Source organism: Equus caballus, chromosome 18, assembly GCF_041296265.1.
Source record: "Equus caballus isolate H_3958 breed thoroughbred chromosome 18, TB-T2T, whole genome shotgun sequence".
NCBI lineage: Eukaryota > Metazoa > Chordata > Mammalia > Perissodactyla > Equidae > Equus > Equus caballus.
This window is the reverse complement of record NC_091701.1, coordinates 82,325,990-82,466,572: the sequence shown is the minus strand read 5'-3', so window position 1 is coordinate 82,466,572 and position 140,583 is coordinate 82,325,990. Positions and strand designations below refer to the sequence as shown.

The 140,583-nt window shown below is 41.2% G+C and overlaps 2 protein-coding genes across 27 annotated transcripts; one reads left to right on the top strand and one right to left on the bottom strand.

The window, feature by feature from the left end:
• The first annotated feature begins 58,257 nt into the window (after positions 1-58,257).
• On the top strand, positions 58,258-94,009 carry METTL21A (methyltransferase 21A, HSPA lysine). Of its 10 annotated transcripts, none has more exons than XM_070242167.1 (5): positions 58,274-58,380; positions 59,872-60,051; positions 61,518-61,629; positions 69,697-70,013; positions 75,370-75,933. In XM_070242167.1, exons 2-5 carry the CDS (start codon positions 59,905-59,907, stop codon positions 75,613-75,615), a joined length of 822 nt encoding a protein of 273 aa, XP_070098268.1. In that variant the 5' UTR covers positions 58,274-58,380; positions 59,872-59,904; the 3' UTR covers positions 75,616-75,933. The 10 variants fall into 10 exon arrangements, with proteins under 10 accessions (XP_070098269.1, XP_070098268.1, XP_070098266.1 ...); XM_070242165.1 differs by lacking the exons at positions 58,274-58,380; positions 75,370-75,933 and adding exons at positions 59,366-59,497; positions 93,345-94,009; XM_070242164.1 differs by lacking the exons at positions 58,274-58,380; positions 75,370-75,933 and adding exons at positions 59,366-59,497; positions 91,809-92,006.
• On the bottom strand, positions 76,530-139,722 carry CREB1 (cAMP responsive element binding protein 1). Of its 17 annotated transcripts, none has more exons than XR_011428124.1 (10): positions 139,575-139,705; positions 121,119-121,240; positions 115,242-115,388; positions 114,448-114,489; positions 107,503-107,603; positions 103,071-103,213; positions 98,614-98,796; positions 96,556-96,706; positions 82,160-82,728; positions 79,811-80,861 (listed from the first exon to the last, which is right to left on the bottom strand). XR_011428124.1 is itself a non-coding variant. In XM_070240596.1 (9 exons), the coding sequence occupies exons 2-9, from the start codon at positions 121,230-121,232 to the stop codon at positions 82,584-82,586; spliced, it is 1,026 nt and encodes a 341-aa protein (XP_070096697.1). In that variant the 5' UTR covers positions 121,233-121,240; positions 139,575-139,705; the 3' UTR covers positions 76,530-82,583. The 17 variants fall into 17 exon arrangements, 7 of the variants coding, with proteins under 7 accessions (XP_070096697.1, XP_070096698.1, XP_070096699.1 ...); XR_011428125.1 differs by having other exon boundaries at positions 82,317-82,728; XR_011428133.1 differs by lacking the exons at positions 79,811-80,861; positions 114,448-114,489 and adding exons at positions 97,011-97,119; positions 97,538-97,600 and having other exon boundaries at positions 81,853-82,728.
• Between the last annotated feature and the right edge of the window lie 861 nt (positions 139,723-140,583).

The following is a 140,583-nucleotide window of genomic DNA, read 5'->3' as shown; positions in this document are numbered from 1 at the left end:
AAAATCAAGAAGAAAATGACATGTGATCACAAAAAGTGTGAACATTTACAAACCCTTTAGTCACGTAAGGGACCAGAAAACTGCCAAAAGAAGTGTTCTCTATTAGAAGGATAGCAGGAGGAAAGGTCACTTCAAAAATCAGGGAAGAAGGGATGATTAATACTTAATGGAATTGTTTAAAAGATATAAGTAAGGTTTGGGGACAAAAATAAGCAATATATTGAAATGTGGGAAACAGGAATGGGAAATGATTCAGTGAGTTCCACTTCAGTGAACAACATCTTGTTAAATCCTTAGGACCTAGTGACTGCATTCCGTGATGATAATATTGTCTGAAGTTCTAGGAATGTCATCAGATACCATTTTGGATGATTCTTACAGACTTGAAACAACTCCTAATATTAAGTTACAAAGTAGTTCCTGCATTTAACAACAAACACATGCAAAAATCGATACCCATGACCTTGCAAATTAGTTTTAAACTTGCTAAGCAGAAAAATATTGGGAAGCATTGTTATGAAAATAGGTTTGAAATATTTTGTTTCAAGAGAGCCTTAAGGAAAAGCCCTGTCCTATGACAGTGGCCAGTCTGGGAGAGCTAAACGAAGCAAATAGGAGTGATGTGGTTTGAATTAAGCCAGAGTTTGATTCTGTGATAGAACCCGAGACCTTGCCTATGCCTACTGATGGCTGAACATCCCCTGGGAGGACTTTATGATTAGTGTTTTACATAGGTCTGGAGTAAACTCATTCATTCATTCATTTTATTCCTTCAATACCCGTTCAATACCTGAGCCCTTAGCACATGCCACACACTTTTTAGGTGCAAGGGATGTTACTTTGACTAAGATAAACAAGATGCCTGTTCTCATGAAGTTTATATTGTGGTAGGGAGGTCAACAGACAGTGTTGACCATCATACCTCAAACTCATGACCCAGGAAGGCTAATGAGCTCCAGCTATTATATCTTCATTCCAGACAGCAGAATGGAGGAAGAGAAGACGACGACGAGAGATTCTCTTGGAAGATCCACATAACACAGTGCTTACATACCATTGGCTTAAAGCTTAGTCACATGGCCAGACATAGCTGCAAGGGAGGCTCCAAAAATGTGATCAAGTAACTAAGTAACTAGTACAGAAGGGAGAACTGGGTAGTGGACGGTAACTAGCACTCTGTGCCACAATCTGTAAGGGAAGATTAGGGAAGTTTCAACTTAAAGAATGATTGTGATACAATTTTGCAGCCCTTTGCAAGTGTGTATGGAAAACTTATATGAGGAGTCCCGTAATGATCTTTTTTTAAGTAAGAGGAGAAAAAGTGAGAGAGGCTTAAACTATAGAATGAAACTAGGTTAGAGACAAGATAGATTTTATGGCAGTCAAGTATCAGGTTTATATATTATATGTGAATTGTGACTAATTGGGTTCCATCTTGAGTATTATGACTAGTTGTTCTTATGGAGTAGGATTTTTTGTGTAAGTAATATATCCGTTTTTCCTGGGCAGAAAGTCTATCGTTATATCTCAAAGGTCTAGGTGAACAAAAATGTTAAGAACCACTATCATACCTGATTTGATGTGGAACAACTTGACTTCTCTCATTTCCAACTTCAGAAAATTATAATCCTGGATTTTTCAGTAAGTGAGGCATTCGATGGGGCTGGTACCCATATTTTCATAAGCTGTCCAGTGCCTTTTCCACCTGTCTCTACATGCCCTCTGAACTATTCTACCTTCTCTCTCCTCACAAGTGAGTCAGGTGAGGTGAGAATGTTAATTTATTTGAAATGATGCTCTAAAAAAAACAAAAAGGATGTGAGTTTGCCGTAACATCATGGCAGATAATGCTCATTGGACAGGTCAGTTCTGACCGTAAAGTCCACTGTGATTGCAGTTCCAAACCTCGGGGCATCTTATGAGACAAATTCTAGGAAGGGCCTGCAGTTCTGAGACTAGGACTTTCCTTTGCTCTTCCTGGGCCCTTTACCCTTCTTCATGTAATCGTTTATTTGCTTCCAGTTCCATTTGTCTACGTGCTGTAGGGAATCTGAACTCTTCCTCAGCTATTGCTGGTGCGTCCTCCTCACCTCCAAGGGTGTGGAGAGCCTTCTTCCTCTGGAGATGCCCTGTTCCGCCTCCCAGTTTTCTAAAGCAGATGCCAGCTCTACTCCCAGTTCCACAGGGTGTGCACCTAACTCGTTTCCTAAGACAGCTGCCCTCTGCACTCATCAGGGGACACTCCTTGTTGACTCCTCTTTGGAACAAGGCAGAGGATAATAAACACATTAAATGCTTTTGCTTTTTCTTAATCACACCAATGCTCCTTTTCCCCAACATTTCCATGTTTCACTCTTTCCCCTTGTCTCACTTGTGTGGTATCTTACCTTTAAGATGTATCATCTTTCACTCTCTTAAAATGGAATCCTTGGCCAAGCTGCCTTACTGAAGTTAGAACCATTTTCTCACCATGATTCCACATGTTCCTGTCAGCTTCTTCTACTCTGTTTGACAGCAGCCTCCTCAAATCCAGCTGATGTCAGAAATGCTGTGGGAGGAGGACTTTCATTAAACTTGACAGCAGGGAAAAGTTTAAAGAAGTCTTTTTAACCAAGTCTGCACCCTAGAAACAAAGCTCATAGATTTTAGGACACCATCGATCCTCATGATGACTCTCTTGCCCTGTTGTGGAGACAAACCAACTTTTATCCTCACAGCTTGGCAGCCACCCTGAAGTAGCCCTAGAATTTTTCTATCAGAAGGGATCAGGACAGCAAACTGCATGGATGTAGAGGCCAGGAAAGTGGTCCAAGAGACAGGTTTGAATAGAAAGCACACTTAAACAACAAGTTAGATTGCCTTTGTGGGGGCTAAGGCATTGGCCCCTCTGCTGAGCAAGCCCCTCTTCTATAGGGTGCTCCTTGGATGAGCAGAGGTGGAGTAATGCTACCCACCCCGTGAGCTGTTTCTTCTCAGTTGTACTTACCACACAGATAGAATAGAATATTCCTCTGAAAAAAAATACTCTGGCTACGCAACATTTTGCCCAGGAGAGGCAAAGAAAAACTGAGACAAGAGGAGCAGCCAAAGCCCATGTCTAAACCTACTCTGCCCTGTTCTTTGCAGCCATCGTGTTAGAGCTGCCCTGCTGGCCACCTGGTAAACCTCCACTCCTTCTTTGAGTCTTATCTCAAGCAGAGCCTCCTCTGCAATGCTTCCCTGACTCCCTCAAGGCTGTGAGATTCTGCATCTTCAGTGCAATCCGTTCCTTCTGCAAACCCTTACAAGAGAGCAGCCTTTCTCACATAGTTGGGTAATTGTTTGACACCTCTGTTAAACTAGGCACTCCCTGAGGACAGAGCTATTGTATTCATTTTCTGGTATCCCCAGCACTGAGTGTAATGCTTGGCTTGCAGCTATCTCAATACAGCTTTCTTGATTGAATGGATAAATGAATGAAAAAGTTGAGTTGAGAGTAGCAACAATCACGATTTGAGAACTATTGTACCTATTCCTTATTTTTCAGTATTCTCCATTCTCTTTTGTACCTCTGCATCTAGTTTCTGTTCCCTTATAGCATTTTTTAAAACACCAGTCATTTTGTAATGCTCACAATTTTGTGGGTCAGGAACTCAGGCAGGGTACAGCAGAACTGCCCATCCCTGCCCCGGGACGCAGGGGCTTCAGCTGGAGTGAGTCTAGCAAATCCACGTGGCTGAGAGGCTCACCTGGGGCCACACATCTGGAGAGTCAGTTCTGGCTGTCAGCTGAGTTCCCCAGCTCTTCTCTGTGTCCCATCCCCTGAGGCTGGAATTTCCAAGGTAGCTTCTTCACTCACACGTCAGGTGCCTGGCCTGCGAAGGCTGGACATCCCTCACAGCATGGTGGTCTCAGAGTACTCAGGCTTCTTACTGGACACAGACATAGTCCCAATTATATGTTTCACTTCTCTGGTAAACACACTAATCTAAAAATATGGGTGAGGAAGGGGGAGGTATGGTGAGCAACATGCCTTCAGTTGAAGAAAAAGTCCTCAAAGCCAGTTTCTTTACTGCTGCGAAGTTCATCCAGACCATCACCTTACACTGGATTGCACTAAACTTCCTGTGACCAAGTCTAAGCCTTATGCACTACCTGCCATCTGAATAAGCCCCTTTTCCCTTTGGTCTCTGAGTTTTTAGTAACTAGGAAGAACACAGATTTCTGCAGGTGCTTTCAGAAACAAATTTGCCGTAGAGTAAGTTCATTTTGTGACGTCCCAACTTATATGTTTGAAAATAACATATACACTAAGTCAAACTGAGAAGAGTACTAAGGGAAATTTCCTAAAATCTGCGTGCTAATGCATTTTTCTAGTGATTACTTTGGTAGAGCCACTTAGAATCCATGGTTTCAGCAAATGAGGTGTCCCATGTAAAATGCAAGCATTGTATGAAAGCAAGATTTTAAATGTTATTATCCTTGCTACTTTAACTAGCAACTTCCGTCTGAAGGTGCACTGTCAAGTGCCTACATGCATAAACTAACACCCCTCCAGTTCCTCGATATGAAGATGAAAGCCCCTCAGGGAAACTCTCCACGCAGGACCAAAGACCCACCTGACCCCATTACATGAGGATTTCCCTCCTGGGAAGTAGATGGAAGGAACACACTCTCTGCCCGTTTCTGAAGCAAAGTATGCCAAGGTCTGCGTGCCCTTCCCCAGAAGTTCCCAGGGAGGAGGCTGCAACATCTGCACACTCTGTTTAGCACTCTTTTGGGTAGAAATCATGCTTTGCTGGCATTTTACGTTTCTATAAAAGAATAGGGAGAAACTTGCCCCTCAGAGTCCTCAATGAGGTAAAAAGGCCATGGTCAGGTGGTAATTGTGATGAAGTGTCTGCAAAAGAGAAAGAAGTAGGGTCAGAAAAATACACATTCCCTCATGGTATCCTTCAGGGCCTGACTGAAGGCCAAGCAATCACAGAGCGAGCAGTGCCAGTCCTGAGGCTCAGGGTAATTTGGACAACTAATTATAATTAAGCAGTTATTCATAATAATTTGAATAATTGAAGGTTCCCTACCTTCAGGCTGTGGGCTGGAAGCAGTGCCCTTGCCAAGCCATAAGGGAGCCTGAGGCAAAGGAGAAATCGGTAACACTTATCCTGTCTTTACTAAAATTATAGATATTTTGGGGGCCAGCCCTGTGGCAGAGTGGTTAAGTTCTTGCGCTCTGCTTTGGCGGCCCAGGGTTTCGCCAGTTCGAATCCTGGGCATGGACATGGCACCACTCATCGGGCCATGCTGGGGCAGCATCCCACATGCCACAACTAGAAGGACTCACAACTAAAAATACACAACTATGTACCAGAGGGATTTAGGAGAAAAAGGAAAAACAAAATCTTTTAAAAAAAAATTATGGACATGTTGTTCTTTATATCTTTTTACATAATTTTACTTTTTTAATTGAAGTCCAGTTGACATACAATATTGTGTTAGTTTCAGGCGTACGTCATAGTGATTTGACATTTACGTTTATTACGAAATGATCACCACCATAAATCTAGCAACTGTCTGTCACCAGACAAAGTTATTGCAGTATTATTGGCCATATTCCCTCTGGTGTACATTCCATCCTGGTGACTTATTTATTTTATAACTGGAAGTTTAATCCCTTTCACCCAATTCGCCCAACCTCTCACCTCCCATAATTTTATTTTTAAAAACATTTCATTAAAATATTATTTATCTTGATTACTGAGTTTTTGGTGCCCTCTTAAACTTGGTGCTGGTGGCAAGTGTCCCCTCACCTTCCCCCAGTCAAGGCCCTGTGCCCAGAAGCAAAGTGAGGGGTATCTGGACATTGCTTGGCCTGCCCCTGAAAGGGAATGAGGGGCAAGCCAAAACTTGGACTGGTCTCTCACCCTTGGTGTCCCGAAATTTCCAAATCACTGAATCAAAAGAATCAAGTTCCAGTCAAAGTCAGGGAAGAGAGACAGCCCCAAGTCTTGTGTGACCATTATTACCCCATTTTACAGATGAGAAACTGTGACAGATATGCCTGAGATGACAAAGCTGGGAAGTGGCAGGTGAGGACTTGAATCCAGTCTGGGTGGATTCTGTTGGCTGTGCTCTCAGCGAGTGGCCCTGAGAGATTGCCCGCTGGCTGTGTTACCCACCATTCCCACTGAAAAAGATAAATAATGTATGTTTTCTCTCTTAACAGCCAGTTGAAAGTTATGACAAAATATCTTCTATTAATGGTTAATAACTTTTATCATCTTTTCCTTTTATAGAAGTAATATATATTCACTGAACAGAAATTAGGATATAAATGAGAATGAATGAATGTAAATGAGAGAAATCAAAATAAACCAATATCATACTCCAAGAGCCACCTACTATTAGCATTTTGTTGCATATCTTCCCAAGCTTTATTTTAATAAAGGAAAATTATATGTATTTGATTTTACAGTGAAACTACGGTACACATGCAGTTTTTTTAATGTACTTTTTTCACTTAAAAATACACCTTGAACATCTTTCTCTGTCATTGCTTTTTTGCAGAGTAATTTGTAATGGCTTCATAATATGCACTCATCCATTCATAAATATTTATTGAGGGTCTGCTGCTCTCCACGAAGGCAGCTGGATCCTGGAGATACATCAGCTGACAACACAAAGAATTCGGCCCTCTAGGAAATGACATTCAAGTAGAGACAGACCTTCAAAAAAATAAATGAATAGCTGTGTCTCAGTTAATAGGAACACTATTTGGGATGTGTCAGGGAGTCTTCTCTGATAAGAGGCTGTTATGGTCTGAACTGTGTCCCCACAAATTTGTATGTTGAAGTCCTAACCCCCAGAACCTCAGAATGTGACATGTTTGGAGATGGTGTCTTCACAGAGGTAGTGAATTAAAGTGAGGTCATGAGGGCAAGCCCTGATCTAATATGACCGGTGTGCTTTTAAGAAAAGGAAGTCTGGACACCAACACACACAGGGACACAGGGTGAAGACGGTGTCTACAAACTAGAGAGGCCTGGCTCAGAGCCTTCCCTCGTGGTCCTCAGAAGAAACCAATCTTGCCTGCACCTCCATCTCGGACTTCTGGGCTCCAGAATTGTGAGAAGATTAATTTCTGTCATTTAAGCCCCCCAGTCTGTGCTCCTTTGTTACGGCAGCCGTACGAAACTGAAACAGGGGCAGAGAAAGAGTCCGAATGAAGTGACAGGGTGTGAGCCCTGCAGCATCAGGGAACAGTGAGTGCCAAGGCCCCAAAGCTGAGCTTGTTGTTTGCATTAGAGGAAAGCACGGGGGCCAGGTGGCTGGAGGGGTGACTGAGGAGGACGGAAGGAGATGAGTCAGAAGAGGCAGCAGGGTACTGCCAGGTCCCTGTAGGCCTTGGGAAGGACTTCAGATTGCATGCTGGGGGAGATAGGAAACCAGTGGAGAACCATTGAACCTGACATACTTTCACAAAGGTCCTTGGCTCCTGTGCAGAGCCCAGACCAGGTGTATTAAAAAGTTTGTAACCTCTGGGGCTGGCTCCGTGGCTGAGTGGTTAAGTTTGCGCGCTCCGCTGCAGGCGGCCCAGTGTTTCGTTGGTTCGAATCCTGGGCGCGGACATAGCACTGCTCATCAGACCACGCTGAGGCGCATCCCACATGCCACAACTAGAAGGACCCACAACAAAGAATATACAACTATGTACCGGGGGGCTTTGGGGAGAAAAAGGAAAAAATTAAATAAAAAAAATAGTTTGTAACCGCTTAACAATCAATTAAATTATTTATCAGGGCATCTTAAAGGTTTGGAGGAAGAGGCAGGGGGAGGGTCTTCTGGGACACTGGCCCCAAGTCCTAGGCCCTCTTCATACCCCCACCATCCCCCATGGCCATCCTACTCCTCAAGCTGATAACTGGATAAGCCTTCATTTTAAACCAGCCTCACTTTTCCATGAGGCCTTTTCCGCAGGGTCATTCAGAGGGACCTCTCCTCCCTGATTTTAAGGCCAGCGGTTGCTATCCCTTCCCCTCCCTTAGGTCTGTTCCTTCTCCCTGTGTCTTAAACCCAGGTTCCCAATCCCCAGGCTCCCTCCACCCAACTCAAGCCTTGCTAGCTCACTGGCACCCACTGCCATCTGCCAAGATTCCATGTGACTCTCCTCTCTACCTCTATCTCCCCCATTCCCTTGTTCCTGGCTTCCACCTAGGAAATGGAGAAGTGGGAGCCTCTTCTGGTACCCGCAAATGGAACTTCAGGGAAGTGGACAGTCTCCATTACTCAGGTATGGGAACCAAGTCATGGCTGCCCCACCCAATCTGGAAACCTCCTGCCTTCCTATCAAGTCAGAGGTAGTGGCCACATGGGCAGTAACATAGCCCAGGGCTGGACCGAACCTTGACCAGTGTGCTCTTCTCAGGAGCTTTTGTTGTTTCCAGACCGTGCTTATGCTACTGAGGGGTCCTCTCTGATGGAAAGAGCCCTCATGAGTAACCTCCTTTAAGAATGTATGTTCTTATCCCTGCCTCCTGCTCAAAGTCTTTCCGTGTTCCCCATCGACTCTATCAACATATACTTGTCATTCTGCTCTAGGCTGCATTTTTACTATTATTCATCGAAAACAAGAGATCAAACAGGTTCTCTTTATCAAGGAGCAGTGAACACACAGGGAAAACCAAACAGATGCCATTAGTAAGGGTGCCGTTCAGCCCAGACCAGCTTGAACCCAGGTGAGAGTTGACATTGAAAACCCAGAAAGGCACCTGTATTAGCTGGATGTTCCCAAGTGCAAAGGCCTGGCCTAAAAGGGGGCACACCAGCAGGGCCGCTGGCCTGGGTCTTCATTGTCACAAGGGCCTCAATGCCACCAGGCCATACCTATAGTGAGAGAGAAGCGTCGGCACGTTTGAAGAAAGAGGTTACCGCCACCCAACTTAATTCTGTGTCTCATTGCTGGGCCACATCTGTCGTGAACTGTGAACCCGTATTTTAATAAACCTGCTAATAACTCTTTTAATCACCTTGGTAATGGCATATTTATATTGAACTGAATGTATATGTGTGTGCATGTGTGGTTGAAATTTTTTACTTCTTAGATATTGACATTTAAAATAAACCACAAATTCTGTAGCTCTATTTTGGCATTTCTTTTTTTTTGTTTTTGTTTTTGTTGGTTTGGTTTAATATGGAAGGGGCCTATGCCTCTCTTGACCTCAGTAAGGCCCTAGGAAAACTTGAAACCCAGGCAAGGTGACAAAGTCTGGTCATTCAGCACTAAGGGCCTCCTTGTGTTACTTCTTTACTTAGAAAAATAAAGTGTTGCTGAAGAAGACCCAGGCTAATCAGTTTCTGAATTCTTGGACTTTTAGTTTAATTTAGCCATCAGGGAATTTTATCCAGGCAAAACCAAAACAAAATCTCCAGTGTGAATCCACATATTCCAGGCTGAGTGAGAATCAGATATGCCCCTGGGATGAAGCGAGCGAAGGATCTGATTTTCCCTCCACATAGTCACCCCAAAATCAGATAGAAAGGGAGTAAAAAGTTACATAAGTCTGGCTGCATATCTTACCAGATTCTCATTCCTACTTCCCTGAGCAAAAAGCAAAGTACTTAGCGTACCTTAAAAATGTTTGCAAAACTATAGTTTAACCTCTGTAACTGTCATTGCCAAACAGAGACTCACATGCCCATATGTTCAGTATAGAAATGACAGCATGAAACTTTTTAGCAACACTTGTACTCGATAATAATCCTGTCATCTTGAGTTTGAGGGATCATGACACTGTCTGTCTGTAGTTTTAAATTCCCCAGTGATGCCAAATATATTTGTGTCACAGACACCGTTCCAAAATACCAGAGTTCAATTTAGCTGAATACCAGGGGACTGACTCAAATTACTTGAAGGAAGTAAATATATCTTTAACTAACTCAGATGGTGAAATGTTGAAAACTCAGAAAATCTGTATTACAAAGAGTTGTAACGTGGTAAAGTAAGACATTTCCAGAAAGGTTAATAACTCTTGCGTTTTCTTTAATTATATTATTGTAACCCTTTCAATTCACATCTCTTCTCAGCCATATGTGAAAATGCTGTTTTTACCAACTCATGACAGCATCTAATAAATTACTAATAATACATCATTGTTGTTAGAAATGTAGAAATCTGTCTTATGCTACAGAAATATTCAATATAGTGAAATACCAGTAATCACAGTAATAACAATCACCAGAGCAATATCCAACTCTGATTGAGTACTTAATATGAGAGAAGCTTTGCAAGTGCTTTCATGAATTGTTTTCTAGAAAGCTCCGCACACCCTTAGGAGACAGGTAAAACCATTCGCTAAGTCCTCTTCTAGTAAATGGCTCAGATTCTCACCGAGAACTGACTGTGTGCCAGGCACCGTCCGTGCATTAACTCCTTCATCCTCACAACTCCCCACAAAGCAGGTGCTCTCAGTTTCCCTTTTGGGGCTGAGGAAACTTAGGTACAGCTTGAAGGGACCTGCTCAAGCCCGCAGAGCTGTAAGCGACAGAGCCGACACTCATACTCTGCAGTCTGGCTCCAAGCTCAGGCTCTCCCTGACTAAGCAGCCGCTCAACACTAGCTACATTTCCTCTGAGCCTCCTGCATGCCAGACACCGTGTCAAATGATCTCCGTGTGTTAATTATCCCTCCTGAGGAGCTCACCGTTTTCCCACTGGTCAGATCAGGAAAGTAAGGCCCAGGTCCCTTGCTCGGAGTTCAAAACCTGGTCTTGCCTGACTCCCAGGCTCGCACTCTTTCCATTTTATTGCACAGCAGAAGTTGGTGTGGCTTTGAGAGGTGCGTAGTGACTCCGAGGGGAAAGCATACGTACTGTGAGAATCCAATTAATCAGGTCCTGATGCAGGAGAAACACCCCATAAACACCTCAGACACGTAGGAGTTAAACACTGGACCGTACTATCTCAGCTTCTCCCCCTGCACCTTCCAAGGTGGGGCCCCAGAACAGAGAGGCAAGAAGCTGCCACCTTCAGAAATCAGGCCTGGAGGCACCTGCCAGCCTTGTGGCGGGGCTGCCTTTATGGACTTGCCCCTGCTGGAGGACACAGGGTCAGAGACTATCCTCCTGGGTCCTGGCTCCACTTGTTTCCTAGATGTTGAGTCCTTTGTTGAGGCCAGTGGTTTGAAAAGTCTCAAGTCACAGGTGGGCAGTGGAAGCCCCAGAGAAACTGTCCTGTGGAGTGAAAACCAGCTTGTGGTTGTTCTTGCTACTCATGTCTCCTCTTCCTTGCCACTGGGCATTGTTGAACAAATTAAGTACTAAATTGCAGTATTTTCTATTTTCTTAAACTACTTTTTGACATACATTCATAGCCTCCTTCCTACATTGACAGCCACCTTCCCAAAATTTGGTGATGGTGCCAGCCCAGCCTTGGTGCATTCTGCAAAAGACATTTCCCCTGCAAAAAAGGGTTTCCTTTTGCTGAACTGTACACGATTGTCACTTTTTTTGTTTCTTCAGAAATGAGTCTCTTCCTACAATAAACCATTGTTGTTTCTTCTTTCTGAAGTCATCTCAGTCTGTTGTATCATATACCCAATCACAAAATGACTCAGAACGCTTGAGTCCTCAACCAGGGCTCACTGCGAGTGGCGCCGCCAGGACTGCGCGGCGCACAAGCGTGTAACCGCATGCCGGGCCCTCGCAGTGAGAGCTCTGTGCCCCAAGAACCGAGAATTCAATTGCAGGAATGTGCTGTCCTTTGATTTTTTTCCCCTGCTCTATCTATGATTTACCTTATTTCCAGATTTTAGCAATATGACTCAAATTCTTTTCCCTCCTATTGCAGAACCTGAACAGATAAGCAAAATAGCGTATCTACCTTTGTGCCTAAGACAGAAAATCAGTTGTTGGCTTATTTGAAATAGGTTCAATTTGATTTGTTTTTTTGAATTTAGCTTTTTCAGGAAATTGTTGCTGTAGGTCAGTTTGACTCATCTGATCACACGGTTAGTGTTACTTCTCCGAGCTGAGACGTGTAGTGAAGAGCTGGAGTTTATGAACATACTCTGATGGGTGTATGTTGTGTTGAACAAATATTTTGGTAAGCTAACGAAGTTTTCAAATATAGCTACAAAAGTTGCCATCAAATCCTGGAGTTATAATAAGAAGAAAATCTATGAAGGAGGTAATCTAATTCACCTTACTGTTTTAGTGCAGACATATCCTAAAGCTCAAATGAAATAAACCAACACTCCAGCACGTTTGCATCTAATCAGGAAACTTGTTTTGGACATTTTTAAGTGTCCAGCAAATGTTCTTCCGAGTTTTTCTCTTTGCTGGCTTAGATTGTATAAGCCAAACACAGAAGGTAGCTGAATTCCCTCATGCTTCCTCCTTCCTATCTTTTCCTTTTATGCACGCACACACACACACACACACACACTTGCACGTGTGTGTGTGGTTGCCAAATTTTTTACAGTGCATGTGATGATTCTGACAATCAGAAAGAAAAAAAACGTGCATGATAAGTGTTACCTGGCACATAGTAGATATTTCAATTTTGTTGAATTGAAATAAAATACATCTGAAAACATGAATTGTAAAAGATCAAGGCTAGTTCTTCGATTTTAAAAATCATAGACATAGCTTAAGGACATAATCAACCCCGTAAACAATGATTTATGCACAAATATTTATTGCAGAGTTATAACTGAAAAATGGAAACAATCTAAATAGGCAATAATAAGAGAATTATGAAATAAATGCCATATCCATGAGGAAATATTGTGCAACCATTTAAACTATATTTATAACAAGTTTTAAGGACATAGAGAGGTGCTTATGACATAATGTTAAATTTATAAAATAAAGGGCATACTAGATTTTATTTCAGTATAAGTTCAGCTTATAAGGACACGTTGCACAGAAAGCAGAACTGAGGGAATACACTAAAATGTTCATAGCGCTTCAGGGTAGTGAGATGACTGATTCTTTTATGCTTCTTTTCCATATTTCAGAATCTGCCTCAAATAATAAAGATGTATTATTTTGATAATTAAAAAAAGTTAAAAACTAGAAAAACATTTCTATGGAAAAATTTTATTCATATAGCAGCTCAAAATCAATGAAAAGTTTATGCATTTATGATCTGAACTAAACCCATCAGTTTTTTGTATTTATGTTTTTTGTATGGTTGTAAATATAATCCTATGAGAGTCACATAATTGGGTTTCCATAATCCTTGCAGATAACCTATTCCAAGTGTAATGATCAAAAACTGTCAAGCTTACCTTCAATTCTTGGTTTCAGTTTGAATCCATGATGAATTAGTGACTTTGTAGGAATATGGGCACTTAAGTCGTAGTCTAACCTTCTCTTGGTTTTATTGAATAACCTGTTCCTTTCATCTTCTCCTCTTTGCATTTTATTTTATTTTCTGTTGATTATTTTACGTTACTGTTTCTTATTTTAGTGTTTATTATCTCAAGTTCCTGGCATGCTAATTCTCCCGTTTATTGTCTCCTGACTGTCTCTCTCAGTTGGTCATTCCCTCACGTAGTCTGTGATTTTTAATTGTGAGCACATCTGTAGCAGGGTGCATTGTTTCTTTACATGTTCCATGTGCCTTGAGTTATAAAAGTGTCCCTAAACAGAGATTTTGTATTTTCTTCTGTCATGGCTCTTGGGCATTCCATCCCATTCAGGACCCATTTTTATACTAATATCCAGGCTTGGGATTTGCATACCATGTGGACAATACACACTCAGATCTTATGCCTTTGCACGGGGTTTCAGTTTCTCAAAGGAGACCCCTTCTACTCACAAAGTGCCCAGGACACAATTCTTCCTTTAGGCCATGGGTGTGATATGTCTAATGTTCTTTTCAGGACCCTGTTCTGAGGCAGAGGTTTGGTTCCAGCTCCCTGCCTGGTGTCAGCCCTTAGTCATGACCTGCGTCCTCATATGGATACTAAAATACCAGCTCACAGCTGTGGCACCTCTGTCTGGGTTCAGTGTCCCTGAGAATTCATAGATGTTATCTCACACACATACTACTCTAGTTCTGAGCTCCATCTTGTGTTCTGGAGCCTAGGTCTTTCCTTTCAAAAACTATATATTAAAAAAAAGTTACTGCATTTTATCCCGACATCCTGTTGTTTGGAGTGGGAAGAGTTCTGTGGAACTCTTGGAATATTGGAGTGGGAAGAGTTGCCTCAGCTGGATTCTGCGTCCTCCAGAGTTTTTCTGGACCAGAGCATCTCAGACTGTCTTATTAGCACACCTGTGGTGCTGCCATCCATTTTGAGGAGAGTCACAAGAGGTTAGTCACTAACAATAGTTAGAGCATATACTTAAAAAATTTTTCACCTTGTAAGATAGATTCAAGGCTCTCCCTGTATGAGAACATGATCCTCACTTTCTTGAATTCTCTACTGGGTAGAAATGCTCTGAGAACATCATCTTTCATGTGTGTTGAGATGGCCAAAAAGCTAGGCAGTTCCTCCTCACTGTATTCACCATTCCCTTAGGTGTCAGCTGAAGACACTCTCAACACCAAACTATTATCAAATTAATTCTTAAAAAGTAAACACCATGCTTCATAATGACAAGAAGAAAGCTAGATTTACTTTGAGCAACTTTCCCAAGATTTTGCTTATAATTAATTCCAAAGTGCAGTTTCACCCAAATGAAACATAATTTATAAAGTCTATGCTGTAGTTGCCTAGTTACCGTAAGAGGGAAATGAATAAGGCTCCTTTCCTCACACAAGTCCAGTCTTGAGCCCAGGGAAAGAGCCCAATGGAGGAAAAGTAGAACCCATTTTAATGGGGCATGCCTCACCTTGTGCCTCTTTCTCAAGCCAGTGGCCACTCTTGTTCCTGAGATCTCTGGCATTTGGACCCATGTTCTCCTTATTGGTGGTGAAAAATTTAAGGTGGGGGTGCTGGATTCAGATAAGCACAACCCGAGGGCAATTGATTGGTAGGTTCTGATTTTTATCTACATCACCAACATGAGTTTTCCTCAGTTATACGACACCTCAACAGAGAGTAATGGCAGAAATTGACTTTTTTAAAAAACATAAAATTTGTTTCATGCTATGCAGGATATCACCAGGATTTTTGTAAGCTCTTTTGATCACCTGTCACCTCATTGGTTTTGAGAGAGTCCTCTAAGGAAAGGAGAGGGAGTTATTACTCATTTCACAGCAGAAGCTGCCCCGTGCTAAAAGCCTCAGCTGTCGACTGGGCAGACCCGGGGTATCGAGGTTAGCGCTGACCTGGACCTTTCCTGGACCCACATTGCCTCTGCACCATGACCTTGACTCAGCGGTTCTCTCCTAGCTCAGGAGGTGGGTTTTCACGTACCAATCATTCTGATTCCTCATATCTTAGCTCCACTGCTACTGAAATTCCCACACATGTCATTGCCCGGCCCCCATAAATCCTCCCCTGTTATTCCTGAAAAGAGTCTGCAGGGGTGTTCACACGAGCCAGCTGCACACTTACCACTTCTGCTTGTGTTGACCATTGACCGCAGTCTTCCAAGTCATAATAAGTGAACCAGTGTGATTCATGCAGGGGTGGTAGGAATCACTGTGACAAACCTTCAGAAAGACAAACATTCCTTGGTACCGCAGTCATGATGGGAAAATATTCTAACAGATAAAAGGCATCTGAATTTATTAGGTTGGCGTAGCTATAATGTAACTAACAAATGGGGTTTTTCTCACAGTCTGATAACAGCTTTATTGCATGTTAGCCTTGTCATTTATTGCTTCCTATGTCCATAAAAACTGAAAAGAGCATGCTATGCCTTGACTGGTTGACGCGGATTTGTGATTTATTTGGTCAGAACTGTGTCCTCTAACCATGGCACTTCAGTTTACGGTCGAAGTTGGTTTGAGAGCAAATTAAAAACATAACTAGAGAGCGCTTAGGAAAGTGAGCACTTCCCTAAACTAGAGTTTCTACTTTGGTTATTGTTTTAGGCCAAAACTCTCCTTGAGTTTTGATTTTTGCCTTGTAACTTTATAAAAGTTATACAGATAAGTCAAAAGGGCTAACTAGGTAATTAAACATGTCGTGCGTGAGGAGCAGGAAGCAGCAGGAGATGGAAGGGAAGGGCTGTGAGCAGCAAGTCATGCTACAACGATGATCATACTGCGGCAGAGACAGAGGGTGGACAGAGAGGCCTGGTCCTCGGCTCTGCTCTGGCCTGGGCACGGCAGCAGTGGAGCAGCATCGATCCAAAGAGAACGTAAGAAAAACTGATCTCCAAGGTCATGGCACTGAGGGCTGGTGGGCATATAATGTTGGTGGGGATGGTCTGCAATAGACAGAAGATGAGAGCAACGAGACTTCGCAGAAAAAATAACTACGAGTGGATGATTGATTGATTTGCAGTACTTCACAGATACACTGGATCTGTTCTAATCAAAGGATTGGTTGAGGCCCAGACAATGACTGTTGTGAGGAAGGGTGAGAAAATTAGAGTTTGGCACTTACAGGTTCTTGTTCAGAAATCTCATAATAATCCTGATTAGATACATGTTGAGAGATAGAGGCATTAACAAAGACAAAAGCTGAGAAATGAGGAGACCAAAAGATGAGACCCTGAACACCCTTCAGATGGTATTTCTCCCAGCATTTGAACCTTTTTTAAGTCTCCCTGTCCTCAGACAATCCTCCAACAACATAGTTTACTTTCCATTTAAAGGACCATCAAAGGCTATCAACTCCCCATGTAGGTCATGTGATGGTTAATGTCCTGTATCAACTTGACTGGGCTAAGGGATATCCAGGTAGCTAGTAAAACATTATTTCTGGATGTGTCTGTGAGGACCTCTGGAGGACATTAGCACTTGATTCAGCAGACTGAGTAAACATCACTTCAGCAGTGTGGGTGGGCCCCAACCAATCCCCTGACAATCTCAAGGGAACAAAGAGGTGGAGGAAGGGCAAATTCTTGGCTCTCTCTTCTTGAGCTGAGATGTCCATGTCCTCCTGCCCTAGAACATCAAAGCTCTTGGTTCTTGTACCTTTGGACTCCCTGACTTACACCAGAGGCCACCCTAGTTCACAGGCCTTTGGACTCAGGTTGGATTCTACCACCAGCATTCCTTGGTCTCCAGCTTGCAGAGGGCAGACTGTGGGATTTCTCAGCCTCTATAACATGTCAGCCAATTCCTAGACAGTCATGTGCCGCATAGCAATGTCTCAGTTGATGACAGGCCACATATACAACAGTAGTCCCATAAGATTAGCTCCATAGAGCCTAAGTGTGTAGTAGGCTGTGCCATCTAGGTTTATGTAAGTGCGCTCAGTGATGTCCGCACAATGAGGAAATCGCCTAAGGGTGCATTTCTCAGAACGTACCCTTGTCGCTAAGTGACTCATGACTGTAATAAATTTCCTCATATCTATATATCTATGCAGACAGTCCCCGACTTACGATGGTTCGACTAACGATTTTTCGACTTTATGATGAGGGGACAGCTATATGCATTCAGTAGAAACTGTACTTCAGCTTTTGAATTGTGATCTTTTCCTGGGCTCTAGCCATACGTGGTAAAGTCCGCTCTCATGATGCTGGGCAGTGGCAGCTCCCAGTCAGCCCTGTGATCACAGGGTGAGCAGCTGATACACTTACAACATTCGGTACCCATCTGACCACTCTGCTGTTCACTGTCAGTACAGTATTCAATCAATTACGTGAGATATTCAACACTTTATTATAAAACAGGCTTTGCGTTAGATGGTTTTGCCCAGCTGTGGGCTAATGTAAATGTTCCAGGCACGTTTAAGGCAGGCTGGGCTAAGCTATGATATTCGGTAGGTTAGGTGCATTAAATGCATTTTCGACTTATGATATTTTCAACTTAGGATTGGTTTATTGGGATGTAATCCCAGTGTAAATTGAAGAAGATCTGTATCAATCTATATCCTGTTGGTCTGTTTCCTGGAGAACCCTAACTAATACAGGCCATTTCTTCACATAAAAACCATTCTATCAAAGGGAGAATACAAACCACACTTAAAAGTACAATCAGACTTCTTCTCTTTCCCCTTCCTAAATAGTTCAGTCCTGAAGCCGTTGGGCGGGGCAAAGCAAGGCTTGTGCCTGTGGCAGTGCGGTGGAGTGTGGGGAGCCATGATGGCCCAGGGTCGGGTACCAGAGTCTGAACAGAGAGAAAAGGGTGCCCCTCGGAGGGGCAGTCGAGTGCAAACGTCAGCACCCCATGGTGAAGTGGCCTGGCGTAGTGGGAGTGGAGGTCCCAGCCTAAGTAGGGTTAGGAGGTAGGATTGCCAGATTTAGGGGAAAAAAAACAAAGAATAAAACATGACACCCTATTAAATTTGAATTTCAGATAAGCAATGAATAAACTTTTAGTATAAATATATCTCGAATCTTGCATGAGTTATTTGTAGTTTATCTGAAATTCAAATCTAACTGGACATCCTGTATTTTATCTGGCAACAGTATGAGGAGGGCGTCCACACAGAGGGTGGGCAGCCTGGTGTGTGGTGTGGGAGCTTAAGGGGAGTGAGGAGGGCATCCATGAGGAAGGTGGGAAGTGGCTCAAAATGGGGGTCAGAGGTGGAGCAGAGAAGGGTGGGCACTGGCACAGGAGGGTGGCAGAGGAGGGTGAGCTTCCTGGGGCTGTTGTAACAGATCGCCACAAACATGCCGGCTTCACACAACAGAAATCTGTTCTCACAGATCTGAAGGACAGAAGTCTGAAATCAAGGCGTCTGCAGGGCAGTGCCGCCTCTGAAGGCTCTCGGGGTAGTCTTCCCTGGCCTCTTCCAGCTTCTGGCGGAAGGCGTTCATTCCTTGGCTTGTGGCTGTCGAGCTCCAGTCTCTGCCTCTGTCTTTACGTGGTCTTCTCCTCTTCTCTCTGTCTCTCTCCTCTGTGTGTGTCTATAAGGACACCTGCCACTGGATTTAGGGCCCACCTAGATAATCCAAAATAATCTTGTCTTGAGATCTTTAACTTAATTACATCTGCAAAGCCCCTTTTTCCAAATAAGGTCACATTCACAGGTTCCAGGATGTAGACATATCTTTGTGGGGGCCACCATTCAACCCACTACAGTCACATATAGGAAATTGATCAAATAAGCAAATATTTTAAAGAAAATGGAAGCCTATTTTTTCCTATTGGAGAACAATATGAAAAGACATTGGATTGGAATTAGGTGTGTCACTGTGAACTCACAGTTTTCAATACATACAGGTAAATATAGAAATAATTCTAGTTCTACCTGTGTATCTGTGTCTATGCTGTCTACTGACTAACAACATCCCAACAGTAATAAACACATTTAGCACCCAGGTCTTGGCTTCCAAATACCATTTGCTACTAAAGGAAATCAGGTTTCCTTGGAGAAATGGCTGATTGCAGGGCTGGTGCAAGGAAAGTACTAGGCAAGCCTAGAATATTTTGTTGTACAGGAAAATAAAGAAGTGTTCAAAGAATAAGGGAACGTGTTGAAAAAAACACAGAAGCCAGCTGGAACAGGCTCCCAGTTGCCAAATCAGGTACAATTTGAGCATCAACAGAAATGATGATAACAGTGGATTATAACCCACAAATAAAACAAGAATCCACAGGGCCATACTGGTGTAAAGGAATGGATGAATGCATTGAAAGTTTAATGAGAAATAGGATATTTGCATAGTTTCAAAGTACCTCCCCACAAAATATTTATCAGTTACAAAGGGGAAAAGAGTAATTTTACAACAAAGAGCTTGGCAGACACCACCCTAATCAAACGATTCAAGTGAACATCATCAGTAATGGGACAAATCTGAACCAGGCACCACGGGGTGGGATGCACACAAAAACAAAAAGTCAGCGTCAGTTCGGTGTTTTTCTTGAGAAAGACTCGTAATAAACTTAAATTTAATCATGAGGAAACATCAATTAAACCCAAACTGAGGGTCATTCTACAAAATGACAGACTCGTGCTCTTCCAGAGTGTCAGGCCCATGAGATAGGAAGAGGCTGACCAAACATTCTGGTACAGAGGGGACTAAAGAGACACGACTAACTGCGTGCCTGATCCTCAGCTGGATGCGTTTCTGTAAAGGGATCACTGGAACGACTGGGCAAACTTGAAGGGGGGCTGAGAGCTACTAGATGGTAGTGATGCATCAGTGTTAATTTCTGGATTTTGCACGTTATTTTATGGTTCTGTACGGTGTGTAGGAAAACACACAGAGAAATACTTAGAGGTGATATGGCATGAGGCTGACAGTTTACTGTCAAAGAGTTAAGGAAAATAAAATTCTCTGAATTGTACATTCAACTTTTCCGTAATTGTTTCAAAATTTAAATCTGTTATTATTTCAGCATTTTAAAAATGAAAAAGTGCAGTAGGAAAGGCCAAGAATTATGTTCATATATTTCCATTGCAGCATTATTTATTGCATCAGAAAACTAAAAACAATGAAAATGCATAACAATTTGTACAGAAAGATCTCAACTGTGTTTAAAAATATAGAAAAAAATTAGACAGAAATATATGAAAAGTTAGGATTCTGCATCTCCGCGTGGAAGGACTACGGTTTTGGTTTTTTGCAGGGACACACATTATGTACAGAAAGAATGTTAAGGATCACCAGGACTAGACAGTAGAATTTAATCATAAAGTAACTAGACGTGAGGAAAGGGATTAGATGAAATAGTATGAAGTAAATAGAATTTAAGAATACAGTGAAATTGCATCATATATGTCTTTAATTTCTGAGAAGTCAACCATGCACACTCAAATTGTATTTTTCATACAACCTAGGCCTGAAATGCAAGCCAACAACATCGTCTGTTGCCTAACGATAGAAACAGTGATGGACTCCAGTGCTGCTGGGAAAACTGGCTGGGCTGGATTTATTAAGAAATGATAAAGAATATACTAATCCTGACTATTACTATACCTGGGGTGATTCAAGGGCTTTTCCGGAGTAATTTTCATCGAGTAGATACAATTTTCATTTGACATGCTCTGTAGAATGTAATCTTTGGTTAAAAAGTGATTCTAGCCTTCATTTTAGGATAAATTTTAACATTTGCTTCGATTCCTTCCAGGGCTCTTAACTAAATAGTCTAAATTTCTTTGTTCTTACTGAGATATAATTCACATAACATAAAATTCACCCTTTTAAAGTACAAATTTAGTTTTTTCTGGTTTTTTTAAAGATCTTATTTTTCCTTTTTCTCCCCAAAGCCCCCCAGTCCATAGTTGTATATTTTCAGTTGTGGGTCCTTCTAGTTGTGGCATGTGGGATGCCACCTCAATGTGGCCCGATGAGTGGTGCCATGTCTGTGTCCAGGATTCAAACCAGTGAAACCCTGGGCCGCCAAAGCAGAGTGTGCAAACTTAACCACTTGGCCATGGGGATGGTCCCCCAAATTTAGTTTTAATTATCAGTTTTTAATATGGCGCAAGAGATCCACAGAGAAAAAAGAAATCTCATTTTAACTATTTCTACAGGCTTGTTTAAAAGAAAAGGAAATTCAGACGCTAACATTTGGAAAGGAAAGTGATTAGAGCAAATCGATGGGAAAAGGTCTGCCCCGCGCCCTCAGGAAGGATGCCATGGTGGGGACACCTCTGAGCCTGGCCACCCCAAGCCAAAGACAGTTCGTCTTGAAACACACACACACTCTCCTTCTTGTCCTTCTCTCTCTTTGGCACTTATTCCCCCTCTCTTCCCTTTTGCCCCACCTCAGACAAATCCCTTTCCCCAATCAGAATCCACCTTGGGGATGAAGGGGAAACTGCTGGAGTGTTGTCCTTGTCATTGGTGTTGTTTTCTCACAATCGGTGGAGCAGTCCCTGAGTTGTGGATCACCTTTGTGATCCTGGGCAATTTCATGACCTCTCTGAGCCTCACTTTCCTCCCTGTGAAATGGTTTAAAGAGTAGTTCCAGCTTTGTAAGGATGTTGTGAATGTTTAAAAAAGGATTAATGTTAAGTGCTTCACATTAGTCCTTTAACATTAATTCTCTTTTGTATTAGTTTCCTGTTCTGCTCTGACAAATTAGCACAAACTCAGTGGCCTAAAACAGCACAACTTTATGTCTTACAGTTCTGAAGCTTAGAGGTCTCACGTGGGTCTCACGGGCTAAGATCAAGGGTGGGCAGGCCTGGTTCCTTCTGGCAGCTCCAGGGGAGAGTCCATTTCCTGCCCTTTCCAACTTCTCGAGGCTGTCTGCATCCCTTGGCTTGTGGCCCCCTTCCTCCCATCCCTCCAAGCTCTGCTTCTGAGGTCACATCTCCTTCTCTGACCCTCTCACCTCTCTCTTATGTAGAAGGACACTTGCGATTCTGCTGGGCCTACCCAGATAATCCAGATCATCTCCCCATCTCAAGATCCTTAGTTTACTCACATCTGCAAAGTCCCTTTTGCCATGTAAGGTGACATATTCACAGGTTCTGGGGATCAGGACGTGGATATCTTTGGGGGGCATTGTTCTGCGGACCACACTTTCCCTTTCTTCCCATATTTCATAACGCCCAGGTGTTCCCCAACCTGGCCCAAACCTCCTTTCCTGCTTGAGTCCTCTCAGGTCCCCTACTCATGCCTCTGTACTTCAGCTACCGCCTTCCCTGCCCCTCCAGTCCGAACTCTGCTCCTTCCACAAGGCCCCTTCAGATTGTGAGGGCTTTGGGAAAGCCTTCCCAGGCCATGGACCCACAAAGACAGCTTCCTAAATCCCACTGCACCATTCGCTTGGCAAATAATCTGCCCTCCTGTCATATATTCAAGGCACATAGGTGCTGCATACATGTTGAATGAATAAATGAATCTCACCACCAGACCATAAGCAAATCAAGAGCCATGTCTTTTTTTTCAGCTTTATTGAGATGTAATTGTCATATAACACTGTGTTAGTTTAAGGTTTACAACGTGATGATATGGTATACATATATATTGCAAAATGATTACCACAATAAGGTTAAGTAACACATCCGTCACCTCACATAATTAGCATTTTTGTGTGTGGTGAGAACATTTAAGATCTACTCTCTTAGCAACTTTCAAGTACACAGTAGTGTTGTTAACTATAGTCACCATGCTGTACAGACATCCTCAGGACATATTCATCTCATCATTGAACGTTTGTACCCTGAACCAACGCCTCCCCATTCCTCTGCCCCCTCCCCACCCCCAGCCTCTGGCAGCCACCATTCTACTTTAAGGACCATGTCTTGTGCTACTTTCCAATCCAGCGCCGGAGAGAGGTTGAGGGGAGATAGGCGGCAATGAGGAAAAGATGAAAAATGGCCAGGAGCCCAAGGCAGGAAGGGTTCACAGAGTCCCCTGTGTTTCCTTAGCTTAGAGCAACACCAACTCACTTCCTGCAAAAACAGACTGTGGGCGAGGGGACTCGCTTCTCTAGCCAGCGTGAGCGACAACCTTTAGTGACAACTTGCTTCCACCCTTCCTGCCCAACTTCTCGTGCTCTCTGGATTTGACACCTGTGCGTGTGGCCAATAAAGGCTCCTACAGAAACCCTCTGGCACCTCTGAGAAGAGCTCCAGAGGCCACCACGGCTGTGGAGGGTCGGGTGGAAGTGAGAGGGGAGAAGGCTTCTCAAACCCTCTGCTCCCTCAGTCCTTCTTCAGAGTCTGTGGCCTTCCTGGGTTTGCACTATTATTATTATTTACTGATGACTTATTTCTCTTTTTTTTCAGGGTTTTGGAGAGGTGGTTAATGATCCTGCTTCTATCATTCTATCTTACCCCCATCACAATTTCCTGTGTAATTCCACCTTTCTAGTCAATGAGTATCACTTTCTGTAAGTAAATGTTTTTACTTTTCTGTTAACACTTTGAAAAAATATCTTTACCAGAACTTTTCCCTCATTAGCTAAAGCATTCATGGGGCAGGTCTTCCCCGTCAAGGAAGAAGGATAAAGAGATTTCTGGGTTATTTTTGGGCTTGTGATTCTAACTGCCAGTTTAAAGTTCACATCAATATACACATCACAAAATGCTATTTGGTGTCTCACATTTTTGACAGATGAGTTGAAACCTTTTTATATAATTCAGCAAACATTTAATATAGAAAGACTTTCCTGAGCTTTTGTGAAATAAATAGATGTATAAGAAACAGTCTTGGCCATCCAAAGAAGATCAGACACACAGATAACCACACACAAACTATTTCAGGCCTCTCCTCTGACTCACCACTCCTGAAAGATTGGGCCTTAGACCAAGGAAAATTAAACACAAGATTAAAAAAAGTCCTTTCACCTTGCTAGGCAAACAACCAGAACTACAGACTTTTCAGGTTTTAGATAACATTACAAACATCTTTACTGATTGTAGCTTTGCTCTTCTAGCAACATAAAGCTTTTTCTGTGCTTATAGTTAGTGCCACTTGTGTGGCTGTGTTTTACAGTTGGACATAGATGTGGAGTTTTGCTTGTGTTCAATTGTAGAAGGTAAATGCGTAACTTTCCTTTGGGGGAAAAAATCAGGAAGGAAGTTAAATACAAGGCTTTTCCTCCCATTTTACATTCAAACATGTCCCACAGGAAATGCACAAACAGTGCTTCTCAAACATAACACGTGCTTCTCTGTGCTGTAATACAAAAGAGCTTTACAGGAGTTCTGTTTGTTCCAGAAGCTAAGATTTAAGGACAAATGTGGAACTTGGATTTTCACTTCCTGCACAGTAGAAATGCCAGATTCCTTAGCCTAATATTCAAGATCTCCAAAATCTTATCCCAGTTGACTTCCAGCCTTATCTGTGTCCATCCTCCTACATGAACCCAGCAATGTCCCGTGCGCCATGTTGGATATTTTTATTTGTATACCCTTGTTTGCCCTCTGGCATACTCTTCTATCTTTCCTCTCCCTCTATTCCCACTATCAAAATACTCCTTCTTCAAGACACATGGTTAAAGAGAAGGCATCCGTAAGGTAACCCACACACCAGTCTCCAAGTTGGAATTTCCCCTTCTTTCTTGGGTTTTCATAATTTCCTGTAATTAAGGCTTATAGCTTTTACAATCAGAAATAAAAACTAAAAATTACCCAATAGCTTATCAAATAAAATTTGAACATAGTTTTTGAAAAGGGGAAGAAATTCTTTCAGAACCAAAGAGTTCCATTCATACCTTTAAGTGCTTCTGCTAATAAGAAAAAAGAGAGAGAAATTCTAGCCAATGTAGGAAGCAGTAATAAGATAGAGTTGTCCTATGAACCACAAATTATTATTTTTAAAAATAATGGAAAAGAGGGAAAAAAGCTAGAATTACCTTGTGACCTACAAGAAAAAGTCAAAAACATTTTAATGGGAGATTTCAAAAATGACATATTAATGTGTGCCATACTCCTGTAAATTTTCCTCCAATTAACATGTGGGTTTAATGCAAATGCTAATAAAAATTCCAATGTGATTTTTTAAATTAGAAAAATGAAGTAAAATTTACAGAGAAAAGCTAAATAAATAAGAATTAAAACACATTTTGAAAAAAAGAAAGAATAATGCAGTGGGACTAGTTCCACCTCGTATTAAAACATATAAAACCTCCAATAATTAAAGCAGAATGCTATCGGAAGATGACTAGACAGGTAAATTAGCAGAACAGAACAGATAGCTCAGAAATAAATTCTATTGAATATAATACTTTAAGAAATGATAATGCGAAAAGACTTTTCAATAAATGGTGTTGAGAAAATTTTAGCTCTTTAAGAAGAAGTTCCTCATCTCATACTTTACAGTAAAATGTGTTCTAAGTAGAATTTAAAAACTGAAGATTAAAATAAAATAGTGAAATCTTCAGACAAGGTAGAAAAAGTGAATATTTATCCAACACCTGGAGAAGAGAGTTCTTTAAGGTTAGAAGTAGGAAGAGGAACCAAAAGAGGAATGAAGTAATATTGGATCACTTAACTCCCACACTTTTGCACATTAAACATACGCAGGAGGAAACTACCGTCCCGTCTAGTGGGCAAAGTCTTCCTGCTCTGATACAATGTTCCTTCCCACCTTCAGTCCCCACACCTATTCCAACCACCTAGTAATGACAAATAGGATATAAAAAGGGAAAATCAACATGGTATAATTGGGTTCAAAAAGCATAAACATAAATACCGCCATGGAACAGAAACAAAGAAAAACCGCCACAGTGGGGAAAGAGAACCACAGCTGTACACCTGCTGGCCTTCCGTTCCCACGTACAAGGCTCCTGCTCAGGTTAATGAAGATTCACAGCGAACAGCCTCATGCAGACAACCCTGAGGACAAGGACCAGAGCTAGAGCTCCCTCTAGTCACACGAGACCCTCTGCTTAGAGCTGTGGATTCATAGGAAGCTGTGGATGTTGTGAAGTAGGAACTCAAAGACACAACCGGGGTGCTAGCCTAGTGGCATACTAGTTAAGTTCACACGCTCCGCTTCGGCAGTTCAGGGTCCGTGGGTTCGGATCCAGGGTGCAGACCTGCACACCACTCATCAAGCCATGCTGTGGTGGTGACCCATGTACAAAATAGAGAAAAATTATATACACAGTGGAATACTACTCAGCCATAAGAAATGATGAAATCCAGCCATTTGTGACAACATGGATGCACCTTGAGGGTATTATGCTAAGTGAAATGAGTCAGAGGGAGAAAGTCAAATACTGTATGACCTCATTCATAAGTAGAAGATAAAAACAAACACATAGAAACAGAGAGTGGATTGGTGGTTACCAAAGGGGAAAGGAAGAGGCAGCAGGGTGAAAGGGGTGATTAGAAACATGTATGTGGTGATAGATTGTAATTAGTCTCCGGATGGTGAACATGATGTAATCTACACAGAAATTGAAATATAATGATGTACACCCGAAATTTATATAATGTTATAAACCAATGTTATCACAATAAAAAAACCAAAAACAATTAGAGGAAGATTGGCACAGATGTTAGCTCAGGGACAATCTTCCTCATATACACACCAAAAAAACACAACCAGATGCAATGTTCCTCACCAAAAAAAAAAAAAAAAGATACAACCGGATGCAGTGAAAGAATCTATGATATCTACAATATCAAAGTAAGTCAGGAATATGAAAATATTACTGTGTATCCAGTTCTGAACTGGGGGCGCCAAGGTGCTATGCGGCAAAAGCAGTATTGTCAGATAGGTAGGGGTGAGCATGGAGGGAAGAGAAAGGGGGGAAATAGATAAACACTAAAAACCTTTCTACTGAAAATGAGCCTCCTGCAAAATAAAATTCCAAAACCACATTAAAATGTCTAATGTAAAAAAGAGTATACACCCTACCTCCCCAGTTGGAACATGAATTCACTCTAGATAAAATTAATTTTATGGAATTGCTTGATAAGGAATTGAAAATAAATGTGCTGATGATACTCAAAGAGATAAATGAGGATAGTCTTTCCATTTAAAAAGAACAAGAAAGTATGAAGGAAAAAATCAATAAGCAAACGAGAAACAGAGGGATCTGAAAGAGAAACAAATGAAAATAAAAAATATAGATGTTAAAATTAAAAAATCAACTGCAAGAATAAACTTTAGGTTGGAAATATATGAAGAGAGGATTATTGAATTGGAAGAGAGGAATTCTCCCAGCTCATGGCCACAGAAAAGAAAACTAGGAGAGAACAATGAAGGGGTATTGACATTGGATTGTGAAGACTCTGGAAGAAGAAAACAAACGATGGGAAAGAGTTGAATCCTCATATCAAAAGTGTGTCGTACATACCAAAAGGATAAAAAAGTTAAATCATTACAGAGTGAGTTCAAAGCATCAAGAATGACGAGAAAATCTGAAGAGCCATCGTAGATGAAAGACAGACCCTGTGCAATTAGGAAACCGTCTTCCCATCAAAGATATTAGATGCCACAAAGAAGCCAGTGAAGTGATGTCTTCAACGTGATGAGGTCAGACAGACGTCTACACTGCTACACTCTTGCAATGTGGGCACCAAATGAAACCATTTTCAAGTAGCAAAGCCTAAGACCAAGAGTTTAGCTTACTCCAGACTGGGCTGATGCTCACCCACCATGGTGCTGGTGAGAGCAAAGTGGAGACTCACCACACGCTGCGAGTATACTTCACATGACTGACCTGGACAGTTAAAAATGGTTAAGATGGTAAATTTGATGTTATGTGTTTCTTACCACAATAAAAATAAGAATATCATGCTCAGGCCCCAAGCAATTCCACCTTAATATCTCTGTGGGGGTGGGCAAAGGGCGGAGATGGCAGGCAGTGGGTATTTTTTAAAACTTCCCAGGTGATTTTTAATGTGCAGCCAACGTGAAAACCACCAAATTATACCTAAAACAAAATCATAGGAGATTTGAAAGAAAAAAAAAGAGGATTGGAAAGAGAGTGTTTTGAAAAAGAAATGTAAGACAAGTATAGAAATAGAGGAAATACTAAAAAAAAAAAAGGTCAGTGTAGTAGTTACTGTATTAGGCAAAACAGAATGTGAAGCGAAAAATAGATAACAAGGGATGCTACATAATAAAGGGAAAAAATCATGTACAACCAAGCGTACGTACCCAACAACATAGTTACAAAATAGATGAAGTAAAAACTGATAGAAGAGGAGACTCTTACAAATCCAAAACCATGGTGGGAAATTTCTAACACCTTTTTCAGAAGTATTAGATCAGAAGACAAAAAGCTTTAGGAACGGAGGGGCCTGGTGGGGTGATGCAGCAGTTAAATTCGCACGTTCCACTTCGGTGGCCTGGGGTTTGCTGGTTCGGATCCCAGGTGGGGACATGGCACCGCTTGGCAAGCCATGCTGTGGTAGGCGTCCCACATATAAAGTAGAGGAAGATGGGCACAGATGTGAGCTCAGGGCCAGTCTTGCTCAGCAAAAAGAGGAGGATTGGAAGCAGATGTGAGCTCAGGGCTAATCTTCCTCAAAAGAGAGAGAAAAAAAAGACTATTTTGGGGACCAGCTCCGTGGCTAAGTTGGCCTGCTCTGATGCTGCGCCCCAAGGTTTCGCCGGTTTGAATCCTAGGTGAGGACATGGTACCGCTCATCAAGCCATGCTGAGGCAGCGTCCCACATGCCACAACTAGGAGGGCCCACAGGTAGGAATGTGCAACTATGTACCAGGGGGCTTTGGGGAGAAAAAGGAAAAAAATAAAATCTTTAAAAAAATCCCAAAAAACTTTAAGAAGGATACAAAATATTTAGGAAGCAAAACTAGCAAGTCTGATCCAGTCGGGCTATAGAGAATCCTACAACTGGTAAACAGAGAATGTTTCTTCTTTTCACAAACACATGAAACAACCATAAAAATTGATGACATGAAAGGTCACAAATTTAAGTCTCAGCAAATTTCAAAAAATCAGTATCATACAGATCATGTATTTTTTATAATTTGTTATTTTTTCTCCTTGAACATTTTCTGAAACTGTAGCAAAATATTATTTGAGAAAGCTGGATATAGGTTTATGAGCGTTCACCACATTATTCTCTAAATGTGTCTTTATGTTTGCAATATGTGAATAAGGTATTTTTTAGAAATCAAACCACTAGAAAAATATATTCCCAACAAATATAATAGCAGATTAATATTGCTTTATATAAAGAGCCCACAAAAAGATAAGAAAAACACTCAAATGTTAACATATAAATACACAGAAGACATGGAATGACATTCAACAAGAAAAAACAAGTACTCCACAAATGGAAGAACATTCATTCCAAATAGAGTCAAGGAAATATAAACAAAAATTGTGATTGGGCCGGCCCGGTGGCTGAGTAGTTAAAGTTCCATGTGCTCTTCTTCGTTCGGCAGCCTACTGCGTGCAGACCTACTCCACTCGTCGGCCATGCTGCGAAGGCATCCCACATACAAAGTGGAGGAAGACTGGCCCAGATGTTAGCTCAGGGCTCATCTTCCTCAAGCAGAAAAAGAAGAGGACTGGGTGAATCTTCCTCACCAAAACAAAACACAGAAGTGATTACAGCCGCTCTTGGTGAGGAGGCGACAGGACACTCCAGCCCAAACTGCTTAAAACATTGTGGAAAACAATTTAAGAAGATCCATCATAAGACATAAAGTTTTCCATGTTTTTTGACTCAGTAATTCCATTTCTGAGGATCTGGGGTATGGACATGATCCTAAATATATGAAAAACTTTATGTACGATGATTTTCATAGCGTGTTATTTGTGAAAACTGGAAACAAATTAAATGTACAAGGATAAGTGACGTAATTCCATAAATCATGATATGTCCTCTTGAAATATTTTGTAGCCATTACAATTTTGTCTACGAAGGATAGGTAATAATGGGAAAAAATGCTTAGTAGAGCATGTCAAGAAAAGAGGAAAATTCAAAATTATTCTCTATGATCATTAATATTTGTAAGAAAAAAGCTTGGCAGAAACAAGATGGAACATCAAAATCTTAAACTTGATTATTTTTCGGATGGTGGGACCATAGGTGATTTTTTTCCCATTATTCTTGTTTTCCACTTTTTCTTTGTATTTATATTACTTTAATAACAACGGTTACACAAGCTGCTTTAATGTTCCTGCGTCTTCCCTAGGTGACGACTGATTGATAGATTGCTAAATATGTTACAAACTGCAGACTTTCTCCCCTTTGGGACTAAGGGGGTGGCCACCAGGACCCCAAGAAAATAAACAGCTCCATCTTCAGTCCATGGTGTTCTCAGGTCAGCAGACCGGGTTGAGGGCCTGGCTGGAGGGAAACTCGGCCCCTCAACTGGCTGCATGTGGCAGCCGGGGCCCCAACCCTCTACTTTCAATGGACAGAGGGTGTCCCGGCTCCTGAACTGGGGTGGGAGGGGGAGAGAGGTTTGTAAGGGCACTCACGTGGAAGACAGGGCATCGCTCAACTCAGACTGTGCCACTGTAAGTGAGATTAACTTCAGCCTCCCCTGGCACGAGATGGAAAAGTTGAATAGTTCCAATAACTTAGACACAGCACAAGTCAAAGATCCCAAAAGGACGGTAATCCCTGGAAGAGTACAGTATCCCCTCGAACAGACCCCCTTCTAAAAAGACAACAATCCAAGCTCTGGGGCAAATGTCATACTGACTGAGACCACACAGAAAAGTAAGACTGCAAAGGAGAGCTAAGTCATTTAAATCAGAATTTTCTGTAAAAAGCATCTTTTTTTTTTTGGTTAGCACCTGAGCTAACATCTGTTGCCAAACTTCTTTTTTTTTCCTTCTTTTCCCCAAAGACCCCCAGTACATAGTTATAAATTCTAGTTGCAGGTCTTTCTGGTTGTTCTTTTTGTTAAATAAAGAAAATATTTCAAAACATTTTGGCCTATCCTCATTTTACAAACAGATTTCTAGATATTTTCCCCAAGGTGCTTCCTAAGGAGAGACAGCATCTGCTACACAGGAGATTATACTTGCAAGCACTTGAAGAAGAACCCATCTCCAAATCAAACATTTGTTTTATCTTAACAACTGAAATAGGTTCTTGTCCTACAAAGCTGGATTTGATCCTCCTACCCAATAAAGCATGTTTTGATTGCTAACATGTTCGCTGATGTAGCTGTAGTCAGAAAGAACACGTCCACTTGCCGAATTCATCCTTCCTCTCTCTCTCTTCCTTCCTTTCTTCTTTCTTGTCTTCCTTGAGTCACAAATTCAAACGTCCATAAGGGCCAGGCAAGCAGTGTGAATGGACAAAGGTGCCGGATGCAGGTGCAGGGAGCGCTGGAGCCCTGGTGAGCTGGAGAGCTCAGGCTCCAGGTAAAGGGAAGTCAGTGGGTGCCTTGCAGGAATGCAGGCCCAGCGCTAAGAGGTCATCCTATTGTTGCAATAAGGCAGAATTATAGATGTTCATATGATATCTATCAGGTCTGTAAACGGCTGCAACCAGTTCAACAGCAAGTAGCCAGTTTGCAGTCTCTGATTTACCCATTTAAGCTTCACTGTCTCATCTAGACCATGGGACTATTATACAGATTAATACTTTTTTAAAATAACAAAAGCAATACTCACTGAGCCTGTACTTTGTGCTGGGCAATGTTGGAAGTGCTTTACTGGTATTAATTCATGTTTTCCTCATATCAGCCCTATGAAGAAAGCAGCTAAGAACCCAATTTTATAGATAAGAATTGAGGTATGGACTAGAACAGATGCGATGATGCGCGTAGCAAGCTTATGACACCACACTGTGCTACAGGAACTCAATGCAGGACCATAATTGTAACTGGGAGAAGAGGACTCGAAACATGTGAGGGAAAAGTTGAACAACAGTGTTCTGAAGAGCAGGGAGTCCAGACGTGTTCCAGGTATCTTGCTGTGTAACCAATCACCTCCAAACTTAGTGGGTGAAGCAATCTTAGAGGTGTGTCCTCTCTCATGGTTTGGGGTGATCTGGGCAGTCACTGGGGGCACTGGTGCAGTTGTAGTCACGTGGCTTCTGAGGCTGGAGTCGTGTGAGGCTTCTCCACTCACAGGGAAGCCCCATGGACACAATGGCTAGAGCAGCTGGGTGCAGGTTGGGCGTGTGACTCCCCACATGGCTGGCTTCAGCTTCCTCACAGCAGGGTGGCCTCAGGGCAGCTGGACTTCAATGGTAGCTCAGGTGCCAAGAGTGAATCTTCCAAGAGACAAGAAGTGGAAGCCACAAGCCTGTGAAGACCCGGCCCTGAGACTGGCACAGCCACTTCCCTTTGTTCTGCGGACCAGGGAGTCACAGAGCCCGTCCAGATAGAGGGGAAGGGGCACAGACTCTGCCTCCTGATGGGAGGAGTGACCAAGAATGAGTAGCCTCCGTTAATCTGCCAAAGAATGGCAGACCAGATGGATGATGTCCACCCTCCCACTGGGGAGGCTAGCACTGGGCCGGCTGTCTGCCACTTCTGTCCTTGATCTGCCCGAGTTCCGTCTCCACGAGAGGTGACTGTCCAGGCCACAGGAGGGCAGGCCCTTGAGGACAGTCCTACCAAGGATGCGAGAGGGGAGTTCTCCCGAGAGAGTCAAAGTGCTCTCAGCACACAAAGGAGGAGTGATGCTCCGGAGGCATACAACGTCCCTCCACAGATTTACTGTTTGTCTTAAATCTACTTCTGTCCTAAGTGAAAGGCTTCACACAAACCCATGCCTCCTTCATGCCCTGCACACCCAAACTTGTTCTCTGTGTCCCGCCTTTTATTCGAGTCACAGATGCTCACTTGCTGCACTGCTCGGCAGGCCTAGGCTAGGCTCTGCGTGGGATCAGAGGAAACAGACGTGGAACTCGCCCTCGAGTTGTCCCCGCTCCTGTAGGGAAGCAGAGAAATAACAGTGACCTCAGAGCGAAAGAGGAAAGTGCCAGCAGAGCCTCAGATAAAGGGCTCTGGAGATTCAGAGGAGAGCCAGCGCTTCTGCGGCGCCCACAAGCACACGCGGCATCGCGCATCTTGGCGTTGCTGTCTGGTCTCGTTATTAACTCCTGTATTGTTGAACAACAGCAAACCAGCCAGGCCAAACAATTCGCGGCGCTGCTGCTTCCTCTGCATCCAGATCGTCATGTCAGGGACAGAGCTGGAGAACTCCGATAGGCATACTGCAGGGACTAACCTCTATGGACTTAAGAACCCACCCTCAACAGAAGGAACCAATAAGATGCTACCTGCGTAAAGCCTATGCAGGCTCATAAATATAGACCCTAATTAGTTTACTAATATTTCTTCAATGCATTAAAGCCTATGCAGGCTCATAAATATAGACCCTAATTAGCTTACTAATATTTCTTCAATGCATTAAACAAACTAAGACATGCAGATGCCTTTTCTCCATCGCCACCTTTTTTCCCTGGTAGGAGGAAATGTCTTTCTATTGGCATCTCCTGCTGCCCGTTGCTGACATCTCAGTTGGGTGTGTCCTTCCACCTTGGCCAGGTAGAAAGGTCAAATAAAGGTGATTGACGTAAGAGGAAAGCACACCATGACGAAGGCACTAGAAAGAACTTTTACATACAATAACCTGAGATTTCTTCATGGAAAGTTCTTTTGTGTGTGCACCGTCAGAGTTTTGCCTTTTGGCATCACTTCCCAGTCTTTCCGAAAAACATACCATGTTTTCTTTTTTGTTTCTTATTTCTAAGTGACAGATGGTTAGGAAATATCTTCTTCACTCTTGTAATTATTTTCCCCAGTTTTTCTCCATTAAACAGCAATTACCCTCATGTATAATCTTTCTAAGTAGTTATTTTCCAGCTCCCAAAGAGAATAACCACGGTGATGGCATTCATCTTATGTACTTCATGGTTTTTCCCAGCACGACACTTCTATTGAAGATAATTTGCACCACAGTAACTAACACAGTCACTTAAACATGCTCAGTAGTTAATTTTTTTTAAGTGGACCAAGTTTTCAGATGAAACATTCATCTGTTTTAGAAAAGGTGGTTTTCCTGGATTCCATCCAAAAGCATCTTCAAGGAAAATTAGCTATGTGGCCACTGTACTGCAAATATTTCCCAAGGGAGAGATGGAATGAAAAATTTCTTCCTCTGACTTAAATTAATTCACATTTATTCTGTCCTAAGCATTTTACAAAACATGCAAATTATTTGCTTTATGGAGAAGTAAAACTCCTTCTGGATTTATTTCTTGATGCTAGCAATATTGAAAAACAACTTAATTTACATTATACAAAAAAACTTTAGACAGATTTAACAATTAAACATATAAATCAAGTCATAGCAAGTAGCAGAAAATAGAAACAAGTAGTTGTGATATTTTTAGAGGAATTATGCTTTAAGCTCGGGAGCAGTAAGTGAAATGTCAAAGGACAAAAACAAGAGATTTGATGACTTGTAAATTATAATATTAGAGACCATTTTAACAAGCAACATTATTTTACCAATGGTCATCCATGATGGATTGAGAAGAAATTATTCTGGGCTGTCGGCATTCAGTGATGTCCACATTTCACAAGTCATCCCAAGAACCAACAACAGAGAGAACCATGTTATTTTGTTGAGTCAAATTTGACTTGCACTGAGAATGTGGTATGTCTGACAGAGTCCTCACTTGAAAGTACCCTATCTGACCCCCAGCACCTGAATTTTAGGGTGGCCTTGTCCTTGTTACCCGCTTACTGTGACACACTCACTCTCCAGAAGTCACATGTTAACACATTTGTACAAAGGGAAGCGTTCACTACAATGGTTTTTCTCACATGTGGAGATTCAAAGAGATTTTTCACCCAGGAGGCATTTCTGGAGAATGATATCATTGCTGGGAAATTCCAGAGAATGGAGCTAAAAGAAAGATAAATGGAAAGTTACTGAATTTCTAGAGATATTCCCTGAATCAGGACTATCTAACTAGCTTTAGGAGAATTGCAACTTTGAATATGAATGACGGTATTCAAGGGAACCGATGCTACTGTTAAAAAAAAAAAAAAAAAGCAAAACTGGAAGAAAGAGGAAGAGGACAGGAGAGGAAGGGAGCGGGGGGCAGAGGACCCTGTCCCATAGTCATACAGAGAACAACCACAAGCAGACAATATGAATTCCTGATGGGGAGTCCTCTTGAATCAAATGATCTCTCCAGGCAGCTTTTAACAACATGCTAAGCTGGACAAAGCCCAGAATTGCCCAGGTGGACAGTGTCCACTGTCACACTGTTACAGGAATAATGGCAGTGGTTCCCAGCCAGGCCTGCATTCCTGCTGTCCCATCTCCTTGTTTCTCTCTGAGCTTGTCACACCCTCATCAACCCATGTCTGGAACATCGAGGGCCTTTCAACTGGTCTCTCTAGGCTCCAGTCTGTTCTACCACCAATTCGCCAAATCGTGAAACACTTTCCCCAGAAGTTGCTGTCTAAAATGCAGGTGTGGGGGCCGGCTCCGTGGCCGAGTGGTTAAGTTCGAGCGCTCTGCTTCGGTGGCCCAGAGTTTTGCCAGTTCGGATCCTGGGCGCAGACATGGCACCGCTCGTCAGGCCATGCTGAGGCAGTGTCCCACATGCCACAACTAGAAGGGCCCACAACTAAAAATACACAGCTAGGTACCAGGGGGATTTGGGATAAAAAGGAAAAATAAAATCTTAAAAAAAAAAATGAGAGTTAGATCCAGACACTGCAAACCGATGTCTAGTGCAATCTGGCACGTGTCCTGATCAAATCCCGGATTATCAAGAAGATTTATTCGTGAAGCGCCTGCTCCACGCGGCCAAAGTGCGAAGGCCTTCACATTTGCTATCACATCTCAACCCCTTTCAACCCTTTGGAGAAGTATTATCAACCCCACTAGAAAAACAAGACCCAATCAGGACACCAGCCAGGTATTTTGAGTGTTAAGACTGCGTTCTCATGATTGGATCCTGACACCCCAAGTCGGAGTCCTTTTAGATTTACAGTAGTCGTGGTCCATTGTTCGTATAATTATGTATTAGGTGTCTGCTGTACCGTTCATACACTCAGAGTCTTTTAGACCCAGGAGACATCTTAGAGAACATCTAGTCTGATCCCCTTATTTACAAATGAGGACACTGATAACGTGGCATGACTTATGAACCATATAGTGAATAGAACGATAGAATCATGCTCTGCAGAGATTCTTTTTTCTACCTGATTTTTTAAGCATTTTCTTCTGAATAAAAAAGCATCTTCTGAATATATAAGCTTAGTGCTAAAAAGGTGAAAATTAAATAAAATAAGAAATTAAAAATAATCCACAATTCATATCCCAATAATCCTAACTTACTGAAAAACGGCTTTAGATTCAGTTCACTTGTGCCTCATGTTAGGGCTGAGAAAACAGATGTATCAATTAGGCAAATGGTTATGAATTCGTACATATACACATGTACATATATAATTACTGTTGCATTCTTCATAAGATATGGTATTCTCACTAAACATAAATATCTTCTTATTTTATTAAAATTATTTATTCAAATTCTTAAATGATGGAAAGGATTTTTGCTATAATCATAAAACTAATATTTTCTCACTGGGAAAAAAAGTTTTTGAAAATAAATTCCAAAGTAAAGACTACCTACTATCCCATCACCAAGAGATCACCACCATTAGCATTTTGGAGGCTTTTTTGGGGGGGTAGGAGTGCCTTTTTGTTCTGTTTGTGTGTGTGTATTTAATCAGGAGAAATGGAATAGACGCTTTAAACCCTCGAGACATTTTGTCAAAATATCTTATTGTTCGTTATTATTTAAACTAACAGCATCAGTGAATGAAAATGTTCATTTCACAATATCCTCACCAACTTTAAATACTATTTTTGAAACTTTTGCTAATTTTATTTTGGGAAAAATGGCTATGAATATGAACTCTAAAAAGATAAACATTGTTGTGAAAGTTATTGCTTATAATTGTCTTATTTTATGAAGCAAGTAAGATTAAGCATATAATAGCAGAGCTCTAACTAAATTCTAGGTTACATCATACCTGTTTAGAATATTTTAAACCCAGGTAACTGGCTTAAAAACAGTTTTGCAAAACTGCACAGTATTAACTGGAATGGAAAGAATAAGAAAGCAGCAGGCGAGGCGGGTCAAAGGGCCTCCAGTAAGCCTTCTGTGGAAGAGGCGGAGGCAGCATCTCTCATTTCTTCCTGCCCTGTTCCCAAAAGGGAAACAACTGATACATCGACACATGCAGCACAGCAAGACCATCAGACCACACTCGCAGCCAGAACGTCTTCAACGGTCTACGTGTGTGTATTTAGAGCCCTGGCCGACTTGGAGGGATATACATCAAAGTGACAATTCACAGAACACTAGAGTTAGAAAGCTGAGCACTTTCAGAAAGCGGTTCATTTCTAGCCCAGTTCCTACCTTCCCCTGGCTTCCCGGTGCTGTGTGCCCCTCCTCTTCTGCACCTGAGTTGTTTATTGAGGTCACATTGGTTTAGGACACTATATAAATTTCAGGTGCACACCCTTATATTTGGACTGCACCTGAGTTTTTTTAAACAAGTATTTATGCTCGTCAAATTTCTGGTATGACTCCCATGCCATCATTGACCCTGATGTTTTGACTGCGCCGTCTGTTGAAGGGGAAGGGCCCTCACATCTGTGGAATGTATGTTTGGGGACGGCATTCTGGGTTCACAGCCAGGAGGGTCTTCTGCCCTCCCTGAGGGGTGCTGCTGGTTTGTGATGTCAGAGTGTGAGGCTCCCCTGGCACCTCTAAATAGCTATATGAGGTAATTTTGGGAGAAGGGCAAGAATAAAGCAGAAATGTGTCTATTTCATAAATATGAAGACACAGGGGAACAAATGCAAAATTCTGGAATCTTTTACAGCCTGTGAATGCAATATAATGCCATCATTATTGCTAGCATCTGAAAAATGAAGTCCCTTCATACTGAATGCATTGTTGGATCTGTGTGTGACGTTACCGGTCAGCAATTAATGCTGTCATTGTTCAGGGGCCTTTGTGTTGAAAATGCATGATAATCATGATAATGGAAGCATGGAATTCAAATTCTCTCTCCTGACATTCAAGGCCTTCCATAACAGTGACCTAACCCAGCTTTAGAGCAGGAACTCGCCCCATGCAAAGCTTTGTGTGGGGAAAACTAGTCACTCAGCATTCCCTCCCCACCGCCATGCTCTGTTTGTGCCGGCGTGCCATCCGGAATGCCCCTCTCACCAACACCGCCCGGCTGGCGCTTCCATCTGCCAATCAAGGATCATTCAAATGCCACCTCCTCCATGACCTTTCTCTTCCACAGACTCTTTTCTTTACTCTGACGAAGTTTCTTTGCAGGTGGGAGCCACATCTTACACGATATGGATGACAGAGACCTCTCGCTTGTTCCTCCTTCCCGAGGGTAAAGTCCTGGCAGGGAGTGACTACCCAGCCCAGGACTCCATGGGCGAATACCTCCTCCAGGTGTGCCCAATACCTGCTTCTTACCGGTTTAACGATAAGTGGAAGTGACAGGTGCCGCTTCTGGGCTGGGCATTTTAAGAAGTGTGCATGCCTTCTTCCCTTCCCCGTCTTGGGCAGCTTGAAGCCGAAGATTCTGATGCCCAAGAGCATGGCAGGAACTCGGAAGGAGCCGGAATCCCTGGATCACCAGGTGGAAGAAAGTTGCCCCCTGACCTATAACAGCATCACTGAGCTGTTAAGTGAGTGTGAAATTAACTTCCACGGGCTAAGCCACTGAAATCTGAAGTGTTCTCTCTTATAGAGCGAGAGCCGTTTCCCTGACTGATACAGCTCGGTATCCTTCCAGTGCTTGGCTCATTCCATTTCATACATTAGGTGCTCAGAATGCATCTGTTAACCTGAACTGAAAATTCAGAGACAAATTCAAAGAAATATAAGTTAGGTTATAACACAGCTTGAGATATCTGACGACAGCAAAATGCCCCTCCAACGCTATTTTCTTAAAAAATATCCCCACCCCCCCAGTTATTTATATTACAAGTGCAAGTATGATAAATCTTACACTTTGAGATCAGTTGTCACTTTGTTCTTGGCAAAGAGAAAATAAGATGTTTTGAGAACTTATGGCCGTTCCGGTTGAATGTAGGTGCCAAGTTTTCTTCTGGTTATGTGAGCCAGATGGCATAACTGTGAACAAACAATGGCAACATGAAAGATACTGTCTTTGATTGTCATATACTTGGGTCAGATTTTCAAACAAGACATAACAGGGGCCCTTGGCCAAGAGCACTTTGATTCACGTCCAATTAGACTTTCACTGTAAAATGACGATGCTATTATTGCCAGTGTTATTTCTTAGGTTGAGCTGTTATGCAAAAGGGAGATACCTCGATTGGGTCATCAGCCCTGCAAATCAAACTTCAGGCTAATTCAGCACAATTGGATGTTGTATTCAAAAATCAGAGCGTAAAGCTAGAAGAGTAAGAGGAAGGGGATAGGTGACAGAACTTGGCATCCAGCTGTTCCTAGAATTAACTCTTCAATCTCCTCTCAGTGCGCTTCTTTACCCCCTTCGCCTGTCTTATTTCTTCTCCATCCCAACAACTGAGCATCCCCATGGAGCCCTGTTCCAGTCTCATTCAGAGACATTTTCTTATGATTTATCTTTATGCCTAGATTATTCCATTTTACTGGCTGGCCTACTGCACATTGTTTCCCATAAAAATGTTAATGATCACGTATACATTTGTTTTTGATAATTTTTTCCAAATATGTTTTGTTTTTTCCTAAAACAAAAAGCTGAACCCACACTTTCTGATAGCAAGTGGACTAACTATGATTTAGACCCACTTTTGGGGGCCCAGTAGTGGTTGATAAAAATCAATTTACTGAATCACAACCAGCATTTCCAAAAATGAAATAAAATAGAATAAATAGGGGAAAAAATCAGAGGGTGTTATATATTGTAGTGGGTAAATATTGATTCATGAAACTTCTATTTAAGTTACTTAGATTGGCATGTACAATGAGGCAAAATAAAATATTTCTCAGTGTGGGTTGAATCAAAAAGTTTGAAACTCATTTATTTAGCAGATATTTTTCTGCTTATCATCGCATTAATAATTTAGCTATCTATTATTGGTATTTCTTGGGGAGGAGAGAAAAGAGGAAAGATCAAGATTTTAATGATTAGTATTGTTCCTTGAAGTAAAATGAAGAAATAGAGACAATTCCTTAATGAAGAAATAAAAGAAAAACTTTGGTGATCCTTTTACAATGAAAACTTTGAAGCCTATTTCCTAAAAATCCAGAAAATTCCTAAGGAAAGTATCACATTGTCCTAAAATTATGCTAATATATTAATTTTCTTAATTATTAACCTTAAAGATGAACTCACTTTTTAAAAATAGCTTAATTGAGATATAATTCACATAATATAAAACTTATCCAGTTAAAGTGTACAATTCAGTAGTTTTTAGTATGTTTGAAGATCATACTACAATCTAATTTTAGAACATTTTCACCATCTCCCAAAGAAATCTCATACCTATTAGCCACGACTCCCCATTCCCCACCCTCCCCAGCCCTAATAAACCACTACTTTATTTTATGTCTCTATAGATTTGCCTATTCTGGACATTTCATATAAATAGGATCATACAATATGTATAGTCATACATATTTATATATACTGTCTTTTATGTCTGGCTTCTTCCACCTAGCATAATGTTTTCAAGCTTCATCCATGCTGTAACATCTATCAGTACTTCATTCCTCATTATGGCTGAATAATATTCCACTGTGTGGCCATACCACATTTTGCTTATCCATTCATCAATTGATGGACATTTGGGTTGTTTCTACCCTCTTGGCTATTATGGACAATGCTGCTATAAACATTTGTGTACAATTTTTTGTGTGGACATACATTTTCATTTCTCTTGGGTATATACCTAGGACTGGAATGACAGGTCATATAGTAGCTCTATATTTAACATTTTGAGGAACTGTCAAACTGTTTTCTGAAGTGGCTGCACCATTTTGCATTCCCACAACAACTTACGAGGATTCCAGTTTCTCCACATCCGCTCTAACTCTTGTTATTGTCTGTCTTTTTTATTATAGATGTACTAGACGGGTGTGAAGCGACATCATATTGTGGTTTTGATTGGCAATTCTCTAGTGACCGATGATACTGAGCATAGTTTAGTGTGCCTATTGGCCATTTGTATATCTTTGGACAAATGTCTATTCAAATCCTTAGCCCATTTTTAATTATCTTTTTCATTGTTGAATTGTAAGTGTTCTTTATATATTCTGGATACAGTTCTCTTATTAGACAAATTATCTACAAATATTTTCTCCCATGGATTGTCTTTTCACTTCTTGATGGTGTCCTTTGAAGCACAAATATTTTAAATTTTGATAAAGTCCAATTTTCTATTTTTTCTTTTGTCACTTGTGCCTTTGGTTCTGTATCTAAAGAGGCATTGCCTAACCCAAGGTGACAAAGATTTATTCTTATGCTTTCTCCTAAAAATACTATAGCTTTAGCTCTTGCATTTTGGTCTATGATTGATTTGGAGTTAACTTTTGTGTATGGTGGGAGATAAGGATCCAACTTCATTCTGTTTCATGTGGATAGCCAGCTGTTCTGGAACCATTTGTTGAAAAGACTATTATTTCCTCCCATCAAATTGTTGTGGCACCCTTCCCAACAATCTGTTTACCATAAATGTAAGGATTCATTTCTGGACTTTCAATTCCATTCCATTGGTCTATGTGTCTCTTTGTCAGTACCACACAGTCTTGATTACTATAGCTTTACAGTAAGTTTTGATATTGAGGATTGTGAGTCCTCCGAACTTTGTGCTGTTTCAAGATTGTTTTGGCTATTCTAGGGGTCTTCCATTTCCATCTGAATTTTAGAATCAACTTGCCAACTTCTCCAAAAAGTCCAGCTGGGGTTTTTGATAGGTATTGCATTGAATCTGTAGATCACTTTGAGGAGTATTGCCACCAACAATATTGTCTTGTGAGCCACAAACATGGGATGTCTTTCCATTATTTAGGTTTTTAATCTTTTTCAACACTATTTTGTACAAATTTTGCACTTCTGTTGTTTTATTCTTTTTGATGCTATTGTAGATAGAACAGTTAATTTCATTTTGGACTGTTCATTTCTAGTGTATAAAAAGACAATTGGCTTTGGATATTGACCTTGTATCCTGCAATCTTGCTGAACTTGTTTATTATTTCTAATAGTGTGTGTGCGATTTCTCAGGATTTGCTATATGCAAGATCATGTCATCTGCTAATAGAGATAATTTTACGTTTTCCTTTTGAATTTGGATGCCTTTTATTTTTCTTGTCCAGACTGGATCCTCTGGTACAATATAGAACAGAAGTGGTGGGAGCAGCCATCCTTGATCTGCTCTAAGGGAGAAGGCATTCAGTCTTTGACCGTTAAGTATGGTGTTTCCTGTGGGTTTTCTGTAGATGCCTTCTCTCAGGTGAAGAGGTTCCCTTCTATCCCAGTTTTTTGGTTTTTGGTTTTTGTTTGTTTGTTTTCTATGGCAGAAAGGTGTTGGATTTGGTCAACTGCTTTTCCTGTATATACTGAGAGGATCATGTTTTTGTCCTTTATTCTATTAATATGGTGTACTACCTTGATTTACTTTTAGGTGCTAAAACCAGCCTTGCATTTTTGGGATAAATCTCACTTGGTCATAGTGTATGATTCTTCATATATGTTTCTGGAATCGTTTTTCTTTGATCTCATTGAGGATTTTTGCATCTGTATTTATAAGAGATATTAGTCTGCAGTTTTCTCTTCTTAAGATGCCTTTGGTTTTGGTATCAAAGTAATTCTGGCCTCATAGAATGAGTTAGGAAGTGTTCCCTCCTATTCTATTGTTTTTTAAAGCGTTTGTGAATGGTTGATATTAATTCTTCTTGTTTAAATGTTTCTTTAAATGACCAGTGAAGCCATCTGGACCTGGGCTTTTCTTTGTGGGAAGTTTTTAAATTACTGATTCAAAATCTTTACTTGTTATGGGTCTATTCCAGGTTTCTATTTCTTCTCAAGTCAGTTTTGGTCGTTTGTGTCTGTCTTCCTGGGAATTCAATCCACTTAATTTCTCTAGTCTGTTGGCATACAGTTGTTTGTAGCATTCCCTTACAATTCTTTTTATTTCCCTAAGGTTGGTGGTGGTGTGCCCTTTTTCATTTGCATTTTCTTTCTTTTTCTCTTGGTCAGCCTAGCTGAAGTTTTGTCAGTTTTACTGATCTTTTCAAAGAGCAATTTTCAGCTTTATTGATTTTCTCTATTGTGTTCTAATCTCTATGTTATTTTTTTCTACGTTTACTCTTCATTTTTCCTATAGCTCATATCTTTTTTGTTTCTTTAGTCCTCAATTACTGCTGCTTTCATGTTAAATAGATATTTTCTAGTGTACTGTTTTTATTCCCTTCTTGTTTCTTTTCCTATGTATTTTTCAGCTATTTTCTTAGTGATGGTCCTTGAGATTGCAATTAGCATCCTAACTTGAAACAATCTAGTTTGTATTAATACCAGCTTAATTTCAATAGTATACAGAAACACTACTCCAATATAGCTTTGTTTTTTCCATCTTCTTTTGTATTATTATTGTCATATAAATGACATCTTTATATTTTATAAGCTCATAAACATAATTTTATAATTGTTGCTTTATGCGGTTGTCATGTAAACCAGATAGGAAAAGTGTTACACACACCAAAAAACCCTATTTATACTGTTATTTATATTTACCTATGCTGCATTTACTAGTGCTCTTTCTCTCTCTCTCTCTGTTTTTTTTTTTTACTGAGGAGGATTTTCCCTGAGCTAACATCCATGCCAATCTTCCTGTATTTTTTTAGTATGCGCGGGCCACCAGCACAGCATGGCCGTGAACAGAGCAGTGTAGGTCTGTACCCAGGAAGTGAATCCGGGCCACTGAAGTGGAGACGCTGAACTTAACCACTAGGCCATGGGTGCTGGCCCTCTTTCTCTTTTTTTTAAGTGGATGAATTCCTGAGAAAATAGGGGAAGCCCAGAAGTGAGGGACCAACAGAACAGCCAACTGCGCCTCCATCCACCATGACACTGCTGGAAGGTAGGAGTGGGAAGCCTTTAGCAGAGCTGTCCCAAGCGTGTGCTATGTCTGGCCTTTTCCTCCACATTCCTGGCACTCAGCATGGTCAAGTGCGAGATCTTTATCCATCTGTGTGGATTCAGTTACTGTCTCGTGTCCTTTCATGTAGCCTGAGGGACTGTCTTTAGTATGTCTGGTGGGGCAGCTCTACCTGTGGCAAATTCTCTCAGGTTTTGTTCATATTTGGTGGACTGTTTTCTCCATTTTTGAAGGATATTTTGCTGGAGGTACAATTCTGTCTCTTGTTCCAGCTCTTTGAATGTGTCGTCCCACTGACTACTGGCCTCCATAGTTTCTGATGTGAAATCACCTGTTAACTTCAGCAAGGATCACTTGTACAGGCTATGTCATTTTTCTCCCGCTGTTTTCAAGATTCTCACGTCACCTTTGGCTTTAGACACTTTGGCTGTGATGCACTTCAGTGTGGATTCTTTGAGTTGATCCCACTTGGAGTTTGTTGAGTTTCTAGGATGTGCAGCTTAATCTTTTCCATCAAATTTGGAAAGTTTTTGGCCATTATTTCTTCAAATATCCTTTCTGCTTCTTTTTCTCTCTTTTCTCCTTGTGGGACTCCCATTATGCATGTGCTTTTTAATTTTCATCTCTTTACTCCAATTTTTTAATGCAGGCATAAGTACTCCTGCTAGGTTATGGTAGTGACATTAAGAATTTTGATAAATATTGCTAAGTGCCTTCTCAAAAGTTTATGATAAGGTACCCTCACACCAATGATGTATGAGCAAGCCCATTTCTCCTAGGGTCCTTTATTGATTACACTGCAGGTGCTTTTTAAATATTGGATGAGGTGCTTACTTTCGGTTGGGCTGTGGTCCCTCAGACAGGCCTGATTGCCTCTCAGAATCTCCCGTCAATGCTATTGTTATCCCTATGGGTCCTGGGACCATCCTCAGAGAACACTCAAGAAGTTGGAGAAATGACAGGGATATTTCCCAGGCTTTCTTGTTCTGCTCTGTTTTGTGTCTCCCTAAAGAGAAGTCTCATCAGTCTAAGCTACCTCGGTCTCAGACGCTAGGCTGAGCTGTGAGCCTTCTTGGAGCACTCACAGCCGTGAGGAGACTTATCCTGTAGACACTGTTCTTTAAACTGCTTTTTTCCACTCAACCCCCTAGTGTGACTATTTCCTAGTGTCTTTTACAATACAATTTGTAATGGTTGCATAGTCATTCATAATTGCAAAAAGGAACACTCATTTTGCTTATTTTGTTAGTTTCTGATTTTCCTTATTATAAATAACACTGTGATGATTATTAATAAGCCCAGGAGGGCAGGAGCCCCATCTAGTTTATTCTTTGTTGTGTTGCAGCATCCAGCACAGAGTCTACCTCATAAAAGGCACCAATAAGTGTGAATAGAATGAATAAGTGGTTGAATAACAAGCCTTTATGTATTTAACCCTTATTTACAAATTCCATTATTTCCTTCAAAAAATACCCAGAGGAGAAACTGATGGGTAGTAGATGTGTATGTGTGTGTGTGTATACATACATACATACATACATATATATATATATATATTTTTTTTTTTTTGGTGAGGAAGATTGTCCCTGAGCTAATGTCTGTTGCCAATCTTCCTCTATTTTGTATGTGGGATGCCGCCACAGCATGGCTTGATGAGTAGTGTGTAGGTTCACACTCGGGATCCAAACCCACAAACCCTGGACCACAGAAGCAGAGCACGTGAACTCATTCACTACACTACCAGGCTGATCCTTGATATACGAATTTTTAAAACCGTGGGCCAATATTTTCAAACTGCCTGCTGAAAGATTTCTCCAATTTACACACCCGTGGGTGTGTATGGGAATGCCTATTTCTCCACCCTGGCCATCTACTGATGTGTTTGTGTTAACCCTGTGTGACTGGCCATTGAAGAACAGGCATTCCAGGGTGCACTTCTTGTAGGACAAGCAAGGCCGGCGTTTTAAGGTCTTTTGCCATTTTGCTCCTTTGACCAGCAGACTCATCGGTTTGGGGAGGAGGGCTGGTCCCTCTGAGTTCCGGGAGCCACAGCCTGGGGCTGCTCAGGGAATGGGAAGGCTGACCTGTGACTGTCAACACCCTCCTGCTTCTCAGACAGTCTCATGGGGCATCACCGTCACTGGTGAGAAGAAAGGCAGACAGAGGTCCGGCTGTACCTGCACCCTGACCCGGGCGATTCAGGGGTGTCTTGTGGATCTCAGGGACGTGGGGGCGGGCTCTCACCACCGCCTCCTCCACGGATGTGCACCTTCCTCTGAGCAGAGAGCCTCCAAGCTTTTTTGGTTTTGCACCCAAGTTGGCAAACAATTTTCAAGCATGTCTTTCCAATATATGTCTGTTAACTAATAAAGTCTATGCATGTACTATAACACTAATGTTTAAAATACATAGAAACCCGTCATGTGAAACTCAACATTTTAAAAGGTGAGATTACAAAGACATACACGACTGGCAGGTCCCACGTCCCTTCTTGCTCAGTGACACTGCCTTTCTGGCCCAACTCTGGCATCCAGTGCTGGAGGATGTTTGCGGGTAGTGGGCTGTCTCCTGTCTGAGCAGGCGGGTCGTTACACGTTTCTGAGGGAGCTGGGCTTCCTCCGCCACCGACCAGCGGGCTCTCTAAGCCAGTACTTCCTATGCGTGCCGCGGGAGGCCACCTTACACTGCTCTTCAGTGAACTGAACCCAGCAGCTCTGATCACACCTTACACCATGGCCAGGTCCGGGGAAGCAAGGGCCGGTTCTCCTCATTCTCGGCTGCCTCACAGTCAGCAACGAGTCCCCTTATTCAAACACCGCATACTCTGAGGAAAGTGAAGCGACAGCAGGGCCTGGTCAGGACAGACCTTGGCTGTTAGATTTTGCATCACAAAGATTCGATTGTAAAGTATTTACATGACATCACCCTGTGTAAATATGTAAGGTCTGTGTACAGAAAAAGATACACGCAAAATAACGTAACAATTTAACTGAAATAATGAAAGGAACACACACAAATAAAAATTAGGAGGGGAATTCTTTACAGTAAAATTTACTACCAAGTGCTTTCATGGAAATATCTTTCCCTAAAGAAAGAAGAAAAATGCTCCAATAGATTTTAGTTGAAAACTTAGGGGGAAAGAGAGGGTCAGGACCAGGCCTGCTGATGCCGCCCTGAGGGATCGGACTGGGTTCAAACTGGCTTTGGACCCACGTCTGCCACATCCCAGCAGTGCGACCTTCGATGTTGAGGGTTTGGGGCTATACAGAGGGGATAATCACCTCTTACCTTAGCAATAATGTGCAGCTTGAGCAGAGAAGGTGGCAGGTTGGCGTATGGCGGGCTCAGCGGCTGCTCCTCCTTGCCTTTGCAGGCCGCGCGGCTCTCTCACGCCTGCTCACGCCCAGCTGCAGTCTGCTCTTTTGTCTTTCAGCATTAACGATGTGGAACACTTCTAGAATTGTTTCAGCTGCCTAAAAATGTCTTAAATCTGAAGCTTCTCTTTAAAATGCCCGTGCTCTATTTGCTTGCTTCCAAGTGTGACGCAACCACTGGGCTTACTTCGAGGCGAGTCGGAGGACAGAGAGAGCCCCGGGTGCTTCTCTAACCGACTGGCGTCAGAATCATTCTTGGCATCCTAAGCTGATGTTTCTTCTCTTTTAATTATAGGTAACTCCAGTGTTCTAGAAATTCACATGCACAGCAAAAGCACAGCCACTTGCACTGAAAACACCTGCGTCAGGAGAAAGCTTCTCCATCCGCCTCTTCGCTCAGCTTTCCTTTGGTCCTTGCTCAGTTCTGTAAACAGGCTTCTATTCAGCTCCTTTTCGATTCTGCATATGTTCCTCTAAAAACATTTCCTATTTCGCCATTTTGGGTAGTCGACCTCTTGGAGAGCTCTGCAGGGGTCACGGCCGTGACCCGGGAAGAGGTGAGTTGGTCTGAATTCCGGGCTGGAGAGTGCTCGGAGAGTCCTGCCACGAAGGTCACCCGCTTTCCTGGAAAACTCGCTGCGATGTGGAGAGGGTCAGGCCCCGTGTCCCCCTTCCCATCCTCTCTGCTCTGTGCGGGTGGGGAGTGGGCAGCCGGGTGGGTCACGCGCCCCAGGCGAGAGGTCATGGCTGTGGAGGCGAGGCCCCTGTGCTGGGCAGGCGAGGTCTCCCAGGTCCGGAAAGAGGCCTCCTCTGCCCCCAGGCCTGCAGGCTCCCGCGCTGGGGAAACCGCTTACACGCAGCGGAGGGGAGAGCAGGAGGGGGAGGGGTGTGGACCCAGTGACACGGCCCTGCACTCCCTCTGGGACTTGGTTTCCCCATCTCTCAAGGGGGCGCTGCCTGCTTCGCAGGGTCGTGAACATGCTGGCTCCGGGACAGCCTCAGCGGCTCGTGCTTGGTCTCTGCGGGTCCATCTGTGCCCGGATCTCCCTGGTTTTCCTGAAGTTAGCGTCCACCCATCAGTACATCTTGGATTCCCTTTCAGTACTTTGTCTTTTGATCTTTTGCCTTTGTTTTCAAAGCTTTTCATTCCAGTTGCTTCCCCAGTAGATGGTGGGTTCTGCTTCTTTCCTTCTAGGAACTGTCACCATGGTTGCTGACTGTTGCATTTACCTACCTTCAGCTGGAAGCCCCTTGAGGAAAACCACCACGGTGGGGGGAGGGCGTCAGGTGTCCCCTGGTGGCATGTCCAGGAAACCGTCCTGTTATTTTGTGTGTGGGTATCAAGCATTCTAAAAGAACTGAGAGGAACATTAACAATAAGTTCAGAGACACCTCCTCAATTTTCTGTTCCTTTTTGCCTCAACTCCATTCCCTCTCGAGAATCGTGGGAAAAGTCTGCAATCTGCTATCCCCAGACCTTCCATCGGTGAAGGGTCAGCCTTGGGAGGTTAGTAGTCTAACCAATTACCTTGACCCAACTGATGAAGAGTCACCACAGGTGGAATCCGTGGGGCAAAACCCTCTTCAACACAAACTCTGTAAACAGACAGCTCCCAGGCTTGGCTGACAGCTTGAGTGTTGCTGCATGCTGCTGCCATGATGGTAAGGTCAGTTTGAATAAAACCAAGTGGCCACTCCCTTCTAGTCCACATCCCATGGCAGTTCAATGTCACAATAACTCCTGGATATTTATAACCCATTTTGCTTCACACAGAGGGTAGGCCATGTGTGCAGAAAGTTCGCTGCAATGGGATGCAGTGTGGAACAACTTGATATTTATCATCCCTGTCACCTTCCTGGAAGGTAGGCTGTATGGGCACAGAGGGGCCCATGTACAGAATGACAGATGAGGCCAGCCCCGGTGCACAATACTGCTGATTTAAGGCTTAATAACAGGAGGTTTATTTAAAGTATTCAAGATGTTTGAAAAATTAAGATTGTAACGGTTATATTAAAAAACAGTAAACCACGGGACTGGCCTGGTGGTTGAGTTCGCACACTCCGCTTCAGCAGCCTGGGGTTTGCAGGTTCAGATCCCAGGTGTGGACCCATGACGCTCATCAAGCCATGCTGTGGTGCTGTCTCCCATATAAAACAGAGGAAGATGGGCCCAGGTGTCAGCTCGGCGACAATCTTCCTCATACACACACACAACATAACAGTAAACCAGAATTGATGGTCAAATACTGCTGTAGAGTTGATAACAGATGAGTCTTCTGAAGGGGTCACAGTGCAGGCATCAATGTGGCGACTGACATGTTTTCGCTCCAGTACCACCATCACCCCCACAGTTTGATGACGTGGGCATGACTCTTATTACAAAGGCAAAGAAACTGATCTTTGCAAGATTGAAATTCAGACACTAGGACTCAGTGGCCCAGGCTCTCTGCTATCCTATACCAGTTTCTACTACAAAACTGTGAATTTTAAGCAAATTCATAGAGCTGAAAAAAAGTATTTTCACTAAAATTTTGTCCTCATTTGTTTGACCTTGCTGCTCTGGTTGCTGACTCTTGTGGGCTGAACTGTTCCCTCAAAAATTTGTTCAAGTCCTACCACCTGGTACCTGTGACCTGCTTTGGAAACAGGGCTTTTCAGATGTAACCAAGTAAAGAAGTCGTGCGGGATTCGGATGGACCCTAAAGCCAATGCCCAGTGTCCTCAGGAAGAGTGGGGGTTTGGAGACAGACACACAAGGAGAGCACGGCCCTGTGAAGACAGAGGCCGGGAGTGGGGTGACGTGGCCACAAATCAGGGAATGCCAAGGGCCCCAGAAGCTGGACGAGGCTGGAAGCATTCTTCCTCAGAACCTTCGGAGGGAGCGCGGCCCTGCTGACACGTTGATTTCAGGCCTCCGAGCTGTGAAAGCATACACTTCTGTTTTTCAAAAGCCGCCCCATTTGTAGCACTTTGCTATAGCAGCTCTAGGCACTGACATGCTGACTTCATGGGCTGGAGCCCAGCTGGACCTAAGATGCTGAGAGTGAGGCCTTGACCGCTGCTGCACCGCCGGGAACAGAGTAGGTGCCCCTGAGAGATGGCCACCAAGCCAACAGGGGCCCTGGACAGACCGAGCGACTACTTTGGCATGGGTTCTAAGCCTATTCTGAAGGTCCAGTTTTGTAGCGAGATCATCGAGGATCTTAAAAAAATAACATTGAGATGCCACCTTAAATACTTTCAGGTACAAGGAGGGTACAAAGAAAAAGATCAGGTCTTTGAATTTGGTGCAGTGAACTTGCAGGTAACAGGGAGCTGCTGAGATGCGTGGCTGTAGAGACGGCAGGCAGGCAAAGGGTGGCAGAGCCATCATCTGGCGAGACAGGATGCTGAGCCTGGGGGTGGCAAGGGGGGCCGGCCTGCCGGGGAGACAGCCCTCAGGCAGCCTGCCCAGCAGTGTGGCTGTGCTTTAGAGACACCGGGGCTCACCTTAGAAGAGGAAAGATAGCTTCAGGGAGAAACAACAAGACCCTGCTACCCATTAAGATCTTAAAGTGCAGACAAATAAACCAAAGGATGGCGAAGAATGGACTTCCTTCACTGTGTCCCCAGGTCGGAGGCAGGCCCCACAGCAGGCAGCCCTGCTGCAGAGACGTCCGGAGAAGGCCGGGTAGAGAGAAGCCATGGCCTCTTCCCTGGGGTGCACACCGCCAGGGCCAGTCCTTGAAGACACTGGACACCACAGCCACCTGAGACTCTATGAGCAGTGATTGAACAGATCTGAAAATACGGGCACCGACAGGCAGGGAGGTTAGGGACCCTGTCAGTTAGAAACGTGCTGGGGAAGAGTGAGAAAGTGTCACAGCAAACGTTTAGTGAATGCTGTCTGTAAGCCAGGCGCTGCTCCGAGCCCTGAGCCCGTGGGAACCACCTTCCTCCCAACACCCAGCTGCAGGGTCATGGTAAGATGCCCACTGTGCAGATGTGGAAAATGAGGCACAGCTATGCTTGTTCATTGGCCAAGGTCATACCGCCAGGAAAGGACACAGCCAGGAGCTAAATCCGGTGCTTTGACGCCAAGCCTGTTTCCTTAATTCTTACACTATCGTATGTCACTCAATAACCCACATCCCAGCGTTCAGTGAGGTGTTCCATCCGTCACCTGCTCTGGTGCCTGCAGCAACCCTGTGAGGGGACATCACTGTCGACCCCGTTCGCAGAGGAGGAAACCAAAGGAGTTGTAGTGACTTGCCCGGGATCACATGATTAGGGACTAGCAGAGTGGGATTTGAGGCCAAGGCTTGCAATTGCAAAATCCCAGCTCCCTCTGCGCCCCCGTGGCTGCTGAGTGGGGCGCTGGCCAGTGTGGAGGTGGGACTTTTGAATACGCTGGGCCTGAAGTCACAGCGAAGCATAAGCAGGCAGCAGCACAGGAGGAGGAGGCCAGCTCTTTGAGAAGCTGGGGCCGCCTAGGGGAGCCCAGAGCAGAGTGGAGGCAGTGGGAGCCCAGAAGCAGCTCCGAGACATCCTCCTAGTGGGCTCGGAGAGCAGGGCGCAGGTGTTGGGGGAAAACAGAACGAAAGGAAGGAGAAGACGGCTGAACCAAACCAGTCCAAACCAGTTGGGGAGAGTTCAATTGGTAACAGAACTTAGCAACCATGAAGGGACTGGTGATTTATTCACCTTTTGTTTGGTGGAAGCTGGTAACACAGCTGCAGGCAGAGGGCCAGGGGTGGGGACCCAGAGGCAGCAGGCCTGCATCGCTCTTAATATCTTGAAGTTTTAGAGAACAGGGATTGGACTTGTTTGAAGGCAAAAAGGAGAAGCTGCTGGTGGAACAAGTTGGGTGCGAGCCTTTTCAGGACCGGGGAGGGGACAGAATGCCCAGGCCCAGGCGGGGTGGCGCTGGGGGAGCAGGAAGGGCTACCTCTTCATCTTAGAAAGGAGAAGAAAGGGGCAGCCAGAGAACAGGCTTCCCTCTGGGCAGTGCTTATCAAGGTCAGTGCCGATTCATCTGCGGACGGCGAGTGTGGGGAGACCTCTGTCTTTCGAACACACGTCCATCCATTCGGATCACATTTGTTGTTTGGCAAATACGATAGCAAGTTAGCCATCAACGAACTACATACGCCGACCTCACAGGACGTTTATGTTCTGTCCACATTACTTCCTAAACACAAACAACAGAAATCATACTGTTCATTAGGACTCTGGCTCTCAAGCAAGAAAGGGACATTTATTACCAGCTCACACTGGTGTCTCATAGGCCCTGCGCGCCCTGGTGCAGCCAGGAAAGCTCAGGACAGGAGAGCCATCGGGAAGCTTGGCCACCCTGCCCCAGGCTGCTCCGCCTTCTCCATCCACAGCATGCAGGATGGCCCCACACGGGCATGACTTTCTGTCTCCTTTCTTCAGGGGACCATCCCAGGCTGAGTGTCTCAGGACTGTTTTTCTTCTGCAGGGGACAAAAAAAGCAGCTCAAACAGGCTTAAGCTAATTAGGGAATTTAACGGCTCAAATAACTAAAAATTCCCGGCCAGCTGGATCCAGGTGGTCACAAGGCAGCAGAGGAGGCAGGCCCGCATTGGCTCCAACTCTGCTGGCTCAGCCCCCTCGGGACCAGACGACCAACAGGAACTTCAGCTTCCGTCCTTCCCCCGCACTGTGGTTCTGATTGTCCCAGCAGGTCTCAGGATGGGCTGCAGGTAGGCCCGGCTTTGGGTTATGCCCAGTTCTGAACCACCCATGGCCAGGCCTGGGACGTGTGCCTGGTCCTGGAGCCCAGGCCAAGGTCCACCACCACAGACACATGACAGTAAGAGCAAAGGGACGTGAAGTTCACTGTTCATTGGGCACGGTTTTAAGCACTTTAGATAAGTTAACTCATTTTAATCTCAGCTTAGTAGCTTCTCTGTTCACTAATTTAGTCGGCGCATTGCCCCCTTTTGATGGATGGGGAAATTGAGGCCCCGGTGGACGCCCTCACCAAGGCCTCAGAGCTGATAAGTTGCAGAACTGGGATCTGATCTCGACTTTCAGGCCCAGAAGCTGGGCTCTGGCCATTACAGGAGGGTACAGCACCAGCAAAACTGGACGCAGATGCTGGGCTGACAGAGATGACAGATGTCCCATGGCCACTCTGAGTTACCGCCCTGCAGGGAGGATTTGCCCAGCCCGGGAGGGTCACGCTGTGCCGAGGTGGCTGCCTCTACAGTGAGCTCGTACGTGGGCTAGTTCCAGAACACAGGAGGGACGAGGCGGGGTGTCCTTCCACCATTCTTCTCTGGGGAGGGTCCTGACTGGGGAAAGGCAGTTCTGGTCATGGGGATAGAAGTAAAAAGCTATTGACCAGCAGCCCCTGTGTGTGCTCACCTACACTCCCCCTAAATTCTGCTCCGCACAGGGGCCGAGTGGCTGCGAGGTGTCCGTGGTCTGAAGGCACACAGGGAACCCACTAGGTGGGAGGAGATGCCCAACATTGTTCCTTTTTGGTGTCAGGGTCCAGGAGAGGACCAGGGAAAGAAGCCCGGTCCCCCTCTAAGGAGCAGCACACACTTTACAGACTGTTATACTGCGACTGAGCTGTCCTCTGTAGTCACAGGTAACGCGGAAGGTGAGTCTGCCTTTTGCACCTCTCCAGCGAGCCTGCCGGGAGGACGCCATCCTCACTCTTGCAATCGCAGTGGGATAGAGGTGGTCAGGAGCCTTGGGTGGGTGCTGACCCTGGGGGCCGCGGGCAGGGCGGGCAGGGCTCCACAAAAAGATTTGCTGAGAAGCCACACTAGGCACCTGTAGGAAAACACCTACTAATGCCTGAATTTCCATCTTTCACACCTGTGTTCTGTCAGCTTCTGCAGAGTTATACTGCAGTGACACCCCCAAATCTCAACGGTGACCTCCATGAAGGCTTGTTTCACATTTTCACAGGCGAGCTGTGGCTCTGCTCCACCTGGGACCTGGGGTTAGGTAGTGCCCCAGTGTGGACACCCAGTTCCTGGGCAGAGGGAAGAGGAGCATCGGCCAGCTGTGCAAGGCCCCTCCCACTCCTGCTCCCAGGTGGCAGGTGTCATCTCCACCCAATTCCATTATGGCCAAGCCTGACCTCTACTGGCAGGGAGACATTCCCTACTCAGGGAGGACCCCACGGAAAGGCCTGGAGCAGGTGGACTGGACATTTAAAATAATATAATCTACCACACACCCAACTTTTTTTGAGGATTAAAAATTTATTTTCAAGCATTCACAGGGAACCACTGGCTGTTTTGGTTATTTTGATAAAAACAGAGCTACACTTATGTCTACGCTGCTATACAAGTTGCACATGTTCCTAAATATCCTTTTTGGTGCTTCCTGAGCCAACTGTACATCTAACTGTGCCAATTAGAAAATATGGGTAACACTAAATGAGGCTCTTGTCTATTGCCATTGAGAAAAAGTAATGGCAACTTTCTAGATAAACTGTCAGTAAACACAAGGAGGCAAACGTCCTGTTAGGAGAGAGCTGGAGAGGCTGTGAAGGCCCCGTTCTGTAAAGTCCTGTATAGGATTTCAGCAGAAACACCGGTGAACAGGGAGAAGGGCCGAATCTCTGAGCCAGGCCTCACGCAGGAGGAGCCTGAGTCTAGGGAGGTTTAGGAATTACTCAACGTCATTCCAGGTAAAGTGTCAGAGGCAGAATTTAAATTTTCACACTTTCTTGGGATCCAAAGCATTTACTTTTTCTTGTGCCCAGTGCTGGCTCCCCAAAGGAAAGGGACTAAGTGAGAGAAAGAGAAGAAAAGGAGAAGAGAGATTAAAAAAAGGAAAGCAAAGTTGAGAGAAACAGCAGGGGGCAGAGGAGGTAAGAGACAAGGAGATAGGAGGGAAAAACGGAGAGGGAGAGAAGGCCAACAAAGGAAAAACAATATTGAAGGAGAACAAAGCTGGGGGACTGACACTATTCAACTTCAAAACTTACTATAAAGCTACTTGATTCACTGTAACTAAGACAGTGTGGTATTAATGAAAGAGTAGACAAACGGATCAATGGGGCAGAATAGAGAGCCCAGAAACAGACCCACAAAAACACAGCCAACTGATCTTCGACAAAGGAGGAAGCGAATACAATGGAGCAAAGAGTCTTTTGAACAAATGGTGATGGAACAACTGGACAGCCACATGCGAAAAATGAATGTAGACACAGACCTTAAACCCTTCACAAAAATTAACTCAAAATGGATCACAGACCTGAATTAAAATGCAAAACTAGAAAAGTCCTGGAAGATAACATAGGAGTAAATCTAGACGGACTTAGCTCTGACGACTTTTTAGATGTGACGCCAAAGGCAGGGTGCATGAAAAAAAGAATTGATAAGCTGGACGTCATTAAAATTAAAAATTTCTGCTCTGCAAAAGACACTGTGAAGAGAATAAAAAAACAAGCCATAGACTGAGAGAAAATATTTGCAAAAGACACATCTGATAAAGGATTATTATCCAAAATATACAAAGAACTCTTAAATTCAACAATAAGAAAACAATCAAATTTAAAAATGGTCCAAACAACAGGTACATGAAAAGATGCTCAACATCACTAGTCATCAGGGAAATGCAAATCAGAACCACAATGAGATGTCACCTCACACCTGTTAAAGAATGACTATTGTCAAAAAGACAAGAGGTAACAAGTGCAGGTGAGGATGTGGAGAAAAGGGAACCCTTGTGCCCTGTTGGTGGGAATGTAAATTGGTGCGGCCACTATGGAAAACAGTATGGAGTTTCCTCAAAAAATTAAAAATAGAATTGTCATATGATCCAGCAAGCCCACTTCCGGGTATATATCTCAAGGAAATGAAATCACTATCTCAAAGAGTTATCTACACCCCAATGTTCATTGCAGCATTATTCACAATAGCCATTGTGAATTCCATTGACTGATGAATGGATGAAGAAAACGGATGAAGAACATACAAGACGCAATATTATTCAGCCATAAAAAGAAGGAAATTCTGCCCTTTGCAACCACATGGATGACCTACAGGGCATTATGCTAAGTCAGAAATAAGTCAGACAGAGAAAGACAAATATTGTCTGATCTCACATGGGGAATCTAAAAAGAAAAACAAAACCGAACTCATAGAAACAGAACAGACTGGTGATTCCCAGAGGTGGGGGGGTGGGGGGTGTGTGGGGGAACGGGTGCAGATGGTCAAAGGTGCAAGCTTTCAGTTATAAGGTAAGTTCTGGGGATGTGATTGATGTACAGCCTGGTGACTGTAGCCAACGATACTGTATTGTATATTTGAAATTTGCTAAGAGAGTAGATCTTAAAAGTTGTTATCACGAGGAAAAAAGACTGCAACTATGTGAGGTGATGGATGTTAATTTCTTGTGGGAATCATTTTGCCATAAATATATACCTATTTTGAATCATTATGTCGTATACCTTAAACTAATACAATGTTACATGTCAATTATATCTCAATAAAACTGGGGAAAAACAGATGCTCCACATCACATGTCATTAGGAGACTACAAATTGCAACAACAGCCCTACTAGGATGGCCAAAATCCAAACACAGACAACACCAAATGCTGGTGAGGATGTGGAGCAACAGGAACTCTCATCCGTTGTTGGCGGGAATGCAAATGGTACAGCCACTTTGGAAGACAGTTTGGCGGTATCTTAAAGAACTAAACACACTCTTACCATATGATCCAGCAGTTGTGCTCCTTGGTATTTACCCAAAGGATCTGAAGACTTATGTCACTCAAAAGCCTGCACAGGGGTGTGTGTAGGAGCTTTATTCATAATTGCCAAACTTGGAAGCAACCAAGATGTCCTTTAGTAGGTAAATGGATAAACCACTACAATCCACACAATGGAATATTATTCAGCACTAAAAAGAAATGAGCTATCAAGCCACAAAAAGATGTGGAGGAACCTTAAACGCATATTACTAAGCGAAAGAAGCCAGTCTGAAAAGGCTACATACTTTATGACTCCAACTGTATGACATTCTGGAAAAGGCAAAACTATGGAGACAGTGAAAGCTTGCTGGTTCCTAGGGGTTATGGACGAGGGAGGGGCCAGCACATAGAGCACAGAGGATCTTCAGGGCAGTGAAACTACTCTGTATGACACTGTGATGGTGCATACTTGTCTTATATCCTTGTTCCAGCCCGGAGAACGTACAGCACCAGGAGTGAAGCCTCGGTAAGCTAGGTCTTTGGGTGGCAACGACGAGTCAGTGTAGGTTCAGTGATTGTAACAAGTGCACCATCTGGTGGGGGATGTTGAGAGGGGGTGCTGTAGTGCGTATGGGAGAGGGCGGGGGCATATGGGAACTCTCTGTACCTTTTCCCCAGTTTTACTTAAAACTGCTCTCAAAAATAAATTCTATTACATAAAAATTTAAAAATAAATAAAAATAAACTGAGCACAGCGAAAAAGACAAGATCGGTAAAAGACCTTCACTAGTGACCTTCAAAGTTCACTTCAAAGAATCTTTGGAGCGACGGGGCCTTCTGGAAGGCTGAGGAAATCTGGCAGGTGGGCACCCTCCTCGGTGGGAGGCTCGGCCTGGCGGGCCCCCGGGCGGGGCGCGAGGACCAGGGGCGGCATGGAGGAGGCGGCGCCGCCCGCGCCGAGACCCCGGCGCAGAGCGAGGCCGCGCGGAGCAGGGAGGGGCCGCCGCGCGGGCGCCGGGCGGAGGAGGAGCGGCCCGGGCGGCGCGCGCGGCCCGGCCCCGGCGTCCGCAGCTTTCCGGCCTGCGGGGTCCCGGGCAGGCGCCCAGCCCTGCGCGCGGCGGGCGACGGGCCTCGGTGGGCGGTCGGGGGCTGAGCTCGCTTTACCGGCCGCGCCACGCGCCTGGCGGGGACGCTCTTTGTTGGGACCGCGCCGCACTCGTGGGCGCGAGGACGGGGGACCCGGCTCTGGAGCGAGCTGTCTCCACCCGAAGTGCCCTCCCTTAAGCCTACAGCCCAGCCCGCGCGCGCCGAAAAGCACCAAAGAACGCGCGCGCAGAGCGCGGCCGGCGCCAGGCCGGGTCCCCGCTTCCCTGCGCCCCGCGCCCGGGGAGCCCCTGTCCCCGGCGGGAGCGCGTCCCGGGGCGGCCCCCGCCCCTCGCCCCTGCTCCTGCTGCCCGTCTCTTCCTCTCCCTCCTCCCCCTGTTTCTCCCCTTCCCCCGCTCCTCCCCTTCCTCCTCCCCCGCTCCTCCCCTTTCTCTTCTCCCTCTCCAGCCTCCCCCGCTGCCTCCTCCCTCCTCCTCTCCTTCCTCCCCTCCCTCCTCCTCCTCCGCCGCTCCTCCTCTTCCTCTTCCTCCTCCTCTCCCTCTTCCTCCTCCGTCCGCCCCGCCTCCCCGCTCAGGCCCTTCCAGGTGGCCGGGCCCCCAGCCGCCGCCTGCCGCCCCCGGGGCTTCTCCGAGCCGTGCGCAGCGGCCGGGCCGCGCCGCGGGCCCTGCCGTGGGGAGGCGGAGGGCACCTGGGGTGGGGGCCCTGTGGACCCCCCGCATCTCTGCTGCCCGCCGTCCCCGAGCTCGTCCGCGGGCGGCACTGCGCACCGTGCGCCCTGGAGGGGCGGCGGGCAGGTCTGGGGCCCGGCTCGGCGGCGGCGGCCGCACACGTCCCGCCGGTGTCCAGAGGCGGGCAGACCGTTGACACGCGGGCAGGTTCGCGCGCACTGTTGTCCCCACCGAACGCACCGATTTAGGGGCGGAGGGAAGCCCGAAACCAGACGAGAAGCACCCTGCGGGCTGCCGCTTCGTGGACGCGCCTCCTCCGGGCTGGCTCCGGGCCTCCGGGCGGTAGCGGCGAGCGCGTCCGGCGGGCTGCTAGCGGGGTCCCGGCCCGGAGACGCCCCTCGGCGCGAGTTCAGAGCCAGATCGCCCTTCCGGAGGACTCGGCGGTCAGCCACGCGAAGGGAACCGGACAAAGGCCCCCCACCTCTTTCCTCCTTTGAACTTGTAAAACGACCTTAAAAAGGATTTGGAGCCGCTTAGCGCGTTTTCTGGCCAGAGCGTCAGGAGGGTTCTTTCGCCCACAGGTCCGAGGAGGCGGAGAGCGGGGCGCGGGCCACATGGCCCTGGTGCCCTACGAGGAGGCCGCGGCAGTGGGGCTGCAGAAGTTCCACAAGCCCGTCGCCACCTTCTCCTTCGCAGACCGCACGATCCGGATCCGGCAGGACTGGAGGCAGCTGGGCGTCGCGGCGGTGGTGTGGGACGCGGTGAGTAGCCCGGGGCCGCGGACAAGGTCTGCAATGATAGTAAGACGGGCCTTTATTTATTTATTTTTTAAATAACGGCTTTCTTGAGATATAATTCGTAGACCATACATTTCACCTATTTAACGTGTACAACTCAGTGATTTCTTTTAAAAGAATATTCAGAATGGTACAACCGTCACCACGCTCGATTTTAAAACATTCATGTCCCCACCCCCTCCAAAAAAACTTCTACCCGTTAGAATCACCCCCCACCCCCCATTGCACTTTAAGGGTGAGTAACGGAAAGACAGGGAAGTTGAATGACTTGCCAGTAATTTACCCAGCGGTACAGTAGGACTGGGGCGGGGGTGGGGGTGGGGGGGAAGCATCAGCCCCTAACAGGTTTGGACGCTCATTAATTTTTAAGTTAATTTTTAAAAATATTGCACGAAGACTATTGTAAAGTGACAAAGCCCAAAATGAAGATCATGTATTTTCTTTGTTTCCCAATTCTGATGGTCACAGAATTATCCTATAACTGCTTTTTACATCCTCTCCCCGCCTGCCCCGTGACTTGCCCTCAGCATCCAGCACCACACTTGGGACTCAGTGGGAGTTCAGTTAATGTTGGATCAATGACTGGCATGGATCCACTTTACAGCCTTAACGTTGTGTTCCGGATGTTAGAAAAACATTTAGGAATAAAAACCCTCATACGTTCTAACCCAGTAATAACGCATCTAGGAATCTAGTCCAAGATAACTACATGAAAAGTATTCCTGGGACGAGTAATAAAGATAGATACTAGTGAGGAATGGGTGGGCCTGCCCAGTGCTCACCAAGAGGAGGAATTGTAATTATACAAATAGCACGTGACCATGAAAACCAAATTGCAGCAAATAGTTGTTAACAATATACAATGCTTTTATAGAGTCGTATGCAGATGCTAGCTCAAACATCAAGTATCCAGAACTTTGGCCTGAACTCACCTTTTGATGCCCAATAATATACGGTGAGGGCCTTGTGTGACGTGACTGTCAGGGATGCAGCTGGGGCCCGCGGTGCTGCTCTGCATTTTCCCTCTGGGAGGTCGTGGCCTCACTGGCCTGAGCTGGGTTGGGAACTAGATGTTCCCTTAAACTCACAGAGGCTGTTCAAGTCAGCTCTGCCTCAGTAGTTTTGTAAGCCCCAAGCGTAAAAACGCTGTGACACAGGACGGGACCCATCTTGGTGGGCAGTGTCGCTGACCGCTGCCGTCCCCATCAGGGACCACCGTGGGGCCTGGGCAGCTGCACTGGGGGACGGGTTTGTGCTTGCTCCAGGGGTCGCCTCCCAGCTCTCGGAGTTCCCGTGTGCTCCGGTGACCTGGAACTGAGCCTTGTGGTGGGAGGGGTGGGGCGTCTTCCCGCCAGAGCGCAGCCTGCTGGAAGCCCTTCAGTGCCTACAGCGCTTGCTGACCTTCATCTTGCCGCTGTGTTTTGACCCAGGCTGTCGTGCTTGCCGCGTATCTGGAGATGGGAGCCGTGGAGCTCAGGGGCCGCGCTGCCGTGGAGCTGGGTGCTGGCACGGGGCTGGTGGGCATAGTGGCCGCCCTGCTGGGTGAGTGTGCGTGCCGGCTCACTCCTGGGTGAGTGGGGCTCATCGAGAGGGGCATGGGCGGTGTCCATGAGCAAACTCTGTGCTGCTTTCCTCCTCTCTGGATTGTTTTCCTTTCCCCCGCACTTATGAGGTACGGGCCAGTTGCTGGTGCTCTCAGCTCCAGGAGGGCTAATTTCTGTCTCTCTCTCATCCTGTTACTCCCACTTCTCCTGAGGCTTTGCTTTGCCTCCTTCAATTCTGTGATGCTGATAATATGATCTTAAGGCGACCTTGGGTTCAAGGAGAATTCTCTTATTCAGGCTGTCCTGTGCACACTGAGACTTTCCTGACAGGTGGGCAGAGCGGAGTCTCTCCTTCCCTGTGGAGGGAGCTGCTGCTGTTTCTCATCCCGGGAGGTCGGCCCTGGTGTGGGTTGTACTGACATCTCAGATTAAACAATTTACACTCTGAACTGGTATCAGGGTTTGTCATTTTTGTTTGGTATACAGACCTTAATTTAGGCCTAGAGCGTTTTTAAGCCTCATTTTCATTTTAATATTCGTTGTAGACTCCTTTCTACAACTTCTGACTCGTATACTTCAAGCTATCCAATGATAGGCTAGCCCAGCTTCTAGGAGAGAATATACGTAATATTCATCACTTCGGTACTGTCATCTGGGGCTCTTGTTATAGTGCAGTTTCTGCTTCTGAGGGGCTGGATTGGGCCTGGGAGCCTGCATTTCTTTTTTTCATTTAATTTTTTTAGTGCAGTACCATCGGTTTATAACATATACATTTCAGGTGTACATCGTTCGATTTCTGTATAGATTACATCACGACCACCACTCAAAGACTAATTACAACCCATCACCACACACAGGTGCCTAATCACTCCTTTTGCCCTCCTCCCTCCCCCCCTTCCCCTCTGGTAACCGCCAATCCAATCTGTGTGTGTGTGTGTGTGTGTTTGTCGTTGTTTTTATCTTCTACTTATGAGTGAGATCATATGGTATTTGACTTTCTCCCTCTGACTTATTTCACTCAGCATAGTACCCTCAAGGACCATCCATGTTGTCACGAATGGGCGGATTTCATCATTTCTCATGGCTGAGTAGTATACCATTGTGTATATATACCACATCTTCTTTATCCATTCGTCCCTTGATGGGCACCTAGGTTGCTTTCAAGTCTCGGCTGCTGTGAATAGTGGAGAGCCTGCGTTTCTGACAAGCTCCCAGGTGACGACGCTGACCCTGCTGTACTCAGGCTGCACTTGGGTGGGAGGGATCTGGAATGGCCATGTCGTGTCCAGGTGCTCAGGGACCCACTGGAGCCCCTCTTTGTCCTGTCCTTTTTCTGGTAGCTTATTTCTCTTTCAGTATTCTCTTCTCTGTTTTGACGTCGCCTTCCAGGATGTGACGGGGTGTGGGCAGGGGTGGTGGCCCGAGCATGTGAGACTGATTTGGGTGCCCACTGACTGATGCCACAGCGCCTCAGTCGCTGAGGGGCCCTGCTGCCACAAGCTGTGTTCTCCGCGGGTTAGCCTTATATATATAGCCAGGTATGTTAGGTGTTACTTGTAATTTTCACTTTTCCAGTGAAACTGGGGTTCCAGGAGATTAAGCCGCTTTCTGAGGCCTCATCAGGAGCCCTGAGACTCACACCAGGCGTGTCAGACTCCGCAGCCCAGGTTGTTTTCTCTCCCTGACACTAACTCCCTCTCTGCTGCCGTGAGAAGGGTTCGCTGAGGGAGACGCGGTCCTTCTGTTTCCTCCTGAGAACAGCGGCTTCCTGCAGGACTGGCCGCTGCAGAGCCTGTGGTGCGGCCAAGTGCGTAGGGTTAGAGTGTCACACTCTTCTACCTCCTACCAGCTGTGTGACGGGGGCAAGGTGCTCAAGAGCCAAACGTCAATTTCCCTGTAAGACGGGGATAATAGTTGTCTTCACCCCTCAGTGAGGATCAGATGAGATTGGGGTAGAAATCCGGGCTCCTTGACTGGCACACAGTAGGCGCTCACTAAGTGCTGATTGCCTCTCTGAGGCTTTCTGCTTCTGATCTAGAAATCTGGACCTTGGGGTTGGGATCAAAGACAGCCACGGAGCAAGGGACAAGTTGATTGTTGCCACAAAAGACGAGTGGCTTTGGGAGTGGCCAGAACAAGCCCATGGTGTTCCCGGCCCAGCCTCGCTGTCACCCCTGAGCCTTGCTGCCCCTTTTGTTTCCCCGCAGCCCTGTGCCTCTCACCTCTGCCCCCGTCTCACGTGTTTTGTGCTCTGTCTCCAGGCCACTGAGGCTCTGCGGAGAGAGACCGGCTCATCCTGTGGGTGCCTGGCTCTCCTGCAGCCCCAGGTTCACGCAGACACTTGACTGGTTATGGAGTCAGAGACAAACGAACTAGAAAATCATGGAAATTAATGTTCCTGTCATAAAAATGGTTAACTCTATTATAAATATTGCCCTAAAAGCAGGAAAGACCCCAGCAGAAAATCTGATTATTCATGACTCTGCTTATAATTACCATTAGCATTTTGGTGAATGTCCTTCCCTTCTTTTTTCTCCATCCATTTTTTATTTGAGGAAGACACATCCATATGCCCATCTTCCTCTATTTTATATGTGGGACACCTGCCACAGCATGGCAAGCAGTGTGTAGGTCCACACCCAGGGTCCAAACTTGTGAACTGCAGGCCACTGAAGCAAAATGTATGAACTTAGCCTCTGCGCCACCGGGCCGGCCCCTCCATCTGCATTTTTAATCGTGGTTGTATTTGTGGTTATATACACATGTGTACATGTGTGCACATGTATATACATACGTACACACACATGATGCTTCATTTAACATGAGGTCTTGTGCGCTTCTCTGCGCTACTATGCGATTTTCATACTCATTGTTTTAGTGGCGACGAAGTATTAGGCTGGACAAGTTTTGATGTTGAAACCTGAGGCTGAGAAAAAGTTCATCCTTTAGCATGGAGACAGTGAGAACTAAAATAGGCATGATTTTGAAACGTCAGAAAGAGACTAGTTGTTCCCCTTTTCAGCGTGTTTTCACTTTTGTAATCTCAGTCATTTACTCCTGAATTCTAGGGGCACCCCCACATGCCTGGCCTGGTTTTAAGTGCTGCACGCGGAGCAGTGAGGGGTCAGGCAGGTCGCTGTGCTCAGGAAGCTTCCGTTCTGATTCTACTTGGGGAGAGGGAGGGAAAGACAAATTATAGTAAAAAGCCAAAAAAAAAAAAGAAAAAATGGTGAGCGCTATGCAGAATGTTAATATCTGATGGAGATTTTCCTGTTAAAAGAAAAAGCAGCTGCTAAGGCCAGAGCAGCCCCTGTGTCCTGGTGCTGGGTCTTTCCAGTCTCCCGTTCCTCCAGGGGCCCCGCGTGGTGGGTCTGCTCAGGGGCTGTCTCCAGGGGTGAACTGAAGGCTGATGGAGGTGGAGGAACTTGCCCAAGGTCACAAAGCCAGTGGATTGAGGAGTTAGAATTTAGTCCAGTTCTGACTCTCAAACACTGGGCCTCAGTCTGAAGCTCTCCCCTCTCCAGGTAGCCTTTGTACTCCTTGGAAGCTGTTCTGGGACAAAACCATCCCACCTCCAAGGTGGGGCTCTGTGAGTGGGAGTCGGGTCGGCGAGTCTGGACTTTGAAAACTTTCCCAGCTGACGTAATGCCCAACCCAGCCTGGGGACTCTCTTAGAATATAAGACTCAGGACGACACACACTGTCTCTCCGTTCTCTATACTTCTGGTGCAAGTCTCCCCTGAACTTTCGACTTGTGTGTTTAACTGAATGCTCGATGTCTGTCCCTGGCTGTGTCTCAGCTCCTCACAGTCCGTGTTTACACTCGAACTCAGCTTCCCTTCACAGACTCGTCCTCATGTTTGTTCTGGGTTAGCATCACTGTCCACGTAGTCACTCAGGCCAACTCCTTGATCCCCGCTCCCCCCAACTCCCCGCCCTGAAGTCTTGCTGATTTTGCTTTTAACTGTTTCTTGATTCCATTTCTCCCGAGTCCCACTGCCTGGCTGGAGCTCTCATCACCTTCTTCATGATCATACCTGCATTTGCACCTGACCTTCGTGCCTCTGATTCTCACACCCACTTTCCCAGTAGCTGTCAGAGTGTCCCATCTAAAATGCAGAACTGATGGGGTGACCATACTTAAACATTCCTGTACCCCCCCGCCTGCAGGCTGAACCCAGGCTCCTTGGGAAGGCTCTGTAATCTCATTTTTCCCGACTCCCCAGCCTCACTCTTGTTCAGCACCATGGCACGCACAGTTTGAAGTTCCGGGGACACACACACTGTGTCTGGCCTGTCCCTTCGCCTTGAGCGCCCTCTCTTCACCCCTTCCCTCTGGTTAATGGGGTGTCCTTTAAGTCTAAGCTCAGATTTCCCTTCCTTCAAAAGCTTTCTTTGGGCTCTGCTCCTCTCTGAGCATCTCTCCTTCATGACCCCAGAATTTCCTGGGCCAGCCTGTGTCCCCCTCGCTTCCTTCCCACGTTGCATCACAATTATGTGTATGTGTCTCTCCCTCAGGAGACTCTGAGTTCTAGAGGGCAAGGGTTGTCTTGCTCATCTCTGCATCTCTAGCACATAGTATGTGCTCACATGTTTGAATTATCCCTCCTTCCCCAGCGTAAGTCACAGGCGTCATTGATCACTGTCTTTCTCACCATCTTCACTTCCTGTCAACACCCTGCCCTTCCTGGTTTCATCTTCTTTGTTAGGCCAACCAAGGCGCAGTGCAGCTCTCCACTTGTCCCCGGCCTGCGCCCCTGCAGCTGAATGTGGCTGCAGGATCATCCTGCTGCTGGGTCTCACTAGAAATTCCTCATCAGGAGCCTCAGGGGGCTCCTAAAGCTGCGGAGCAGTCGCTCGACTTTCTCTCCTGCTCTTTCCTCTCGAGTCTGCCAGTCCTTCTTCCTCCATTCTCACTCTTAGCTGAACACATTTCTTCTTACTTCACTGAGAAAGTTGCAGCCTCTGCACGCTCCCCCCACTGCCTCTCCGCGACCTGCGTCGCGTCTGGACCGAGACTCTCTGCCTTTGCTCCCGATGCCCTAACACACAGACGACGTGGGTCCTGCCCGGCCAGCGCTCTCTCCCCTATTCGAGCACGTGGCTCCAGTGACTCTGTCCTGCACCATCGTGTTCTCCCTTTCTACCCAATCGTTCCCGTCAGCATACGGACTTGGTGTTATTTCTCTCATCTGAAAAAAAAAAAGAAAACTTCGTAAGTGGCTGATTCGAGTTCTGTGGCAGGAAATGTATAAGATGACCCTGGATACCTTGTCATCCCAGATAGCAAGGAAGCTGTCAAGGATGACTGGGTTTGTGTCAAAAGTCCACTGGCAAAAGATAGGACAGTTCGAACATCAATAATGATAATGGCAATGGATTTAACATGTTTAATCCACGAGTTCATGATACAACAACAAAAGAAACCCCCTTAGTCATCTTTGTAGGATGCTTAGAAACCATCTCTTTGAAAGTCGATTTCCAAAAGCGGAGGGAGAAGCAAAGCTTATCTTGCCTTTCCAGTCAGACAGTTCCTATAGAAAATGAGTAAACGAACAGTCATTGAAAGAAACTTCCCTTTCTAGAAGTTTCTCAACAAATAAATGCAGAAGGAGTCTGATGAATGAAGGATCTGGGCATTGAGTAATTCATGGCTGCTCACATCACAGAAATCTGCCTCTTGGTGAAAAACACACCACCAACCTCTGAAATCGGCTGGCTCGAAAAATCAAACTCAGATCAAACAAATTTACAGGAGATACAGAGGAAAAAAGACATGCTAAATTATGCAGATGCTACTGTGGGAAACTACAGGACAAATGATCCGTTTCTTCCCTAAATTGCAGCAAAAAGAGAGGCAACTAATGATTAAAAGAAACCTAAGACATCCTCTGTACCCCTCCCCTAAAACCAAGCCCTCCGCAAAGCTGTCTCTTCAGAGGTGACCTGTAGGACTCGGGACCTGTGAGGGAGTGATTCCCACGAGAGTCGGGAGACGGGCACTGTGGGCAAGTGGTGTGGGGAGGTGGCTGTGGCCGTGTCGCGGGGCGGTTACGGCAAGGTGCAAGCCACCAGCCTCCTCCAGCTGCATTGGGGTGCTAGCCTCTCCATGCTAGGAATTCTGGTAAAACCCAGGTCAGAGCGCTGGCCCCAGCTCACTGGGAGAAAGCCACAGCCTTTCAGAACAGGGTGGGGAGCCCCGCAGTCTGCCTCTGTCCTTCCCTTGCTACTCTGGCCGCATCTTCGCCCCCTCTGCTCACTCCACCCGCTCCAGCCTCCTCCCACCTGCCCTTCAGGCCTTTGCACTGCTTGGCTGTCTCCAGGAATGTGCTCCCCTCGATGCACTGGGGTGTCCCCTCACTTCTTTCAGGCCTGTACCCAAGTGCCCCTTCTTGGCGAGGACTTCCCTTTCTGCCTACCTCCCTCACTCATGACATTCCACGTCTCTCTTTCCTGCTAACAGGCTGGATGTTCTATTTTTAAAACACTCTATTGCCTCTCTCCTCACTTGAGTGTCAGCTCTGTGAGGGTAGGGGTTTAGTCCCACGGCTGATGGTAGCCACTTAGATATTTGTAGAATTGATGGATGTTACAGGGGAATCGTCAACTGACGTTAAGATCCTGTTAAGACTCCTGGAACACCCAGCAGGTTAGAAGTAGCGTCAGAAACCCCTGAGACAGGCATTGGAGAGGGGCTCCATCTAAGGGCTGTTAAAATGAACACTGAGGCCACATGCTAAAGACTAGATTACTCTAGTGTTGCCAGCAGAGTGCTGTGTAGACTGTGAAGAAATCTAGAGATAAAGTTCTAAGTCAAACCGAGAAAAGGCTGAGATTTCCCTTATCAGGACAGATGAAGTGTCAGGAACTCTGCTCATCAGCAGCACGCTGTCGAGCAGGGAATGGTCAGTGGTCAGCGCGTGCTTGTGAAATCTAACAGCTGGAGCATTTTCACCAGCATCGCACTCAGGACTGTCAATGGTGAGTTGAATTACACCCTGCCCCAATCCTACCAGTCAGGATAAGAAACATTAAGTATAAGCTGAAGTGGTGCTCACTCGGCTGGTCTGTAGTCCTGAGGGATCACCCATAAAGATGACACACTGAAGAGAGGTGCAAATGGAAATAATTTCATGAAAGAATGAAACATTATTTTAAAATTCAGAATTTACAGGGCCAAAACTAAACAGGATGGCATGCATTATATTGTGACTACAATGTCGATGAGGTGTTTCAGGGCTGACCTCATGTGGTTGCTTCACCGTAAGGGTAACTACAGTTCAGTCTTCTCAGCCATATTGGTTTAAAAACTTGGGTCTCTTAGTTCGTGGAAACAACCCACAAAAACAGATTAATAAAATATTGCCTCGTTAGTTTTATATGCCGCACATAGAAACTTAGCACTTAGAGAACATGATCTCACGTTTTAACCTACAGTATTTTAGTACAATCTAGTAATTTCTAAGTTTACCATTTTTCAATATTTGTACTTATTACATAGATACATATAAGTTGGCTGCTTCATAACAGCATAAGGAGAGGTGGACAGGGATTTCTTGGTGGCCAATTAAATCTCTTCCTTGATTCTTTTTAAAGCTTTAATCCCGGAAAGTAGCCTTCCCTGTTCTTGGTATCCTGTCATCTTCACAGTCATTTGCTCCCAGATGTTTCACTCTTGGCTTCCTCTTCACCCTGAGGCCTATTGACCTGAAGATCGTGACCTAATGATGAGTGAAGTACAGTGGTAGACACCTGTGGGGGTGGGCCAGCCCTGCCTGCAAATGTTCAGAAGCATCAGCTAGCTTGTTGTCACTTGGGGACTCCATATTTTATAGGCACAGCTTCAGCAAACAGCAGGTGTGTCATGGACGCAAACCAAAGCCTCACTTTCACCGTCAGGTAGTACGGGAGCCACTGGTCATCGTTCTGATCTACGCTGCCGTCCGTGGAGGGCAGGATCTTTGCATATCGGGTGGACTATTTAGAGACCCCCACCCCCCTGTAACTTGACCCTACCGTGACTCATACTGATGTGCACCCTACTTTCTCTCTGCCCACTTTCCAGGTGCTCACGTGACTATCACCGATCGAAAAGTAGCGTTAGACTTTCTTAAGTCAAACGTTCAAGCCAACTTACCTCCCCATATCCAACCCAAAGCTGTTGTTAAGGAGCTGACCTGGGGACAAAATTTGGGGAGTTTTTCATCTGGAGAATTTGACCTGATACTTGGAGCTGATATCATATATTTAGAAGAAACATTCACAGATCTTCTTCAGACACTGGAACACCTCTGTAGCAACCACTCCGTGATTCTTTTAGCCTGCCGAATTCGCTATGAACGGGATAGCAACTTCTTAGCGATGCTGGAGAGGCAATTTACTGTGAGTAAGGTTCACTATGATCCTGAAAAAGATGTGTATATTTACAAAGCACAGAAGAGAAGCCAGAGGGAGGACTTTTAGTTGGCTGTGGTTGATAAGAATGTCGTCATTGGGTGTGTCAGTGAAGGTCTTAAGGGGGAATCTAACTGTATTTATTGAAATGGCTTGTGTGAGAAGCTTGCCCAAAGGTTCTCAAGGGACGAGCACAGGAGCGGTTTGACACAGGGCAGCACTTTGTTCCATTGCTCTGACTCTTTAGTTATATTCTACTCACTCTGACGTTCAGTTAACATGGCAGGAAAGTGCGGACTTTGGTTCCTCTTGATTCTGTACCCCATGCTGCTCCCTCCTGTGAACAGTTTCCACTGGTGGTATGATGAAGGACTGGCGTCCAGGAGTCTTCAAGTCAGTGACCTTGTCTCGGTGGGGCTAAATCACGCAAATTGTCTTAAACACATTCTGAGATACGTGTTTAGCCCAGTTTTCTAACTCGGAATATACGGTAAGGTTTAACCTCCATTCCCTGAGCCGTTAATGCTCTAGAAGTCCTCCGTCTACCCCATTTACGTCTGATACTTTTGGTTTTTTGAGATCCAGTTGTGAGTTTTCTGAGGTCTCATATTATGCTTTTTGGCTTAAGTTCTCATTTAGGTATAGAAACAATAGGTAAAAATAAAGTTTTAGTTCCTTTTTGAAAGCACCTAAGATCTCGGACCTCCAGGTCCTATGTTTAAGTTATCTTCTTCAAATGGGAAGCTGTAGTCTTTCCCTGCAGCTTTACCCTTTCTCCAATGGTTTCTCACCAGCTCCATCCCTGGTCTGTAATTGTTGTTCAATGTCTGTGGTCCCCAGAGACTGTGGGCTTCTCCAGGGCCAGGGATGTTCCTGCCTCCTTCCTTGTTGCCTCTCCAGTAACTACCAATGTCACAACCAAACATGTGTTGAATGCAAAAGACACTTTCCACTTAGAGGGTATTGATCTTTGGGTAAGTGATTGAATGTTGTTTTATGATTATCTTTGACATAGGCTTTATGAATGAAGTCACACACTTGAACAGGCCTCCCCTTTTTTAACGATGTAAAAGCTTAAACAATAGCTTAAACAAATTTAGACAAGAATATTATAACCCAGTATGGTATTTGGTACTAGATATAGATTTTCTTTGTAAAACCTTAGAAACAAGACCTCCGCCTCCCTCTTAACCTTTTAATGAATATCTTGGATGTGAAAATAGCAATACACTGTTTTCTACATATATTTTAAATAGAGATTTTTACTTTAATAAAGGTGAATTAAAAGTTCAGAGCATCCTGTGATGTACCAGTTCAACATAATTCTGATAAATGCACATGAAATAGAAATATCCATAATTTATCAAATCCATGAAATGCCAGTACTGCGCCAAGAGTGTGGAAGGTCTTTCCAAACAAATAAAATAAAAGCCCTGCAGTGCCCTCGACACCGTGATGAAAGCCCACTCCCAGGTCGCAGGTTATCAAAAATGAGCACATTAACCAGCTCTTACTTTAGCATCCCTAGCTTTGGAGATGGGGATTAGATGGTTTTGGCCGGGGATGCCCGGATGTGCTGCCAAGTGAAGCAGGCGGTGACTGGGTTACTTTACATTGTCATGAAACATTAAGGATCAGATAAGGGTGAAGGTAATTTTTTTTCTCCTCCTACAAATAGATGAAAAGGCAAGAAAAACTCAGTAGGAACAGAATGGTTGTCTAAGTGAAAATCGTGATCTTTTTTGGCTCTGGGTTTACAGTGTTGTCACAGGTCAGGTTCTCTGGGGAATGAGGCTCAGTGATGGAGGTGAGGTGCAGAAAGTTTAGAAAGACCAACATCTCTGAGGAAGGAAAAGTTGCAGGGCTGGGAAAGAGGAAGAAACTGGGCTGGGATGCAGTCAGGAAAGAATTGTGCTGGGCCAGCCCTGCGGCTGGGCCATGCTGAGGCGAGGGGGTAGGACCTTCTCTGTGTAGACTAGTCATTGGATCCAAGGGGCATAACCCTGGGGTGAAGACAGGACCTGGAGAGAGACTCCGCTGAGAGCCATCAGCCACCAGCACTCCCAGAGGCTGGGGCAGTGAGTACCTCAGGGGTGTATGCTGGGAAAGAATGCATCTGGGTAGGATGCCACAGCGTCCAGCGGAAAGGTCAACAAAGATGTGACATTTCCCACTTAGTTAAAAGGATTAATTTATGCCGTGAACGTGCACCTTAAGTCCTCAAGTGAAGGACAGAAGCTAGTCCAACCTGCTTACTAAGCCTTGACCCTCACCTTGCTCCACTCCTTTGAACTGCCGGACAGTTAAGTGATGCACTGGGCATCAACTGTCCCTAATTAAAGTCAAGGACTGCCACCAAGGTGCTAGGTTAGGATACAGGTATGACTCCAGGTTCTTAGGATGACCACCACCAAGTACACTGTGGCTTTCTAGTAGATTACCTCTTACGGGTCTATCTTGCTGCAGTTCATGATAGAAATATCCGAAGCCCGGGCACCATATTCAAATAGTTTCTAGCGGAACACTTATTGCTTCATACAAAAGGATCAGAATTTTAGTCAATCAGAATACTTTATCTAAATTAACTGAACACTAGATTGAAAACGCTTTCAAGGCACAATAACAACATCGTCTGGAATGTTTTCTCTTGCCAAATATAAATTATGCTCCTGGAAGACAAGGACTATACTTCATATTTTATATTTCAAGTGTTAACACAGTGCCTCTTCATAAAGGGAGCTCAATAAATATTTACTCATGAAAAATACAGATTTCTTTACAGATGAGTTACCTTATTAAACTGCTTACTAAATTGTCTAATTTATGCACTTTATTTCTCCTTGTCCAAGTTAAGGGACAAATAAATTCTCAGGTATATCAAAATGTAAAGCAGACTCTCAATAACAAAATTATCATGAACTTATGTGCAGGTTCACCTCCAACATAATTCCATTTAATCTCTCTGCTTTTAGTTCATAGTAGTTGAAAGAAGCATTTTCTGTCAACTTTTAAATCAAGATAAAAATAAAATTCTAAAGCACTTTTGGAAATCACTGTCATGTATCAGTCTTGGTGGGAGGCCCTGGATCGAGGGCCTGACATAATCGTTGGTGAAACGTGATTTATCTTAGTTTCACAGAAACAGACACAGTTCCTCTGTTCTCAGAACTCCACCTGGACAGTGTCGCGGTCCTGCAGCGAGGAGGCAGCGCTGCGTGAGCAGAGGCTGTTCTGGGAAACTGACGGGACTGCAGGAGGCCAGGGCAGTTGACAATCCTCAGCTCCTGTTTCGTCACTTTAAAAACTGAGGATTTGTTAGCTTGGAGCTTTCTTCCCACTCTTAAATCATGTTGTGCTTTTCTTTCTACAAGCAGGGAAGGGTTAAAATTTAACACCAGAGAAGATGGCCTTCTGGGAATTGAGCTTCCTGGTTGAGAACGGTTTCTGAGGGGGAACGGGAAAGCAGCGCAGCAGAGCCAAGGGGAGGCCTGCCTGGTGTAAGGCTGGTTCTGCCACTTCTGATTTTTCTTCCTAAAACAACACACACATAGACTGTGAAGTTTGACATTAAAAATACTAACCGACGTGATATTTTTATTAATTTAGCAGATTCTTAATGCTGCTTAGGAAACAACCTCTAAATATGAAAACCATACTTAATAATTTCCACTTCTCGGTGTCTATCCTGGAGATACACTAGCTTGTGTGTGTCCACACTATCTTGTGTCTATCTCTAACAGTCAAAAGTTTCAAACAGCTTGAATGTCCATAAAGGGTACAGGTTAAATCAGCCGTGATGCATCCAGACGCTGGGACATGCACGCCTGTGGGAAGGACTGACGCGGGTGTACGTGGACTGAAGAACTACTGCCAACACACGTTCAGTGGAAAAAAAGCACCGTTCATGTAAAAAAGGGGGAGGGAGGCGGATGTACCTTAGACTTGTGTGTCTATGCACAAATTGTCGCTAAAAGCATACCTGAGAAACCGCTTCTTACTGCTCGCCCATTTATAGTTTAGTTTTTTCCAAATATACATGTTACTTAAAAAAAGTAAGTTAAAAATTAGTAAGGGTGAGAACATTATCAAGAAAGCGAAAAGAAAACAGAATGGGAGAAAATATTTGCAAATCATATTATCTGGTAAGGGTCTAGTATCCAGAATATCTAAGGAACCCAGAAAACTCAACAAAAAACAACTCCACTGAAAAATGAACAAAGAACTTGAACAGGCATTTCTCCAAAGAAGATATACAAACAGCCCACAAACACATGAAAAGAGGCTAGACATCATTAGCCAATAAGGAATTGCAAATCAAAACCACAATGAGATACCACTTCACACCCATTAGGATGGCTATAATTAAAAAGCAAAATCACAAGTGTCAACCAGGATATGGAGAAATCAGAGCCCTCATACATCACTGGTGGGAAGGTAAAATGCAGCAGCTGATAAGTCTGACAGTTCCTCAAGAAGTTAACATTGGATCACCATGTGACCCAGCTTTCCACTCCTAGGTAGACATCCGAAAGAACGGAAAACAGGGACTGAGACAAATACTCGTACATGGATGTTCATAGCAGCACTATTCACAGCAGCCAAAAAGTGGAAATAATCCAAATGTCCATCAGTGGGTGAACAGACAAGCTGTGGCCTATGTAGTTACACTGGAATATTAGTCATAAAAAGCAATGAATTACTGACGAATGTTACAATGTGGAAGAACCTCAAAAACATTATGCTAAGTGAAAGAAGCCAGTCACAAAAGGTCATGTCGTGAGTCTATTTAATTTTTTAAAAAATTGGCTCCTGAGCTAACATGTTGCCAATCTTTTTTTTTCTTTTCCTCTTCTTCCCCAAAGCCCCATAGTACGTAGTTGTATACTCTAGTTGTGAGTGCCTCTGGTTGTGCTATGTGGGACGCTGCCTCAGCATGGCCTGATGAGTGGTGCCATGTCCATGCCCAGGATCCAAACCAGCGAGACCCTAGGCTGCCAAAGCAGAGCCTGCGAATTTAACCACTCAGCCATGAGGCCGGCCCAAGTCTATTTATATGAAATATCTGGAATAGGTAAATCTGTAGAAACAGAAAGCAGACTGGTGGTTGCCAGGGGCTGGAGGGAGGGGCAATGGAGAGTCACTCTGTCATGGGTACAGGGTCTTACTTGGTAGTGATGGAAGTGTTTTGGAACTAGATAGAGGCGGTGATGGCACAACACTGTGAATGCGCTAAATGCCGCTCAGTTCATTTAAAAATGGTCAGTTTTGTTATGTGGTTGTACTTCAGCTGAAAACAAAAAAAAATAGCATTCAAACTGGAAATTGTTTCCATTTCACTTGCTAGGCCCTCACGAGAATTCCAAGCCCCAGTCTGGTCAACGTACGTAAGAAAGATGTGGAGATTACGTGCACACTGGGAGGAAGGGGAACACTGACCGAGGCGGGGCCTTTCTGGGCTTTTGCCTTAAGCAGTGTCCCGGATAGTGGCCTCATCCACAAGAGGGAAAACCAGCTGAAGAACAGGTTTAGAGGAGAAATGAGAAGTTGTTTTGGACCTCTGTTCCATGGTGAGTCTGGAGCTCAGGGATGAAACTGTATAAACGTGAGAATTACTGCCTTGGCTGTGTGTCAGTGCGAGGACAGGGACTTTTCAGGCCAAGAAGTGTGTCCTCAGTATCTGTGAAATGATAAGCAACAGCAAACGTGGCTGAAGAGAAGGCAGGCATGCTGTGCTTTTTGAGGTCCAAGCACCTGAACACGGCTTGCAAGTAGGGTGACTCTAGGGCCTGGTTTGCTCAGCACAGTCCTTGTTTGCACCTACTGTCCCCATGTAATTTATGTCAGCCTTTCACTCTCAGCACTGTCTCAGTTTGTACAATAAATTACGTGGTCACTCTTTGTAGAAGAAAAGAAAGGAAATTCAAGTAACTCCTTCAATACAAGTCTAACAAGCTTAACAAACACATCATGGCAATTTTAAAGAAGTACTTTAGAATAAATGTGACTGCTTATCTTCAGCAGTTGACTCAACAGTATAGGAGAGTCTCTCATTCTTATGCTTTCATTAAAGAGCAGATTAACCACATCCCCTCCCCTTTCCTTCCCTTTTATGATATGCTCATAGAACTTCAGAATTACACGGGGACCTGAAAAGTTATCTATTCTTGTTCTTCCAATGCAAACGGCATTTTATGACATCGAGACAGCCAGTCATGTCTCCCATTGGTTGTCTCAATAGGGCAGTAACATCTCCAAATCTTCAAATGGGCATTGTTCAGCCTTACTGCAGAAAGAAATCTTGTGCTAAAAATTAGGAATATAGTAAAATCAAGTAACTGAAGGTATATTCTTGTTGCTTGAATTAGTTTTCCATTGCTATGCAACACAAGCTTGTGATATAGTCTAACATAACTTTTGCTCATTTAACAAACCAAGAAAATATAGCTTAACACTATTACCAAAAATCAAAATATAGAGATCCCATCCCCAAAAAAGAGACTTACAGAGATTTAAAAAGCATGTTTATGTGACTGCACATAAATGTTTGTGTAAAAAGGGCATTATGACAGTTGATACCACAAAGATTACAGTAAGAAAAAGCACTTTATGACAATATTTCACAAATTCACAAGGATCACTTTAATGTACAAAGCAATTGCTACCATTGTGAACACAAAGCAGCTAATATGTACATAGTGTTAATAAAATGCATTATAACTCGGTACATTTTTTTCTCTTTACACAGATAAAGCACAAAAGATTTAGGTAAAAAAATTAAAACAGGGATGTTTCTAGAATGTAGGGAATTTCCCTCATTATAATTATTTATTTAGTATTCAACTCTAATAGCAACATCAGAGTTAAAAAATCAATACCCTGTTTGTGCTGATAGTTTTGGGGGGAGGTATTCTTTACCCCAATCCTCAAGGAAAAAACAAAACAAAAAAAACAGCTTTCTTTCTAGAAACTTCCCTGATTATTTTGTTTCTAAAAAGTTTCAAGTGATACATCTAGGTTAGAAATAATTCCTTTTTTAGGTGAGGATGACAACTGACGTGGACAAATCAGTCGGGGACAACTTTACATGGAAAACTGCTAACTAGCACTCTTCTTTGCCATCCCTAATCTATACTCACAGAAAAATGCTAACAAATTATTTCCCACTTGTTATATAAATAATTTTATTACATACACAACTTGGAGTGGCACCTGGATGAAAGTAGGTCTATAAAGCATTTACCAATTCAGTTTTAGAAACACAGGAAAATAGCCCTCCCAAACACAACAGCAGGCCCTCCCGCTTGGCCAGCTGACAGGAGACCTCCACCCACCGGGGCGCTCTTCCTCCCTACCGGTTCTAAACCATGTCAGATTTACTCTCACATCTCTGAGAAGCTCCTCAGACAGAAGCTTGGAAATGCTGCATTTCTATAGGCAAGTATTAATGCCTGTATGAAGTAGATAAAATTTGAATTTCCTACTGTTCGACCCTTTTCAAAGACACTTCCTGAAGGACGTTCATTTTCCTTTTACTTGCTGGTGAGATTAATTCAAATGTATCACGTTATACCCAGCCAGGACCTGCACCCACAGAACCAGAATGCAGACAGGTCAATGTTTTCTCTCTGTGCTAAACAACTCTTCCTGTTAATAATATCGACATGCTTCACAGGCTTTTCTTTTTTTTTTATTTTTATTTTTTTAAAAAATAAATTTCAAGCTAAAACACCTGAAATATAATCCCTCCATTCAAATGGTATCTGGTCCCTCTTAAAGTCTGTCTGCCCCCTGAGGACACATACAAAGGCTTAAGCTACATTCACTAATCACAAGAACTTATCATAAGCAGATGAGACAGATGGAACTTCAGCACCCTGTTTGATTTATTTGAAATTCTTCCATACTGACTCGGCTTCATGATATGTCCACCCCTCAGGGATTAGTGCCTCTCCCAGCCATTGATTCTAGAGTCAAGGAAACCAGTTCCTAATACATACAGCGACTGTGCAGTCAACTCAAAAGTCAACACATCAACTTAAAAGTATTCAAGATGTATGTGAGCCACCCGACAAAAAGCTCTAGTTGTGCTTTGTACAACTCAGTGAGCAAATTATCCCACGACTCTTCACCTACAGGCTTACTAAGCACACTTCTCTTCCTCTTCCTCACCTGGGATCAGTTAGATTTAGCCATTATTTCTTTGATGTTAACAAAGCCAAATTACAGTGAAAAGAATTTAGTCAAATGATTATATGTGGTCTCCATGATGACCATAATTCACTGCCCTGAAAAATCTTTTACTGTTCTGGACAAATTCATGGATATCTTGGCATCCTATAGACAGTATTAATGTTGGGGTGAGGATAGTGTCTCATTTAAAATCAGAAATAAATATTTACTCACTTGAGTTGCTTTTCCTGCTCTCTTTATCCATGATGAAAAAGATAGGGTTCGAACCCATCTTTTAATCAGCTGGGCTAGTCAAATCTAATTTCCTGATATTTTTCTTTTATAGCTATTTATAAGGCTAGCCTTTAGGTGCTAAAATATTTTAATCAATGAATAGCTTCCATTAAAAAGTCACATGATTTGAAGAGAGGAGAAAGACATGAAAAGTCAGTTGACAATTAATTGATGAGGGAATTTCTCAAGTTGCTAATACCCACACTGGGTCATTTTTAAAAGTGCAAGTTACACCAAACATTTACAAAGAATATAATGTAAATATAATCCAAGTAAATATACAACTTTTGTATTAGGTCAATGGCAAACAAGATACCAACAGTTTTCAGGGCTACAAAAGAAACAAAGTCTCTTGAAAATAACTGAAAAGGTGTATAACCACTGTTTCTAAAACTCATTTTAATTCAAAATCTTAACTTTAAGATATTAGTCTTATTTAATCCTGCAAAACGAAGCAGCCTTTTTGATCGTCAAAATAAAGAGACCAATATATGCTAACAGCTGACTGTAGTTGATCACAGAATGAAAAACATTAAAAATGAAAAGAAACAATCTAGATTGAAGTCACTTCAAGTAAGTAAAAGCATCCTGGTTCAAACACACTTGTTTCTTCCTAAGCCTTTGTATGATTCCACATGTCGCCCAAACAGTCAGTGATATAGGGATTAGGCCTGAGAGACACAGATGGACTTCAGCCAGGTGGACAAACTGCCAACTGCTATGGTGCTTTCAGATACTAGCACTCCTGCTGACACCATCAAAACACATTTTCTGACAAAAATCCCTGCTCAAATGAAAACATCAAAATTCCTCCCCCAAGATGATTTTTGAAAAATCAGTGGTACCTTTTAGAAGGTATCTTCAAAATTCTCTTACCACTGTTATAGCTGCCAAAGACAAAGCATAAAAACCAAATACTTTTGGGGGGGTAGTTTTCAAGTGACTAGTAACATTTAAAAGTATCAAGCCAAAGGAAAAAAACAATGAAAAGAAATAAAATACTTGGAAGAAAATTAGAAGATAAAAATCAATCATGAGTGCTGTAGTAATGCAGTCCAAGAAACTACCAAAAGGGATGCACTAGAACACGCAAAAATGTAAAATTTCATCTGACCTCAATATACTATAATACTCAGCATTCCTGACTTAAAAGCTCTCAGAGCTTCAGATTATATACTGTATGTATATATATATATGTACACATATATTATACAAATGCCATTTCCCCCCCCAAGAATATCTAAATGAACAGAGCACCTATGACAATGTTATGGTTGCCAATACGGTACTTGAGTTTGAAAAAGAATGAACTTAAAATTACATCTGGTATCAATTTTTTAATAACGTGAACACATTGGATCTAGCCCTTTCTAAACCACTTTTCAGTTAAACACTATCAAAGCTTGAAAACTTATAAGAGCAATATATCAAAAATAAACCCCTCCCACTTCGTTTTTATTAGAGTTCATCTGTCCTATAGATAAAAGTGCCACATGGCCCTATATTTGCAAAGTGAGCGATACCAAACTTGCTATTTCTAAGCAAATCAGTAGCATTATGTACAGATTCCTATGATGACATTTTCATTCCCTTTTGGCCAATAAGGAGAGAAAAAACATTTATAACATGGCCACATATGTTCTTGGCTACAAGATTTTTTAAAAAAAATTGTCATTTTCTTAATAAAGGTTCTCAAAGTTGCATGCTTAAAAACAAACACCTTTCTCCAATTCTCATTAAAAAAAAAATGTCTGCACAAAAGGGGCTTAATTTCTATCTGTATAAACTGAAATCTTCAAGTCTCTCCAAGGGTCTAAAACAGTTTTAGCAAGAGAATATGCTTCTTACCTCATCAATAAGTAGCTGACTTCAAACCAGTGCAATCATCCTCAGGTACAAAGGACCTGGTCTTAGTTAACTTAAAAATCCAACCAGCTAATATGGATGTGACTGCCTTATCAGGGACTAAAGAGGACCACCAACTTCCTAATTGAATAAGAATGCCCCAACTTTTGAAAAACGTTCAACTTCAGAGGAGAGAACACAACTTACTAAATACTAGGCAATTTTCATTTATAAAGCGTATGACATTCAAAATGTTAAATTTTGACAATTTGACTCATTAAGAAAGAATTCTAATTTGTGAGCATATTTGTGATTTTGCTTGGTTTCTGTCAAACCAGTTTTGGAAAATGAGATACCTATGTTGGTATACAAATAATTTTTATGCTGTAACTTTCCCCATTAGCTCAGCAGATAACACCAAACTTTATAGTCCTTTGAAAGCCTTCTTGAGAATCTGGTGAACTGTCCACATATAAGACTACATCACCCAATTCTTAGAATGATGCTCCTTCATAAACTCTGTTCATCCTTGAAAAAAGACAATGGCTTGTTACAAACAAAAATAAACCATGTACAAATATTAATTAAACATCTTACTTTTCAAAATGAACCCAATAATTAATACCTATATTTGCATATTTTGTTAACACAATTAACAAACTTAACTTTTTCAAATAAACCATGACCAAATATAAAACATTAATTTTCTAGACTCTCTTTTAAAAGGAATAACCTTCTCAAATGAGAAATTATATCCAACATTATGTCAGTCTCTTATTTTATAAATCCACCTTAGTCTTATTTTTCTTTTAAAGGGTAACTTTTACATTTACCAGGTTTAGTGAATAAATGAGTAGTTAACATTAAAAGGAGTACTGGAAACAATGTATGATAATACGAATACAGACTGTTCTGGTTGGGAGTTCAAACAGGTAGCTTATAGAATGACAAAGGCTATATAGCGTATTGGAAAGCTAAAGCATAATTATCCTTTTTAGAAGAAAAAAAATGTTTTGCAAGAATGACAATCCAAATATTGTAGTACAGCAGTCACTCAAATATGTCTGAAGAAAATTACTTTCCTTGTGCACATCTAATACTGTACTTTTTAGAACTAGATCCTTACAATTTCTTTCATTAAAAATTCACTAGAGATATTCTGTTAAAGTACGTTAATATGGAAAAGATTTAAAATTAGTATTTTTCTACAACACATAACATTTTATAAACAATATATCACTTTGCTTTATTTAGCCTCTTGAAGGCTTTCTGTTGGTGGTATAACCTAAGTGCAAATGGGAACAGTTTAATTCAAAATATCCTTTTAAGTAAATGAGTGACAATATAATTATTTTTGAAGGCGATGACAAAAACATTTATTTAAAAACCTTGTTATATAACTCAAGGGGTTGGTTTACTAATGAGCATCTTTTTACTAAGAATTTAGTACTAACTAAAACAAGCTTTGTAATCTTATTTACTTTGATTTAATTTAAAATTCAAATACCATGCTCTTTCATTCGTTGGTTACTTCTTTTAATGTATTCAAAAATGTTGAACCCCTACAGAACTGAATTAAGAATCAACAACTGCCCTATGGAAGAGCTCTAGTTAATACAGAATGTTTTTAAGAACCAAGGACAAGTTTTCAGTACTGAAGAAGAGAATGTACATAGAAAACACTCCAAATTCATTCTTAATTTCTTCAACACCACACTATAATTCCTTTTTAGAGGGTACGTCTCAACAATTTTCCATAATTCACAATGAAAATGTGAAAACGTGTCAATTTGGCAATCAACACCTCTTCATTGCACCTTACTTACTTTATGCCTGCGGCCCACACACTACTTCAGCTCAAGAGGCTGGGGTAATTCTGTCCCTAAGGCAATCAAGGAGCTCAGCACAAACCTTGAAATCATTTAAAAAAAGATTTTCTCTTCCTCATTTCCCCCATCAATTTACAAGTAAGCAAATTATTACTTTTTGACGAGGGCAGGGGGTAAAAAGCAGAAGTCTCTTCATGATTCCTGGTGCTGAAAATTTCTCGAGGGGAGACGTGGAGGCAGGTGTTGGAACATTCACAGTTTAATGCAAAAGCACAAATGAATGAAATTCTGTAGTTGCTTTCAGGCAGTTTTGCGCATAGAAAAAAAGAAATGTTTAGAAAATAAAATGTTTATTTTGTCTCTCTGGTTGTGGCCAAGCCAGTTCTTTTTCCACCATAACAGGCGAAATTTAAATCCCAAATTAATCTGATTTGTGGCAGTAAAGGTCCTTAAGTGCTTTTAGCTCCTCAATCAGTGTCTTGTTTTGGTTTTCCAGAACTGCCACTCTGTTTTCTAAACATTTCACATATTCTTTCTTCTTTCTACGACATTCTCGTGCTGCTTCCCTACAAGCAAAAAAAGGACAGGAAAGATTATGCAGCACTTCTCTATCATTTATTTTGGGTTAGACACAGTACATTTTTTTTAGAGAATTAGCTCAAAGCAACAAACATTTTAATATAGACTGGGCATTTGAAAAAAAATATACAGAATGACTTGGAAAGTACCTTATATAAAATTTTAATATACCATAGAAGGTTGATTTAAAAAAAACAAACATGAAAACCCCTAACCAACCAAAAGGGCTGAACAAGCACTTAAAAATTACATCTATCACTGTTTATTAAAATGTTCAGCATCATACCTATAAAACTGGAACTTCTATCAATAACAGTAACCAAGAAAATAATAAGACAATTTCAGTGTGAAAAACATCTTTTAAATAGAAAAATCTCACAAACTCATCATTTCAGGGCATTAAAAAAAAATGTAACACAACAGTCTCTTCAGTAAGTGACATTGGGAAAACTGGATATCCACACGAAAAAGAATGAAGTTGAACCCTTACCTAACACTGTATATAAAAATTAACTCAAAATGGATTAAAGACCTGTCAAATACTATAAAACTTCTAGAAGAAAACATAGAGGAAAAGCTTCAAGACACTGAATTTGGCAGTGATTTCTTGGTTATGCCACCAAAAGCACAGGCAATAAAACCAAAAATAAATAAATGGTACTACATCAAACTTAAAAAGTTCTGTACATCAAAGGACACAATCAACAGAGTGAAAATCAACCCCCTACGGAAAGGGAGAAAATATTTGCAAATCATACATCTGATGAGAGTTAATATGGAGAATATACAAAGAACTCCTGCAACTCAACAAGAAAATAACCTGATTAAAAAATGGTCAAGGACTTGAAAAGACATTGCGCCAAAGAAGATATACAAATGACTAACAAGCTTATAAAAAAGATGCTCAATATCACTAATCATTAGAGAAATGCAAACCAAAACCAAAATGAGGTATCACCTCACACCCATTAGGATGGTTACTATTAAAAAAAAAAAAATCCCAAAATTCCAAACAGCAAATAACAAATGTTGACAAGGATGTGAAGAAATCTGAACCCTTGTGCACTGTGGTGAGAATGTAAAATGGTGCAGCCACTATAGAAAACACTATGGTGATACCTCAAAAAATTAAAAATAGAATTACCATACGATCCAGCAATCCCACTTTTGGGTATATATCCAAAAGAATTTAGAGCAGGATCTCAAAGAGATGGAGCCAGACCTGGGGGTCTGGTGGTTAAGATCTGGTGCTCTCACTGCCGAGGCCCAGGTTTATCTATCTCCCCATCAGGGAACCACACCACCCGTCTGCTGGTTGTCATACTATGGTGGCTTCGTGTTGCTATGATGTTGAAAGCTATGCCACCAGGATTTCAGATACCAACAAGTTTCAGTGGAGCTTCCAGACTAAAAAGAAAGGACCTGGCTACTCACTGGCCAGGAAAACCCTGTGAATAGCAGAGGGGCATTGTCTGACACAGTGCTGGAAGGTGAGATGATGCAAAAAGACCGGGCAGGGTTCTGTACACAGGACTGCTAGGAGATGGAATCGACTTAATGGCACTAACAACAACTTGAAGAGAGATTTGCATACCTGTCTTCACAACCGCATTATTCACAATAGCCAAGAGGTAGAAGTAACTCAAATGCCCATCAACAGATGAATAAATAATAAAAATGTGGTATATACATACAATGGAATAATATTAGCCATAAAAAGAAGGAAATCCTGTCACACCTACAACATAGATGAACCTTGAGGATATTATGCTAAGTAAAATAAGCCCGTCACAAGAGGACAGATACTGTATGATTTCACTTACATGAAGTATCTAAATTAGTCAAACTCATAGAAACAGAAAGTAGAATGGGGATTGCCAAGGACTGGGGGGAGGAGGAAATGAGGGGCATTGTTTACTTAACAGAGTTTCAATTTTGCAAGATGAAAAAGTTCTGGAGATCTGTTGTACAACAATGTGAATATACTTAGCGCTACTGAACTGTACACTTAATAAGGTTAAGATTGGAAATTTTATGTTTTCTACCACAATTAAAAATTAAAAAATTATTTTAAGAAAATCTAACATTAAAAATAAAAATCTTTCGGTGAGCTACTAAGTCTAAATTAGTAAATGGTTTTTTTAGTTCTATGCGAGTAAATCTTTCTTTAATACCCTCTGTCACTAGCACAGGGCCTGGCACAAGGTAAGTACTTATTGTTGAATGAACATAACAGTTGAAAGCAAAAAAGTTCCAAGTCTTTCTTTAGAAAATGAAAAAAAGCACCAGTTTACAACCCCTCACTTACAACAGTGGCAGTGTAGTACAGCAGTTGAGAGCAGTATCTTCAGTGTCAGATTCTTTCGTTTAAGTGCTGCTACGCCTTACCAAGTATGTGACCACATGCAAATTACTTCACCTCAGTTTCCTGACTGTAAAACAGGATCATGTGATCTACCTCAGAAGTTTTATGAGGATTAACGGAGCTGACAGATGAAAAACACATAAAATAGTGGGTGGCATTCTGTAAATGCTATATATGTGCTAGTTATTATTATTTCTCGATAACTCAAGTGGTGGTACATTATAATTCCATTAATGTCTTCATCCCCACATAGCCCATCAGCTCAGGAAAAAAGGAGCATTTCTTGGAATTAAGAAAATGGCACCTAATGTTGTATTATCCATGATAGAGAGACATGGACAATACATGATCCACTGTATCACTCTACCACTGGAGAAAATTTTTTGGAAATGGTTTTAAAAATGGCCCAACATTCCAATGAACAGTGAAGACAAGCCAAGAAGCTCTGTGAGGCACAGAGAGATCTAAATGATGAAAGTGGGGATGATTCAGAAGTCAATCTGGATATTCTGTATGTGGTGAACTCCAACACTATAGAAAGCAGGAAGGATGTATGTACACTTACAAATCTAATTTCAGCCAGGGCCGACTAATCTTGTTTCCTCTGCGTTCTCCTCGCCATCCCTTGAGAATTTACAGTCCACAAGTTCCTATATGAGTGCTACGTCTACACCCAAGTTTCCAAAGTTAAACTAATATGATCCCATAGGTTAGGTCTCCCAGCTTTGTTCCACCAAAATCAGTATACTATAGTGTTGTGAAAGATTAAAATATATGCTTCTCAAAGGAAGGGGGAAAAAAAAGAAATACTAAGCTAAGAAAATTAACTTATTTCTTTAATGCAAAACCTCATGGATCCTTTCAATATGCTAAGGTGAGCTGAGACTCTCTCCAAAGAGGAATTCTTTGTAGCATGTCCCAAGTGGAATTTGACTGTACAATACTTTTTTGGGGGAATAAATTTCAAGTAACACTGTCTTGCAGAATGATGCTCAAGTTAGGCACAGTTAGTTGTGTTGCTTCCAGCAGGTCCCTTCCCATTCAAGGACTGTTTCCTCATCTGTTTAAACAAAAAAACCCAACCAAAGAAACAAAAAGGACGAATCAAAATGTCCCAAACCAACATGGTTAGCTTTGTATTAAGGTTTATGCATAACCAGGAAATAAATGTGGCACGTCATTGAAAGTACCTGTTACAAGTGACAGGGCAGAGGGGTGGCAAGCAGTTTCACAGTAAAACAGGCATTACTATATTTTGGAGTAGAATAAAAAATCCAAATAAACTTTAAATATAAAAAATTTAAAGAAATCTTTATTTTGGAGAATGCTTCTTCAAGCTTGTCAAAAATTTGTAAGTAATTTTAAGAACAGAAGAGAATGAAAGGACCCTCCCAGAGGATTAGTCTGAGGACATGGTGTAAAGATTAAATCGACCTCTGATGTCTCCAGCACAGAAATAGGATTTTATGATTCTAAGGATTGTTGTAGACAGATGGCCTATAAATTCTGAAATCAATTTGACAGACATTTTCAGAAAAAAGTTCTTTCACATAATGTTTCAACATCCTCCTCCTTCATTTACTGAACTAATTCTTTGCCTCAATTTGATACTTTTATTCTGTTTCACTTCTTTCCTTCTTCAGCATCGCCAATTCTTCCTTACTACTTGTTTTCTCTTTTGCTTTCAAAGTTGTTTACCAATTGTATTGATTTTTTAACAACCAATTTTCAATTTGCTCTTCTTTTTCTAGTTTCTTAAGATGGAAGTTAGGTTGGCGAAGTTTTGTAAAGGGCCAGATTGTAAATATTTTAGGCTTGCGGACCAAATGGGCTCTGTCACAACTACTTAACTCTGGTGGTGTTGGATGAAAGCAGCCATGGGTAATACATAATGAAATGAGCATGGCTGTGTTCCAATAAAACTTTACTTATAAAAACAGGGAGTGAACGAGGTGCGGTTTGCCAACCCCTGACACTGATGACTGATTTAAGACTTTCTTTGATTGAGCCCCATCTCACAAATTTTTGCCATATTTTCATTTGCATTCAGTTCAAAAAGTTTATTTCCTTTGAGATTTCCTTTTTGACCTAGAGATTTAGAAATGCTTAATATTTATTTAATTTTCAAACAAATGGGAATTTTCCCAGATGTTTTATGGTCCAAGAACACACTTTTCCCATTCTCTTAAATTAACAAGTGTCATATAAATGTCAAATAGGTGTAATTGGTTGATAATATCATTCAGGTCTTCTATATCTTTATTTTCTGTCCTCACTGAGAAGGGTGCCAAAGTCTTCACCTATAATTATGGCTTGGTCCTTTCTCCTTTTAGTTCCATCAGCTTTGGCCTCATGTATGAAGTTCTATTAGCAAACACATGTAGAAGTACTATGTCTTCTTAGAGGTCTGACCCCTTTATCATGATACAATATCCGTCCTTAACCCTGACAATGTTCCAGCTTCCTTTTGATTACTATTTGCATGGTATATTCTTCTCCATCCTTTTCCTTGTAACCTATCTATGTCTTTATATTTGAAGTGAGATTCTTGCAGATAGCATATAGTTACGTCTTGATTTTTTATTCAGTTTTATGTCTTTTACCTGAGTTAGACCACGGGTTGGCAAACTATAGCCCGTGGATAAAATCCACATAGCCTATTTTTCACAATTGATAAATGTCTAGCCAAACTAACCAAAAAAGTGACAGGGGAACGAGAGAGAGAAGCCACAAATTATCAATATCAGGAATGAAATTCCTATTAATCCCAGACATTAATAGTTAAGTAAATACTATAAACAACTCTATGTCCATAAATTTGACAACTTAGAAGAAATGGACCAAATGCTTAAAAACACAAACTTCTAAAATTCAATGAACAAACAGATAGAGTTATCTGACATAAAGAGATTCAATTCATGGTTTTAAAAAAAACTCTCAAAAAAAGAAAACTCTAGGCCCAGATGGTGTTACTGGCAAATTCTAGTAAATAATTAAGGAATAAATAATACTAATACTATACAACCTCTTCTGGAAAATAGAACACTTCCTAACTCATTTTATGAGGCCAACAACCCTGATAACAAATCCAGACAGAAATACTACAAGAAAAGAAAAGTAAAATCCCTATCTGTCATGAACACAGACCTGAAAATCCTCAACAAAATATTGGAAAATCAAATCTAGCAATATGTTAAAAACCACAAAACATCATGACAGTGTGTGGGTCTAGCCCAAGAATGCATGCATGTCTTAACAGTGGAAAATCAGTCAATGTAATTCACCCTATTAACAGACTAAATAAGAAAAAACATGATTACTTCAAGAGTCAGAAAAGCAGTTGACAAAATTTAACAATCATTTATGATAAAAAAAACTCCCAGAAAACTAGGAATAGAAGAAAGCTTCCTTAACCTACTTCAGAGCATTTACAAAGAACCTACAGCTATCATCATATTTATGGTCTCCCAAAGATGTCCATGTCCTAATCTCTGGAATCTCTGAGCATGTTACCTGATGTGGCAAACGGGAATTCAGGTTGTTAATCAGCTGACTTAGAATAGGAAAGTCATCCTGGATTCTGGGTAGCCCCAATATAAGCATATAGGTCCTTAAAAGTGGAAGAGGGAGGCAGAAGATATGACTATGGCAGGACGACACAGACAGATGTAACACTGCTGACTTTGAAGATGGAGAAAGAGGGCCACGAGTCAAGGAATGGTGGGTGGCCACTAGAAGGTGGAAAGGGCAAGAAAACAGATTCTTCCGTAGAGCCTCCAGAAAGGAAGAGAGCCCCGCTGACACCTTGATTTTAGACCAGTGAGACCCATGGTGGCCTTCGGTTCTAGAGAATTGTAAGATAATAAATTCGTGTTGTCTAAGCCATTAAGTTTGTGGTAATTAGTGAGAAGCAGCAGTAGGAAACTAAGGTACTCCCTAAGATGGGAACAAGGCAAGGATGTCCTCCCTCACCACTCCTATCTGATATCCTATCAGAAGTCTTAAACTCTGCAATAAGGCAAGAAAAAGAAAAGTCATACAGATTATAGTCATGTGCCACATAGAGATGTTTCAGTCAACGACAGACCACATATATGACGATGGTCCCATAAGAACAGTACCATACAGCCTAGGTGTGTAATAGGCTGTACCATTTAGGTTTGTGGAGATACACTCTACGATGTTCGCACGATGATGAAATCACCTAACAATGCATTTCTCAGAAGGTATCCTCGTCATTAAGCAATGTATGACTGTAGAAAGGAAGAAATAAAACTGTCCATATTTGCAGATGACATGATTGTCTACGTAGAAAATCTCAAGTGTCTACAAAAAAGCCCCTAGAATAAATAAATATAGAATAGTTACATGATAAAAAGGTTAATACAGAAGTCAATTTTATTTCTACAGACCGGCAATGATCAAATATTTAAATTTAAAAAACATATGTACCATTTAAAACAGCCCCCACCGCTACCAAGAAAATGAAAAGCAAAAGCCCAGAGGTATTTATATATAAATCTAACAAAATATGTGCAGGAATCTGTATGCTGAGAAATGGACAGTATGCTGTGTTCACAGAAGGGAAGACTCGCTATTGTTAAGACGTCCAGTTCTCCTAAGCTGATCTGTACACACAGCACAATCCTCATCAAAACCCCAACAAACTCATTTTAAAATTTATATGAAAATGAAAAGAAACTAGAATAGTCAAAACAATTCTGTAAAAGAACACAGTTGGAGGACTCACACTATCAAATTCAAAACTTACTGTGAAGCCAGAGTAATTGACACTGTGGTATTGGTGAAAGGATACAGAGAACAACGAAACAAGCTAGACAGCTCAGAAGCAGACCTACACAAATATGGCCAATTAATTTCTGACAAAAGAGCAATGGCAATTCAATGGAGAAAGAACGTCCAAATACCAAAAATGAAAGTTGACACATCTTATACCTTAAACAAAAGTTAACTCAAAAGGGATCATAGACCTAAATGTAAAACATAAAACCCTAATACTTGATACAGAAGAAGTGGAACTCTCACACATTGCTGATGGGACTGTAAAATGGTTCAAGCACTTTGGAAAACAGTTTGGCAGCTTTTTATAAAGTTAAATATATGCTTACCTGACCTCCTAGCCAGCCCACTGCTAGACATTTACTCAAGTGAACTGAAAGTTCATATAACAACCTGTATGTGTTCATAATAAATTCATTCATAATCTTCCAAAAATGGAAACAACAAAGATGGGTCAGCAGATAAATAAGCCACAGTATATCCACACAATGGAACACTGGGGACAAAACCAAGTACAGATTCATGCAACACTATCAGTGAATCTTACGTGCATTTTGCTAAGTGAAAGAAGCCAGATCCAAAAGGCTGCATACTATATGATTCCATTTATATGAGAATCTGGAAAAGGCAAAGCCATAAGGATAGAAAACAGTTCAGTGGTTTCCAGGGGCTAGGGGAGGGGATAGAGGCTGATTACCAAGAGGCATCACAAGGGATTCTTTTTAGGGTGGTAAAACTGTCCCATAAGGCACTGTGGTGGTAGATACACGATACTATACATCTGTCAAAACCCATACAACTCTACAGCACAAAGAGTAAAGTTAACTATATGCACATTAAAAAATAAAAAACAGGATGTTGATGAATCCCAGAACTGAGTGAAGGTGGCAACAAATGTAACTGGACTACGAATGTGTGACATAACCTCATTGAAGAGAATGAGAAAAAAGGAGTAGACCTAAGTAACTGAAAACACTGCTTTCACTGGTACTTTAAGACTAAAACCAAAAAGAACTATACATAAATACTGTATTGTAATTGGTAAATTTGTTTCTCACAGGGGCACAAGTTAGCAATTCTGAAACTACTTTATATGTATACTAGAGTTAACAAATATGTAAACAAACTATATTTAATGGAAGGCCAAGTTTCAGTCAGAGAAATAAGTTAAATTAAGCCAAGAGGGGAAGGCTAAAATGAACCCTGTGGTTCCAGATTAGGGTCAGAGAAGTGAGGATGAACTCATTCATTTTAGTAACATGCAGACACAGATATACAGGTGTGTGCACAGTGGGTTGGTATACATATATGTATTTCCCAGCTCTGTCCTTTGAGAGGACCTAGGAGTATGAAGCCCTAGCAGCAAAGAGCACACCTAGTGCCCAGTTCTTGATGTCTAAATTGCATTTTCCAATAAAAGGAACTAAGGCTCATTGAAGAAAGGGCTGATTCCATAGCTAAGGCAGGGAAAACACGAGATGAGAAGTTGAGCCTGGAAAATCTTGTAGTGCCAGAAAGGAATGACATGCTTTAAAAAAAGCAACATCAAGAAGACACAGAAACCAACTTGTCAGAGCTCCCCATGGCCAAAGCTGGAACACTGTGAACAAGATAATACATAGATAATATTAGATTATAGCCCAGAGAATGAAGTAAATATTGCTAAGTTCATAAACAAACAGGGAAGAAGGGACAAATTTTCCTTATAGAAGAATTCCAGTTAATAAATATAGGAGGGATGGGGGAAACAAAATCCTCATTAGAACATCACAGTAATGATTATTATAGGAAAGACTCACTGGTGAATACTATAATCAGTGGGTAAAACTTTAAAGAGAAATATACCAATTACTAGGTGCTTTTCACCAATGACCACAAATTTTTCGATACTCTCCTCTCCAGGAGTTGGAGTTTAATTCTCCTACCTTTGAATGGGCGCTGGATTTAGTGGCTCACTTCTATATAAAAAGAGAAAAATGGTGATTCTACAGTGGACACACCTGGACACACTTTAACCAAATGGTCTAAGTTAACATCACCAGTAATGAGTCATGCTGGCAGGTGCTCCATGATGGGATGTGATGAGAAGGGCATACCACACTTCTGTGGTATTCTTCCCCAAACCTATAACTTCAGTCTAATCACAGGAAAACATCAGGCAAACCGAAATTGAGGGATATTCTAAAACAAACGAGACCACTACTTTTCACAAGTGACAAAGCCATGAACGACAAGTAAAGAGAAACTCAGACTGGAGGGGACAGTGGAGATATGATGACTAAATGAACGTGGTGCCCTGAACTGGATTCTGGAAGACAAAGGGAATATAGGTAAGTGGAGTTAACTGAGGAACTCTGAATAAAATGTATGTACAATGTTAACTGTTAGACATAGTATACCATAGTATGGTCTTAGTTTTGATAAATGTAGCCTGGTTATGTAATATGTCAAAATTAGAGGAAGCTGGATAAAGAGTATCTGGAACTATGTACTATTTTTACAACTGTTCTGTAACCTAAAATTATTTAAAAATAAGTTAAAAACTATGTATTAAAAAGGTATTTATCTTTGCACATATATATCAGGGAAAAAGATTATACTCTAGAATTTTAACACTTTGAGTGGTGCAATTAATGGTGATTAAATGTCTAGCTTATGTTTTGTATTGTGCTTATAATGAGCATATTTTACATGTGTAAGAAAAATAAATAAATCAAAATAGGATAATATACATGCTCTTTGGTAACCTGCTTTTTTCCACTGTGAATATCTTCTCATCTCAATAAAAATACATCTATCTTCATTTTTTTTTTCTTGGTGAGGAAGATTGGCTCTGAGCTAACATCTGTTGTCAATATTCCTTTTTGCCTGAGGAAGACTGTCACTGAGCTGACATCCCTGCCAATCTTCCTCTGTCTTTTGTATGTGAGATGCTGCCACAGCATCACTTGATGAGCAGTGTGTAGGTCCCTACCTGGGACCCAAACCCACGAACTCCAGGCAGCCGAAGTAGAGCTTGTGAACTTAACCACTATGCCACTGGGCCGGCTCCCATCTATCTTCATTCTTAATGGTTAGTTGTATACAGTTGAATGGATGTACCTTAATTTACATCATATACACCTTGTTTGGAATTTCTGAACTTTTTATTCATTTCTAATTCATTTTCTAGGACTCTGCCCATTCACATCCTTGACTCATCAGTCTTCTGACTTTATTCGTTAAGAAGTTTCTAGTTTGTTTGCTTTGCTACTTGATCTTTTTCTTGGCTAAACAAAGGTTTTATATTTTTATATGGTCAAACCTATTTAAACTTTTCCCTATTACTTCTGCCTTTAGGAAATCTATTAATATCCACCACCTGCAAATTTAAAATTGTAAGCCAAGGGTGGTAAGGTTGTATTGCTTTCCTAATTTTTCACTCTTCCTTGCCTGCAGGAAGAGCACACATTCCCACTCCACTGACATTGGGCCTGACCTTGCCTCTGCTTCAGCCAATGGTACAGGAGTGGACATGATATTCGCCACAATCAAGCAAATGCTTTAAAAAGCATCGCCCCAGTCCCTTTGCTACAAGAATGACATGCCTCAAACAGGTGCTCCTCCTTTGGCTGGGAACATGTAGAGGAGAGCCACAGCAGCTGACTTGTGACTGCCAAAGTAATGGAAGTGAGGAAGAAATTTGTTGTTTTAAGACACCGAGATTTCGTGATTTTTTTGTTACAGCAACAACACAAATTAATATAACAATCATCTACACTTTCTTTTAGAATGTTTACTACTTACCTTCATTTTTGAGTAAATGGCAATTTGGATGGTGCAGAATTTTGAGATCACAACTTCTTTTCATCAAAGTATAGTTTAAGATAGGCTGTGTTTGGGGTGGATAAAGGACATCCATCCTAGTGAATATGTTCAGGAGACTGGTTCTCTCATCTTCCACAGAAGGAGACACAGCGGTAGAGGCAACTAAACATGGGGATTCTGGGGGAATAGCCCAAGGCAACCACTGCTAGTGTGAATTCCTTTTAAATCCCTGATCTTACCTTAAAAAGGCTCATTTCTCTAAAATTTTTGAGCAAAATAAACATTCAAGGAAAGCATTCCATGTTTACCTCATGGTGTTGCGTATCTCCAACACACTGTCATGTGCTCTGGTTTGAGAGGCAGAGCAGGAAGGAGATGGTTGTACTGGAATCTGAGAAGTAGCATGTACACAGGATTTGGGCCAGATCAAGGCTCAAATCTCAGCTCTAGCAATTTCTTAAAAGGTATGACCTTTGGCAAGATATTTAACTTCTCTCTGAACCATATCTCCTCTATAAGGTAAAGATAAGCTTCTACCTCATTGTAGGTAGAACTAATAATATAAGCAAAGCAATTATTTAATGTCCAGCACATCCTGAGCCCTCAGTAAACAGTACCTCAGGGGAGGAAGTCAATGCCAGAATATACAGAATTAGGAGGGACCAGCTTAGAGGTGATGCCTGGAGCATATGGATGTGGATGGAGGTCCCAAGGGAGAATTATAAAGTAGGCAGAAACTAGGAGAGTAAGCCAAAGAAAAAGAGTTTAGGGGAACAAGCAGTCAGAAGTGTCAAATACTCCATTAAAGGTAAAAGGAAATGAAAAGAGAATACTAGATTTGCCAAGTGGGAGGGAATCTGTACCTTATAACATAAGAATGGCATGATGGTCCCAGAGGCCAGATTCTAGTAAATGGAAGTGGACAAAGGAGAAGCAGCAGTAATCTGGGAGTAAAGGGAAAAAGAAACTACAGCAGAGTCAATGGGAGTTTCCTTACAGTGAAACGAAATCCAAGCCCAGGTATTTTTTTAAAGTCAGGCAGCTTCCCTGAAGATCTCCGGCAACACTGGTTGTTAGGAGCTGCAGCTGTGTGCGCCCTGGCCCTCAACGTGGTGTGTGCGTGTTGGGGGAAACACACATCAAATGAATAGAGAAAAAAGAAAATTTGGTCTGCCAGTCAAATTAACTAGTTTTCATAAACGGGCACCTCTCTGGGCTGGCCTCTATGTGGAGCAGACAGAAGCCACAGTGCTGCCTCTCCACCCACTGCAAGCACACTGCCTCTCAGTCTTTTCCGTGGAGGGGGAAATGCTTCTGCTTCACAGAGCCAAACTACAGAGACACAATCTGAAGTTCTTCTGTTGTTTTTATAACCAAGAGAATTTCGTTTCTTTAGTAAGTGCTACTGTCTTAAATTTTACAACCTAGCTGTTACTTGAGACTTCTTAATCAGACTGTGTTCTAATTTAAAAAAGGGTTAAACGTTTCCCTACAAACATTTTAAAATTGAAAACATTTTAGTTCAATTTGTATTTTAAAACACACAAGTGCGAATGCAGTTTTTATGCTTCTGTTTATTATTATAACTTAAATACTTAAAGAAAATCACAGATTGATGGAAAACAAAAAAAATAAAAGTCAGCTCGTTTCCAACTCTTTTCCTAATAGACCAGAAAAAGCTCTGCCGTTTCTTATAGCTTAGATGTAATTTACTAACACTCTGTAAGAGCTAAGAATATTTTAGGAACGAAAGAGATTAATCTGAGTTGAAAAAAAGAAATCGCATAAAAACAAACTTCAACAGAGCACTACAGTTACGAAGTACTTTCAGAGGAATTGTCTTATTTGACTCATAGAGCAACCCTCTAGGTGGGTGGTGGGACCACGTTTTAGGGATGAGAAAACTGAGGTTTAAAAGGTTAATATGTTTTTCCAAATTCACAGGAAAAGGGGTACAGATCCAGGACTTGAATCTGGATCTCCTAAATTCCATCTCTAGGTTTCTTTTACTTTATCGTAGTGCTTGAAGAGTCCTGGGGTGAAGAACGGGAGTATTTTCACCAATTTCAAACTTTTTATATCTTTATATACCTTTATTTTCATTTTCTTCGGGCTGTCTTAAGTCATGTCCATATTAAAATCCTAAGCTAAATAAATAAAAATACTAAGGTAAATATAAGTAAATAAAGATGTTTTATCCTGTTTTTGATGACAAAACCATCTATAGCTATGAATTTATTTTGAGAATTACTCTGTCCACATTTCATAGATTTTTGATAGGTAGCATTTTCATTATTGAAGACTAACTATTTTAAGATGTTGTCAATAAGCAGGTTTTCTTAGAATTAATCTATTTTCAAAGAATATTTAGGTGTTAAATTGTTATTTTGTTGAGTAAAGATACTATTCATTAAAACATGGACTGGCCAGCATACATTTTATTACAAATAAATTTAATATAAATAAAACAACATTTAATTTTAATATACATACATTAAATTCTTGATCTTCCTGAACAATACTACTCAGGAAAAGCAACAATTTTTAAATAACCTAGCTAGTTGGTTAGAGCATAGTAAAAACATAGCACAGCTGTGCATTTAATCTCACGGAGAAAGTGCATGAAAGAAAACTACTCTATGATTAAAGATTGCTCCATAAGCCTGTAGCCATCTCATTAGCACAGCTTATTAAATAAAGAAGTTTTAGCAAGATCCATCAGTTCTACCAGAAAAAAACTCAATGCAAAAGATCCTTCTGTCAGCAGATGTGAAGGACCCACGTCTGGCAGAATCTGAAGGTGTCTGACCCACAGCAACCTAAGCAAACGCAGCATGTGTACCTGTTCTTCATCAGGCGAACCTCCCTCTTTCGCGCTGCCTCTTCTGCGGGCTGTGTAGGAAGTGCTGGGGAGGATGCCATCACGACTCCAGGGGCAATGGTGCTAGTGGGTGCTGTGCGAATCTGGTATGTCTGCACATCTCCAGAGGCAGCTGAAAAAAACAGTGGGCATGGTGTAAGACACTTAAGCAGTGTGTGACTTGGTAAAACCATATGTGTCCATCATCAATATAAACAGACATTTTGGATTAAAAGGGGAAAAAAGGAACAAATGATTCAGACTAAAATTTGAACGAATCAGCATTCTTTGGGTCATTATTGAGAAATAACTCCCAATTTAATGTATTTATTGGTATAGGCATTTGGGTAAAAGAGGTCTTAACCTATGTCTGCTGGGTCTTATATTTAGCGTTCATTCGAATGTAGTTCTATGCTGTTGTTAACATGCTTACCAACCTTAAGCCTAAAAGGTAATAGGGCACAGCTTGGATGATCTTCCTAGATAGAGTCCTCAATGTCTTCCTTTGATATTGGTAAGTTCATATTAAAAAATTTCAAGTAGACTCTTGCCACGACATAAAAACGACCATGATTTTTCACAAAATAGCAAAATGGAAGAGAAAATAAAGCATTATGGTCAACTATTATAAACTTCTAATTGAAACAAAACTGAAAGTATGAAAAACTGTACTACTTGATGCCAATTTTATTATTTGTAAACATTATTTTAATGTAAATGATAATGGCTAAATAAACTGAAGGTTTGTTTTTCTAACTAAATGATCCATCATTTGTGAAAAGAAACAATCACTATTTGTCAAACTGCTTTTAAAAACAGCTTAATAATATGCCCTCCTAAGAATAAAGAACCTAACATTATCTGAAAGAATTTGAAGGTCTTTATAAAATTATCCACATTTGTTATTAATATCAGTTAAAATGTGTAGTTTGAGTGGAAAAGATTTATATACTAAACATGTTACCATCTTCAAACTGACGTTCAGAATTCAAATGCACTGACATCCTGCTTTACAATTTGTGAGCACCTGCGTGTAAAGTGAAAAGGTGTTTTACTCCCATTAATAAGCAAAATACTATCTTCTTCAAATATTATTTGTTTAGTAACGGAATATATTCTGTAAATACATTAGGCCCTTTAAATAAATTATGACTCTCTCTAGCTGGTGTTTTAGGATTATTCAAAAATTATCACCTACGGGGAAGGGGCACAACTGTCATCATCTAGCAGAGGCAAACATAGTATTATCAATGAAAATATTTTTTGAAACAGACTACTTCCTCAATATGTAAATTTTCAATCTGACATAAATCATATTCTTAAAATGCTCAAATAGATTCAAAGAAAAATGGTCAACTCCCATCCATAAAGATTTCTGAAACAAATAGGAAGAAAACAAAAAAATTAAATTAAAAAAATAAAACAGAAAAAAGCTATTTCTATAATTCCTTAAGGATTTAACTACTACTTTTCCTCCAAAGACTAATAAACTTGCATACTGATAGAAGATTTTTCAGAATAGAATTCTTTTATTTGAAATAAAAAATGATGATCTTAGAAATGAGCATGCAAATTTCTTTTGAATAAAAAGCAGAGAAACAGAATTTTGAACCTCCAAAGATTCTTATTAGTGATTTAGTACAACTCTCATTTGACAGATGAAAAAAAATGAGGTCTAGAGAAGCTGAGTCTTACTCAAGGTCACATAGCGAATCTATGCATTTACATCTAGAATCTAGCTTTCACAACCTCCAGATTTCATTGTATTTCCCTCCAACCTACTGTTTCTCCTATCCCCAAGTGCTAAAGGTGTTAAAAACAGATGTTATATTTTTAAAACTAAAAACAGTTGTTTTTATGCCATGACATTTTGGTCCAATTGAAATAATGGAAGAGTTCATGGAAAATACTACCTATGATAAAAGAAAAATAAACTACATTTTAACAATGCTTTGCAGTATCATACTTACTTTTTCTGAGTTTATAAAACTTTAAGCTTTCAAAGAACTGACCACACCTGTGGATTCTCAGTTCTCTTACCTTGAACAACAACTTGGTTGCTGGGCACTAAGATCTGCTGTCCATCAGTGGTCTGTGCGTACTGTAGAATGGTAGTGGCCGGCTGTGTGGCAGCTGCATTGGTCATGGTTAACGTTTGCAGGCCCTGCACCCCATCCGTACCATTGTTAGCCAGTTGTATTGCTCCTCCCTGTGTAATGGCAACTAAAACCCAATGGATTTTACTGTTACAAGTTTAATAAATACAAGACTTTTATAACACACTAAATTCAAAGTAGAATAATTTGCAAGACACAATCTAGGAGAAATTATTATCGCAAATAACACTGCCAAGAAGGCTTTGGTATACTCAAGTGACTTTCTGCTCAGGAAACCCACATGCAATTTCTATAATACAAATGCATTCTATGAATCACATGATAATTTATAATAATGTCTAACAATTTTAAAAACTAGATAAATGAGAAAATGTTAAATTCCTTTTGAAGTTATTTGGGTTCAAGGAGGTACCATTTTGTGATCCATACTTCCTTCATTCTAACATTAACTACATATTTTAATTGTTTAATATTTGCTGCCCCATTAGTATATAAATTTCTTGAGGGTAGGAAATGTGATTTTTCTTCTCTACTTTCATGTACTTAGCAGAGAAATGGGCATGTAACAGGCACCCAATAAATGGTTGTTTTAATGCATAATTAATAAAGCAGTTCAGTAGTGCATTCTGTCTGGTAACTCAGCAGCAACGCATAAACTATAACAAAAGTCCACTCAATGAAAGAACTGAAATGTCCTATGAAACAATTATTACAGTCTCTCAGAGTTTAAAATTAGAGCTCAAGATCATCAATTAGAAAAAAATATTTTACTGCTATTTCTAAATTACATATTCAAGCATTCTCAAATAGGATCTTTTGTTCATTATTCACTAATAAACCACACTTGTCGTTTATCTGTTACAAAGTAATCAACTCTGGCTCACACTAATAGATATTTCACTTTATAAAAAAACTGAATTCACCTTTATGCTGCAGCATAGTGTTAATAAAAAGAAATAACTATTTTATTTAGAAGAAGCAATCCTTTAGATACCAGCACTGAGATGTGTGGTTGGATCCTTCTCTAGACACTTGCCCTGTCAGAGTTCAAGTTTTCCAGAAAAAGAAGGATTAAAAATCACAATATTACATATAAAACTACAGAATGGATTTTAACTGAATAAGTCAACAAGTCTGACTTAAGCATTTTACTTTTTGTGTTAGAAGGGAACTAGTTTGGGATCAACTGTCAGCCAGCTCTGGGTAACTAATATCCTGAGTCATCTGTATATGGAAAACTGATTATCTACTGTTCAATGAAGAAACAGTAACAGTTAATGGCTATGATTTAGCAAATAGTATCTGTGGAAATTAAGATACTGGCATACACAATCCATCCACTTTAGCCAATCCCATAAATTTTACTTATCTTAGACAAGGACAAACAAAGGAATATATAAGAACTATTCTGTGATTAATATTGCAGGATAACTTGAAAGAATCAGAAGGTTAACAGACTCAAACCACAATTTCTCATGTAGAGTTAATAAGCAACTTCTGCTGTATTTCACACACACAGCAACTAGACTTCAGGAGATCTGGGTTCTAGTCCAAGTCCCATCACTAAACTGTTATTGGAATGTGTTACTACTTCTGTAAAAATAAAAATACGTGGTTCTAGCCACTAAGTACAATTGTTGTAAAAATCAAATAAGATCATGTATATGAGAGTACTCTGAAAACTGAATTCTGATGGTTTTTCTCTATCATATTTATTTATACAATTGATTATTCTGAAAGGATTTGAGATGGCTTTCAATAAAACTCAATCATTAAGGAAAAGATAGAAGTCAAGTAACTGTTTTGTCTCTAGGTGAATATAATGATTCTACCAGAAAATCTAGAAGGAAAGAATACATTTAAACATAAACTTAGCTGAGATTCTGAGTAGCCAAAATAAAGAGGAAAACATCATCTTTTATTTAGTGAAACAAAAATTCAAGGTGAAAATGTAAGACACGTTTTTCTGCCTAAGAACAGACTCTCTCAAACAAGACTTTTATTATCAGGGACAGTGAACCAAGTAATGGGTAAAACTAGCAATAGCAGTAATAAAAAAATAACCAGTTTATGGAAGGAATACAAACTGGGGCAGCCACTAGGAAGGGTAATTGGGAAAGATATGCTTGGATTTGGATGCTCTCCTACAAGACACTACTACATATATGAGAATGTTCACGTAGCATCTTTTGAAACAGAAGAAATGTCCAAAATATTCATCAGTGTGTGTGTGTGGGAAATTTTAAAATAAATATTATATTTATACAGTGAAACATAATGTAGCTGTCAAAGAAACAATATACGTAACTATATATGTATATATTTGTCTATGGTATATAAATAATATGGATCTCACTTGTATAAAAATATATAACGTGTATGCATAAATAAAATAAAAAAAGAGTGGAAAGATGTATACCAAACTCTTACTACTGGGGAGGGATGAAAAGGATTTTTACTTTTTATTGACACTATATACCTCTACCATTTGAATTTTCACAACCATATATTTGTTTTATAAATTAAATATATAAATGTTGCTGTATATGTAAGTACTCATATTGATTCTTAATGACAATCAGGAACATAATGCCAAATCAGTTCCATCAGAGCCACATGTGTATATAAAGAAAATAAGGGATAAAGATAATGAAGAAAGCTTGAAAAATCTCAAAGGATTAACCTTTTACTTTATTTATTTATTTTTATTGAGGAAAAGATTCGCCCTGAGCTAACATCCATGCCAATCTTCCTCTATTTTTAGTATGTGGGCTGCCAGCACAGCATGGTTGCTACCAGAGTGGTGTAGGTCCACACCCGGGAAACAAACCTGGGCCGCCGAAGCAGAGCACACTCAGCTTAACCTCTAGGCCACCAGGGCTGGCCCAGTATTAACCTTTTAAAACTAGGAATTTTCAGTTGCTGGAGGAGAGCAGTGTGCCAGATTACACATCTACTTTTCTAAACTGCGTTTCCCTATTTGAGATTCTGATATGCCTCTTTCCTAAAGAGCATACTCTTTCCTTCAAGTGAGACTCACTGCAGTGGGTGAATCGATGTTACTAACAGGAGTAGGCTGTGTTACTCAGGTGTACTGAAGCAGGGGAAAAATAAAGGTCATGTATCAATGTCTTACAACACACGACGTGAATAACTCAAATTATGTGGAAATCAGGCTAAAAAACACAGACCTATACATACATAGACAGTACTTGCATATCTCTGAAACGAAGAACTTCACAAGGAAAAAGATGATTGAACTCTAGGAAGCTTAAAGAGTAGAGAAGAAGCTCAGTACATAAAATGAAGGCATTTTTGACTATCAAAAGTTTCAGCTTTGGGAGAGCTAAAAAAGTCTGCTACTCAGGCATTTGTTTTAATACAGTTGGAATGCAAATTAGCATTATGCAAACCAAGTCTGAGCTGTAAGTGGAAAACTATGAACTTGAGAGTCAAACTTTTATACACATTTCTGACACAGACTACCCCAGGACATTAGAAAACTAACGCAGCAAAGGAGTTTCAATGTGCACATTTCTATATAATGGGCGAGACTTAATGAACAAATTAAAATGAAGAGATCAATGTGTGAGGGAGGCTGGAAACAAAAGGTATTGGGAAAAGAGAAAAAAGTACCATTCACACACATGCTTTTGATCAAACCAAACCAGAACTCAAAAGTACTTTGTAACAGATTTAAGTAAAAGAGAAGAAAAGAGACCTAAGTATTAGAAAGAGACAGCACAGAAATGAAAACTTTGATAATTTTGCAAAAGAAATCTTTTCTTTCTGTGAACCAAAAAGCAGTGTGTCCTCTTAATTTCAGCAGTCTTTATGTTTACATGATAATTCACTACACTACCTTTTACATTAAAAGGAATAACCGAATGTGCTATAGACTGCAACCAAGCCTCTGCACTCCCATCACAAAACATTAAATTTGACTTTAAAATGCTTTTAGAAAGGAAGATGAATTATTAAAATAAATGAATAAGGAGACCATTTTTGGCCTTAAACATAATCAAAGAATGATTATTTTCTTTATCTGAGAAAACTCATGTTCTCTATTAACATCATATATCATAAGAGAATTGAAATCTAGTGTTTCAAGTAGTGGTTCAAAAAAGTTATTAGACTCTCCATCCATCTGCACAAAACCAAGGGCCATCTAAAGGGCTTACATACTTGAGCAATCCTAACTAAAACCCCGAAGAAAAAAAAGCATTTCTGTTACAGAACTTTACATATTGAACAGTAAAGGAAATACAAGAAAGGCAGATGACAGTGAGAAAAGAGCTGGCACTTATATGATTCCTTTAAGGAGAATGCAGCCATTAGTTTTTCATCTCACTTTCTAAACCAGAAACATCTATTACTCACTATACTGTCCACTGCTCGTTTGGTAAATTGGAGTTGGCACCGTTACAGTGGTGATGGCAGGTGCTGAAGTCTCCTCTTCAGACTTCTCTTCTTCAATCCTTGGCACTCCTGGTGCATCAGAAGATAAGTCATTCAAAATTTTCCTAGTAAAATAGAGAACTATATTAATTAAAATAAAAATAACATTAACTGGCTAAATACAAATAAATAGGAAAAGATCAGAAAACTGGCAGAAAGCTACAAGTGCTTTTAAAGTTTAAAACGTAAGAATTTACAGAAGAAACTAAAAATGGATCAGAGTTCTACATGTCAAAATGAAACCATTCAAGGACTAGAAAAAATGAATTTTTCATGAACAGATGAATTTCTCCTTGGCCTGAATGTAAAGAAAGACTATGATTTAAAATCTAGGGGCAAGTAGAGATTAATAAAATTTCCTACAGAAAAGACATCTTGTTGCATGGCAAAGAGCACCAAAAATAAAGTCAAAAGACGATCAACAAAACTAGGAGAAAATGTCTACATGTTATTACAGATAAAGAGCCAACATCCCCAATATAGCAAGAACTCTTAAAAATTGAGGGGGAAAAAACCCCCAAAAACCTGACTTTTAAAACTTCTCAACTCTCAGATTGGTAAAACTAAAAAAAGCATAACAATATATTCTGTTAACAAAGTTGTGAGAAAACAGACACTCTCGCACACTGCTGCTGGCACCATCCTCAGAAGGAAACTGGTGACATCTAACAAAACTCTATCTATCTACACAGCAGTCTTACTTTTCGGAATTTACCCTGAAGACAGACTTCCAACAGGATGAAAATACAGATGCATGAAGTTATTCACGGTAGCACTGTGTGGAACAGCAAAACACTGGAAGCAATCTCCATGCCCACACTCCGGAGAATGAGCCATGGTTCATCCAATAATGGATATAGCATGGCACTTTTTGTATAGGAAAGAAAATGAAATGATATACATGTACCTGCTCATCTGTTCAAGAAAAAAATCAGAAAGGATAAACCAAACAGAGTTTAACGAGATTAGATAGCTACTGGGGATGGGTGGGAAAGAAGAAAGAAAGGACTTGAGGGAGCGAAGGGGAGCACTTCTAAGAGTGTGTGTGTGTGTGTGTGTGTATATATTTGTACAATTCTGACTTTTGGAACCACATGTCTCATATATTTTTGATTATGTTAATGTCTTGATTACGTTAATGTCTCATATATTTAAAAAAAGGAAATAATATCAACAAGGATGAGGGGGAAAATTCTAAAATGGACCACGAACAAAAACAAATGAACCTTAACATATTTCAAATGTGTAAGAATCACAGAAGAGGGGAAAAAAATCCTAACCCAAGTAATTTTTGACATCTTAAATTTCTAACAAACCAGTCTGAATTAATATTAACTTAGCTTCAACAGTCTCCCAAAACTCTGCCCATAATTTATGTTGTTATTGTCAAATTACATGTTCATACATCATGTGCTCATTAACAGATTTACAATGACTGTTTTATGCATTTATCTTTCAAATCACATAGGAAAAAAAAGAGTTAGAAAGCAAAATTATAGTAACACTGACTTTTCTATTTACCTTTATATATGACCTTATAATTACCTTCACTGGCATTGCAGAAAATATTCTACATTATCTTTCAATACTCCTTTCTCCCAATCTACCCTCTGGAAATTCTAGAAACGCATCCATGGAGCACTTCCCTCTATTCTCCATGACTTTCACCTCAAACATTTCTACCATTTTTTGCTCTCCATTCCCAGTTACTTTCTTGGTTCCCTTCCAGTTTATTGATTCCCTCATCAGCTACTTGTATCTAGTTTATCCCACTTACTGTTTCTTTTTTTTAATTCCCTTGTCTCTCTCATTTCCAAGCTTACTCATTTTTTTTTTATCTGCCTGTTGTCATTTAGTAAACTGCTATTCTGACTGTAAGGATGATTTTCTCTCCTTTATGGCTTTGCAAATGAGAAACAACTATTTCAAACAGCTTGTGGACTGACAGTGGTCAGCAGATCATTCTGGAGTCACTGATCTGGAGTACTGTTTCTCAAACTTCAGCATACAAAAGAAGCACTTGGAGAGCATGTTAAAACACAGATTCCCAGGTCCCCTTCCCAGAGATTCCATCATTAGGTCTAAGATAGGCTCCCGGAAATTTGCATTTGTAATGAGACGCTGATTTACCCAACTTGTCTGTGGACCACATTGTGAGTAGTATTGGTCTCTACAGCAATGTTTTTCAAACTGAGGTCAAAATCCATATGTGGGCCACGAAAACAATTAAGTATGTTGCAACTAACATAAAAAAAAAAACCCAAAAAATAGCTGAAGATCACACATAAGGGTAAATATTGCTTGGTGTAACTTTTGCTTCAGATCACCATATATGAGTGTACGTGTGATTGCATAACAGAGAACTGTAAGATATACTTCGTATTATGGACTGTGTAAAAAAAAAAAGTTTAAAAGCTATTGCTCTAGACCTACAAATAAATCTACTTCTCTTTTGCATGAAGCCAGTGATCCTTCTTAGTCTTCTCTTTCCAGTTTCTCAAATTGTTGCTCTGGGCCATCTGGGGCATTCTCCTCTTGGAGACAGTTCACTTTCTTTTAAGGTATATTCCCAATGTGGTCTGAGAAGTGAAGCTGATTCTCTCCCCTAATCTAGACACATGGTTTTTACCAATGTAGCCTTACAGTGTATTGGCTTTTTAGCAATCATATCTCACTAATGATAATTAAAGAACATAATTATCTTTTTCAGATGAATTCTTAATCCAGAAGCCTGTACTTCAATAAGTGGTTTTATTTTAAACTCAAGCTCAGAAGTTTTACACTTATCACCAGCACTTCCTCCTCCTGTTCCAGTCTATTTCCCTTGGCAGCTAGGATCTTTCAGAGTACTATCTTCCCACCCATCAGGGTCCTTATCTTGTAAGGTTCTGTCATTTGCAATTTGACAAGCAAGGCTTCTATGTTTTTCAGCAAATTTCTAGTAAAAATACCAAGCCAGATGAGACTAAGTGAGAGCCCTTCAAGGACTCCCTCTGGGTATAAATCACTATAAAGCTGGGTTGTTCCATCAAAAACCCATCTCACATTATCAATCAATCCCCATTTCTCCAACCTCACAACCGTATCATAAGGACTTTGTTAAAGATCTTGTTATAATGTAGACATAGAGGCTAGCTTTCAAGAATTCATAAACTTAAAAACAAAAGGGGCACAGCTCACTGTGGAGGTTTGACTGTATGGGAAGATACATTACCTTTCATGAAAGTAGCCTTTTTTCTACATATGTGTGGTCTCAAGGTGTTCCTACTTAAATGATCTTTGCTGGGATACAGGCTATAACCAATTAAGGCGAACGAAAGATCTTTTTCAACATAAACCTCCTATTGCATAAAGTTTACAGAATTGCCTGGAATTTACATAGAGAGAAAGCCATGTGGCTTGTTTCTTAATGCCTGGTAGGATTTGCTTCAGGACTAAATGGGTTATATACTAACATGAGATACATTTCAAAGTTAAACTCTAAAACTAACTATTTTTAAAAAAGGAATTATGAGTATAAATACATAAAACACATACTTGGTAACATAACATTTCTTAAGACCTCAACATCAATTTAATTTAACTGGATCCTTAATTTAACTGTGAGGATAAAGAAAAGGGGTAGTTAGTAGCTAAGTGAGTGGAAACAAAAAATTAACCATCCCTTTGAAAAGCAGAAAGATACATAAATAGAAATAATTTAGGTTAATTATAAGGAAGAATATTATACGTCTAAAGTTTATTAAACTCTGAAGTAAGCTTATGAAGATTTGTGGAACTGCTCTTCCTGGAGATATTCAATATGGAGCCAATTTCTACACATTAAAAAAAACCAGTTTTGATCCACCTTGCAGGCAAGGCATGGACTAGTCAATTTCTATAGCTGAACATAAAATGGACAGTAAGTGTCCCCGAAGTTAGGGGATATAAGCAAAGCATCACCCTGAAGCAACTATTAAATTAACAGTTACTTGCTAAGTACCACGGCTTAAGAAACAGTCTGTAAATGTGTTGCTAAGTAAACAGTATAATCTCAGAATTGACGCATAACTAGAAAATGCTATAATTTTATCAAATGCATTCCAAACTTTTTAACAGAAAAGTAGCAGCCAACATAGTATACAAAAAGCAGGAAAAAAAGAATCAGTATTTATCCAGGACTATTCTGAGTAAGAAGTGCTCTTATTCTGTATGATAAGCTTCAACTTAACTTGAGAGAAGTAACTTAAGATGAAGAGAAGTAAGCTATATGCTATTGCAGCTCACTGGTCTTCTGACCTCTCTTCATCTGCAACTACCCAAGGCTTCCTGTATATCTTTAATGCTTAATTCTTTGAACTATTACATTCCATACCTGTAGGAAGGCCTCCTTGAAAGAATTTCTCTTCGTTTTTGGGAATCAGTTACACTATCCACTGACTCCTGTGAATCTTCACTTTCTGCAATAGTTGAAATCTGAAAATAAAGAAGAACTTTATCTTGATAATCAAATTTAGTTCCCATAAAATTTTTATAAATTTTAAGAAAATGTCAAATACAAAAGAACATATATAGACCATATACATGCTTCAGTAGAAAAAAAAATTAGTTTTTATGGGGGATGACCACACTATCACTTTGCTCTCCCCTTTACTTATCCTACAGAAGTCAGAGGACCTAAAAATTTTTTGTCATATCCAAATTCAGCTTATTTCTTTCAGGATTTCAATGGAATCAATCCTGAATGCATCAATATTACTTGTCAGTTGTTTTCTTACAGTTGTGAGAACAAAACTACCAAGTAAAATAAAGTTTCTGACACGAAGGAAAGAATAAATGACTAAATATTTGGTCATGTAAGTCTATACAGTGACTATATAAATATTTTACTGTAAGTGCTGTGTAAATTACTTGTGAATATATTTACAATAGTACAAATAAGATCAGTGACCCCCACCATGTTCGAGATGACTGTTTCTAGCAAGTCAGAAAGAAGCCCTCCGTTACATATGGACTTGTTTCAGAGTTGGCATTCTATATTTTTTATTAAGCAAAAAATCAATGTAAAGAACTGTGCATTTCTGGAAAGTATCCGCGGACAGAAAAGCAATGATGTTAAGTTGAGTGAAGATTTTACATGGGATGATGATAGCAGCAACTAGTGTTTACTGAGGACTTACTAAGTGCCAGGTGCCATGCTAAAGTGCATACATAAATGACATTATTGTATACTAATAGGGTAACAAAGGTCCTAGATAAGTACGATTATTATATCCATTTTATAGATGCAAGAATTAAGGCACAAAGAGGTTAAGTAACTCACCCAAGTCACAAAGCTAGGAAGTAGTGGCCACTGTCAATACTTGGCATCTCAGTTTTAGACATCCTTACCAGCATCAAAATCCTGTTGGTTCCAATCTCAAACCAGTTTTGTCAGAAGCAGCAACCCAGAGGCATTTTTAGACCACTTTTAGACTAGAAGTTTCCTCACCAAGGCAAGCTTGTCATCAAATTTACACTGCCCAGTCTCTCTAGTTTGATGGGCGGGAGCCTCTGGCTCTTCCTGAGCTGGGTGCACATGATGCCATCAGAGGGGAGGTGGACTTAACCAAAGCAAGTGGGTCTGTGTGGGTCAGCTGCACCTCAAAGTCATGGCAGGGGCAGTAAGAAAACACATCTTCAGAGGCACCTGTGGAGGTGCCTGAGCCTAAGCGTCCTGCAGAGCAGGGACGCGCTGACAGGGCTTTGAGAGACTCACACTTTACAACGAAATTAGGTAAATCGAGTAACGCTTCATAAAATGTATCTGCGATAAGTAATGTGCCCTATCCAAATACTTTAAAGCTTAAGAAGTATAGTCTTAAAGACCTAAAAATTAACAGGCACATTTAAGGAATCCAGAAATGACAGATACAGAGACGGGCAAGGCTGAATTTAGTCTGTGATTCTTTGCAGATTCACAACGCTGTAGTTACCGCCAGCAGAGAACAGAGAACCGTTTCCCACTGATCCGCAGCTGCTGTAACTAGCCCACTCAGCACAGTCTCTGCACAGACTTCCTACTAGATGTGGAGCAGAGCAGAACTGAGAAAAGGCCTTGGCAGAGGGGTCAGGATTTCAAGGAATAACAAGAAGAACAAACTCCAAGTGGATGGTACTGGGACAAGTGTTTACTAACCTTCATTAATACTTCTCAGAACCCTAGTTCCTCTATTGTTCTTTCTGCCTTCTTTGCTTGACCTTCAACCTTAAAACCTTTTAAGGACATAAAGTGACTTAGGTGCACTCTCCCAAGTTGAAAGTCATTGAAACAACAGCTTTAAAACATGCTACACAAACCACCTATAGGAAGTTTCAAAGTGAAATAAATTATGTTGCCTTTTTATAATATGGCCTTTGATACATTTTTTTTTTTCAAACTCAGTAGAGCTACTGCTCCTAAAGGAAAAAAAGTCCCCCTTCCTCTGATCTAAAAGATACTCTCAATTCAGACAGAAGGAATTAACTTATCCCTACGTAGTGATTCCAACTTTTTAAATGTAAAGGGAATTAAGAACTATTCAAAAACCACACAACGAATGTAACATTTCCTCTTTGGGAATATATCCACTGAGAACTCAGAATTATGAAGCTAATTCCTACGGACTACCAAAAAACAAAAACCAAAACCACAGTGGGCTCATATTTCTGAGACTAATAAAAATCATGTCAAAAATCCTTTTTATAAATAACGATTATTATACTCTAATACATATTCAACAAGTTAATAAAAATAACAACATGAAAAATTCTATCTTGCACGTAAGCAGCACAGAACACCATCACATTCTAATGACGGAGTCTCTTCCTTTGGTCCTCACCTCCTGTCATCTCTCTTCTTAACCCCTTCCTGAACTCCTTAAACAGCTCTTCCACTGTGGCCAATTATAAGACAAAAAATTTTCAAAAAGTCAAAGCACCATTTGCAGATATAAGGTTTTAGATCTGTATTTCTCAGCTTCCCTTTAGTTTGTTAAAAACCCATACCTTCTGTTTATAAGGGGAAAAAAAACCCTTCTATTTTGGTGTTATTTGAAGTTTCAAAATAATATACACAGTGACTAGAACCAAATCAAAGCAATAGAAATATTAGCTGTTTTTTCAAACTATACACAGTTCCCTGGAAACTTAAGTACTTGCCCTGTGTAGAGTTCAGACTCATGGTTTAGGTACAGTTTTTTAATCACTGGATCAAGAAGCTTAACAAAAGTCTAGAGCAATCATCTTCAAACTCTTTTGATCTGCAGATCTCCCTTATAAATAAGAAAATTTTACATAAACATACATACTTCCTGTTTGTAAACTTTAAGTGTTACTGTGAAACAAAGTAATAAAGAGGATAAGTATAAATATTAAAATATATTTGTAAACTTCTTTTTTTTTAAAGATCAGCACCTGAGCTAACATGTGTTGCCAGTCTTCTTTATCTGTTTTCTTCTTCTCCCCAAAGCCCCCCAGTTCGTAGTTGTATATTCTAGTTGTAGGTGCCTCTGGTTGTGCTATGTGGGATGCCACCTCAGCATGGCCTGATGAGCGGTGCCATGTCCGTGCCCAGGATCCAAACCAGTGAAACCCTGGGCCGCTGAAGCGGAGCACACAAACTTAACCACTCAGCCAGGAGGCTGGCCCCCTATAAACTTCTTAAAATCATTTAATTTTTCATAATAATGAGAATGATGTGATTTAATAAGCTTCATTAAGAAATTATTTAATATTTTATGACACATTCAAAAATCTGATTCCAAGCTTGGGCTTTTTGGAATGTCATTTAACATCTGCTATTGTTGAAAAAGAGAACTCATGATATGTAAGTACACTGTAAATGTAAGTACATTTTTGGGTGGCTTACTAAACAAAACAATCACTTTTAATTTTTATCTCCCAATTATAAAATTTTTGATGAGATTTATCTAGTATATCTTCATCTCCCTGGCTCTCAGTTACTATGCTAATACAAAGCGTTACATTTTTAACAAGTAAGTTCAACACCTACTGAAACTCTGGAAGCCTTCTTAATATTAGAAAATTCTATTTCCAGGGTTTTAAAAGTATATAGATTTGCGTTTTTAGGTGACAAATTTGCACTGTCTGCAGTCAAACAAAAAGTATGGAAACATTTCCAAACTTGTTTTCAAAATGCTATCTCCACAGCACAGGCTTCTTTCAAAATGCAGTTACCCTCTCATGCATTGTTAAAATGACATTTTCTCCCAGAAAGGATGTCAAAATGGAGTTATTTTTAAAAAAATATCTGTTAGTAATACATCCCTTACAAGTTTTTGCTTGCCATCACTGAAAAGATTAGAAACTTTGGAGTACCTGTCTTATGTGAAAACAAACAAGCAGCGCATCCTTCTGTGAAACAACTCTGAAATAAGCTGCTGTAAGATAACCACTGAATTGTGTTGCACAAACGATTTTTATTGTTGTTCCCATCACATCACAAAGTACTGTGAGAATTCTATCAAAGATTTCACCTCAGCCCCTCTCCCCTTGCTCATTCTATGCAAGCCCCATCTTCTTGCTACTCCTGAGAGGGAAGCATCTCTCACTTTTGAGATTTGCATCTGCTTTTATCATCTGTATGGCTCACCTCCTTCCTTGCCTTCTGGTTCCTAACCACCCTACAAAAAACAGAGCACCATCCCCCCACATCATTCTCTATCTCTTTCCCCAGTTTTAGTCATCTTCCCAGCACTTATCCTCACCTGACATATTTTATTTTTTCATTGTCTCTTCACTCAAATGTGATCTTCATGAGAATAGGCAAGTATGATTTATTTGCTGCTGTCTTTCATAACACCTAGAACAGTGACTGGCACATAGCATGCGATCAATAAAAATTCACCGAAGGAATGAATGCAATAATGTAAGGTAACATAATCCATAAATCGTCTGACACACTTAAACTGTACTATGTTAAAAAAGTGTCCAAAACTAGCAAACGACAAGTGAAGATGGCATTGTTAATGTCTATACATTTGTGTAACTCCCACTGCTTTTGTGGAGATTCTTACATAATATGTGAGATTTGACTTATATACCTAAGAATAAAGTTAGGGCACCAACGTCAAGCCATATACAAAATATTAGTACAACTTAGTTTCTAATAGTCTTAGATTAAAAAATATAAACAGAAGTCCTAATATCTTACTCTCACACGAAGAGAAATGTACTTTGTCTATTTTGGAAACGCTATTCTGGAATACTAATATTCTCTCATCTAGAAGTTTGAGGGACCATTTCTCTCCTTCTTTGATTACTTCTTTTGCTGTAAACTACTTACCAGTTATTAATACTAACTACTGTTAACCAGGTGAAATGACCATTAAAGTCTAATACATTCTCCATGGTTTAGGCCTTTTAAAGAAAAAAAATACTGTATTTGTGTCTCTATTTTTAGAATTCAGGCTGTCAATTATAAGCATAGCTCACCGCAACAAAAAAAATGTGTTCTTGAAAAGACAAATACCTATTTCTACAAAGTTAATGGCTATATAACCCCCAGGTCCAAATTATAATTATTACTGCCACAAAGTAAAGATTAAAATTAAGAATACAATCAGGGGCCGGCCCCAGGGCTGAGTGGTTAAGGTCGTGGGCTCTGCGTCGGAGGCCCAGGGTTTCGCTGGTTCAGATCCTGGGCGCGGACATGGCACCGCTCATCAGGCCATGCTGAGGTGGCGTCCCACATGGCACAGCCAGAGGTACTAACAACTAGAATATACAACTATGTACTGGGGGCTTTGGGGAGAAAAAGAGGAAAGGAAAAAAAAAGAAGACTGGCAACAATTGTTAGCTCAGGTGCCAATCTTTAAAAAAAAAAGAATACAATCAATAATTAAATATCACATATTACAACCAAAAATTGTAATCTTAACAAATTTTGTGGCTATAACTTTGGTAACTTTTGTTGTGTTCTTTATAGAAAGGCCACCTAATATAAGTGAAAAAGAAGTGAAGGTTAAGGTGAGGTCTAGGAATCCAGGGCTCCTGGCAGGTCAGGTTCTCCCTGCTCTTATCAAGAGGAAGACGTGAGTGGGGGAAGTCATAACAGCAAGTGTGGAGAATAGCAGGGTAGCATTCAACGAAACAAAAACTGAGGCAAATGATAGGAGACTTTTCTTTTTTCGAGGAAGATTAGCCCTGAGCTAACTACTGCCAATCCTCCTCTTTTTGCTGAGGAAGACTGGCCCTGAGCTAACATCCGTGCCCATCTTCCTCTACTTTATATGTGGGACGCCTACAACACCATGGCTTTGCCAAGCAGTGCCACGTCCGCACCCGGGATCCAAACTGGCAAACCCCGGGCCACCAAAGCAGAACGTGTGCACTTAACTGCTGTGCCACCGGACCAGCCCCTTGATAGGAGACTTTTGCTCAGTGTGATTCCATAGAAATATCAAATTCTTTTGGTCTTTACCTGGACAACACTGTCTCCTACTTGGCAACAAATTCCATTCCCAGTATCTTTCAGTATGTAAATTCATACAACTTGATGATTTCACATGAAAACATTCTCCCCCCACACATAACTGTCCAAGCAAACTAAAAGCACAAGGACAGAATGAAGCAGAGGTGGGTAAGAGGTTCAATGACTCAAGAGTGTAATGTGGCTGACAAAATCTAATACGTATATCCTTTGATGACGTTAACAGAATGCTTCCGGGACAAATAAGGTACTTCTTCCCAGTACAAACATCGATCAGTCTGGCTACCACACTCAAGGAAACACAACAGCTCTCACCCACAAGAAGACAACAAGGATGGTGAAGAGGAATCAAAGCCACACCACATAATAAGTGGCTGACAAAAAGAGGTGTTTGTTTAGTTTGAACATTTTTTTTTTAATGGGAAGGGTGCAGGAGATGGGGAAGAGGAAGAAAGGGAGTTAAACTTGCTTAACCAGTTTCAGAGGACAGAACTGGGACCACTATCTAAGTTTTAGAAAGGTCTATTCTGGTCCACCACAGGGAAGAATATTTTAGCAATTACACCTAATTATAGATTGGTTACCTCAGGAGATAGAGCTTCCTTTGAAAGTGTTCCAGTAATGCTGGACTACCACCATTTGGAGGAAGGGAGAAAGACAATACAGGGAAATGTGGCAATAGTCTAAGGGCTAGGGAGGTAACAAGTGTGGCCTAGACGTAGAAGATCTCTAAGATTTTTATTCGTATCTTGAATTTTGTGTTTACAGAGAAGGTCAAAGACATACAGAATAATTTCTCACCTTCCTTTCTAAAAATAGTTCTCTCCAAATCTAGGACCTAGGACTCACCTGAGTTCCGGAGAAAAGTCTTTTTAAGTCCTTACAGGAAGACTGTGAAGCAAAAAATATGAAATGGGAGGCTGGGGTTATGGCCTACTTGAATGAATGTTCCAGTCTTTTTTTTTTTCAATAAGCTCACTACAAAGATGTATACTGCTCTAGGCTCCTACAGTCAAGTAGTCTAGTCACCTTCCGAGGTCTACGTGCCTTTATTCCCTTTGGTTCCAACCCAAAGGAACAATCTCTCCAAAGAATAAGATATCAGTTGTAGTATAATCCCTGATTTTTAAAGTGTACTTTCTGAATGAATACACCACTATCTCAAAGTCATATACTCTGACTTAGAACCCCAAACATAGCTACAGTTTTACAAATGCTTTTCGTGATCTCTAATTCAAATAATATCTTAGGTAAGGTTATTAATTAATTTTTGACAAGGGTTTATTTTTTCCAATTGTATGTTTAGAAGATAATTACAAAGTTATTGTTTTCATATTTCAATTTTCTTTAACTGAGGTACATCAGCCTTAGTCTCTCCCAAACATTTCCACTTTATCCCATGTACTTAATGATTTTCCCTAACCAATTCTTTTTCTTCTATAGCTTAAGAAAAACTTTTTCTATGTCTGTTCCTGTGTGTATGTTCCTATACATAAGGTGACTACACAGATGCTGCACATTCCTTTACTGTAAAGTAAAACTCTGAACTAGATATGTTCCTATTTTCATAACTAATGAAAGGAGAGAGATATGGCTATAAACAACAGTTATTAAAGCAGATGCACAACTTTTTATACACATACCTGAACTGTCTGGACTTGTGGAGACTGAATAACTGATGGCTGGGCCGCCTGAATAACTCCATGGACTTGAACTGTCTGCCCATTGGGCAGCTGTACTAAAGTTACGGTGGGAGCAGATGATGTTGCGTGAGCTGCTGGCATAGATACCTACAGTGTTGAACATGGAGAAAAATTACTATCACAGATACCTCCTTGGGAGTACTCATGTTAAATACGAAGCAACTTTTTAGTAGCAGAAAGATGACGTTCCTGCTAGATAAGTATTTCACTGGTGTGAAAGAAACTAATAATTAAATTTAATATTCTTTTTTAAAAGAGACTAAAAATGTCCCCCCACCCTCCCACTTTTCAACTCCTCCCAAATGATGAAAAACAAAAGCAACTTTAATGTAATATCACAATACACACACAGACTTCCTCGGACACTGTCATTACACGCACGTGTAGTGCTCTGTTTTCCCACCTGCCTTCACACCCAAGGTCTCATTCTGCTCCTCGAAGAAATCAAGACTGAATAATAAGAACCATCTCCATTTCAGAGACAGAAGAGCAAGTGCTCGAAGAGATTAAGTAACTTACCCAAGGTGAAGAGATATGTTAGCCTTGAGGAAACAGAAACGTTTTCAGAATATCACGTGTTAAATAAGCCATGTTCTAAAATATAATTGCTCTCAAACTGGGGCAAAACTTAGCTATTTAAGGCTACAACACACATACATCTTACAACATACAACATAGTTTTCTCTCTTACATTAATTATGTCTTTTATTAATGAAAATGTATTAGTAGGTATTATAACTGAAAATTTCTATGCCCCCTCCGATCACTAAACTTGTAATAGTTGATATTTTAAGGATTTATTTTCCTCTTGAAAGAATAAAAGAGCAGAGTTAAGAGAATATAAGAGAAATCAATTTTCTCCTGAGGCACAAAGGAGGTACTATTTTAATGAGTCAATATCCAGGTTAAAAGGGCTCTTAGGTCATACCTGTTTATCTGATGGTATTTATTGTTCCTGTGCTTGAACACATTTGGGGCAGGAATTTTATTTGCTCATTTGGTAAACAGTTATTGGGGACCTATGGGCTGGGAACAATGTTAGAACTGAAACTACAAAAATGAGAAAGACACAGGTTTTTGCACTTAAGGAAATTATTGGGGTACATGTGTGAAGGAATGGGGAAAAGAACACAAATAAACATAATTCAGCGAAGTAATGAAGTTTGTGAAGAGAAAAATGGACACACTGAGAAGAGCTACCCCTCCCCACCTAAGAAGAGGGAAGGCTACCAGAGAAGAATGTGAATTTGAAACAAAGAATACAAGTTAGGCAAGTTATTATGACTTGCAGGGGAAAGGCACAGAATTTCAGGCAGTAAGGGTAGCACTGGCAAAAGCAAAGAGAAACAGCATGGTCTGTACACTGCAGAGAGGGATGCCCAGTCATCAGTACCACTGGAGCACGTGCAGGAGGTGGGAGAGATGAAGTAACAGAGGCAAGCAAGGGTTAGATGGGCTAGTCATTAGATACCTTCTCCAAGTCACATTAAAGAACTTGCATTTTATCCTGAGGAGATGGGGAAAGGCACTGAAGGGCTTCTCAATTTCTGAATATCACAGTGAGGTCTGCATTTTATATAGCTCACTTTAGTGGCAGTGTGAAAGGTATTTATTTCAGAGGAAGAAAAGTGGAGGTGAGGAGGCCAACTGAGAAAGCCTATATAATAGTTAAGGTGAGATGATAAAAGCTAGAAATAGGCCCTAGTTGTGGTAGAGATGGGAATGAGAGAAGTGATTTAATGAAAATTCAGGGGGCAGACCAGAAAGGGTTTATGAATGATTGGTTGAAGAAGGCGAGATGAATCAAAGATAACTCTCATATTTCACTTCTGGGTGAGAAATGGTAGACTATGCCATCAATTGGAAACAAAGAACACAAGAAGTAAGAAGAAGCTTTTGGGTGGTTGGGGTGGTGGTGGAAGATGAGGGACCTGATCTGACATGTGAATCTGCAGAGATGTTTAGCAGGCAGTTAAGTATTTGTGAAGCTTGGGGCAAAGATCCCTATTGAATGTAGAGGTTAAAACCACGAAGTCCCATCTTTGGACAGTTAGGAAGTCCTTCCTCATTAATCACTTTCTCTTTGGCCACTATAAATCTCTTTCAGTTTTACCTGGTTCTCAAAATGTGGTCCATGGACTACCACCACTCCACTCTACCATTAGAGTCACACAGGGTACCTGCTGACAAAGTCAGAATCTCTGATGGAGCCAAGGACACTTTCTCCCACAGTGAAGTTTGAGAACTACAACCTTAAATTATTCAGAGGATTTCATCTCAATTCCATATAAAAGCTCTTCTAATATTTGAAGCCTAATCTGAGTATTTTCTAGGGTAAATATAACAAGCTAACTCAGCAAATAATTCATTTTCTACCCTGATCATTCTACATAATGGCTCCTCTTATTGTAAGCTTATAAAATACAGGTACATAAAAACAGGATAAAAATCACCTATTTCTACCACTCAAAGCTAATCTCTGTTAATATTTTTCCTGTAGATCTAGGTACTTTTAAGGTAGAATATATACAATCAATTTTTATAACACACTGTCATGGAATCTATTTTACCTTTGAATCCATTATAAATATCTTTCCATGCCATTAAAAGTCTTCTTTAACGGTTTTAATGGCTGCATAATAAAAATTACATAATTTGTTTAATAAATTCCTTATTACTGGAAATTTAGGTTTTCAAATTTGCCTATTACAAGAAAGCTTATAGTCATTCTTTTACCCAACTCTTTAGCTACATATATAAAAATTTACATTCTCATAGTCAAAACCAACATTGTTTTTTTCCACTTAAAAACGTCTCTGTAAATTCCAAAAGTAAAATAAGGTGTCTCATTATTCTTTCAGATTGATTTTCTTCCTTTACTAGTTAGGCTGCATTAGTTTTTTCCTGTTCATTGATCAAATCACAATGATCTTGGATCACAATTTTATTTTATCTTTCTAGTATTAAACGCTTACAGTAAAAAAAAATAGGTATCAGAATTATGAGAGAAAATTATGTCAAAAATGTATGATGTATGTGTTAAGGACTTGGATGAGGAAGTGAAAAAAAAAAACCCTGCAATTAGGAATAAAAAGAGCAAAAAATTAGACAAATGGGAACAGATACCAGCTTTCCTAAAAGTCAAATATCATGTCATTCCACTTTTAAAAGTCTTAAGTGTTAGAGGACTGCCTGGTAAGAACGACAAGCTGAACATGTGCATATAATTTTGCTCCTTCCTGAATCTCCAACGAAACTTCATCAAATTGATTTTGTTTTTACAGACATAATCACATAAGTATAGGAGATGGGAAAAGAGATAATAATAAGAGATTTGGAGCCTGGAAAGCAGATGGATGAATGGTAATGTACTTGGAAGACCTCAGAAGGCCAGCTCACGAAGTGGAGGCAGGGAGAGCCTGACTGCACCACAAAATTCCTGACGAGGCTCAGGATCTGAGATGCCCTGGAGGAGAGAAAGTGAGGCTGAAAATAAGGAAGCCTGGTGAAGGCTCTCTGAGAAGCAACTAGATTCCCTCCTTAACTCCCTGAAGAAAAACAGCTAATCTACCCTCCACTGACAGAAAAAGGGAGATTTATCTTCCAGACAGAGGGTCTCCTGACTACCTAACACCAGGGATTGCTGAAGGCGGGGTAGTAGACCCCAGCCTCACTCGGCCCCCAGGCCTCTACCCTATAAGCAGGGATTAATTAGTAAAGCTTTCTCTGGGGAACCTGACCAATGCCCAGGGAAAGAGGAAAGACTTAAAAGATACTGATACTGGGAATGCCACCCTCCAGTGAAGCTCACAACTCATAGATATTAGGTCCCAAACAGATCCACAGAGCTTCCAATACAGCTTTTTGGTCCTGTACGTTTAAACCTGAGCAGACAAACCACAAATTATCTAACATTTGAGGAAAGCTTCTAATATGAAAGATGGAGACCAAAACAAAATCTAATTAACATTCCCAGGGATAAGAGAAAGCATTGCCTTTGTGAAACAATAAACAGGATACTATTAAAACACAAAAAGGACTATTCAGAGAACAAAAGGAACTCTTGGAAACATGAGAGCAAAATAAAAAATTCAACAGATGGGTTGGAACGTGTAGTTGAAGAAATTATCCAAAGAGCAGAGCAAAAAGACAAAGAGATAGAAAACAGGAGAGAAAAGATGAGAAAATCAGAGAAAACAATCCTATAGGTATAACACCTGGATCACAAGGATTCTAGAGAGAAAAAAAATCATCACTCAACTTAAAGAAATTGCCCGGAATTGAAGACATGAGTTTCCACTATAAAAAGGCCCATTGAATACACAGCACAATGGATGAAAACTGATCCAAACCAAGGCCCTGATAATGAAAGTGAAGCACTGTGAACAGAGAGAAGACTTTTATAGGATATCAGAGATACAAAATAAAAAATGGAATCAGTCCTTTCAAACACCCATGGTACAAGTTGACTGTGGATCACTACCTTCGAAATTTGAAAGAAAAATGATTTCTTTACCAAGTCAAACTTGCCCAAGAACCCGCAGGAAAACATGCTTAATATCAAGAACATAAACTGCACAAGAGAAAGACAGTAGGGGAAGGAATCTCCAGGATGACCTGAGTCTAGCAGACTCAGAGGACAAGCAGACCGGACAGGATAGCATGACCCAAGAGACAGACATGTTGAGGGCTGTCATCGCCAAGATCCCTGCTGGCATTGTATCTTCTTTTCACACGAGGCCAAATGCCTGAATGAGCCCAGAATCTTATCTGTGCATGCTTGCCTTGACCAGGTACTGATGAAGTCCTGGCTCTTTCCCCTTTGTTCCAGCACCTGCCTTATCCATGTACATTCACTTCATCCCCAAACGTATTCTGCTTTGCCTTGCTCCTGAGGGCTAGAGGTGGGCCCTGGTGATCTCCGGAGAAAACACAAAGTAGCCCACTCCTTCTGACCATATTCCTGCTCGAGGTCCAGTATTTGGCCCACACTTTACCTCAGTGGCAACCATCTGTGATCAGCTGTTTCCCAAGACCCGTCCTTGCTCAGTGACCCCCCTAGGAAAGCTTTTACACTCTTTGGGAGGCTGAAACTCAACATCCCAGAGCCTCTGCTAGGATTATTTTCTCCTGGTAGCCATCATGTGAGAGAGGCAATGTCACACTCTTACCTAGCAGGTTTATGTTTGCTATTTGGTTTTTATATTAACCACCTTTCTCATTCATGTATACGCAAATACTTGTTAATAAAATAAAATTTTTGAGGAAAAATACATAAGAACAAAAAATAAGGATGAGAGACTATAACCTTAGAGATAGAACGTTTAAGACAAAGACAAAATGAAAGAATCATGGATTATATTTCAAATATACAGGAAACAAAAACTACTATCATCCTTGAAATTTACTTGTGTGTACATTTATTTGCTTATCCTATTTTCTAGTTTAAGCATATATAAAGAACCTTTCAGGTTATTACCCCCACGCCCCGAAATAAATTTGCGTGATATGAGAAAGTTATCATACCAGGTTTTTTTCCTTTTTAAGAGAGACAATCTACTCATCAGTTACAATCCAATTATTTCTAATCATGTTGCAACAAACAGTGTATTACTGTTTAACAACACATTTTCTGTTATGTTACTGAATTTATACTGTCATTCCTAAAACTGGGCTAACACCAATAGGAATTCTGATATTCTTAGAAGGCCTCTGCTCATTGTATGTGTATCTCTGTAATAAAAACGAAATTCTCTTGTCTAACACGTATTCCTTTTGGAAGAGAGACAACTTGGAATCTCTCCATGTATTTTATACCTGGGCTAATGTGGCAATCTGTGGCTGGGCTTGAACTGTCATTTGCTGGTTTTCAGCTTCTGTTACGGCTGCATCTCCACTCTGCTGGTTCTCTGCTCCAGATTCCATGGTCATTTAGTCACCTACAATAATATGGGAGAATGTTACAGGCACTACAGTGCTTTGTGCTTTTGTGACTCTAAAGCAAATTTCAAGTTAGAAATAGGTATATGTGGTGGTTAGGTTAGCAAATGCACCCAGAAATCTAGTTAAAATATAAGGTAGCTGAATTATTGTCAACTTGTCCAAATTTACTGAGCTGTGCAAGTTCTAGTCCCTTCAAAAAAGAAAAAAACTTCCCCCTTGACATTTCTTCCCAATGGGATATTACTCCATCTAGAAGTAAGAAGGGATTCCTCTCTTCTCAGAATCTCCCCTACTCAAGGGGCAGAGGGTGGCAGCAAAGTTAAAAGTTTTCCAAGCTGTAAGAATCAGGTGTGGAGAGAAGGCAGAGAGTAGAAGTGAGCTGATGACAGGTCTATGAGATACTGGCTTCACGGGATCTCCCAGAAGGGTATTCCCTCCTGTAATAGGGAAGAAGCAGAAAAATTATAAGCTACTTCCAGAGGAAATTACTGGTGGTAGGACAAAATCTACCCAAGTTTCAAGAGCCTAAGTTGTGGGGCATCAAGGTAGAAAGGTGGGACAAACAGCCACAGAGCCAAATTAGAGGCCCCAAAGAAAGAAAAGGCTAGTGTTCTCACTCCTCATCCTATGTATGGTGTGCTACACACATGCACACACATGAAATAAAACACCTTAAAAAACACAATTGCAAAATTCTGGATAAGTTAATCAAGGCTGATCTTTTTTACTTTTGGACGCTGCTTTTCTAAGGGCTTAGTATACCTGTTGAGTAATCTGGCACTGGATGGCAGCAAAAGTAACTTGAGAGCAATTCCTAGCAGAAGCAGCTACATGAGATTAGAGAGATTTCAGTAACTGGGGAAGTGATCGTACCTAAAGGATTCACAATAAAAAAGAACATATCTTACTTGCGTACTACTATCATCATTCAGTGCCTAGCATATTACCTGTCAAAAATGAACTTAGTAGTGAGGACTACCTATAGTGACTTCATAAATAACACAAAAACCCCAATGCTTTTCCAGAATTTATTACATTTATTTTATAACTCTGAAATCGATAATCAAAATTGTCACTGATCCTTATGTGATTATTACATGCCATCAGAATGTATCACATATCAATACATTTTGCCATCATTCACAGGGTTCTATAAAAAGAAAGTGCTTTACAAGTGACAGTTAAAAATGGAAGCGAAAATATCTCTGTAGAAATGAATATAAATAATTTAGAAATACAGAATTCACAAAACAGATAACAAAGGAAAAGATCAACAGACTTGACTATATAATTATTTAAAACATTCATGACAAAAGCCACCAAGACAAGAGCATAGGGAGAAAATATCTGCCATATATAATCAACACAGTAACATCTAGGATACAGAGAAACTACTAGTCAATAAGAAACTCATTATTGACTAGTTCACAAAGGTATTATGTTCAAGGATATTCACTGTAGAATTTTTTTATAATAGCAAAAAACTGGAAACAAGTATCCATAATTAGGAGAACCATTAAATAAATTACAGCAATGAAAAAGAATGACGTCTGTCTATAATGTAATGACATATAAAGCTTTCCAAGACAGACTGAGTGAAATTGCAAGTCACGGAACATACTGTAAAACTGAACCCCATTTATGTTAAAAACAAGTAAAACAAATTCTTGTAAAGGTGTACACATGGAAAAAGGTGTGGGAAGTACTCAGTGGTAGCTCCAAGGAGACGAGGATTTGGTAGAACTGCATAGGATGATGACTTTTACCTTTTACTATTTACATACTTGAGTATTTTAATATTAATTTTTTTCCTCCCAAAATTCAGGATTACTTGTACAATTAAAAAATTTTAATACCAGAAGTCATGGATAGCATTTTGAATCTATGAACCAAAAACAATATTATATTTCAATCATGATTTTGAGATACCTGTTAACAAAAAACTTTTTAAATCCCAGATACTTTTTATATGCAATTACTCTTTCTGTTAAAATTTTGCCTAAATTGTTTACCCTACATTCCCAAACAGTAAAAACAACTACTTTTAAAAATTACCAAATAACCTTAATTATTATCACTTGTGATAATTCACTGAGTTGTATACTTGCAATCTGAGCTCTTTTAAACTAAAAACTTGAAGACAGACATCCAAAGTAACAGAAAGCAACATCAACAACAAAACAGTTTACGTTATCCTAAATGTTGTCCATACTTTTGGTCTGGAAGAAAATGGCATGTGAGAGGGTAAAATCTAATCTTAATAACAGTAAGTAAATGAATCCATTTTAGGACAGTACTGAGTCAAGCTAAATAAGAGGAGAAATCCATAAACTCTTCTCCATCTTCTCCCCTAAGTCATGATTTTAATGAAAATTAAGATAAAATACAAATTTATCATCATAATCCCTCCTTTTTAGAAAGAGTATATGCAACCATTTTTAACAGACTTTACCGTAAGCCATGTTTTTTACACCTACACTGTCACCCATATGGTTTCACTCTGCCATCTGATTATGTCATCCATATGGTCTCAGCCTGCCATCTGATTAAAGCCTCCTAAGGCACAGATCTCTCTCTTTTGTTTTTGTTTACTTTACATCAGACGTACTTAATTTTTTTTGACATTTAATGTATAGGGCATCATCACAACTTTCTGTTTCAGAAAGTAAAATATTTATGACTATATTAAAATAAAGGAACAAACCCCATTAGCTAACATAAGTAATTATAGCTACAAAGACATTCAAAACAGGAAGGCAATTTGCATCCTCCTTCCCTCCCCAACTAGATAATATTCTTTCTCTTTAAAACAAAACGTGGTATTTCCAATGGACAGGATCCCCATGTAAACTGCCAGTGTTTTATTATCATTTCATTCAGGCAGACTACTAATCCTTTTTCAGAGGAAGGGACCACCTTCTTAATTTTTATAACTCTTAGTTTGAGCAGACATCAACCACTTGGGCCACAGTACAAATAGCGTCTTTCATCAGAAAATTCAGGCCTTTTTCAAAGTACAGGTGAGAATTATTTAAGGAAGAACAATTTGTTTCAGATGAGAAACTCAATGACTCAACTAGAACAGATACTATTCTTTTGGTTTTCACTTTGAAGGCACTAAAATGAAACAGCAACCTCCCAACTAGACTAAACTAGCATTTAAAGTGGATGCATTAATTTTGGACTTTGAATTCTTTCGCTCTTCATTCATATCTTCGGGTGGGAAGAGATGCTATGGTATCACGTGTATAATCTTCAATTTTTCTAATAACTCAGGAGCAGTACAGCCAGCAGTGCAGTATCCAGACACAGGATCAATTAATAGAGCCAATATGTGGGTTTCCAAAGTTGTTTGAAGAAAGGAGATTCCTAAGTCATTACACAAATAAATGCTTTTCAAGACTGCAAGAACAATAACAAAAAAACTAAATAATACTATAAAATAAGAAAAAGATCAGGTACATATGAACTCAGAAAGAATGTTGTATACATACTGGGCCTGGAACAATAGAAACAGAACAGATCTTAGAAATCACGGAAATCTAGTATTAGCTTAACAGTATTGTGATTCTTATTCTTCCAACAATTCTGAATTGTAAAATTTATTTGGGATTGAAATTTAAGATTTGGGGATTTTCATGATTTATCCCTAAAAATTAACATAATCCTTTGGAAACTATGAATTTATAATAAATTTCAAAATAGTGGCATGCCTAAAAGGAACAAAACTTCTAAAGCCAATTCACAAAGATACATACCATTTTGCTTTAATGGTCTTTAGAATTCTCTCTCTTAATATGAAAAATAAAAAGCGAAGTGATTCTGTAGTATTATTCACCCAATCCTGAGACAGACAAAGGATGCTGCTGTTAAGTAGTTGGGAAAGGGAGCCTAACACTTGCTGGAAAGTGACATCTGTTACCAGGTGGTTGTGGGACAAATTAAACTTTTTGTGTTTCAGTTTCCTCAACTGTAAAAACAAGGGAGATGGATTAAAAGATCTCTTCCAACTTTAAATGCTCTATCTGAGGAACTGACACTACAAGATATACGTACAAACACATAATTATGCAGGCCACTTAATAAAATAACATATATAGTAAATGAAGGCAGACTGACTAAGTATTAATAGGTCACCTAGCCTCTTGATCTTGGTCAAATACGGAAACACTACCACTCATTTATATATATGTATCATGAGCATGCAATACAACTTGAGATGATTCGAAGCATTTTAAAAATTATTCTCTCTCTCAAATGGTAGACAGTGTCTCTTTTACTCATTATGTTGCCCTGGTCATAACTGTTACTATAGTTATTAACTAGTTTAATCATCTCTTTTCTTAATTTTCAAAGAGGATAAAGCAGTTTTTCCTTTCCATCTTAGAAAACTTCAAGAATCTATCTGACTGGAGCTGTATCTCTTTTTGTACCCTTTACACAGTAAAAATAACAGATATTTAAAAGTTTAAAACGTAGGGGCCAGCCCCGTGGCTGAGCGGTTAAGTTTATGCGCTCCGCTTCAGCAGCCCAGGGTTTTCCAGTTTGGATCCTGGATGCAGACCTACGTACCGCTCATCAAGCCACAGTGTGGTGACATCCCACATAGAAGAACTAGAGGGACTTGCCACTAGGATACACAACTATGTACTGAGCTTTGGGGAGAAAATAAATAAATAGGAGGAAGACTGGCAATAGACGTTAGCTCAGAGCCAATCTTCCTAACCAAAAACATACCTTTAAAGAAAAAAAGTTTAAAGTGTAGTTTAGATAAATGTCCCAGTAGAGTGCCAAATGAGTGCTTCCATGACATTTAAAAGAGAATATACTCTGCAACAATCAAGACAGTGGTGGACTTCCAAAGGGGCATTGAGGATGAATACAATATTGATAAATTTGAGGAAGGAGGATAACTTTTTTGATAAGAAGCAAAGGCTTAGAGTAAGCCTTTAGAGAAATGACTGAGGCAGTGGCTGGTGTCAAGAGTTTGTATAGAAGCAAGGAGAGAAGACAAATAATACAGAACCGTCACTCCAAAGCAGTCAGTAACTACTAGCACAAAATAAGAATGAGAGAATGAGGCCTCAAAGTAATTTGGTTTAAAATTTTTATACTGCAAGGAATTTACTTCTACTTTAGAGAGTAATATATCCTGAGGGAATTCACAAGTAAGGGAATTTGCTTCACTTTTTTAAGACGAACAATATCTTCAGTTTTAACAATTTATATACATTATACTTCTATTCTATCACCATAGCTGAGCACTCATATGTCAGACACTGTTGAAGTTACTGGGGATAAAGAAATAAAATAAATTTTTAAAACTTTGCCTTTGCGGAACTTCTATTCTAGTGTGTCGGAGCAGGGGGGGGAAAGTAAACACAAAGTATAACAAATCAGATGGTGACAATTATTGTGCAAAAAATAAAGCTGAGAGGGATGCTGGAGGGATTTTCAAGACTATAAAAGCTGACCAGTGCAACCCTCATGGATAAAGCAGCACTTAAATTCACCTACTCAGCACCTAGACAGGACTCCAAATCAAGGACAAATTTCTGGCAGCACTGTTTCTGACTTATCTGCCTCTACCAAATTAACTAAAGCTCATTAAACAAGAAAGCAAGGCTTTATCATCACTTTTGCTAAAAATCATTAAGCAAAAGGAAAGAATGTTGCAGAAATTCACCTTGTTCTTTTTCCTAAAATATTTTGACCTTTAAGAAGTGCCCCAGCCCCTACAATCCTAAACATTCTAGCTCAAGTTGATGAAAAATAAACCCATCTCCCCCACAACCTGCTTTACTTTTTAATCCCTTAAATCTATGATGGATTTAATCTAGTTGAGAATGAAAGGTAAATATTCAGAGAAATAACTGTGAATCTTGACTCTGAAGAGAAACAATGTATTCATAACTAATGGAACATATGAATACATGCTGTGATTTAAAAAAAATGCAAATGACCTTTATTACAAATGAGAAAAAAACCTTGCCCACACCCTTGCAAGGGGGTGACTTCTGAACTCTCACCAATCCAAAAGTCCAGGAATTTAAGGAAATCACATAAGCAGCAGTCTAAAGTCTCCAGGGTAACCACAGCAAAAGGCTCATTTGGACACATGGTTTTAAAACTAAATGACTATTTTGTTGTCATAGTCAAATGTATTACTAAAAATATTTTGCAGAGTATACCCAGAAACATCTAGGGATAATACATAATACTTCCTACCTATTTACTTTGTACCTGTTATTTAGTTGTTATAACTGAAAGCCTTGTTAACACATTCTTAACACACTCGGGACATGCTAATTTTCTAAAGTATTATGATTAATTTACTAAAGAGGCAAAATGTTCAGGGGCTACACAACAGACTCTAGCTTTCTAGGAATCAATAACTATGTTGCCTCTTTGCCTCCACTTTTTTCCCCGTTACTAACCTTAAATACTTGTCATTTATCTTTACCTTATGTCCAATCTAGCAGAACTGAGAGGTATGCAACCCTTACTTGAAATTACGCAATGTTCCAGGTTTCTGATGCTAGTAAGTCTTTCGTATTAAATACAGTATATCTTCTCTGAAACCAGATAGGAAAATGTTATATTCAAATGTTGTCTGTGTACATAGGCATGTCTGCAGATATATGTACATGTATGTATACACATGTATATATGTACACACACCCTCAACACACATCACATATCAACTTCAACTATAAAAACTTTACTAGATTAGACTGATCACACCCTAATAAAATGAGGCTATATACATTTTTAGGAAAAGTTAAAATAGGCAACGAGATAAACTAAAACAAATTGGTGTCTTTATCAAGGTAAGTAAATTCTGACATAGTATTCAGGAACACTTTTCTCTGTGCTCCTATCAAGGTCTTTCTCCTTTAATTGAAGAACAAACCCATATTTCAGCCTCTAGTCTACATATTAGAGAAAGGCAAAGAGAAGTTGCATATGAAGTTAATTCTGTGTGATTTGAATTTGACAAGATTTAATCATTTCTAAGACAAAAATAAAAGCCTGAAAATGTTTATATATTTTTATAAATTCTTTGTATTAATAGTAAATACAAGTATAACCTGACCACTACTACCAAAAAGCAGGCAGCAACAGCAAAGGGGGTTGGTCTTTCTAATGTCATTTAATAAAATCAATTCCCTGATGATTTGTTTACTGGAAAAGAGAAACTGCCTGAAAGTCAATATTTTTATTTTATGATTTATTGTAGTTTTGTGATTACCAGAGTATTTTAATGCTATTTTTAAAAGGTTATTTTTAAATGTGTACCATGTGCTATGAGAAAGATACATCCTCATAGGAAGTGACTTAACAGAAGTGAATTAGAAAAATGTTACTTGATCTATAGAAACACATTGCACGATTTATGATATGCATCTTAGAATATGTGACATTCTATAGTACCTTTCAATAAGAAAGCTTTACTGCTTTCTCAAAGTTTTTTTTTTTTTAAGTATTGGCAAAATCTATCTGTCTTGTTTTCCTTCAGGATAAGACTACTCATGGCTCTGAAACAAGCTTTCATATATCTGGGCACCAAGAGACAGTGTTGCTTAGCAAAACAGCAACCATGACTGTGCATTATTTTAGATAATGACATTTTATCCCATCTCTTTCCATGATCCTTTCTTTCCAAACACCCACCTAATACTATGTTTACAGTTCTACACCTTAAGCCTTTCAAATGACCGATCCTACATAAACTTCTACATATGAAGTTCTACTAAATGAATTTTTAGAGCTGGATTTTTTTTTAAAGGAAAAAAGGATTATACACCTCCTACATACAGTTACTTTTAGAAAAGCAATTTTTGTGCTGACTAAAGAGTGAAACTGTCTTCAAGTGTTAGGTTCTGCTTCACAAACTAGCTCAATGCTGAAACTCTAAGGACCCATAAAAATTATGCCCTAAAGTTAAATATTCATACCCTATTATTCCATTTACTTAACAAAACCTGAGGGACTATGTGAAAATCACTACATTCTAAATGGAAAATGAATGTTCAAGTGTTTTTTAAAAATAAGTTCATAAAGTTAACATTTGGTATTTTGACAGTTCTGTTTTGAAATAAATTTTGAAATGCTATTCCTGGTGAATTATTTACAAATTAGACATGGAAGAGTGAAAATTCAGTTTTCCTGAAGTAAGACAACACATGTTATAGTAGGAGTCATAAGACAGGAATTCTGGTTTTAGCTCTGACTTAACAGATGGAGAACTAGAGAAGTAAGAGATTTGTAAGGAATTTACAAGACTGTTCAGGGCTATACCACATAGCCTCCAATATTACAAAAAGTGAAGAATTCTTTGTATATTTGGCAATGGAACTGCATGGACTATTAAGCAACAACATGCTAATCATTTTAATATGTTTTGCTAAGTAGAAAAAAATCCAAGTACTCAAGGCATCAAGGATATACTGGACTATATTTAAAAATTAGCGGGGTTAATCGACAAAGCTAATAAATGACATGCAGGCAACAGCAAAGACTTTATGTACAATTTTAATAAAACAATCACTTCAAGTTTAAGTCTCTTTATCTTTAACGCTGAAAGCATCAAGTCCCATCTTTCAGGTAGCTGTACTATTTTTTACCAACCCGGTTGTGATTTCTTGTAAAATGATTTTGATTCATACAATCTCATGCTATTTCTCATGTTTCAGAGGCAGGAAGTATTAGTAAAGCAGAGTTACTGAAAACATTCTTTTTAAACTATGGAAAATGAACCTAATTTCCTTGGCTTTTAAAAAATAAATCTGTAATTTCAGTAAGTTTTAACTGTCTAAAGGATATACATCAACTTCCTTTAATCTGTGCAACTCTAAAGGGGGATGGCTTTTAATCCTGCCTTTCAAATTTGTGACCCTTCAAGAGGGAATCATTTATTAAACAAATTTTCTGTGCCTATTACATAATAAGTGTTCTACTGAAAACTACGGGGAATATAGTTTAAGGCACACAAGAACCTCTCTCTCAAAGAGCTTCCAAGCTAATCAGAGATGAAGTATGTACTCTATAAAAAAGGGCTGGGCAAGTATAAACTAATATCCTTACGACCAGTCTACTTATGAACCCCCCACCCCCAACAAGTACTTAAAAACAATGATTTGAAATCATAAACTTCTTTTTTGAAATGACAGGAATACAATGAATTATGGAAAAAAGGAAAGCATGCACTGGCCATTTATGGTAATCTTTCTACTGATGCAGACCTGATTAGTAAGATAATGAAATCAATATATTTCTTTAAGACCTTGACTAGAATATTTCCTCCAAGTGAATTTTTATAAACCCAAACCACTACTGTTTAGGAGAAAAATTCTAATAATCATTAATAAAGACAGAACCTTGAAAACTTTCTTCGCAAAGAGGTAACGCTACAAAAGAATGATGAAGACTGCTTTACTGTTATTTCTTGCCCAGGGAAAAGGCTTTACCAACAAGTAAATCATTTCAATTCTCCAGGGCTCAGTTTAGTCATCTGTAAAACATGAAGGAGTTACTACTCCCTTCATGGTAAAAGTTTGTTAAGTGTGAATTCCCCAAATACAGTAGAGTTTATAAGTAATACACTACACCCACACAAACATAATAAATTCTCTCATAAAAAGTAATTGTCAAGGTATAGTACTTCAAATTAAAATGCTTCACTCGAAGTAGTTATTTCTTGATTTTTATCTTTGCTCCTTTTCATCAGTCACTCCAACTAAGGGATCTGGACACAGAATAACGAGAAGACCAGAGAAGGCAGAGTGTAACTCTAAATACGCATTAATGGCTTTAGTTATTTCTCATTAAATAACGGTACCCTGTTTGCCTGGGCTTTCAGAGATATTTAGAAAACGTTTGCAATCAGAATAATTTATGATGTCCAAAATATGACACCAAAAGCACAAGCAACGAAAGAAAAAAGATGAACTGGAAATTAACAAAATTAAAGACTTTTATGACTCAAGGAACACTATCAAGAAAGTGAAAAGGGGGCCAGCCCATGGCCGAGTGGTTAAGTTCGCGCACTCCGCTTCGGTGGCCCAGCATTTCACTGGTTCGGATCCTGGGCACTGACATGGCACCACTCGTCAGGCCATGCTGAGGCGGTGTCCCACATGCCACAACTAGAAGGACCCACAACTAAAAAATATACAACTACTTACACTGGGGGAATTTGGAGAGAAAAAGAAAAAAAATAAAATCTTAAAAAAAAAAAAAACGAAAAGACAAAGAACCTGGGCCGGCCCAGTGGTGTAGTGGTTAAGTTCAGTGCGCTCCACCTCAGCGGCCCAGATTTGCAGGTTCGGATCCTGGGCACGTACCTACACCAGTCATCAAGCCATGCTGTGGCAGCATTCCATGTACAAAATACAGGAAGATAGATGGGCACAGATGTTAGCTCAGGGCCAATCTTCCTCACCAAAACAAAAACAAAACCCAAATTAAAAATGGGCAAAGGATCTGAACAGACATTTCTTCAAAGATATAAAAATGGCCAAAAAATACATGAAAAGATGCTAGACATCATTACTCATTAGGGAAATGCAAATCCAAACTACAATGAGATACCACTTTGCACCTACTAAGATGGCTATTATGAAAAATAATAACTGTTGGTGAAGATATGGAGAAATCAGAACCCTCATACACTGCTGGTGGGAATGTAAAAAGGTATAGTAGCTTTGGCAAACAGGCTGGAAGTTCCTTAAATGGTTAAACATAGTTATTATATAATCCAGCAATTTCACTCCTAGGTATATAACTAAGGGGAATGAAAACATATGCAATAAATGAATGTTCATGGGTAGTGTTATTCATAATAGCCAAAAAGCCCAAATGTCCATGAATAAAATGTTGTATATCCATAAAAATGTAATATTATTCAGCACTAAAAAGGATGAAGTGCTGACAGATACTACAACATGGATGAACCTTGAAAGTATAAGGCTAAGTAAAAGAATCTCATCACAATGGACCACATATTGTATGAGTCCATTTCCATGCAATGTCCAGAAGAGGCAAATCCACAGAGACAGAGAGATTAGTGGTTGCCTAGAACTGGCGTATGGAGAGATTGAGAGGTGATGGCTAAGGGATGCAGGGTTTCCTTTTGGGGTAATGAAAATGTCCAAAAACTGACTGTGGTACAGATGCACAACTTTGTGAACGTGCCAAAACCCAGTAAACTGTACACTTGAAATTGGTGGATTGTATGGTATGTGAATTATACTTCAATAAAGCTTTTAAAAAAACAATCTATGATGTCCACTTTTTAAACTGCAATATAATCTACTATGAAGGAGAAAGGATTAGGAGTCAGGAAATCTGCATTTTAGCCCAGTCATTACTTGGTTTTATCATCCCTCCTCTTACATGAAATTTAAAGCTTCCTGTCTCACATTCAGGGTTCCTCAGAACGTGGATTTGGTTAACCTAACACTTTCTTCACCAACTTGTGAGCATATCAGGTTCATTCTACTTCCATGTCTTCATTTTTTTTGTCCATGCCACTGCCTAGAATACACTCCCTTTAATCTCTAACTATGCAAGTTCTTCAGTAATCAATTTAAATTCTATCTTTCTCACAAAACGTCTTCTCACTAAAACCTCTTCTAAACTCTATGGCCTTTCAAGACAGTAGTGAGAATTGATACTCTGCCACGTATAAATCATTCTTTCTTACACTGTTTTCATCATCTCCACTATACCATACAGTCCTTGAGGGCAAGAGCCACATACTCACGCTTTATTATGTGTAGCAACTAGAACAATGCTTCATTTTCTATGTATAAAAATACCTAACAATAAATTTTCTTGTGATTATTTCATCAACTATATAAAAGTCAATGGTTAATAAATGTTCACTGAATAAATGACTAGACTGATACATGGCAGTAAGTAAAACCAAGATATTACTATTACTAGTCACAGCAAACAATAAAGCTGCTACTGATACTTTTAAGAAAATGATAACCCTTTAAGAGTACAAATAGTTCAGAACAAGCAATAACTTTCCCTTCGGTGATGAAAAACAAGATATTTCTGAGTGTCCTATGGCCAATCACTTATACAAACAGGCAGGACAACCCTCAAAAATAATGGTTATTCAGGTCTGGCTAAATTACCATCATTTTTAGTTACATCTATACTGCCATATAATTATAACCAGAAACTCATGCAGATAACCCGCTCATTAGGAATACACTTAAAAGTGAAAAAGAAACCTATCGTAGTCTCAGAGAAGATTCACTAATCTTTGGGAAAGGCATTTTCTATTACCACTGGTATAAGTCAACTTTCAGACCCACCCTCCACTCCTACACCAAGGCCATTACTTAGCTATTCTAGCTTCCCACTTAATTCCCTCTTCTCTAATCAAATGTCAGTCTTTACTTCTCTCCTTTTGGGAAAAAACTCACCACCAATCCCTTAGACCTCTTGCTCTCCAAACCTTGCCCCTTGTTAGATTATTCAGAGATCCTAGATTAATCCAACAGCAGGAAGAATTTGTTCAGACAGCCCATCTCATTTATGGTAAACTCCTTTATTACTTTACCTCAAACCTGAGAAAAAGCAACTCAGGCATTTACAAGTTTATCAAGCAGTACTACTGGTTTGTTTTTATTAAGTTGAGATTCATTAACGAGCCTCAATAATTGATTAAACATACAGTTAAAGGTAATTTTTCATCACTGAAGATGGAAAATACTGTCTTCTACTTATCTGTTGGAATAAACACCAGGACATGAACGATTAATCTTTTCTTCCATTCTTCTTGGTAACCAAGAAAGACGACAGGTGAGCAAAACTCTGAGTAAAATATAACAGAACGTAACTTTACAGGGCCACTTGTGGCAGAGCTAAGAAAAGAATGCAAAACAAAACAAAAAGGACTTCAGGCAAGAGTGTTTATGTATTAACGGGAGAAAATGGATGTCCCTGGTGGTCTGTTGGTTAAGATTCGGTGCTCGATGAGGCCCTAGTTCATTTCCAGGTCAGGGGACCACACCACTCATCTGTCGGTTGTCACACTGTGGTGGCTGCGTGTTGCTGTGATGTTGAAAACTGTGCCACTGGGATTTCAAATACCAGCAGGGTCACCCATGGTGTGCAGGTTTCAGGAGAGCTTCCAGACTAAGACAGACTAGAAAGAAGGAGCTGGCCACCCACTTATGGCCATGAAAACCCTGTGAATAGCAGGAAGCACTGTGTCTCTCTATATACAGCACTGGAAGGTGAGAGGATGGTGCAAAGAGATTGGGCAGGGTTCCACTCTGCTGTACACAGGGTTACCAGGAGTCAGATCAACTCGACACCACTAAGAAAATTCTTATCAAGTTTCAAATGTCTCAAAAATCTACCTTCATAGATTTGATCATGTAAAATACATTTAAAACCATACTTTCTTCTTACAATTTCAGAACCGTGATCAGAGCTAACCTCTTCTATAATGACCAAGTTAGCATATATATTAAATTGGCCATTTTCACATCATCAGTTTGTTGCTTTAGTTCATGATCTTTTTACCGTCACCCCAAAAGGCAATTTACTGTTTCCACGATACTGTGAGAAATCATTTAATTCTCTGGTAGCCCACAGACATGTTCCAGAAAGAAAATTTTCTGCCTTTTCAGATTTCAGTTATCTACCTGCACCCCCCAAATCTTTAAAGATAAGTGTTTTGTAAACATTTTAGTCATTGAACAGGTAAAAACAGCACATATTAATATTTTATAGAAAATACTAGTACATCCTCAAAATAAGACAATATTCTTACACTAACAACTTCAGCATACATAACTGTCAACTTCAGCACAAAAAGAATAAGATATACCACAGCAACTTCATTTAATGCTTTGTTTTCTTAAGTATAAGGGACTTATTTGTGTCCCTGTGGCTGGATTATTAGTTATTTTCCTTCTAAGTTTAACCAACTTAAAAAACTAACAGCATGTATATTTAAAATGTCCTATAGTTAAATGCTGCTTCGAAGAGCCAAAAAAAGGAAAAAAAAAAGAGAGGTACTGAAACTTGTTTTGCATTCTAGCTAAAATGAATATCACTTGATTCAACTAGTTGACCAAGGACTTCCACAGTGGGAACAAAAAAAGAGAAAAGAAAATTCGTCTAAGCAGTAAAGTCTCAGTAGACAATCATATTGGTGAAACTCACTATTTAGTTATCAAATATAAAACTCACTGATAATTACACTAAGACATACTAGAAAATCATCAAAGAATAAGTTGATGAGTATGTAAAAAATAAACAAACACAGGGAGAAAGCTAAGTACACTAATCAGTTATCACTGCGTAATAATTTCCCATGAGAATAGTCTTCTTAAAAAAAGGACTGGACCACATGAGATGTTCTTTCACATTTAGAGAGAGAACCAGAGAGACTTTTTTTGTCTGAAATAATAATAGAAGGAAGTAGTCTGTTCAGGGCTATTAGAACCTCAACAGAAGAGTTAAATTCAGACTAAATTCACTTTAAGAGTTAACTCTTACATAGCTTACTTGCCTATTCACGAATATCTTGATTATTTTACAGAAAATTTTCAAAAACTGGAGCTAAAAAGATAACAGGGCAGTTCAAATAACACCTTCCCGTCACAAACTGCTATTTCTCATTCAAATGAAACGTCTTTCATTGAAATAAATAAAGATATAGTGACAGATCCCATTAGTGTAAAAGGTCATAAAGACCTAAATATAAAATTAGCTAACTGGTTAATAAATATAGGTATATCCATACGATGAAACGTCTCATAATTAAAAAAAAGAAATGAGGAAGCTCTTTATGTACTGATGCAAATCAAGTGCAAAGCCCTACTAAGTGGGGGAAAAAGCAAGATATAGGATAGTATATATAGCATACTACCATCTGTATAAAATGGGGGAAGAAGAGTACATACATATTTGCTTGTGTATGGATAGATATCTCTGAAAGGACAAATAAATTGTAGGGTCAGCTCCAGTGGACTAGTGGTTAGAGACCTACACCACTTGTCTGTCAGGGGTCATCCTGTCCCAGTAGCCCACAAACAAAAAGAGGAAGACTGGCAACAGATGTTAGCTAGGGGAGAATCTTCCTCAAGAAAAAAAAAGGAATTGTAACACTTGAGTGATTGGGGGTACACAGGACTTTTTGCTACATTTTATATGTTTTGAATTATGTACTATCTGAATTACTTATTAAAAAAATAAAATTGGAAATATAATCCTTTCTTCCGTTACTTCACCAGGTGTCATCTCTCTTTCCTTTGATTGTTTTCTTATGACATATATTCTGCCTTATTAGACACTGTGTCCCTAGAAGTTCCTGGAGGGTAGAGATAAGACTGGGTAATCTCACCTGAGGATTCATTGCAGCTTCTGCCCAGTGTATTAAACACAGTAATAATAATGATGAACAATTTAAAAAATAAGAAACATTTGTCGAGCACGTGTGAAATGCCTGGCATTAAATATGTACTAACTTACTTATATAGTTTGCAAGTATTAACTTAGTAAATCCCACATTTCTATGAGGTAGATACTGTACATTTATGGCGAAGGAAACTGAGATATGATTAAACTTGCCCAAGGTTCCAGAGCTAGGAAGTTAAAATGAAGCTAAAAAATGAATAGCTACCATTAACTGAATCCCTAAGGAGGTACTTTATAATTATCTCACAACCCTACAAAGTATGTGGTACTATTCTAATTTAACAGATAAGGAAACTAAGACTGAGAGAGATGAAGAAATTTCCTGTAGGTCACAAAATTCCTTGAGGGTAGGCATACGACAGTAGTGGCAACAGCAGGATTCAAACTCAGGTCTGCGATTCCAAACTCATTGCTCTTTCCACTAACTACATTCCGTGTCACCTTAAGCGCTAACTCAATATTTGAATTACCCCAAACTGTTGTCTCAAGTGATACTGCAGTAGAGATGAGCTCACACAAGAAAAAAAAAAATCCTTGCATTTTTTCCATTCCCTAACTACTATATCCTTAAATTCAGATTTGAACTCTCACTATTCAATAAAGAAGCCATCATTGGAAGTGACACTGTCATCAAGAAAGATGCTTACAAGACTATGTCACAGGCTGTCTATAAACAAGTTTATATAACCATATCTGATAAGCTATTTATGGAATAAATGAAATTATAAATTTCAGTGGTATATTCTAAGCATTAAGTTACAAGTAAACAATTTTTCCTACTGTGGAAAAAAAGAAAAAGCATTTTTTAAATGAGATGAAGTGAAGGATACATACTTGGTTTTACTATAACCATATTGTACTCCCCAAAACAAAACCTAACATCTTGGAAACCGAGAGACAAAATGAAGCTGCTTCTTGAAGAAGAAACGAAAATTTCTATTAATCAGGTCTAATTAAAAAAAATGAATTTCAGAAAGCAGAAAAAGGAAGGTGCCATTTTATGGATCAGGTTTCTAAGTCTCCTTAGGCTCTTAGGTGAAAAAAAATCATTTAAAAGAGGTACCACTAGAGTTTTAAATTTCACAAGTGCCCTTTTAACATTTTTTGGTCAATGTGTCAAAGATTCATTCACTTTGTGAATACACGTGTTCACTAAAAAAAACACGTTCAAGCAGATTTAACTGTAATTTTTACTGATGCCTGGGAAGGAGTAGAAGTATAATTTAATACCATGCACCACATGAATATTCAAATATTAATGAACATAAAAGTTTGAAAAGTTTCACCTGGAATTGCTAAGAAATACAGACTAAGAATTTACAAACAAAATAAAATTTAAAAAATCTTTTGGATAAGACTGAATAAAGAAGCCATGAGAAAACTTTTTTTTTTAATTTCACAAAGGAAGAGTCGTTGTCATATACTGTCTGTCAGGGAAAAAGAATTCTGGTCAAGTGATGATTGATGGCTTGCAGAAAATCTGTCAACGAAAAAGTAACCTAGAGCATCGTCAATACTAAAATTTCCTCAATGTCTGGAAAAAAGACCATCTTCCCAATCCTTATGGAAAAATTCTCTTTATTGCATCTCCTTAAGTTACTCAGCAATGACAAATTACTAATGTGGTTTTTCAAGACTTTCAGTACAGTAACGCAGGTTTTGGAAAAGTGATTTGGGTACAGAACGCAGAAGACAGCGCTGCCACGAGCAATCCATGTTTATTCCTCGCAGGAAGCCTGGAAGCATCAGTCGCGTCCGCCACACCGTGGGGGCAGGTGAGTATCTCTAAGACAAGCAAGCTGGCTACCTTTACGCCCCAGCTAAGACGACCGTTTTGCTTTTACTTTTCGGCCAGGAAACGCGCCGTGAGCGTAAGGGACCCAAGAGCTGGCGGCCGAAAGTACGTTTCAGGCTCGACCCCCGGACGGCAGACCGCCGCGAGCGGGGGCCGCGCGAGCCGGGGCTCCCAGGAAGGCGGCGCTCGGGCAGGCCGCGGCCAGGTCCTCCGCAGCCGTCCGGGCTCCCGACGTCCCTCTTCCCCACGGGCGAAGCAGAGCCCGCGGCTCGCGCCCCGCCGCTCCCGCCCGTGCGAGGCCACCGAGGCCCGCGGAGGGGCCGGCTGTGGGGCGCGCGGAGTCGGCGGGGCCGGGGCCGGGGCCGGGGCCGGGGCCGGGCGGACGGCGGGACGCGGCCGGGCTGCGGGGCCGGGCGGACGGCGGGGCGCGCCGCGAGCCGAGCGCCCGGCGGCAGGACGCAGCGTGAAAACCGAAACCGCGCTGGGCGGCCGCTGCCCTCCGCGGGCCGCCGGCGCTCCAAGCCGCCCGGCGCGTCCTCCGCGGCGCCCGGCCGGCGGCCCGCTGTCCGCGCCGCGCCCGGCGGGCAGGGCGGGAACGGCGGCCCGCGCGGCCGCACAAAGGCCGGGCCCTTCCCGCGCTCCGCCCGCCCGCCCGCCGCCCGGCGGGGACGGCGGGGCCGCGGCGGGCTCCCCCGGGGCGGACCCGCTCCGCTCCGTCCGCCTCGGCCCGGCCCGGCCCGGCGGGAAGGCGGCCCAGCGCCCGCCGCCCCCCGCCGAGCGCCGCCGCTGGCTGCGGGCAGATCGCCGCCGGCCGCCGGCCGCCGCTGCCCGGCCGCCATTACTCTTTGTTCGGCGGCGGCGCGGCCGCCCGCGGCTCCATCTTTGCGGCGGCTGCTGCGAGCGCGGCCGAGCGGGCGGCGTGGGCCCGGCCCGGCCGGCGCTGCCTCCGCCTCCTGCTCCTCTTACCGGCGGTACGAGCGCCTCCGTCACTGCTTTCGTTCGCCGCCCGGCTCTCGCTGGAGTTTTATTCTCTCCCCCACGTAACACACCGCGTCAAACTACACCTCCGCCGCGTCACTCACCAGCACTCGGCTTCTCCCAGCCGCCGGGCCACAGGCAGCCGCCGCCGCCGCCGACTGAGGAGCCGCAGCCAGGGAGCAGCCAGCGCCGCCCAGTGCCGAGTGCGCAGCGGCCGCGCCCGGAAACAGCCGAGCGCGCCCGGAGGAGCTCGGGCGGCCCCGCCCCGCGCGCCGGAGGCGGGGCTCCCGAAGGCCTTCGGGCGTCTTCGGGCGTCTTCGGGCGCGGCGGAGGGGAGCAGGGGAGCGGAGGCGCGGTCTCAGCCTCGCCGCGGCGTTGGGCCAAGCAGCCCGACGGCGGAAGTCTGAAGGAGGGAGCGGGGCGCGGGTGCGGCCCCGGGGAATTCCCGCGGGCGTTGGCGGCTGGACGGAAAGCCCCCGCGGCGGTGAGCGGCTGCGAGCCCGTGGCGGGCCGGGCGTAGGCTGGGCGGGAGGGTCCGCTCCGTGGGGCGCCCGTCCCGAGCACTTGCGGGGACCTTGCGGTGGCCGGCGGTCCTCAGTGCGGGCGGGCGCTCGCCAGCGTCCCCCCCCCCACCGCCCTCTCCCTCCCTGGGTCCCGCGGCCGTGATGCCGTTTCTGTCCTCACCGCGACCCGGCTCCTCACCGTCGCCCCTCACCGGGCCGCTGCCCACTGACCGCGCCCCGACCCCGGAGCCCAAGGCGCCCTCACCTACCGTGCCGCGCCCTCCCCTCCCCGCGACCTCCCTCCTCACCGCGCCCCCCCCACCATCCCCCTCCTCACCGCGCCCCCCCCACCATCCCCCTCCTCACCACGACCCATCCCCTCACTGCGGCCCCCTCCTCACCATCCCCCTCCTCACCGTGTCCCCCCTCACCATCCCCCTCCTCACCGCGCCCCCCCACCATCCCCCTCCTCACCACGACCCATCCCCTCACTGCGGCCCCCTCCTCACCATCCCCCTCCTCACCGTGTCCCCCCTCACCATCCCCCTCCTCACCGCGCCCCCCCACCATCCCCCTCCTCACCACGACCCATCCCCTCACTGCGGCCCCC

Bases quoted from the DNA above. Each gene is read 5' to 3' on its own strand.
- METTL21A (XM_070242167.1), top strand. From the start codon at position 59,905: ATGGCCCTGGTGCCCTACGAGGAGGCCGCGGCAGTGGGGCTGCAGAAG. The intron at 60,052-61,517 runs GTGAGTAGCCCG...GTTTTGACCCAG, and splicing joins CGGCGGTGGTGTGGGACGCG to GCTGTCGTGCTTGCCGCGTA. The intron at 70,014-75,369 runs GTGAGTAAGGTT...TTCACTTGCTAG, and splicing joins TGCTGGAGAGGCAATTTACT to GCCCTCACGAGAATTCCAAG.
- CREB1 (XM_070240596.1), bottom strand. From the start codon at position 121,232: ATGACCATGGAATCTGGAGCAGAGAACCAGCAGAGTGGAGATGCAGCC. The intron at 114,490-115,241 runs GTATGTGTATAA...TTTGCTTCACAG, and splicing joins CACAAGTCCAGACAGTTCAG to TCTTCCTGTAAGGACTTAAA. The intron at 107,604-114,447 runs GTGAGTCCTAGG...CTTTATTTTCAG, and splicing joins GACTTTTCTCCGGAACTCAG to ATTTCAACTATTGCAGAAAG.